Below are 144,179 nucleotides of genomic sequence, written 5' to 3'. Positions count from 1 at the left end.
GAAGATGAGATTGACTAATATTGTTACATGTGTATCTTAACTTTGTCATGATTCTCAGTTCGACTAAGGAGTAACATACTCATTTGAAATTAATAGTATTGGTTTCCAATTGTTGGTCATTCGAAAAAAAAAGAAGAATTGAAATCAATTTGAAGAACACAAGTTGTATCGAATATATCACCCAAGAGACATTATTTGTCAAAATGCGCATTTGGTGCATCGAAATTGGTACCGTGTAAGTTTTAATTGTGAAAAAAAAGTATCAATATCCTATGATAGAGGTGTTCCATTTTACACCGACCGAGAACAATTGAATTCGCCTACTAAAAATTCAGGTCACACCAACTCACTCAATCGTATCTGCAATAGCCTCTATATTATAAACGTAGCCATTAAAATCATCCTGGAACATGTAAAGGCCTATCATGTATTTCCGATTCACATTTCTGTTTAAGATGCATGGAAACAACATACTGCGAATCTTCCATCGACGACATCTTCAGAAATTGTACAGTATCATTGTCACGGATAGTGTGTTTATTTTAAACTGACTAGATATTCATAAAATTCACCTTGATACGATTGTACTTGTTGTTGTGTGTGTGATAAAAATTCGAATCTTTTATTTTACAAATCTAGATATGTATTGTTGTAGTAGGTAAATCGGGTATTATACAGAGAATTTTCTTAGATACTCCATAACTGGGGAGACAGAAATGTAACAATTCATCAACTTATCAGCATACTCGATAACTGGGGAGACAGAAATTTAACAATTCATCAAATTATCAGCATACTCGATAACTGGGGAGACAGAAATTTAACAATTCATCAAATTATCAGCATACTCGATAACTGGGGAGAAAAGAATTTAACAATTCATCAAATTATCAGCATACTCGATTACTGGGGAGAAATATTTTTAACAATTGTTGGCAAACAAGAGATAATCAACAATCTCATTTCTAAAGTGCAATGTAATGCGTCGATCATTCTCAATTTCCCTGATGAAATAATTAAGCAACTCAACAAAAAGATATTTAATGTCCTATGTAATACAGGGGAAAGAATCAAAAGAAATACACTTATTGGAAAGGAAATGAAGTTTGGGATCAATATTTTTTTTATTTTCATTTCATTTTTGTCTCATTAAAAGCGTCTTAGATTACACGTCTGTAAAGTACTACATCCAGTTTCTAAACATTTCTTGAACATAAATCTCAAAAAGAGGTATATAATTGAAACAAACTTAAGAGATGTAAAAGAATATAAAGATATTAATTTCTGACGTTGTTCTATACAGAAGTAATTTCCGCTTTTAACAAAACCAAAATAAATAAAGATATCTCTATAACTACAGACTGTGGACAAAAGTATTTGCACGGGCGATGACGCCCGTTTTATTTATCAAAAACGTTTGACGGTAAACAAATATATTTTTGGAGTGTCTGAACAGGACAAATAACTTGTAAATGCAAAGATATTGTAAATAAACAATTTGTTTCTATCAATAATCAATAAAATAAAAGAAGGCGAAGTACCTTAATACTTTCGTGATATACTCTCGGACCCTTTGAACTTGGCGCACTCGTTGTGGAAGGGTGCATGGATATTTTGTATAATTTACTGTAAATGAAGTCCAGATTTCCAGAATTTTGTGATACAGTTCATCACCAGAATTTAATGTACGAATGCGATATGAAGTTTTCTTTTAATTACCAGCAATATGTTTTCTACGGGGCATAAATCAGGTGATTGTGTGAGCCACTTCAGTTCTGTAATTTGTTTGTCAGTTTTGTAATTGGTTGAAAGACAAGATCAAAGAACAGGTGTATGGTCATCCATCAACAGATAATTGTAGTCTTGAAATAGTTCTGCTATACAGGCCACACGTTATCTACGTATTGTTCAGAGTTATTCATGTTGCTATATGTATTGACTCTGCAAAGAGTGATAACGCCATGACACGTAATGCCTCCCTAAATATTTTACCAGTTTCGAGGGAAAATACAGTCCAACAGTCAATATTTAAATCACTTCTTCTCCATATATATACTCGACCGTATTTTCCAAAGACAAGCTGGCACATGCCAGAAGAAATTACCATTTTCATTTCATATATCACGGCACAGCTTATTTTACCCGCACACCATTACGCACGTTTTATACGATTGTTAACTTGGACCGTATTTTCTTGATACAAACACATATTTAGTATCCATTTCTGTCTTAAGCATCGCCAAAAAGTTTTCTTTGAAATATTTGCATTGCTATTTCCATTACATTTTTGTAATGTCCGGCAGTGGTCTTTTTCTATCCAACAGTGTCTATCTAGCAAGTCTGCGTTGTGCACCTGTACTCAATATTATTCTTCGTCCTTTTCTTTGTTAATTTTTTGTTGTACCTTACACTCGAAACTTATCCCAAGCTCCATACACAGTTGATATAGGCATTCATAATAATTTTACAACTTCCCCGGAACTTTTACAGCCCTGAACTAATGCTACGATGTTTTCTCATGAGCCTATATCCAGTTCCGATGTTTACAACCCATGTTTTCTAATCACTACCGTGCATGTATAAACATAGTTGCAGACGAACACAAACATCATTACGTCACATAATTGACCTTCATTATTTTAAATACATCATCGGTGAAAGGATAACTCATGTATGTAAGGTGGATATAACGAACAGTGATCAATCTTATAACTCCTATAAGCATTACAAAATAGATAGTTGGGCAAACACGGACCCCTGGACACACCAGAGGTGGGATCAGGTGCCGAGGAGGAGTAAGCATCCCCTGTTGACCGGTCACACCCGCCGTGTGCCTTATATCCTGATCAGGTAAACGAAGTTATCCGCAGTCAAAATCAGTATGACAAGAACGGCTTAACAATCGGTACGAAACACGTCAAACAGCATTTGACCCAATGCGATGTTGTACTGACGAAGTAGATCGTTATAACGACCATATAATTTGCGAAATGCTGACTTCAATCGAGACTGTTGAAATCCCTGTACCATCAACTTGTTTTTCAGTAGCTTACCTCGATTCTATGCAAAGAGAGATAACCTGCAGTGCATGATACTCGATAAACACGTTTGAAAAATGACGCGATCGTGCGAATACTTTTGTCCACAGTCTGTACTTCAGAAGAATCCTTATATTTACCAATTTAGAAAGGTAACGTATTTCAGTTCAAAAAGCATCCAATTTATTTTCCCAATTGGGACAAGTCAGGAGTTCTATACACCAAATACTTATATGATAATAAAGGTGTATTTAGAAATTTTAGATATTTTCAAGATCCAATATCCCATAGAAACAATATTATCTGTGAATACTATATTTCAAAAACAATGTCCAATCGCTTTACCGGTATGTTTGACTGCAAAGAAAATCCCTATATTAATATTACAGACAACCGTTCGGCAGGAATGCTTACTCCTCTTACGCACCTGATCCCACCTCTGGTGTGTCCATGAGGGCCGTGTTTGCTCAACTATATATTTTGTATTGCTTGTAGGAGTTGTGAGATTGACCACTGTTCGTTATTTTTACCCTCCATGCATGCATTATTTAAAAAAGATAACTTTTTTTTAATATATTGAATAGTAAAGCATCTTTCTGATATAACATATTAGTTGATAACAAATTTATTAAGCCAATCACAGAAACCTTTTGGACGGAAAAGTTTGACATTTCAAAAACATTTATGAAAGACAATTGACCTACTAAAAGTCGAAAAATTTTCAGAAAAACAAATGTCAGAGTTTAACTATCAATTGTTACATAAACTTGTCAATTGTAATTTGAATGTTAGCAAATGAAATTCAAATATACAAAAATATTGTGAAAACCGTGGTGAAATTGAAAGCATAGCACATCTTATATATGCCTACATAACGTCTAAAAGAATATGGAAAAGGATTAACAATGTACTAAATAATGATATTTATTGGAAACATATCGCCATAGGCTTTAATAATGAAACAAATCTATCAGAGGTTCTTAATATTTTTATTGTGTTTGTACTCAAGATTTATCAATATAAAATTAATTGTAGACGAACTGAAACCTCTTGTAACAGTGAGAATTGATATATCTTAGTGAAATGGGCTTTAAATACATATCGATACATTGTAGAACAATCGTATTCAGATATATGTATTTAAAATATATTGAAGAAAGTTTGTATATGAGAGGCCCGGTAAGGGTGGGGGTCGGTTCCTTCGCATTTTGTTTACCTGGAGGCAATTTAACTTTTAATGTATGTGGTAGTGTGTCTTACAGGTAAACGGAGGTAGCCTTTGATGTGGTAAACACTAGCTTTGTATGACTTGAAAATTCAATCTAATTATTGTAAACTTTATTGTATACCCTTTAAAATACATCTATGTTGAAAATAAAATTGATATAAAACATCTTGTTCCTGCTTTAGCATAAAATTGTGTTATATAATCCACTACAAATTCATTAAAGTATAAAATATATTTGAATATGTAGAACGCTGTTGCTGTAAGGGAATAGTGTTGATGAATGATTTATATATTTGTTGATATTGCATTAAATAAAAGATTTTTAAAAAGCCTGATTATACGCTGAACAAGCTATACAGTTATACAACTGAACCATGTTTGTTAAGTTCATAATTAATAAATGAACGCTTTATGCAGGTGATGGTAGAGTGTTAGTACATACATATCGGAAGTTCACGATGGAGAAACATTTTTCCCGTTTGTCATAATGATGAGTGACATTTTAATTGCCATCAACAGTTATATTAATTAAAATATTTAACAGTGACCCAAAAATGGAGATCACTGGGATTTATAGAATCGAAATATAAACGAAAATAACTAGTGCTTATGAATAAAACGTCCTCGATATATTTAAATGTTAAGATTACGACAATAACAACATATATGTTCCATGTACGAGTTAATTAATTGCATATTTTTCTCTTCTGAATACCAACCTAATACAGGAGCACAATTCACACCGTGGAAAATACAAGAGAATGTTGAAAGACCTGATTACCAAATACTACGAATACATTGGCAATGGGGAACCCCAGCTTCTTCTTCACATCAACAACATACCACGTGTTTGTAAAATCAGAGTGGTGTTCAGTAAAGTGATTATTAAATGACTGATCACTTGGTGCAAATGGTTCCCTTTGCCATTTTTATTGAAGGGGCAGCTGTCTCTGGTGCCAAAACAGTCTAGACAATAAGTGTCCACGAGACCTAGAAAAACTATACTTCTTGATGTTGTTGATTAGAGACTAGCTTTGTGATTTCAAATTTATTAAAGGTGTTTTAGAATAGGTTAATACTCACGATTGATTTACACTACTTCTGATATATGTATTGGTACAATATTTTTCTTCAGAAGCAAATATAAGGGTTTTGCAAAACATTGAGAGTGTAGCATTCGATGAAACAAAATATAACCTGTAGAGCATTATAACAATGAAAGGTGAAAATAATAAACAATGACCAATCCCATAACTCGTATAAGCAATACAAATAGAGGGTTGGGCAAACACGGTGGGATCGGGTGCCTAGGAGGAGTAAGCATCCCTTGTCAACAGATCACACCCGCCTGAGCTCTATACATTGATACGATATGACTTATTTGACCTGTCATATTATGCAGCTGCGAAATTAATAATTTTGACATCTTCCTAAATATATTTATTATTAATTTGCATGAGGAAGCTTAAATGGGTGACTCCAGGAATAAAAACAGAAACTCCTGTAAGGATTTCGGCAGCATCATGGGACCAAAAGTTTACTCCCTATGATATATTTATTCTAATTATACAATTAATCTCACTTTAGTATCAAGAGCATTGTAGAACATAATAGATAAATATTTGGTTAAAAACATTACATACTAAATTTGCATCAGCCCTGAAGTCTAACATCTACCGAGAGGAGCATGAATTTACAATTTTGGTGGATAACCTCCCTGCTATATATGGATTATTTTCCCTTACATATGTATGGTTGTAGAGGCGACTATTTTTAAAGAATGGACATTTTTCCCGCTCTTAAATATTTGGGAGTGCAGCTGTCCTCGTATTTTCATTTTGTCCGCGCTTCTTCCAAAGGTCCTTCATATATATTTTTAAAATACTTTGAAATTAGTTACCAAGAGTTAAAACTAGTCCGATGTTAGTGAACGACGGACGACTCACGAAGAACAATAACAGATGTTCTCACCTGTGTGTAATAGGTAACCTAAACACCGAAACTACCTGAAAAAATCTGAAACTTCTCTGTTTGACTAAGGCAATTTTACCTACTTCGAAATTTTACACTTGTCATATTATCTACGACGGAAAACTGTACCACCCGGATGAAACTTAATTAAATGCTAACAAGTTGTAAAATGTAAACTTGCATTTGCATGGACCATCTACTAAGTTTTCTATATCTACTTTGACCACTATGAATGGAAAATGTTTAAAGAACAATGACTTTTATTCGTATATCAGAAGCCTATCGATTCCCATTAACTTGGTCAGCTTCTTTCATTTCAAAATTAGTTTCACTGTTAAATAAACAAGAAAATAATTTGCAGAAAAAATGTATAACCTGTATACTGGGTTATGCCTTTTTTCTGCAATGATACATACCTTCATTCCCCGATGAAACAAGACACGAGTACATTTTATTTGTTCATGTTTCCACGTATCATTTGTTTATGAGCTTGATCAATGTCCGTTATCTTCACCTATTATCCAAATTACCCTATGGTTGACATGTTTGTTACGTAAATGGATTAGCCAGTGTACCCTTTCACCTTGATGTTACTCTATATTTGGTAAAGGATTTTTATAGTATACACAGTATGCACAAACATGTTTGAACCGTTTCAAAAGTGCTAATAAAACAAGTCGTCTTTTATTTATATTTATTCGTTTTATTTGACGCTATTAAGATATGGATTTGAACATGTTCAAATTACTTTTGAGTACCAACTAGCATTCATAGTGTAGGGATATCTAACGTATAGAAATATCATCTCGTGTAGTTGTTTTTTTAACAGTCAGTACATGTAGTTGCAATTGTTGAATCTGTGGTGAACTTATTGCTTGATGCAAAATACATCCCATTGCTACACAAAATATTATTTGGTTCAATTTCGCATTCCAGGAAAGCTTAATTGTTTAAATGATATTGGGGTCTGGTAAAATTTCAGCCAAAACTAACTTGCATTACCAGATGATAGACATTAAAAGAAAAGAGCCACTGGGGCAGGACATCAAGCACAGTGTATGTCACTATGCATTATATTGATGTTATGTTGTAGTATTTATTCAGGTCCATATATTTTATAGTTTCCTGATTTCAAATGAAAAGTTTGAAAAAAAAAATAGTAGCGTGGGTCAAGAAATATATATGCTGTTTTATTTGATTGGACAGATTACAAATAGTCCATTGTAATTACATAACCTTATCAACGATGGTATCATTCTTTCAATCATTTGAAAGGAATTTCAACATAAGTATAGAATGTAATTTTCAAATTTTGTTTTGTTTTGTTTTTGGTATATAAATCAGGTTTTATAACAAGTTTAGGAATATTGTACACAGAGAGAGACGAAGTATGTAAATATAAATGGATCTTATTGCTACGCTATAGAGGTGATTGTTTAGCATTGATCTATTTCAATCAAACAAATGGGTGAGGTTGTAACACCTTACCTATAAAGATCCGCCGATTGGGCACCAATTGACCGCATACAGTTATCGGAAGTAAAGGAGATTTATCGATTGATTTTATCTGTTTAACGTTGATCTCGAGAATTGTTCACTCATATAGAGGCGTAACCGAGACTGATGAAGGACTTCAAATGTAGGCCTTTGCTCGGCGCTTACGGTCATTGAACAGTGTACTGTATCTACCGTGGTAGGGATTATCTGTTTTTAAGGTCGTTTTAGAGGACCTGTGGCAACCATCCTTAATGTCGAGTGCTTGGCGATGGAATTCTTACTACCTGTTTTAACGACTTGGGTCTGTCGCGGATGAGATTCGCATGTCAGGCAAATGATCTAAGCTATTGGCCACTGCTGCAGTGAAACAAATGAGAAGGAGGACACGAATTAGTTTCGTAGATTAACGTACGAACTGAAATGGGGTAAATAAAGCGAGGAACGTGAATAGTCGTTGATTAATGTATATTTAGCAAAACTGGTAAAGGCTTAATCACACACCACCCGATTTCAACACCTACATTTGTCAGTCAACAGAATTCAAAGTATCATTGTTTTCATTACTAAAAGGGATGGATGCTCCAGTTTTCAATTTAGTATACGTTTTATTAGTAGTTGATGTATTAATGTTTGTTTGAAGTTGAAAAATTTGTGTGTAAATCCTCAAAAACCCAAAACTCAACAGCTCTATTTCAATTTTCTGCGCATGCGCAGGTCTTCATCTAGTAGATGAGTGAACAAATCAAATATCAATTTGCCTTCTGGTTAATGAAGGAGTTTCAAACTTACAGGATTTCTACTGGCAAGAATTGTCTTTTACTGATAGCAAAAGGTTTATGTTGAACAGAATAAGCACATGTTGATTATTGAATAAAATGCATCATTTATATCAGCAAGTTCAAAACAAAAAATATGATAATTATTTGTGCAAATACATTATTGCCTTTCAATTTGATTATTTTATATACCTGTCTAGTTAATAGTGAATATTGATATATTTCAATTAATATCGACATAATCTTCTAGCTCCCAACATTTCGTTCTGTCTAAATTATTTCTAAATTTACAACATATATATCAGATTTTCCGTTTATCGTGAAGATCATTGATCGCGTTTTGCATTTATGGTGAAGCGCGTTTATCGCATTTTGCGTTGATCAGATCCATCGTGATGTTCGTTTATCACAATTTGTATATATCATGAAGAGCGCTTATCGTATTTGCGTTTATCAGGTTCTTTTTTCGTTTATCACATCGTATGGTGTGTGTAGCCTATCGTATCCCACGTGTATATTAACGTATCGTGCGTGTATCGTGTTCTATCGTTTATCTTTTCGAGAATAGCGTAGCGGGTACTTTAACACCATATTATTTACATATGTGCATGGCTGTTTACAGAAATGATGACCTATATCACACGGTATAGACCTAGAGTAGTGTAGTTTAAGCTTTATAATCACTGAAACAGATTATGTGAAGCATAAACTGCACCAGGTTAGGTTATATACAACACAGGTCAGTATATGGTCACTCAGAATTTAAAATAAAAGAAACTTCATCGTGCAAAGCACGCACTTCCATTTTCAAATGACCCCATTCTGCATGGACTGGTGAATGTATGACTGCTAGGAACAAATCAACTAACTTCTTTATTTACTCACAATCACAATTTTCAATGGAAATTGTTTTCAAATGTAATGGTTTGAATTTACACATCGAAAATATATCTTTTGCCATTAAATGCATCGGCTTCATTCATTTTCAAATTGTACTTACTTAGATTGTACATTTACAACACTAGACAACGTTTTGAATATGGGAATTATTTTAAATTGGTTCATTCTTATGTGTATTGTTGGTGTTTTCCTGAGCGCTACATGTGTTGTTCTATGTTGAATTTGTTATTTGTGTCCCCTAAAGAGTAAGCGAATTTAATATTAACCTTTATTTTTTCCTGATATATATATATATATATATATATATATATATATATATATATATATATATATATATATCAGTCTTTGTTGCACAATTTTTAATTGTACAAAGGAAAGGTGAAAATAACGATCATGATGTAAATCATAACTGCGATAAAGTATTAAAAAAATAGAGTTGGGAAACGCGGAGACTTGAACAAACCAGAAGTAGGATCAAATGACTAGGAGGAGTAAGAATATCGTGTCGATTGGTAACACTCGGTCCAAACTCTTTCTCTTAATCATATAAGCGGGTTTATTGTGTTTGTACATGCCACTAATTTGATTGTAGTTCAATGAAATTTGGTCACGAGTTTACAAAAAAAATGTATGTGACCTTTAACTCAAGATAAGATATATCAACGAAAGTTCATCTATCAACATGTTTTGTGTTTTTTTATTTTCATACATATTCGGCGTCAATATATCATAGTTGACACCACTAAGTCTTCTCTATCTGGTTCACATCTGTGTATCTAATTTGATAAAGTTGTTATTGACAGACTAACATCTCAATTTTGTGCGAGATTAATGGCCAATCAATTGAATTTAATAACATTATACATAAGTTTCAACAATCTGAATCAAAATAAATATATGGTAACTTTTTACGACTATTAGTGTGATATTATAAGCATACACAATACAATAAATGCAGTAGTTTCCACTACATACCTTAGCATAAACTATGATTTGCGATGTTTGCTTTAAATGTCCGAAATGTTTGAACACTTTCGATAGAATGGACCTGTGGTAGATACACATACGAAAACTGTCGTATTGTATTTTGGGAATGGATTTGAAATACGGCATCTCTTAGTAGACGTGTAGTAAGTATAAAACAACTTCGAAAGTAATGTCCATTTCAATAAAGACAATACCCTCTCTAATTGCTATATTTTATAGATAACCGGTGCTGTTCTTAAACATCATTTAACATTAACTCCGTCGACATTGACAAGTTGGATTCAATATGACCAGCAATGTTCATATCGTTATCCACACACTATATTTCAATATGTTTGCTACATACCAGTGTCGATTTGTTTACGATGCATTGCGATTTATTTTGTTAACAATACACTAGAGTTGATTATGTTTGCAACACTTTGGGATTCATTTCCGTTACAACACACTTGGGTTGATTTTGTTTATTGTACACAAAAATTGATTCGGTATGCTATGCACTAGGTTTGATTTCGTGTACTAAGCATTGTTTTTGTTTGCTATACAATTTGTACAGACGCATTTGTTTAGTATACATTATGATTAATGTTTTTACTGCACAATATAGTTTGATTTTGTTTACTTTACACTAGCATTGATTTTGTTGAATATATAACGGATTCGATTATGTTCACTACACCCGAAGATTGATTTTGTGTAGGATACAGTAGGATTGATTTTATTGACTTCACAGTAGGGTTTAATTTCCATTACTTTGAACTGGGATTGATTCTGTACTATACACTAGAATATATTTTGTTTATTTTACACTAGGATTAATTTTGTTTACAATTTATTAGAATTGATTATGTTTACTACACATTGATATTAATTTTGTTTAACATACACTATGAATGATTTTGTTTACTGTATCCTTGTAATAAATGTTTATGTAACGCCTATTTATTTATAGAGAAAAAGCAGATTTGGTTGATTTTTGTGTTTTGTGCAGGTTGTACAAATTCCTACTACAGTATTTTCATTTACTACGTTTAGTAATATTGTCACTTTATTATTATAAAACACATGTCTCATCGTTTATACTTGACACACATCGGGAAATCTTTACATACTGCTTTCTTATCTCCTCAATATTACAGGAATTCGGACGATGTCATGGATATCTCGATCCCGATGTTGTTGTTTATAATTAGAAATAACCGTGATTATGTTGAGAATGTGGCACAGCTTGAAAAATAACGAATGTTTCTGTGTATTTCTTGTTTTATTGATATACTTTCTTATGTATGTGTTGCTTTAAAACATGTAGATACTCAATGTAATGGTGACTTAGTTATCTACTTATTTACAACCGAGTCTTGATAAACATCTCTTATCTAAAAAAAAAACCAGAATGTCGCTAGCAGTTTGAGTTAGTGATTAGAATTACTTGTCAGCAACCAGATGTCCAGTTGTAAAATTAAGAGCTCGTGAAGATTTCTGAAGTCACGGTTAGCGTTGGTAGGAGTAAAGAAGAGAGCACTGAGTCAAAGACACTAACAATTTGAAATTATTGATTTATTGTAATAATATTTAATTAAATAGATTTGTTAATTTTTAAACTTGTTCTTTATCAAATAAATTCGTAACAATTGACGACAGCGGGGTTTTTTTTAGCTGTTAATGAAGTGTAAACATAATGAATAGGTGAACAAGTATCTTATTCTTGCCAATGATTAATCTTAACTAGGAGAGGGAAATAAAACGCGGTTGACTTAAGGTCATGTTTAAGAATTATTCAGAAAAATGAAGCTTTATATCCTATTGTTTTGGGTGTAGGTCATTTATTAATATTAAAAAAACTAAAGACACTTTTCAAGTACCACAACATATATACGCCTCCTGTACTTTCACTTCGCATGTTTACTTAAGATGTCAAGGGTCATATGACTTCATTTGACCAGATTATACAAGACGCAAATAGATGATCATAAATCGACACGGCGCACAGCCAGCTGTACATAAAATAATAAAAACATGACATGATAGAAAAGAATAAGTTTCACAGAATCGAGTATTCACTGTCCAAATTGGATAATCCGCTTGCAAATAAGTTAAAAATGGTCCGCAAGATGAAAACCTACCCCTGCACTTTGTTTATTTGTGTTTTTTCTCGAGTCCAGTGTACTGTTCAATAATATTTCAAGATTTGGACAGTGATTTTTAGATAAAGCCTTGTTCAAAGCTTTCAAATAATCTCATGGTATCACAATACATTTATTTTCCTCTTACCGCCGTCCAGTTTTATCTTTGATATGCATGTAAACACGCTATCTAATTAATATTCAAACGCAGCACTGATGTAGAATATTGATCCAAAATTAGATACTGGAAAGGGAAGTAACACGGCGGGAAAATTACAATTTATTATGTAAACGTATACATGATACATGTACGCAGGACAACCAATGTATTTTAACCAAGAAACATTTACTTTAGTTTTAATCTTTTAACTCTAACTCTCTCTCTATTGTTTATTCGCCAATCAAGGTTCCTTGGGAAGGGGGGGGGGGGCATGTATAGTAATGAAAATAAGAAAACAATCATTCAGAATTACTAATACTATCAGAGTTCACACTTCTGCACTGCACATTTCTATAACTATATATGAAATACTGATTGCAGACAAGATTTAAATTAACAACATGATATACAATAAAATAACCCAACTGTCTCACACATCAATTTCTGAGACAGTGGATAGGTCCAAGTGTGTTGTGTGAATACATATAGAATTGTAATCAAATTAGTATTATTATAGTTTAGTAAGTACAGTATGCAAGTATAAAACATATGTACATGTAGGATCCAGTTGTTCTGAATGTTTTATGCTAATGCAGAGAGGTTAGAATAGAATGATTATATAAATGAAAACAATTAATTGTATGAAGTGTTCAGTAAAGAAAGAATGAATTGTTGACTTGATTACAGGGGGCACCAAGGGACAGTGCCTGTTAACAGTTTGGTAATAAATTTATTGTACCGGACTGTTGATCTTGTACTTCCAGTAACCAAGACAGTTATATTTAACAACTAATTTCAGAGACATTATAAACTCTAGTTTGTATTCAAACATTGTGCGTTTGTATCGACATAATGATAACGGAGCGGATAAAAGATCTGTTTACAATCAGATTATTTAAATTTCAATCTTATACCTCATGAATGAATGAGAGTCTGATTACCCCCCCCCCCCTTTTTTTTCCCTATCGTCGTCAGGGACCATTAGAAGGGAGCTGGTTTTAATCAGACTACACACATAAATATATATGCACTATCTACCCTCGATCTAGGCCTAAAACGAAATAATTCCTACAATGTGAATGTGTTAAACAAACAAGTGTGTAATATATGTATTACATATATTCAAGAAATATGTCTTCGCTTTGGTATGAATACAACAACACACCAGTATCTATATATTTTTTTGAAAATGTAATCTGATGCAAAGAAGTATGCATTTAATTTCAGAGATCGGTGCGGTGTTGAATTATCTGCATTACCTCGAACACATCATACGTGATGGCCATTAGTACAACAAGTTCTTATATTTCTGATAGAACTCAGTGCGTAATTTGTAACTGACGATTCGCGGTGCAAATCATGCGCTGATCCAGGAATATAGTCTCGGGTGTCAATCCCTGCATTGGGGTGGGGGGTGTCTAAACAAGGTTACAAACATGCAGTATCTACTAAATATATGTAGAATATATACAAAAATATGATACACTACATGTATGTTTTCATGAAACACTGTTGAAGGGTGGTTGTCTATATCTGGACCCATGCGGCTCTTGCAATGAAACACAGTTTAGGGAAGGGGATAACTTAATTTGATAGTTTTAAAAACGATTAAAATGTCATGGAGTTATTACTTTTCAAATTGAGTGGGTTTGGGTAGGAGTCTGGACCCATGCAGCATCTGCTCTTGCAATGAAACATACATAATGAGGTGGGGGGGGGGTATATGTATCTTGTTCTACAATGAATATTTGTATTATATCACTGTGTATATAAAAAAAAATCCGTGGGAATACTTAACGACTCGAGTTGGATTTCTTTTAGAAATAGTTTAAGGTGACAACTTGAAAATCAAAATTGCTTTCAACAAAATATGTATCTAGCTACTGGAAAACCAGAAGTGACACACACTCCTCCACTACTTGGGGGGGGGGGGTTGTTTTCCCAGTTTTAAGAAATATTCTTAATTCATTATTGAAAATAAAGATAAGTGGCTGCAGTGTGTAAAATATCTAGTTCACCAAATGAGTGTCAATCTTTTTATTTCATATGACACCCCCCCCTTCACTCTCAAATACTTTTTATCACTTGACCATGAAAATGTAGAAAGATTAAAATTTGAAGTACTCAGTCAATGCAAAGTAATTCAAAGTGAATTTCAATTAAGTTTCAATAAAACTATTTCTCATTTTGTTTTGTGTTTAATTGAAAACATTCATAGAACACAAGATTAGATGCTTTTTCAGCAGTCATTTTCTTGATATTAAAACTTGACAGTTTACTAAAGTTCATAAGCACAAATGCAGATGACAATTCACATCACTGAATGCAATTAGTGGATATCCTGGTTTGACCACTATGTACAGCTAGTAACCAGCTGATGGAGATGAATATTATCTACTGGAGTCAATATGGCTGTCATCTGTGGGTACTAAATGGAAAAAAAGATGAAAGTTGCCAGTCAAAAATATTTAAAACACAATACTGTAGGTCTAAGTGTTCAAGTTTATATGTGCATTATAACATAACAACATTCAAATTTCATACCATACAGCAATATCAAAACATGCTTCATATGAATTTTCTCTTATTTATCATTTTGAAGAAATCAATATTGACTAGATGTAAATAAAGCCTATATTTATGTATATCCAGTGCCTGATTGGATTATTTAAAGTTTGTAATTATTACCTTGTATGTACATTTGTGGTCACTGGTCTAGAGATGTGGAAAATTGGAAATATCATGCTCTTTGAAAAGTTCACATTCTTGTTGGTATCATGCACATCTGTAAATAACATTATCTCATATTATAAATACATATGCCGCAAACATTCAATGTATTAAAGAAGGGTCTCAAATACACATAAAAAATGTGGTCAATCAGTATGCATTCAGGGTCTTTTACTTTTCTTCCATTTATTCAAACTGTAATGTAAGCGAAAATATCCCAAGTTTATTTTTTTTTCTAGCATGTCACTTGATAAAATTAAATGTGACTGTAAATCTAGAGCATCAAAATTAATGTAGTTACAGGTGCATTTGTACAAGATATTACCAAAGATACCTGATGCACTGATACTAGCGCCCCCCCCCCCCCCCCATTTTTGAAAATATTTTTTGCAGCGATAAATCTGAAATGTGTTGATTCCCGGTCTAACTCATTTCTTTTTTCGATTTCTAAAGTACTGTAATCGTTTCACATTTTTTGTAAGCTTTAGAGATTGGCCTTGTCCGGGATAAAAAAAAAATGAGCACAAATTTTGTAATAAATTATAGGTTGCTAATGTTATACATGCAATACTAAATTATATATACAGTTTGACGTCATATGTACATGCCAAATATATATAAACGTCTTTACAAATATGCATATGAACTGTTAGTATTTAGTTTGTCATCATTCTCATATTGTGTAAAATGATTGTATGCCAACATGCTTGGTGGATCAATAAATAAATTAAATCATACCGGTAGAAGCTTACAAAAAGCGTGAAAGGATTACTTGAATCGAAAGAAGGATGAGATAGATAGGGAATTTACTTATTTCAGAGAAATTATAGCAAGAAGAAAAAAAATCAAAAGAAAGAGGGGGGGGGGGTAAGTACATGTAATATCCATACTTTAGGTGCCTGTGGATTTTACTGCCTAGATACCCGCCTGTACTCATGTAAATCATGTTTATATAAACAAACAACAACTGGTACCATTTGAGCATCAGTTCTCTAACATATAGGCCTATTTTGCGTGTGTGCACCTAATATATGCTACACATCGACTACGTGTGACGTGTGCAGTATGTAAACAAGGAACATCAAACTATGTATATACTACCTCTAAAGTATTGAGTCAATGTATAAAACACAGTAAATGTTGTCTACTTTCATTGTTGACAACTTTGGTTTCAGGTATTCATACATCATTATTTCAATTACAAGAATTTACCTTGATTTTTCCGATTTCAAAGTTGTACAGCTGACATCTTCTGAACATCGCGTCGTCTTTGCCATGTGCCTAGTAAGCGCATTTTAGACGCTTATTCCAACCATACGACAAACTTCACCGGGGTATTTCTCATCATAATGTCTTGTGATGTATTGTCAAATCAGGGAAAATTGACTTATTTTAAGCGTAGAATAAAGGCAATATTCCGATATATTTTTATATGATCCTAAAATTAGAGTGTGTGTATGTGTATCCAAATATGGATTGATCAAGGCGGAGCAACTGTCATGACGTATTAGCTCATTATGATCTCATTATCATACCTAGTTCATTCGTTACCTTAAGTGTCCTGCGAAGTGATCAATATGATAAATCCTATAAGCAATGCAAAATAGAGAGTTGGGCAAACATGGAACCCTGGATATACTAGAGGTGGATTTATGTGTCTAGGGGGATTAAGCATTCACCGTCGACCGGTCACACCCGCCGTGAGCCCTGTATCTTGATCAGGTAAACGGAGTCATCCATAGTTAAAATCAGTGTGCCAAGAAAGACCTCGGTATGAAAAACGTCAGACAGCATTTGGCCCAGTTATATGTTGTTGTGGCACATACGATGTCACATCTATGATACATAATCACAATACTGGCTATACGAAAAACTTGGAAGAAAATATGCATGCCAGCTGCATGTGACGACAAACAAAGAATGAATAACAATTTTCTTATCGGGTTAATAATAGAAATATAAACTCTCATTACCATATATCCAGTAACAATGTACGGATATTTGAATATGGAAATGAATACAGAGGACACAATTTGTGGAACAATAAGAAAGAACCAATTTCAAGAAAATCACGAAACTTCTAATCGTGATGAGCCTAAAGAAAGATTGCCAAGTTTTAATGGTAAAAACCAAAACAATCTAGAAAATTATTGTGGACTCAATCAAACATGATTTCATAAGTAATTCGTTGGACTGCCCATAGACAGTCCGAGGAGTTATCTTTTTGCTTGAAGGATGATTCACTTACATGTGCGACTCAACTTAGTCCAGTTGTGAGGCCTAATATTTCTGAATTGTATTCTGCCATAACACAGCGATTACGTGATTACCTTGCTAGAAATCTATGGAACTCAGCTGCAGAACATGATAAGACAATATGAAGAATATATTCTAAAATTTTCATCAAAAATACATTCACTGCTGAACAAAGTAAAATCAGTATTCGTAGATGAACAGCTGACAAAGAAACATGCAATCAGATATTTACTAAATACGGTAAATGGCCAGAGTATTTCATACGATACCGCCACAAACGAACAATCACCACTGAAAAGTGCAACATATATGATATTATGGAATCAATGCTGTAAAAATGGAATGCGGACATTTGCAAATATCAAACAGTGATATGTGAGAATAATCCACTAAAGTCACATCCTGTTTGATGCAAGAAAACGGGGAAGAGAAATTTATATTATATCAGGGAACAGCTGTGGAGGAAAAGAAACCAAAAAAAAAAAAAAGTGAATATCGAGAGGAAGTTAGGACACTGTGTGAAGAACAGCAGGATAATGTGTCATCTTCGAAGGGGATAATTCACAACTGAAGCAAATAAGTGAAAAAAAATAGTAGACTTCACGGCAATAAATCGTGAACATAACGAAGCTTATGACAGACAAATGACACATGACAGAAAAATAGTAGAGCTGGAGAAACACTCTTAGGAGGAGGGGGGTCTAAGGAGTTAAGGCTGTGTTAAATACAACTGTACAATGACTGCTGGAAGATGTAGATTTCAGAACAAAACGCTATCAAGAGTTAAATGACGAAACTCACAGGAAGGTTGGGAAAAGGGGACTTACTGGCAAGCACAGCTCGCGCAAATGAAAAACAAATACTCTAGGAAAGTTAAAGACAACTACAGCTCAGGGATGACAGAGAAGCTCAATCAGATGCAAGATCAATGCGAAGCCATCAAGGCTGAAAAGGAAGACGCGCATACCAATCAGGTTTTCATATTTGAAGATCGCATGTCTTATCTGGAAAATAGGGATGTCCAGCGACAGATGGAGGTGGAGAATGCGAGACAAAAATATTAACATTATAGGTTCTGCTTACAGAAGAGCGGACAAGTCATAAGAAGCTAAACGTCTTTATTTGTGAACTCAAGGACAATATGATGAATAAAGCTATTACCAGGTAGTGACGAAAGATATCTATAACACAGTTACAAACAACATAGTCTGAGATGGAGACATAAGTTGTCAATGTATATCAAATTATGGTGTTTGCTAGGAGGCCTTCAGTTAGAGTATTTTGGAATATCTCGATAAGGACGTGGCTTCGTCCGGAAACGACGACTGTTGTCGTCGGGAATAGCGGATATCCTTACTAAGCAGGTGCTAAAAAATCAGAAAGGACTCACACTAAGCATAGGATCAAAGCTTCCCGAGCAGGGGTGTCTGTAGCGGACAGTGTAAGATAGAACTTACACTACCTCGATAATGAGCTATATTTTCGAGTGATGTTGTAGAGTCTCTCTCTTGATCACGCAAGTAAAGTAACAGGGATCGAGATCAGCACTTGGCTGGGTGACCTCTACACGTTACAAATTGTATCTATGCTACACTATATGCAATGTAAATACTCATCGTGATGGTGACCTCGTTACCAACCTCCCTATAATAAGATTAATTTCTAAGAATATGTCTTTATTAAAATTGATTGTTTTCCCATGCACTAAGACTGATTTTACTTGGTATACGCTAATATTGATTTTGTGAACTATGGTTTATTTTGTTTCTGTATATTTAAATTGATATTGCTTTCAATAGGAATTCCATTTTCCATATGAAAGGTGAAGATAATTAACAGTAATCAATCGCATGAGTAACATATCGATAAGGGATGCGGTACTTCCCTTTTGACGATTGATTACACCCCTGGTATGTTGAGGGGCCCGTGTTTGTCCAACTCCTAATTTAGCAATCATTAAAAAATGTAATAGATTGGTCACTTTTGGCTTTCTTCACCTCTTCACAGAATAGGATTGATTCTGTTTAGGATAACATAGATTTATTTAGAATACTATATTTTATATCATGAACTACAGACTAGAAATGTTTTTGTTTACTGCATTTAGTGTAGACCTGAATTCATTCTGCCTGATATAGTGTACTATTGATTCTATATATTTGATATAACGTTTAATTGTGAACACTGGATAAGACGTTAACTTTCTGGGTTTTCATCACGACTGATTCTATTTCATATCAACTAGGGATTATTCTGCTTACTAATTATTACAATTAATTTTTACTACCCGAGGAATGAAGAAAATATTGACCCTCATTATACTTTATTTAGATATATGTTACACTTTACAATGTATACAGATGCTTGGGAAACGTGGTTTTCCCAAAAAAATCAAATGCATAAATGGATGTACAAACACAATAACGTGGAATGAAAATACTGATTGTGTACGCAGACTCCATACACATGATCTAATATGTTATTTGATTTTTTTTATAAAGGTACAGGGATTTTAAGAGAATGTCACAGCATATATCATGACAGCGTTTGGTTTGTAGTTTGTAGTTTATACTCAGATTTTTAACAGAATACCACAACATCATGACAGCATTTGATCTATAGTTTATACTCAGAATTGCGATCAGGCATACGTTTAAAACAAGCATTCTGCTGAAAAACGGTAATTTACAACGCAATTGCTTAGGCATGGCTTGATTCAAAACCACGAGAGACTATCGCGGCTTTATATTGCTGGATGAAGTAATATATTGCGAGAGGATTTTGTTAAATTAACAACACGCATTGTCTGTGCTGTATATAGCTTCTCGTGCCGAGATACTATCGGAGTATATACTTAATCACCAACCACTTGGCATTGTCTCATGTTTCCAAAGGTTTGTGTTTATCCCATTATCAATTTCGTATTAATTTTTTGATTTACAAAATGAGTTTAGCTTCTCCATCATCAACTTCCCATATTTATGCAGCAATATTCAACTCCCACCTTCATATCGTGTTCAGATCTCTCAACTTATTCGATACGCAAGAACTGGTTCTGCGTATGGTCAGTTTTCCGATTAGTTCAGGTTATTTACAAACACGTTGATGATGCAGGGGTTTCATTTAAAGTATGCGTTTCGCAAATGCAATCATCTTTATAACAATATAGTTGCAAATACTGAATATCATTGGCCCAAATGTTGCCTGGCGTGTTTCATTCTGATTGGCAGTTCGCTTTTGACACCCTAATTTTAAGTACGGATAATTCCGTTTAACTGATCATGATATAAAGCTCATGGTGGATGTTACCTTTCGACAGGGGATGCTTATTCGTCCTAGGTGTGTTCAGGGGTCCATGTTTGCCCAACTCATTATTTTGAATTCATTATAGGATTGTAAGGTTGATCCTTATTTGTTATCTTCACCTTTCATGATAAATATGAGATTGACTCTCGTTGCATGCGTATCTTTACTTTGTCATGATTCAGAGTTCGACTAGTAACACAGTGACAACATCGTTTGAAATTAATGTTATTAGTTTCCAATTATTTGTCATTCGAAAAAAAAGTTTGAAGAACACAAGTTGTATCGAATATAACACTGAAAAGACATTATTTGTCGAAATGAGCAGCTGGTGCATTAACATTGGTACCGAATAAGTTTTACATGTGAAAAGGATTATCAATATCCCTACCATAGGGGTGCTCAATTTTACACCGACCGAGAACAATCGAACTCACTCACTCAAAATTCAGGTCAGACCAACTGACCCAATCCTATCTGCAATAGTCTCTGCATTATCAACACAACCAGTAAGACGTTCTTTGAGCATACAAATGCCTATCATTGATTCCTGATTCACATTTCTGTTTAAAATACATCTGAACAAGATACTGCGAATTTCCCATAGAAGACATGTTCAGAAAGTGTACACTATCATTGTCGTGAATATTTTGTCCACTTTAAACTGACTAGAGATTCTGAAAATAATCTTGACACGAATGTACTTACCTAAATATGTATTGTTATATTTCGTAAAACGGGTATTATACAGAGGATTTTCTTATCGTTTATTTTTGTTAAAAATTACAAGTATAATACACTTACAGAGTCTGTAAATTCACCAGACCAGAGAATGCTGTATCAGGTATCTTTGTTATTTGATTGTTTCTGAGGTCCCTGAAAGAGAAAGAAATATATACAATTAATATCAGTAAGTGAATAAATGCAAGGTGAAGATAACGAACAGTGATCAATCTCATAACTCCTACAAGCAGTACAAAATAGATAGTTGGGTAAACACGGACCCCTGGACACACCAGAAGTGAAATCAGTTGCCTAGTAGGAGTAAGCACCCCCCGTTCACCGGTCACACCCGCCGTGAGCCCAATATTCTGATCAGGTAAACGGAGTTATCCGCAGTCAAAATCAGTGTGCCAAGAACGGCTTAACAATCGGTATGAAACACGTCAGACAGCATTTGACCCAATGCGAGGTTGTATTGACGAACTAGATCGTTATAACGACCATCGAATTTCCGAAATGCTGACTTCAATCGAGATTGTTGAAATCCCTGTGTCATGAACTTGTTTGTCAGTATCTTACCTCGATTTAAAAACTGACTATACCCAGAACAAGCTCTTGCATATCGAATCAGTTGTGATATATAAACACCATATACAGGTGATGATGGAATATTGCTACATAAATGTGGGAAGTTGACGATGGAGAAGCTGAAATCATCCCGTTTGTCATACAGATGAGTTGTCAGTTGAGTTATCCTTCTTAAGAATATGAGCTGGAAAACACAATTGCATTATTTTACAGGAACTTCCAGTAACAGTCTTATGATTATAATTCAGAAAGGTGCGATCACATAATTCGATACACAAGGGGGTGTTCTGCGTGTTCTCCATGTTATCAGGTTTTTAAATCGAAACAGGCTACTGAAAAACGAGCTGATGGTGCAGGGCTTCCAACAACCTCGTTTAAAATCAGCATTTCACAAATTATATGGTCGTTATGGTGATCCAGTTTCAGAATAAAACATATCATTGGGTCAAATGGTGTTTGACGTGTTTCACTCTGATTGTTAGGCCATTCTTAACACACTGATTTTCACTTAGGATAAAGGTATAAAGCTCACAGCGGGTGTGATCGGTCGACAGGGTATGCTTACTCCATTGGTCCAGGATTTTTTTTTTATTGCTGATAGGAGTTAGGAGGTTGATCACTGCAACACCTTTGCAGTATGTATATTTGAGAATGGATGTATCGTTTCGTCATATATTTATGTTAACGTTTAACGCTCACAACTGTCTCATTGGTGATTATTTAGCGTGTTAGAACCTAACGTAACATCGGAGATCTGTTTTAAGACAAGTTACGGAAATACATGACTCTCGGACCTTTCAACCAATGGCCTATCACAGCCAGTGGTATGATGAAAACTCCTGTAGACTTGTAATTTGGAAGGTTCACGTTATCAACTACATCCCAATTTGTATTATTCCTTCTATGTACCATAAGCTTTGTTCTGCCATGCTTGAAATTAATTGTTATTGGATCACAGCAGTATATAGTTTACCGGAGCTTCAGACTTCACCGAAAAAAATGCAATGCCTTTTTCAAGAAGTTTCTGATCCAAACTGTGCTCAATAGATAGCGTGTATTTAGAATGAAAGAAAAACCAACACTATCATCACAACATAATACCGTGTTAATATTGCAGATAACGCTCGATGTCAAGACATATATCAATAAAACAAAGATCCCGAGAAAGAAAATACTGCAGTACTGTGTAGCTAAGTGTATTTCGCACTGATTCACGTAACAAAAAAGCAACTTTAATTCACAATGTACAGGATTATAAAGACAGTGTAGGTAAAATGCTACAATATTTTGTCATTAATGAAAACAATCAGTGATGTTTTAAACTGCAAATTCCTAAATTTGATTTCAGATGTTGGTGAACGGATTGTGCTTCTTTCTAAATTTCACAATAGCAATTAAATATACATCCGTATGTTCAAGCTAGTAACGAAGTACTTAGCTACTGAGTTGTAAAGATCATCGGCGACTAACAGTCAACCAGCAGAGGGCTGTACCCAGGGGTCATTATGTAGAATTTACACGGTACCAATTTTGATACACCAGATGCGCATTTCGACATTTATGACATTTATGTAGCAATAGTCCATTATCACCTGCATATGGTGTTTATATATCTCAACTGATTCGATATGCAAGAGCTTCTTCTGGGTATAGTCAGTTTTTAAATCGAGTTAAGCTACTGACAAACAAGTTGATGGTACAGGGATTTCAACAGTCTCGATTGAAGTCAGCATTTCGCAAATGCAATGGTCGTTATAACGATCTAGATCGTCAATACAACCTCGTATAGGGTCAAGTGCTGTCTGACGTGTTTCATACCGATTGTTAAGCCGTTCTTGGCACACTGATTTTGACTGCGGATAACTCCGTTTACCTGATCAGGATATGGGGCTCACGGCGGGTGTGACCGATCAGCAGGGGATGCTTACTCCTCCTAGGCACCTGATCCCACCTCTGGTGTGTCCAGGGGTCCGTGCTTGCCCAACTATCTATTTTGTATTGTTTGTAGGAGTTATGAGATTGATCACTGTTCGTAATATTCACCTTGCATATGCCCGGTTCCATCACACTACTACGCAGTCAACATAAGTCAAGGTATCTTTTTTTTCAAAACTAAAAGGGATGAATGCTCCAGTTTTCAATTTAATATACATTATATTAGTGGTTCCTGTGTTAATGTTTGTTTGAAGTTGAAACTTCATGTATAAAACCCCCAAATCTTAAAAGTCAACAGCTACAATTCATTTTTTTGCGCTTGCGAGTATCTTCATCTAGTAAATGAGTAAACAAATAAAATATAAATCTGCCTTCAGGTTAATGAAGGCGTTTCAAACTTGAGTATTTCACTTGCAAGGAGTTTCCTTTACTGATAGCAAAAGGTTTATGTTGAACAGAAGAAACACATATTCATCTTTGAAAAATTGCATCATTTATAACAGGCAGTACAGAACCAAACAAAAAACATGGTAATTATTTGTGCAAATACAGTAATGCCTTCCAATTGGATTTTTTTGGATATACCTGTCTGGTACATAGTGAATATTGATATATTTCAATTAATATCAACATAATCTTGTAACTCTCAACATTTCGTTCTGTCTAAGTTATTTCTGAATTTACAACATTTTTATCAGATTGTCTGTTCATCATGAAGATCAGTTATCGCGTTTTGCGTTGATGGTGTAGCGCGTTTATCACGTTTTACATTTATCATGAAGAACTTTATTTGCGTTTATCAGGTTTTTCGTTTATAACATCGCATGGTGTGTGCAGCTTATCGTAGCCTACATGTATCTCATCATATCGTGCTTGTATCCTGTTCTATCATTTATCATTTCGAGGAAAACGTAGCTGGTATTGCAACACCACACTATGTACATTGTGCATGGTGGTTTTAAAAACTTGAGACCTATATCATACGATATATACCTAGAGTAGTGCAGTTTAAGCTTTATAATCACTGAAGCGGATTACGTGAAGCGTAAACTGTACGAGGTTAGGTTATATTAATATATTATTTTGCCCAACTATCTATTTTGTATTCCTTGTAGGAGTTTTGAGATTGATCACTGTTCGTTATCTTCACTTTGCATACAACATAGGCCAGTTTATGATCACTCAGAATTTAAAATAAAAAAAAACTTCAGCGTGCAAAACACACACTTCCATTTTGCAAATGACCCTAGTGTGCATGGACTGGTGAATGTATGACCGTTATGAACAATCACTTAACTTCTTTATTTACCCAAGATCACAACTGGCAATGGATATTGTTTTCAAATGTAGTGGCTTGAATTTACACATCTAAAATTTGTCTTTTGCAATTAAGAGGCCGTCCACGGAAATATCAGGTAGTAGCTATAATATGGCTGGCACATCCATTTCCCCAAAATTTTATTCATACCCAATAAAAGTTAAGGTCATACGCCAATTTTATCGTATGTAAAGTGAATTTCACAAAAAAACATTGTTAGGTGCCAAAACTAGGGTTATTTCATAAATCCGAGGACCCTATATAATCTATAGAAAACGATCATTTTGTAAAGTTAAATAATACCCAATACAATAAAATTTGTCCAGAAAGTATAGGCAATATTTGAAGAAAATCCCTTAATAATTAAGATGAAACAATAAAATTGCTGGGGAACAATGCTATTGTTGAGGATTTACTGACAGAAGTAGCCGAAAAGCCAGTAAATTGAGTTACCTCCCTTGGCGTAAAAAATGTAAAATGATCCAAAACTTGCATACATTGTAATTTCCGAAGAAAAAAGTATTTATTTAGAACACAGTTCACTTATCTCGATTTCTTTTATCATGTGTAAACGTGGAAATATTTTTTTATTAATTTGATGGTGAAAAATAAATATTCAGCAGGGACCTTATTAAAGTTTCGTGGGTAAACATATATGGCTGACAAGTGATATAAACGTGAAGTTTTTCTAGGAGTGATCCTTGTTTTAGGGATTTGTCGACCCTTAATAATTGTTCAAAAGACATAAATGGATATTTAAGATATTTTAAAGTTGGAACTGCGTGTGCCATTCAACCGAGATTGACCTCCTGCTGTACAGATCGGGATAGATTTACTTCGAATTCGACGAAAAAGTGTAACTGCTTAAACTATCGTGCACGGTGCAGATGCTTACTAGTATGCCGAGGCAATTGCGATTCTTTGGGGATTTACTGGAGGCAACCATCACCAAATGTTGTTATCTACTACACAAAGGAAAGTGTAAAGCAGACAGAGCAGTAAACTTCAATGTTTTAATGGAAATATGTTTTCCTATTTCAAGTTGTCAGTGGTTTTTCCCGTTGGAAGTGGTAAGTATCAATGTCGAATTTTCTGTGTCATTTTTCTTTGAAAACTCTGTCTTGATTGCTAGACAATTTTGATGCAAGTTCTCGTGATGTGTCAATGCAAACAATTCATTTGATGAAATTATTCTTTTTTAAATAATGGTTAAAGTAACAAATCCCTACAGTAAAAAAAAAAATGAATAAACCTGGGTTTTTGTTTTTTGATGTAACAGTAGGGATTTTTAAAATATGTAGAACACAATGTTCATCCACAAATCCTTGAATTAAGAAACAATAGAATCACACAAAAACAAGATGAAGGTGGTAACAATCAATAAGTGTTTATAAAAATGAATGATGTTTATTGTTCTGCAAACTATGTACATATCTATATTAAGATTATATCAGATTATTTTTTACTGATTTTTTTTTACTAGCTACTTTTCACATCTATTTGTTTTGTGGGTTCCCAGATTTAATAACTATTAAAGAATGAATGAATCAGTGTGAGAGGGTAGTATATGTACGTGCATGCATGTGACAAAAACCGAACAATTATTATAAAAATAATAATAATATATTTATATGTGGAATTATTCAACTATAAGAATCATTGTTTTGTTTTGAACATATTTTATTGTATATACTACATACAAAAGGATTAGAAACAAGTTCTTGCAACTTACGAACCATTATGTGTATGTGGGGTGGGATTAAAGGTTAATGTAGTAACTGCATGTACAGATTTACAATTAATCATTAATTTACTTGTTTCTTTCTCTAAATTTAAGCTGAATGGATTATAAAAATCAGATGGTTTAACATGACACAGAATCTGATGATTGATACATGTATGCATGCACACATATACTAAAGTGTATTGGTGTGACATACATGTATATGCCAAAGCTTGATAATGAATAAAACACCCATTTCATTACAGATTTGGAAAATAATGATAGTCAAATCAACGCTACTGTAAGCCAATTATCATACTGTATCAGTGAGTATATTTATTTATTTCAATCAAAAGATTTTAAATTCAGAGCACGGTACATCTGACCTTGTCATATTGTCATGATTCTTAAATTATGTAAGTTTAGAACTATTACATATAAGGGCTTAATTCCACATTTGACATGTATATTTCTTGAGACAAATCCTGATCAAAGGGATCCAAAGTTATGATGTCACAATCCTTTTATTTTAACACAATTGACAGACATAGATATAGAATATAAAAACTTTAACTTTGACAATAACATACCAGTGATTAGAAATGGGGTTTGGATATTACAGAAATGTGTGTTCCTTATGTCATATGATAGTAACATTTTTGCCTTACAACCTTGACCCTTCATATTGAAGTTTTATGTGATGCCACACACAACAGATGATTTCCTCATGCACATTCATGTATTTTTAATTCATGACTGTTATCAAATATTTTAACCCACTCGACAAGCTTTAAACTTTCTTCAGACAATTCTTGTTTAAAAAATTTCAAACACTACCTCGTATATATATATATATATATATATATATATATATATATATATATATATATATATATATATATATAAATCAGAGGTGATGTTTTGAAATGCTGAAGACTCAAGACAGCTTTTCTCATCAAAAAATTATCTGGGTTCTGTTATCATCATTGTGATCATATTATTTCCCATTCCCATCTTCTCCAGAACCAATGAACCAATTTAAATCAAACTTTGCAGTTGGCACAAACCAAAAGCCCCATTGGGTGAATGAGATTCATGTTCATTTGAATGAAAGGCCATGCCCCCTTTGAAAGGAGATCATCAAGAAAAGGCAAAAATAGGACGGAGTCGTTTAATGTAATGAAAATATATAGTTGTTGGTTTTTTATAGTTTTCGTTTAAATGAAAGGTCATGCCCCCTTTGAAGGGAGATAATCAAGAAAAGGCAAAAATAGGATGGGGTCGTTTACTGTAATTAAATTATGCAAGCATTCCCTGGTTGTGTAGATTGGATTTAGTTCAATTCATGAGCTGGGTGTAGGATGAGGCTATAAGGTCAAAGTTTTATAAGGGGTAATATAAGGAAGCATCTTTACCAAGCCTCTTCTCAAGAAGAGTATGTCAATGATTAGTCATATTCATATGCAAGGATCTTCAGGTAGTGTAAATTTTATTTTGTTCAATTCAGGGGCTAAAGAATTAGGGTATGGAGGAGATCAAAGTATGATATGGGAATATACAGGAAATTAAAATAAATTCTTTTTCAAGGTTAGCAGGGCCACTCTAAATCCTTTCAAAATGCAAATGTTCCTAAGTTGTGTTGATTCATTTATACTATGCGCCCACGACTACAGTCGGGGGAGGGGGTCATGTATGTCTGGAACTTGCTCATGTTAGTAATAGGGCTCTCATATTTATATTCTCCTGAAGTATTTAACGTAGGTTAGTCTTTTATGTTTAGTATTTAGATATCTTATGGAAAGAACTTTCATTTGATACCATGCTGTTTGGTATTGTGACCTTGGTTTTGAAGTTTAACCCAGATTTTATCATATTGTTATTTTACATAATGATATACAAATGTGTATATTCTTTAGTACCAAACGTTTAATTTAGTACCTGACCTTAGTCTTTAAAATGGCATGGTTTTCAAAAACTTTAAACTGGTATAAAGTTTCTCAACCATCTTGGATTGGGCTTTGATATAGATTGCACATATTATAGATCACTAATGAAAAGAGCTTTACTTTTGAATTTCTGACTTTGACCTTGTTGACCTACTTTTGAAAAACATTCATTATTGCCAGATCTGTTATATCTTGAGGGATAAGGTATTGGGTTAGTTTGTTTCACAGGAAATGTGTAATGACCAGAATTTATGTTATACCATGACCTTTGACCTTGAGACTATATCAACCATATGATTGTGACTTCCTTAGTGCATTGCTTACAGTGCTATTTAAACATGTTCATCATTTTATTTCCATTAATTCTTATTTAGATCTCAGCTGAGTCCAATATAGGAAGAGGTTTTGGAGAGAACATAGAATTACTACAGACAAAAGACTTCTGAATTTATAAAGGGAATTGCATAACTCATAGTTCCACTTCAATCTAGATCTATTGACAGTTATTTCATAGAAACACTTTGCAGCTGAAAAAGATAATCAAATGATGACCACTACTTTAACTCTATGTTAGCAGCATATCTCAATTTTTGAAGTGACAAATTTTATCCCTGTTTGTGAACCAATATTCAAAAGAAACACTGTTATGGCATTATACATAAATTAGAAGAGAGTGGTGGGGTGGCAAAATAAGATACCATACTAATGTATCAATTGTTAAGATACATGTATCAATATACATCCAGTGCCAATTTTCATAATTTCTAGCGGTCCAGAAAAATGATCTAAGATCTGCATTAGGTCATTTCCGATGAATCGATAAAATATATATGTTTATTATTCATTGCTAATTAACCTTTTATGCATCAATTGGAGATGCTTTTTGAACATTTTCCGTCACTGGGTAAAATTCAACAAACATTTCTTGTATCTGGAAGTGGTCAATATCTATTTCAACACCAGAGTAAACATGCATTAAAGTCCTGCCAATCTGATGTAGGCAGAAAATGAAATTTGGCATATTATTTCATGAATGCAAATGGAAATGCTTTACAAGAGAGTTAACAAATTTCTGGTTAATGCTAAATAACTATCTAGATGTCCCAGAGAAAGGGAGAGGGTATGTTTTAACACCCCCTCCCCCGTCTACATCTGCCAATGTTAAGTTTGTAATGCGAGTGAATGAATTAAGATTGTTATTGTTAGGCAAATGATTAAAATTTCATTTACTAATAATTTTAACTTCAGATATGTGTGTTAATTAATTAACTATTATCTCAAATCCTTTATCAGAAATGACATCAAAATATCAACTTTGTACAATTTTATATAATGATTCACACAGGCATTTTTTTTTGGTCTTTATTATATAGACTGTATACAAAGACATGCCATTTATTTCTGAATGTTCATATGTTCTAGTAATTTTTTTATGAAGTTTAATCTTTTAATCATTGATTGGGTATATCTACTTCATATTTATTTCTATTTATGTAGTTCAACAATCTTCATTTAAGTAGTTAACATTTTTGCACTTATTGAAAATTTGGAGATTTCAGTTCAACTTTTCACCATCAAACCTTGCTTTTCCCACTGAATTTATTTTTGTAACTTGAAATACACCTCTTCAAGTTTCTGGTTATACATAATTTATTTCTGATGAGACATTGTATTGGGTTTTATGAGATCTTAAATTTTGATCATTATCTTGTAAAATATATTGATGTGAAATATGTGCAATTTTAACAATTAATAAATTCATTCATTGGATGAATATACACACACAAACCCTCTTTGTTATTGCATATAGTGTATATCTACCATATAACATATTGTGTTTCTCTATTTCTTAGTTATATGTCATTTTAGAGCTGTTCAAACATAGCACTTTTTTCCAATCTTTCGTGACCTTTTTGCACGAAGTTGTTTTTCAATGTCGAACCCAAACTAAACATGATAGAAACTTTTTATTTGGCAAATTTAATATTTAGGTCAGCAGGAACCTGTACACCAAGTTTCATGAAAATCTGAGAGATAGCATGTGCCGACCTCTGCCTGATATCGTAATGGACAACCTCCTAAATACATCGGATTCATTCATTTTCAAGTGGTACTTACTTAGATTGTATATTTTACAACACTAAACAACGTTATGACTATGGACATTATCTTGAATTGGTTCATCCTCGTGTGCACTGTTGATGTTTTTTTCTGAGCGATACATATGTTGTTCTATGTTGGATTTGTTATTTATGTCCACTAAAGAGTAAGTAAATTTAATATTAATCTTTAATATTTTCCTGATATTTAGATGCAAGGTGAAGATAACGAACAGTGATCAATCAGTCTGTGTTGCATAAGTTTGAATTGTACAAAGAAAAGGTGAAAATAAGGCTCGTGATGTAAATCACAACTGCGATAAAGTATACAAATATTAGAGTTGGAAAACGCGGAGACTTGAACAAACCAGAAGTATGATCAGGTGACTAGGAGGAGTAAAACATATCGTGTCGACTGGTCAAACTCGGTGGAAACTCTGTCTCTTAATCATATAAGCGGGTTTATTCTGTTTGTCACTGTAATTGTATTTTAATGGAAGTTGGTCACGTGATTAGAAAAAAAACCCTGATGCGACCTTTAACTCAACATTGCATTATCAACGACAGTTTATCTATCAACCATTTTTATTTTCATCCATATTTGGAGTCAATATATCATAGTCAACATCACTTAGTCTTCTTCTTCTGGTTCATATCTGTGTATCTAATTAAATAACGTTGTTATTGGCATACTGACATGTCGATTTTGTGAAAGGTTACTCGCCTATCAATTGGTTTTTAATAACATTATACAAAAATTTCAACAATCTGAATTAAAATAAATACATTATAACTATCTACGACTATTATTGTGATATTATAAGCATACACAATACAATAAATGCTGTAATTTCAACTACACACCTTAGCATAAACTATGATAAGCGATATTTGCTTTAAATGTCCGAAATGTTTGAACACTTTCGTAATAATGAAACTATGGTAGATGCACATACGGAAACTGCCGTTTTGCATTTTGGGAATGAAATTGAATGACGTCATATCCCAATAGATGCCTAGCAAGTATAAAAACAACCTCAAAGGTAAAGTCCATTTCAATAAAGACAATGTCCACTCTAAGTGCTGTAACAGTTGACGGCAGCGTTTTTGTTTTTGTTTTTGCTGTTATTGAACCAGGGTGACAAAAAGGTGACAAAACCTTATTTTTCTGATAAATAAATTGTATCTCTAAATAAACAAAAGAAAAACGAGAAAGGCGTGTATTTGAGAAATAGACAACTCCATCCCAAACAACTGAGGAACCTCAACACGCTGAAGGGAATACAATGGGAAATTAAACATTTCCACTTCAAAGGGAAGAAATGCAAGATGAAATATCAAGGCAGGGTAGTTTATCTGGACATGAAATTCTCAGTCAGCCTATAAAAGAAACACAAAAATGAAGACGCCATGTAATGGATGAAGATAATGCAACAACAGATGATGGCACATATGGATGTTATGCAGTAAATGCAGCCAATGATGCAGACTGAAAGATGACGATTACGAAAAGTGATCAATATCATAACTCCTATAATCAATGCAAAAGAGAGAATTGGGTAAATATGGACCCCTGGATATACTAGAGTTGGGTTATGTACCTAGGAGGACTACGCATTTGTCGTCGAACGGTCACACCCACCATGAGCTCTGCATCTTGATCAGGTAAACTGAGTTATCCATAGTCAAAATAATTGTGCCAAGAAAGACCTAGGTATGAGAAAGGTCAGACAGCATTTAACCCAGTGATATGTTGTAGTGGCACATTCGATGTCAAATATTAAATGCATAATCACAATGATGGCTATAACAAAAACTCGGAAGAACTTATGCCTAACAGCTACATGTGGAGAGAAACACACAATGGATCACAATTTTCTTATTAGGATATTAATAGATATATAAACTCTCATTACCATATATCATTATAGGAGTTATGAGATTGATCACTGTTCGTTATCTTCACCTTGCATTGGTCACAATTTGTGCAACAATCAGAACCAATTTCAGGAAAATAACGAAACTCCTAATCTTGATGAGCAACAAACAAGATTGCCAATTTTCAAGGATAAAAAACAACACAGTCTAGAAATTCTTGTGCATTCAATCAAACATGATTTCATAGATATTTCTTTGAACTGCCCGTAGAAAGACAGAGGAGTTGTCCTTTTCCTTGAAGGATGATTCAGTTACATTTGCGTCTCAACTTAGTCCAGATGCAAGGTCCATTATCTCGGAATTTCATTCTGGCATAAAACAGCGATTACAATATCAAGAACATATTCTGCCATTTTCATAAAAAATACATTCATTGCTGAACAAAGCATAACCAGTATTCGTAAATGAACAGTTGACAACGAAACATGCAATCATATATTTACTAAATAGGGTAAACTACCAAGTTATACCAAACGATGTCGCCACAAACGAACGATCATCAGTGAAACGTGCAGTAGCTATGATAGTATGGAATTAATGCTGCAAAAATGGAATGCGGGAAATTGCAAATATCAAAATGTGATATGTGAGAATGATCTATGAAGCCAAATTTTGTTTGATGCAAGGCGACGGGGAAGGGAAACTGATATTAAATTAGGGAACATTTGTGGAGGAAAAGAAACAAAAAAGTGAATATCGAGAGGAAATTATGACACAGTGTGACAAACAACTGGAGGTTATGTCATTTTTTAAAAGAGGAGAATTTGCAATTGAAGCAAAGAAGTGAAACAAAGTAGAATTAACTGCAATAAATTGTGAACATAACGAAGCTCAGGACATACATGAAAGCAAAATTGTACAGCTGTAGAAACACTGTTAGGAGGAGGGGGAAGCTAACAGAGGAAGTAAGGCTGTGTTAGAGACAAATGTACAATGACTGCTGGAAGATGTGGATTTCAGAACAAAACGTTATCAAGAGTTATATAACCAAACTAACATGACGCTTTAAGGAAAATATACTTACTGGTGAGAACAGCTCGCAAAAATGAAAAACAAATAATCCAGGGCCTCTGAGGAAGTTAAAGAAAACTATAGCTCATGGATGACAGAAAAGCTCAACCATATACCTCATCAATATGAAGCCCTGGATGCTGAACAGGAAGACATGATTACCAATCAGATTTTCATCTTTCAAGATCGCATGCCTCATCTGGAAAATAGGGATGTCCAGCGACAGAGGGAACTGGAGATTGCGAGACAAAAATATTTAAAAAAATAGAGGTTCTCCTTACAGAAGAGCAGACTAGCCACAGGGAGCTAAAATCCTTTATTTGTGAACTCAATGACAATACCATGGATACAGATAATGTCAGGTAGGGACGAACCATAGCTGTAGCACAGTTACATACAGGATATGGGGCTCACGGCGGGTGTGACCGGTCAACAGGAGATGCTTACTCCTCCTAGGCACCTGATCCCACCTCCGGTGTGTCCAGGGGTCCGTGATTACCCAACTATCTATTTTGTATTGCTTGTAGGAGTTATGAGATTGATCACTGTTCGTTATATTCACCTTGCATACAACAGAGGCGGAGAAGAAGACAGAGGTTCAATTTATATCAAATTATGCTATTTGCTAGAAGGCCTTCTTCAGTTAGAGTATCTTGGAATATCTGGATAAGGACGTGGCTTCTTCCGGGAACGACCACTGCTGTCGTCGACGGGAACAGCGGATGTCGTTAATAGGCAGATGCCAAAAAATCAGAAAGGACTCACGCTAAGCAAAGGTTCCCGAGCAGGGATATGTGTAGCGAACAGTGTAACATGAAACTTATACTGCCTCGATAATGAGCTATATTTTCGAGTGATGCTGTTGAGTCTCTTTCCTGATAACGCAAGTAAAGTAATAGCGAGCGAAATCAGCAGTTGGCTGGGTGACCCCTACATGTTACAAATTGTATATATGTTACACTATATACAATGTAAACACTCATCGTAATGGTGACCTCGTTACTTAGTTCCTTATTTTACATCGAAACCAGGAAGACATAAAAAAAATCTGGTCATTATAAAAGATTGATATGTACCTGTAACGACCCTCGAGTAAAGAATAATCGCCAGAATGAATGGCGGAATAACATCGTTTGGGTTGATGTAACTTTATCGAGGGGAAACCAACATTATTCATATGTTGGCAATATATTTTAAGTTGTTCAGTTGTAAAAGTAGGAGACCCGTGCAGACTTCTGAAGTTACGGTTAATGTTGGCAGGTACAAACAAAAGGTAACTGAGTCATGGATGCTAATAGTTTGTTAATATTGACTTATCACAATAACATAATAATAATAACAACAACGATTGTATTAAATCCCGTGGGGACCCGGGTTAACGTAGGTCTCCAATATTCCTTGTCTGTCGTAATATGTGACTAAATGGGGGTGGTCCTGGTGTCAGAGCAGATTTTGCATGATAAAGATCCCTCCTACCTAAAAGTCATAAATTCCAAGCATAAGCGTACATTCTGCAGCCCTTCACCGGCAATGGTGACGTATATTCTCAAGAGGGACGTTGAACAATAGGGAATCAAGCGATAATAAAATTGAATATATTTGTTAATTTCTAAGAATTGTTCTTTACAAAAAGTGATTTATTTGCCATGCACTAAGACTGCTTTTACTTGGTATACGCGAAGATTGATTTTGTGTACTGTACACTATGGTTTATTTTGTTTGCTGTATATTTAGATTGATCTTGCTTTCCATCGGAATTCAATTTTCCATATGAAAGGTGAAGATAATGTGTTACATATTGATAAGGGATGCGGTGATTCCCTTTTGCCGATTGATTACACCCCTGGTATGTCAAGGGGTCTGTGTTTGTCCAACTCTTAATTTAGTAACCATTAAATAATTTTCTTCACCTCTTCATCGAATAGGATTGATTATATTTACGATAACGTATAATTATTTAGAATACCATATGATATGTCATGAGCTACATACTAGTAATGCTTCTGTTTACTGCATTGTGTGTATATCTGAATTGATTCTGCTTGCTATAGACTACTATTGATTCTGTATATTTGATGTAACGTTTAATTCTGACCACTGGCGACGACGTTACCTTTTTCGGTTTACATTGTGACTGATTCTATTTGATACCAACTAGAAATGATTTTATTCACCAATTATTGGAATTGATTTTGACTACCCAGGGAATGAATAAAATGTTGACCCTTATTATACTTTATCTACATATATATTACCATATACAATGTATACAGATGCTTTGGAAACGTGGTTTTGAAAACAAATCAAATGCATGGATGAAGGTGCAAACACAATAGTATGGAATGGGAAGATTGAGTTTGTACTCAGACACCATACATGCAAGGTAAAGATAACGAACAGTGATCAATCTCATAACTCTTATAAGCAATACAAAATAAATAGTTGTGGTCTAATATGTCATTTGGATTTTTTTTTAAAAAGCTACACGGATTTAACAGAACGCCACAACGTATACCATAACAGCGTTTCATCTGTAGTTTATACTTAGAATTGCGGTCAGCCATACGTTCCAAACAATCATTCTGCTGAAAAAAAGCGGTAATTCACAACGCAGTTGCTTAGGCATGACTTCAGTCAAAACCAAGATAAACTATTGCGGGTTTATATTATTGGGCGAAGTAATACATTGCGAGATGAGTTTGTTAAATGAGCAATACGCATTGTTTGTGCTGAATGTAGTTCCTGGTGTGAAAATACTGCTTAAGCATCCACAACTTGACATTGCCTCATGTCTTCAAAGGTTTGTCTTTACCCCATGATCAATTTTGTATTCCTTTAGTGATTTACGGAATTAGCTTCTCCATCAACAACATCCCATATTCATGCATTGATATTCAACTCTCACCTGCATATGCTGTTCAGATATCTCAACTCGTTCGATAAGCAAGAACATGTTTTGCATACGGTCAGGTTTTTTTTATAGATTGGTTCAGGCTACTGACAAACAAGTTGATGATACAGGGGTTTCAACAATCTCCATCGAAGTCAGCATTTCGCAAATTCTATGGTCGTTATAACGATCTAGTTCGTCAATTCAACCCATCATTGGGTCAAATGATGTATGTCATGTGTCATACCGATTGTTAAGCCATTCTTGGCACTCTGATTTTGACTGCAGATAACTCCGCTTACCTGATCAGGATATAGGGGTCACGGCAGGTGTGATCGGTCGATAGGGGATGATTACTCATCCTAGGTACCTGATTCCACCTCTGGTGTGTACAGGGGTCCGTGTTTGCCTACCTATCTATTTGTATTGGTAATAAGAGTTATGAGATTGATCACTGTTCGTTATCTTCACCTTACATAGGAACAAAATATTGCGCTTCTTTTATAGACGACATGTTCACAAATTGAACGGTATCATTGTGGTGATTATTTTTTCTAGTTTAATCTGACTAGAGATTCTGAAAATTCATCTTGACACGAGTGTACTTGTTTTGTGTGTGTGGTAAAGATTCTGATGTTTTATTTTACAAATCTAGATATGTATTTTTGTCTTTCGTAAAGTGGGTATTATACAGATACTTTTCTGATCGTTTTCTTTGTTTTAAAAAAATACAAGTAAAACACACTTACAGAGTTTGTAAATTCACCAGACCAGATAATGCTGTCTCGGGTATCTTTGTTATTTGATTGCCATCTAGGTCCCTGAAAGAGAAAGAAATGTATACATCTAATAGCAGTAACTGGATAAATGCTATACTCTCTTTAAATTATTTTTGACAACGGATGATGTGATTCACAATAACTACTCTATTTCTTAACAAATGAGATTGAAAACTCGATTACATTATTTTACAGGCACTTCCAGTAATAGTCATGATTATAATTTAGAAAGGTACAAACACATTATTCGATACGCATGAGGTTGTTCTGCATGTGGTCAGTGTTTAAATCGAAGCAGGCTACTGACAAACAAACTGACATTGCAGGAGTTCCAATAATCTCATTTAAAATCAGCATTTCGCAAATCGTATGGTCGTCATGATGATTTACTTCCAAAATACAACATATCATTGGGTCAAATGCTGTCTGCCGTGTTTTATACCGATTTTTAAATCGTTCTAGGAACACTGATTGTGATTATGGATAACTCCATTTACCTGATCAAGATATAGGGCTCGCGCCGGGTGTTATCAGTCGACATAGGATGCTAACTCCTCCTAGACACCTGATCCCTGGTATTGCTAGTGGCCCAGTGGTTCTATTTTGTATGCCTTATAGGAGTTATGAGATTGATCACTGTTCGTTATCTTTGTCTTTCATGAGTCAATAAAAACGTGTTCTGATTTGTTTAGATATGAATAGATAAAGTAGACATTAACGGCAAACTGACAGCTCCATCGTATGGCAAACGGGATGAGTTCAGCTTCTCCATCGTCAACTTCCCACATGTATGTAGCAATATTCCATAATCACCTACATATGGTGTTTATATACCTCAACAGATTCGATATGCAAGAGCTTGTTCTGCGTCTAGTCGGTTTTTAAATCGAGGCAAGTTACTGACAAACAAGTTGATGGTACAGGGGTTTCAAAAGTATCGATTGAGGTCAGCAGTTCGCAAATCCTATGGTAGTTATAACGATCTAGTTTGTCAATACAACATATCATTTGGCCAAATGCTGTTTGACGTGCTTTATACCGTTTGTTAAGCCGTTCTTGGCACACTGATTTTGACTGCGGATAAGTCCGTTTACCTGAACAGGATACAGGGCTCACGGCGGGTGTGACCGGTCGACAGGGGATACTTACTCCTCCTAGGCACCTGATCCCATCTCTGGTGTGTCCAGGGGTCTGTTTTTGCCCAAGTCTCTTTTTTGTATTGCTTGTAGGAGTTATGAGGTTGATCACTGTTCCTTATCTTCACATTTGATGATACGTGATGTATATCAATTGACTATAGTTAATTGAAACTGTCCCAAATGTTTTCTTAACAATGTTGGTACAAAACAGAACCTAACAATGTGATGATCCTGATTTCCGGAGTTATTTCTACTTCCATGCTACCTCTACGTATCCATAATTGGTGGCATCGGAATTTAAGTCGAGGAGTTATATATAGCAGCCTTATATATTCGTTCATGTAATTGTGGCCTTTGAAATTAACTGTACATCATGGCAGAATGAAAGGTGAGTTAACGAACACTGATCAATCTCATAACTCCCATACGTTAATCATAGTTCGCTCGTCACCTATTCTTTAGTAGCGACAAATAAAACTTCAACTGTGTTATGACAAGGTGAAGCTAACCCCATACCTACTATCAGGACATGTGCTTTTTATGTGTTTTCTTTGGCACTTCAAGCGCTATTTTTTTCTTCGCTGAATTGCACGGTAATATTTTGCATTATATATATTTAAGAATGCATGTTTCGTTTTGTCATGTATTGATGTGAACGTTTAACGCTCCTAACCGTTCATAGCCGTCTCATTGGTGATTATTTAGCGTGCCAGAACCCACTGCAACATCGAAGATCTGTTTTAAAACAGGTTGCTAAAATACATGACTCTCACTTGTTAATTGTAGGTGATTCATAGGTCTTGAGCTCAACATATTTTGGTTGACCATGCGAATGTTTTAACCAATGACCTACCACTGCTAGTGATATAATGAAAACTACCGCATATTTGTCTATTGGAAGGTTCACGTTATCAACTACATATTCATCTGTAGGTTTCTATGCAGATCAATGCTACTATGTATCCTAAGCTTTGTTATGGCATGATTAAAATTATTTTATTAGACCACAACAATATATAGTTTAACGAAGTTTCAGACCACACCGAAGAAATACAATGCCTTGTTCAAGGAGTTTGTGATTCAAACTGTGCTCAATAAAACAGCGTATGTTTAGAATGAAAGAAAAAATAGCACTATCATGACAACAGAACACCGTGTTGGTATGAAAGATAACGCGCGATGTCAAGACAGGTATCAATGAAACAAAGATCCCGAAAAAAACAATACTGCAGTACCGTGTAACTTATGGTATTTCGCACTGTTTCACGTCACAACAAACTTAAATTCACAATGTACAAAGTAATAATGACAATGTAGGGAAAATGTAAACAAAACAAAATTGACATTAATGAACACATGCAGTGATATTGAGACTGCCAATTTTTAAATATTGGTGAAAGGGTTGTAATTCTTTGTTTCAAATGGCAATAAATCATGTACTATACAGTGATTTTTGTCTCATGCATAGCTCTTATCCTTAGACAAATTTGATTCCACTTATTTTATTTTTTTGGCACGCTGTTTTCCCTATAATAGCTGTAAAACTTCATTGTTATTTCGGATTTCAAACATTTCGGTTGAGCATCACTGAAGAGACATAGCTAAGTACTTCGTTACCATCTTGAAAATACGGATGTATATTTAATTGCTGTTATAAAATTTATGAATTCATTTCGAAATTAAGGATTATCTCCCTCATGCATAGCTCTTATCCTTTGACGAATTTGGGTCCACTTTTTTGGCACGCTGCTTTTCGCTATATTTAGCTCTAAAACTTCATAGTTATTTTGAATTTAAAACATTTCGGTTGAGCATCACTGAAGAGACATTATTTGTCGAAATGCGCATCTGGTGCATCAAAATTGGTACCGTATAAGTTTTACAACAACTGAACGTCAAAGTCTAGATATTGAGGTATTACACAATACATCACCCCCAACCAAATGAGTCTACTAAATGATCGGGTAAATGGTATTTTGTTGAAATGCGCATCTGGTGCATCAAAATTGGTACCGTATAAGTTTTACATTTACTAATCTGACTGGCCGTGTAAGAGAATAAGTGGACGGTATTTGTGAACAAATGTAAAGCGCGTGATGAAACAGTGTGTATTTGTAGTTGTAATAAATAAGTCGCAGTTGGAAGTGATAATTACGACAAATACACGCTGTTAATTAAAATCAAAAAGTGTGTAAATTTTTGTCTGGTAAAGATATATGAAAGGTAAAATTGAACTCATTTTAATTCAACACAGTTTATTTCTATTTAACGCAGGGGAGTTTTGACGAAATTAATATATTACGTCTCACAGCTGTTTGTCTATCTAAATACGGATTTTTATCCGCATAGAAAGATGTCTCAAGAGAAGAGAAGAAAACGTCAGCAAACAAAGCAGATTGATGAAATATAAATATATTAAATGGTCTAAGTCATCGTATTCTTAATGGACTGAAGATTGACCGTGCTGGGTATAATCTAAAGATTCCGAAAATATCATGTTTTGAAATAAAAACATCAATTATGAGACTATGTTTATGATGAAATACGTTTTAGTTCAAACGTAAAGTTTGTAAATGTATTTATTGATAGTTTGTCAGGGTTAGTGAATGTAAGGTCAGGTCTAGTAAAAACAGTTTAATTCGATTGGTTTAGTGCTCAAAGAGTAAATGTCAAACCCTGTAAGAATGTCTTTATTTTAAATTCCTACAAGTCAATAACATGAACGTTAAGCTGTTGAGACAACTGTTACATATATCGCGGGATCTGAAATGCATAACGATAGGATAACACAGAGAGAAATAAAACGGTCAGTTTCTGATTGATACATCACTAGCTTCTTACTTGAACCTTTCACTCCGCGTATACTCATGTTGGAATAATCTACAAGTTTCTTTTGTGAACGTGATCGTTGATATTATATTTTGCTTTCATATTTTTTTATATACTTTAACACTGAGGTAAAGACTTTCGGTAGACTGTTGCCTGATGTGTTCCATACAAATTATTTTACCGTTCTTTACATATTAATTTTGACAAGGAATTAGCCCGTTTGCGTATTTGATATATTTAATTCAATGGAACGAATTTACGTTGCCATTACCCATCAAAAAAGTGCTAAAACAGTAAGCCGAAATACGTTTTATTTGAAAAAAGAAGCGTTTCGGACCCCACATTTGAATTCTTTGACATTTTTGTCATGTTCAGAATAGTATTTAACTGGAATTTTAAATACGATCAGTAGACAATGATACATGATTTATCAAAATATCATCCGTTGTAAATTTTGCACGCTCAGATTCTGAACAAAGTGAATATTTACGACTTTCACAGTTCAGCATGTGTTCAATTAGTCCGAAATATCTGACGTTTTCCTGTTTTTGTATGATTTTGATATTTACCGTGCCAGGAAAACGTCAGAACCGGCGCCATTACGTAAACTGGAAGTTCACCGCTTCCAACTGGAGGCGGCATTCTCGGGCCGATTTTAAATACTTTGGAGTCGAATTCAATGTTAAACTCATAATTAATCAATAAAACGATACTTTTTGTCCTTAGTGATATCGATGAAAAGATAAAATACCACTCCAAAATTCGATAATATCAGCACACAATTGTAATCAACCGATTTTTCGCTGTCATTTGAGCGAACGAGTCACGTGACTCAAAACAAAGTTCGACAGTTTGTTAAAATGTTTTCAAGACACTTGTATGTGTTGAAAGAACCCATAAAACCGATAGCAGTAAGTACAAGAGGCATCGTATTATTGATTAATTATGAGTTTAACATTTAATTCGACTCCAAAGTATTTAAAATCGGCCCGACAATGCCGCCTCTAATTGGAGACGGCGAATTTCCAGTTTACGTAATGGCGCCGGTTCTGACGTTTTCATGGCACGGTATGTATCAAAATCATAAAACAAATCAGGAACACGTCAGATATTTCGGACTAGTGTTCAATGTAAAGAAGTGTGCTAACGAACTTAAAGATATTGTGAAAATAAATTATTCTTAGGACATTATAATTAATTGTTTGATACACGTTAGTCTTATTCTGAATCTCTGTGGCTATATTTGCACGCCTACCCATGTCCTAAATCATAATGTATCGGTTATGTAAGACAATTCGTTTGGAGTGATTCCGGTTATGAAGCAGAAGGAGGTTGCATTTTGAATAGTCCTCACGACTCTCAATTGTCAAGGTCAATAACGACTTTCCCCCTTATTTATAACCAATTCATTAAATCGTAACGTATCCCATAAAGCGTTACCTGACCCGTTTGGATAGGAACTTTGGCAAAATACAAACACCAATATAAAGAATAGTAGACTACTTTAATTTCAACATGCACAAACCGTCCCTAGAGTGGTCAAAATATTTCTACTGCTTATGTAATTGAGCCGATATTGACCTTGACAATCGAGAGTCGTGAAAATATTCAAAATTCAACCTCTTGATCTCGGAAAATCAGCTCGTGTCGTCACGCAGTTTCAAATATGAGTAATGGTTCTTATTTCGTGTACTTCAATAATTTCTACAGCTGACTACATCCTCAATTTTCGTCAACAGTTGTTAAATTATTATAAACATGAAAACCGCAGATCTACCTACCTCTCGACGCGGCGTGTTGTTCATAACCAGAAACACACCAAGCGAATGCTTTTGCATAATCGATACATTATTATTTAGGACATGGATATCCGTGATTGTTAAATATTTTGGTTTTGGTGCATTTGGTTTGCAAAAAAGACTCATCTTACAGTAGTGATACTGTTTGAATAGTAACCAGCATATGGGTCGCATGGCATGACAGTGTCGTACATTTCCGGGGAACGACAACGTAAATGTACCCATTCCTAGTCATGTGTCACTGGTCAATATTGGATGCTTGCTCTTCCAGGCATGCAATTCTGTCCCTAGTGTTTTCGGGATCCAATTTTACCCTATATTATTCTTGAATTATTTATAGAAATAAAGATTTTGGCTACTGTTCATTTTCACTATTTCTTTTATTTGTGTGGACTGCAGCTTAATATCCACACGTATTTGGATGCGTTTTAAAACTGCATTGCGTAGTGATGATGTATGTATAATCTATTACAAGAGTGTTGCTCATCATCTATGCAGAATAAAGATACTTACAGCTTTGTTGTATTTTTTGGGGATGTCCGTCGGAATTTCTTTTAACGACTGCCTCATGCAGTTTACCGTTGTACCCCTACAGCTACATACATCACACACTCTGTCGGACGTCACAGAAATCACAGTCCCATAAAACACTAATAATTGTATCATTGACATCGTGTTGAATGTCAAAACGATGGTAAAGTAAACCCTTCGAAAAAATGTCACTTTGAATGGAAAATACAGCGGCTATAGGGAACAAAAACTAATGTGTCGCTATTCTTCTTCCGTTTTGTCTTCTTATCACATAAAATTATCAATGTCATTAAAGCATCGGAAAGAAAAATACTAATGTTTAATTCAGATGATTTTCTAAATTGATTTTGAAATTGGATAGCAATGATTAGTTTTAGTTCGTCCCATCACCGGGACAGGATAAGAAAAGATATGGTCCTTTTTAATTATAGACAGGATAAGGACAGATATGGTCCTTCGTAAATATAGATATTTGGCAAAATTAGGGATATCATTGCAAGAAAACGTGAATGGGAAAGAAAAATGATGCGGGTATATTAATTAGAAATAATTACGGTACAAAAGAGTTATTTGGTAATTCGTACTATTGTGGAATGGAAATGATGATCAATGCCGACAGCGACAATTAATAGTGATGTTACAGTAAGAGCAGGATTTAAATACAAGATAAATGTTGCCAATTAACAAACAAATTAATATGTCACTAAAATCACCTACCAAAATATTAATAGGTTAAAATAGTAGAAAATTGTACTAATTTTCAAGGTCAATACATTTGTTTTCTATTTTTTTTTTCATTTCGAAGAAAAGTAAATTAAGCCTAATCGTAATACCAAGCTATGAAAAAAGGGAACTACATAAAACCACACTTATAGCTATTTCTATTGTGATTTAAATCAAATTAGAAGTATACAATATATATGATACGCGAGTTTTCATGGCTAGTACATCACTTTCTTTATTTTCCTTTGCAAGGTAAAACAAAATAAACTCGCAATATTGATATCAAAACATTAAAGAGCAAGAGTTATGTTAACCGTAATGATAATTATTCTAGGAATGTTGGAACAGTATTTAGAAGTTTTCAAAATTATGATTATTGTTTGACTTTCCAAATCTTTAAATTATGCTAAGATTTGAAGTTTAGTTATTTTCTGGCATAATGGTATGGGTTATCATTAAGTTACTTAATGTAATTCTCCTTTAACGAGAAAGGAAATATTAAGAGATATGTCTTTGTGTTGCTTTCATTAATGTTATTTCACTGACGAGTCACGCGTTCAGCTAAGGAACACACGTTCTGCAGTTCATGTTTAACAGTGTGCTGTAATTCATTTTAACTTGACTGCAATAATAAGCACCGCCGAAAACAAAATTCGCTTCATTGTACGTCCACTGAATTTTCAAGTAGGTCAAGTGTGGCCTCGGTGAATTTGCAATCGTAATATATATGCCAATCATGCTGAAGATATTTATCCATAAAAACACCTAACAGTTATTTTTATTTTCAACTAAAACATATTATATTTTTTCACCAAAGGAATTTGTGTTAAATATTGGTTTGTCTAACGTCGGGTTCTTTTGCTTTGTATACATGATTATGTAGTTTGGTTTTTCGTTGATCAGAATCGTTTTCTTCTGTAGATAATGTCGAAGTTTAAAGTTATTTCGATGTTACGTACATTGATGTAAGATAAATGCAGAGTTTCTTCGTCTTTCGACATATAAATATTAGAACAATTAACACATAACAAGGGTATACACAGGTTGAGAGCGATCAAAAAAAATAGGTCCTTGTGGTATCCCTGTTGTGATTGGTGTGATGTTAGAAGAACATGCGCAAGCTTTACACCTCGGGAGCTGTCATTTATTTAAGACTGAAATAATGGTATTCTGTGTGAATCAAAGCCCTACTATTCTTTTTTTTTTCTTAGTAGGATATTATGACCGAGTAAATGAAATGATATAATGAAGTCTAACAACGTAATGATATTTCTGTGGTTCGTTACATGTAACCAGCTGTCAGACACTTTGGTTAATGCTGTTTGACAAGAGTGGAATTCTCTAACCCATATTCGGAGCTTGTAATAAACCAAACGCCCCGATTAATTCAAGTATTTGATTACCTATGTGCTTTTCAATGATTTTAGACAACGCTAATAAAATTGACACTGGTCGTAGTTACTTCGGTCATTTCATCTTTCTAGCTGTGTATAGGGATGCCTTCAGCTTGTATCAAATGTGAAGGCAGATACCATTAGTGGGGTCGGTGGCCTAGTGGTTAGACAGTCAAGTGTAAAAGGGGTACCTGGCTATAGACAGTTAAAGGTATTGTTAGAATGTTAGTGCTTTAGCACTTGTAATGGCAGCTTGCACTTTACGCTTCTTAGGAGGCTGAGAAAGCTCTAGATTGATATAAAGTCTGCCGGGGTAATAATGTACATTGATTATTTCAAGACGCTTTGAGCAGCATATGCTGGAAAAGACGCTATATAAAACCAATCATTATCATTATTATTATTAGTATTATTAGTGATGTTAGCATTACTAAGATGTGTTATGGGTTTAAAAAATTATTTCGCACTAGGATATAATAGTCGTGGTCCAGTATCATACACATCTGTTTATTTATTCATTTCAAGTGCGAACAATAGTGTTGAGTCTTCGTCCTGGCTACTAGCACATATTCGAACACTTGTTTATAATAATAATAATAATAATAAGGTCCTTTATTTAAACAGGATAGCACAATTAGTGTAGAACTGGTTTACATTGTGGTCCTGAAAACATATATATAGACAGCAGTATTATACAGATACAATATAAAATAGTATATGAAGGTATGCTGTGTACATACATGTATGTTATTTATATATTTAAAACTGAAAATAAAATAAAATAAATAAACAAATGAAAATAAAACTGAAAATAATCAAAAACAACTCTATATGGTTTTAATTTCCCGAATGAAAAAAATTCTAAGATAAGGGGATTTAAAAGTTTCCAATGTTGTGTAATATTTTAAAAAACCTGGCATATTATTCCATAACTACAAACCGTAAATTGTAAAAGATCTTCTAAAATATTATGTCTTTGCTCTCTGGATATATAATGAATTACTTTGACTTAATCTGGTAGATCTACTGCTAATTTCATGAACATACTGAAAAACATCTAAATAATCGGGGGTTAGACTATGTAAAACTTTGAAGACAAGAATGATAGTTCTATATACAAAGTTTCTCACCTAGATTAGGCGTGCTTAATTTTTCTAACCAGTGCGAATTAAAGCCAACGAAAGGTGAATATAATGAACTGTCATGAATCCGATAACTCCTATTAGCAATAGAAAATAAAGAATTGACAAAACACAGACCCCTTGATATTTAAGACGTCTGGTTCGTATGAGGAGTAAGCATCCCCTGTCAACCGGTGATTTGAGTCATGAGACGGATCTATTGTTCTGTGTATGACCAGTTTTTTTTTTAAAGATCCAGAAAGGCTACTGCAAAACAAATTAATATTGCTGGGGTCTAAACAATCTAGTGTAATGTTATTATTTCGCCAATTGTATTGTCGTTATAACGATCTAATTTGTGAGTATAACCTAGGAATAGGTCAAATGCTGTCTGACGCGATTCATAACAATCATTTTGCTGTTCTTTGAACACTGATTTTAACTATGTTTAACTCCGTTTAGTTGCCAAAAACACAGGGCTCATGACGGGTGTGACGGGTGGACAGGAGATGCTTACTCCTAGTCAGGTCATCCCATCTGTGGTATATCCAGGTTCTCTGTTTGCTCAGCTTTCTCTTGTATTACTTTTAGGAGTTATGAGACTGGTTATCATCCATGGTATATATACAGCTTCTCTGTTTGCTCAGCTTTCTCTTGTGTTACTTTTAGGAGTTATGCGACTGATTACCATCCATGGTATATATACAGGATCTCTGTTTGCTGAACTTCCTCTTTTATTACGTTTAGGAGTTATAAGACTGGTCACTGTTCGTTATCTTCACCTTTCATGACTTAAATTAAAATTATCGGTATACAAATTCTTTTGATACCCCAAATCCATAGAATACTGGTAAGCATCCAACTGTTGTGTCAGTATTTTTGTTTGTTTTGTATATCCTAAGTTGAACGCTTCTCAAGTGGGACGTTCGTGGATCTTAATTTTAAGAATTGAATTTTAATTAATATGGATAAAACTTTTCCCTGTGACCAGGTACCCCACATTACCAACATTCTACTTAACATATATACAATCCTGAGATAAATTACCTTGTTCTCCAGAATAGTAACGACCTGTAGACATCGTGGACGCGGGGGATTCGTGAATATGGCGCTGTTGGAGATTGTAAAGCAATTGACTTGTTTACGTTTTTGTTTTTAACTATTTACCTTTGCCTTTATGTTTTTCGTCATTCTACATTGACGTCACATAATATACGCGTCTTAAGAAATCACTATCCCACATTGCCTAACTGGAAGAGTTTGGTTTGTGAGCAAACGAGCTGTGGTGGAAGTTTGTAGTAAGATAGAAAATGCTGCAGCTAAAGTGTCATTAATTTAGATCTATCATTGATGCTAATCACAATGCCATTGGGACCATTTCAACGTACAACACCTACACCCAGAGCGATACAGGAAATCCCTTTCAAGGTATCAACTGCAAGACTCATGACTCTCATTTGTAAATGTCGAACGCGTGATGAAGGGTTAAAACTGTCTATATACGTCTGAGGTTTGAAACAACGAGCTCCTTCTGGTCAAGAAACCACCGGCCCGCGACCTGTGGAAATCATGAAGTGAAGTGTAGTAGTGGACTTCTGTCTGAGAGAGATCAGCTTCAGGATGGGGAAGGATGTTTTATGTAAATAATGTGTATAATCAGTTTTTAAATCGAGGTAAGTTTCTGACGAACAAGTTGATGGTACAGGGATTTCATCAGTATCGATTGAAGTCGGCTTTTTGTAAATTCTATGGTCGTCATAACGATTTAATTCGTCAATAGAACATAGCATTGGGTCAAATGCTGTCTGACTTGCACACTGAATTTGACTGCGCATAACTCCGTTTACCTGAACAGGATATATGACTCACGGCGGGTGTGACTGGTCGACATGGGATGCTTACTCCTCCAAGGCACCTGATACCACCTTTGGTCTCACCAGGAGTCCGTGCTTGCCTGACTATCTATTTTGTATTGCTTTTAGGATTTATGAGATCGATCCTTATGCGTTATCTTCAACTTTCATGATACGTAATGCGTATCCATTGCATATAGTGAATTGCAACTTTCACAAATGTTTTCTAGACAACGTTGGTATATAAAAGAACTTAACAATGTGATCGGCTATAGTAAAGCATCGCCACTGCATGTGATGAACCTGATTCCCTACGGTATTTCTACTTTCATGCTACCTCTACGTATTCATAATACGTGAAATCGGATTTTAAGTCGAGGAGGTAAATATAGCAGACTTATATATTCTCTCATGTAATCGTGTCCTCTGTAATTAACTGTGTATCATGACAGAATGAAAGGTGAGATAACGAACACTCCCATAATTTTGTAGTATATGTACATCAATTGTTTTTTCTTCACATTTCGTTCATCGTTCGCTCATCATACATTCTTTAGTAGTGACAAATAAAATTCAACTGTGTCAGGACAAGGTGAAGCTAACAATTATTGACCAATCACAGCTCTTATCAGGACATGTGCTTTCTATGTTGTGGTTTTTTTTTGGTTCTTTTGTTTTGTTGGGGCTTTTTTTCTTGCACTTCAAGCATTATTTCTATTTTTTCGCTGGATGGCACGGTGATATTTTGCATTATGTATATCTAAGAATCCATGTTTCGTTTCGTCATATATTTATGTTAGCGTTCAACGCTCATAAATGTCTCATTGGTGATTATTTATCGTACCAGAACCCACCACAACAGCGAATATCTGTTTTAAAACAAGTTACTAAAATACGTGACACTCACTTGTTAATGGTGGGCGATTCATGGGTCTTAAACTCAAAATGTTTTGGTTTACCATGTGGACGTTTTCACCAATGACCTGCCACTGCCAGCGATGTGATAAAACTACTGCAGACTTGTGTAGAGGAAAGTTGACGTTATCAACTACATCCTCATATGTAGGTTTTTATGATCAATGCCACTATGTATCCTAAGCTTTGTTCTGTCATGATTAAAATCACTTTATTTGAGCACAACAATATATAGTTTACGCTAGCTTCACACCACACCGAAGACATACAACGCCTTGTTCAAGAAGTTTGTGATTCAAACTGTGTTCAATAAAACAACGTATATTTATCAATAAAACAAAGATTTTAAGAAAGACAATGTTGCAGTACTGTGTATCTTAGTGTATTTTGCACTGCTTTACGTCACAACAAACTTTAATTCATACTATACAGGGTTATAATGGCATTGTAGTGAACATGTTACAACATTTGACATTACTGATATTTCAAACTGCCAATTTCTAAAGTTGCTTTCAAATGTTGGTGAAAGGATTATGCTTCTTTTGGTATCATACAAGTATCCAATGTCAATAAATCATATACACTACAGTGATTTGTGTCTTATATTATAACCATATAATCTTTCTTAATGTATGTAGGCCTTTAGAGTATGAAAACTAATAACGTATGTACAACAACTTGTTGGAGTGTAACTAGCTTGCTGGGATTATTGTGAGCATGTATCTATGTGGATGTTGCTGGGGAAAGTATGAAATATACTAGTTATTTTAACATCAACATCGCTAGAGAGAAATGTCATTAAATTTAATAATATTTGACGTTTCTCCTCAAAAACCAGCCGAGGTAACTTTAAAATATACGATGACAGAATCATAGCTTATCAATATACTAAATCTACTAAGTTCGGGAACTCTTAACATAGTTACAAATTTGGCAGAATGGTAAATGAAGATACCATACTAAACAGAACATATATTATCCGGCGTCCAGACTGGTGATCAAAGTAACGGAGGAGAAAGCGTTGTCCCGCGCAGACAAGAGGTGTGTGGACATTTTTGTTCGGGTTATTATTTGGTGAAACTGTATATTTCAGTTAACCCTTCACAGAAAACGTATTACATTTTATTGCTTTACATCACAACCATTCTACAAAGATTCACTCAGCACGCTACTAGTTGTGCATTCCTACTGCAATGTTTAGACAACATGATTAGGCCGTTACAGTAGATATTTCATAGACATATGTTATTCACAAGCATACAGCTATGTATCAAAGTATTTCTTAGAATGAGAGGTGATTGATTGACTGATTTGTATATTGTTTAACATCCCGCTCGGGAATATTTTACTCCTATGGATAAGTCACCATTGCCCGTGACAGGCTGCAGAATTTAGGCCTATGCTCGGCGCTTACTACCTTTGAGCAGGGGAATATGTATCCTATCACATCTGTTGTGACACAGAACCTCGAGTTTTGCAATCTCATCTTAGGTACCGTCAAATACAGTCGCCTCTTACGACAACCAAGGGGGTATTGGTGTCCCGTGATCGATATAATGACTCCCATAAGCAATGCAACATATAGAGATGGGCAAACATGAATCATTTGAATAAGGGATATTTCTTGAGGTTTTTTAGTATAACATCTCGGTAATACCAATCTGTAGCACTTTTGCACTTCGGCATCGGAATTTCTAAGGCTATACCCTCACACGAGAATATGCAATAAAGAACCTTCTTTGTGTTTATGTTGTTGGTTTGTTTTTTTTTTTTGGGGGGGGGGACTACAGGTCTTCAACCGTGTTTAGTTACCCAATTTTTCTTACTGGTTCGAAATAGTGAACCCATGTTTCGTCACCAGTAACAATGTTTGCAAATTGTTTCTGATTGAATTTGGGAAATATTTTCAGCAATTCCTTAGCCGTTTGTACGCACACCCTTATGTTAATATATGCGGTATCCATATGGCAGAAGTTAAAGTACGCTTCAAAATGAAATGCATCCGCGATAGCGATATGCCAACTACTTTGGCAATATCACGATTTGTGTATCTGTCATTACTTTCAATTATTTTCTTGACTTTTGAGAAATGTTGACTAAAATGTATGAATCATCACAAAAATACGCACAGAACGTGAGTATGATCGATTCTACACAGTGAATAACATCTGGTTTACATTTCAAATTAAATATTATGTAATTTGGTATTATTCGAAGTCATTTCAGCATTATAAATTGAATTCCGTGAACAGACAATCGCATATTATAATATTTCTATTTATCATACGACAAGCCTAAATCCAACCCTCGGTTCATTTATCTATTAAGTAAAGGACAATTCATTCCTGTCAATTTGTTACATACGAGATCTACATGATCCAGCTGTCAAGCAGTTGACGACTTAGTCATACGACGATATAATTTTCGATAGGATGACTTGAAGGAGCACTTTTAAAACCCCTTGGACACCGATGTATTTGTCAATAGCCTGCCTACTTGCAATCAGTCGTCCAAAATAACTTTGGTAAATACTAAACACAACCACTAGGAAGCTAATATTAAAGTGATATTGGAGTTCCACAATTAACATATATTTAAGAAGACAAAATGCCACTTCTCAGTCAACCCACTTTTTTGTATTGATACGCAAATTGTCGCTGATAAAAAAAAACAAATAATTTTCTGATGCAGTTCAGTAACCCTTCAATCAGCTGAATAATTGGAACATTCAGGCAGTTTTCAGTGATCATTCATTCACTGTCAACTTTTCATCCAGTCATCATTTAGCGACCATTCGTCCATATTTATGGTATATTTTACTCACACTTGATTAAGTTTTAAGTCAGCTTTCAGTAATCAATAAGCTAATTTTAATTATTATTCACTCAACTTCTAGCTACCATGTATTCAGATTAAATGAATTCACAGTTATCCAATAACCATTTAGTTTGTCACTAACCTGACTGTTATATGTCAATCAGCTGATAGTGAACATTTAATGACCTTTCAGTTATTATTCAATATAAATTCCTTCGTTTTATTAATTAATTTGTCAAAGATACAATATATTGCATTATAGATCGATGTGGATCCATGTATAAAATTTAGTCATCTACGTATATTTTTGATTTATGAATATCCATATATAGTATGACAGTCGCCCCCTCTTGTGAGCATATTCTTTTATACTTTATCCTTGTTATAAAAGTCAACTCTCTACATCAAACACGTTTGGCAGCATTTGACCTAATAACATGTTTGTGTGGCAAATCGGATCGTTGAAACGACCATACAATTTGTGAAATGCTGACTTTAAACGAAACTGTTGAAATCACTGACATTTGACGTTATTTTCAGTGTCCTTCCTTGATTAAAACTGATTATAAATCAAAGGGAGTCTATATAAAAGCAAAGGCTAATTGGATAACATATGGAAAAAAATGTTAATAGTATTTAAAATCTTGAATAAAAGCATTAAAACAATGATGGAATACGAAAAAAGATGTAGAGGGTAATAAAACACCATATACCAATTACGAAATCTAGGGTCAGCTATGAAAAGCGATCATTACGAACAGTGATCAATCTCATAACTCCTATAATCAATACAAAGTAGATAGTTGGGCAAGCAAGGACCCCTGGACACATCAATGATGGGATCAGGTGTCTAAGAGGAGTAAGCACCCCCTGTCGATTTTAATGAAAACCTGTGTTCTTCGGAAAAGCGAAATGAAGATGCAATCAAGAATTACATCGCAAAAACAAATAATGAAAATAAACTAAAGGATGTGAAAAAATATATGCAATAGTGTCCCATTTTTATCCGAATACGGAATCAAAAATACGAAAAACAATAAATCTCCAGGTACAGATGCTATACCAGTTGAATTTTACAAAATTTTCTGGAATGATATAAAGCATTATTTCTTCAATTCTTTGATAAAATCCTCTGAAAACTTCCAACATCACAGAGTCTGCCAATAATAAGTTTTATTTATAAAGAAATGTGAAAAGTCAAATGTTAGAAATTGCAGTCCAATTAGTCTAATAAATTGCAATTATAAAATTCTTGCATTTCTTTTGGTTAAACACTTACACACAGTCATATCAAAACTTATAAATATAGACCAATCCGCATATATTTAAGGCAGATAAATAGGGAACAATGCTCGACTAATTCAAGATATTTTGACTACTGTAAAGTTGATAACAAAGATGATATTTTATTATTTTTAGATTTCGAAAAACATTTAATACCATAGAATATAGTTTTAAGATTGAAACTTTAAAAGCTTTAAATTTTGGAACATTTTACATATCTAAAATTTTTAAAATGACTATTCGGTATTCGTCAATAATGTCCAATATCATAATCACTGTTCATCATCACAACAGAGATGTTAGTTACAAGAATTAGATCTTCTGACACAATACATAGTTTTGAAATTGGAATTAACAAAGAGAAAAAAAATACGACATGTGGCTTATTCCATAAGTCCCTTAAAGGACGTGCAATCAGTAAAACAAGTAATTGACACAGTGAAACAATTATCTGGATTCACAGGTCCAAAGCTTAATCTAAAGAAATCAGAATGTATACACCTAGGCTCTTTACAAAACACATGTGAACAGATAGAAAATGTAATTACAACAAATAATCCAGTTACACACTTGGTATGTTTATAGGACATAACAAAATATTGTGTCCAAAAAAATCGGATAGGAAAAACATATCAAATTAGTAGCATACTCGATAACTTGGGAAAAAGAAATTTAACAATTTTTGGCAAACAAGAAATAATCAATAATCTCATTAGTTCTAAATTGCAATGCAATGCGTCGATATTTTTCAATCTGCCTGATGAAATATTTAAGGAACTGAACAGTAAGATATTTGATTTTGTATGTACTACCGGGGGAAGAATCAAAATATATACACGTAGTGGAAAGGAATTGAAAAATGTTGAATCCATTTTTTTTTCATTAAAAGCGTCTTGGATTGAACACCTGCTAAGTACTAAACCCAGTCTCTTCACATTTGTTGAACATAATTTTCAAAAAGATTGATTGAATGTTGCTTGCTTAACGTCTCGCTCGAGAATTTTAAATTCGCGTGGAAACATCACCAATACCGGTGAAGGGCTAAAATTTAGACCTATTATCGGCGCCTACGGCCATAGCGTAGTAAAGGTTCTTTAGCGTGCCACACTTACTGTGAGAAGGGTCGTCCGGTTTTAAGGTCATCTCCGAAGACTCGTGACATTCACACCTGACGCCGAGCGCTTGGGGGTGGAACTGCCACTAGCTGTTTTAACGACTTAGGTCTGTCGCGGCCGGGATTCGAACCCCGCCCTTCCACATGCGGGGCAAGCAAACTAACCACTCGGCCATCGCGTGGCTTTTTTTTTCAAAAAGAAAATTTATCACTGAGATATATAATTAAAACAAACTTAAGAAATGTGAAAGAATATAAAGATATTACATTTCCGGCTTTGTTCTATTAACAAATATTTTGCGCTTTTAACAAAACGACAATGATTAAATATATATATATATATATATATATATATATATATATATATATATATATATGCCTACTTTAGACGAATCCTCATCTTTACCAATTTAGAAAAATAACTTATTTCAGTTCAAAAACCATCCAATTTATTTCCCTAATCTGGTCATGTCAGGAGTTTTATACACCAAAGATTTATATGATATCAATGGTGCATTTAGAGATTTAAAATATTTTCAAGATTCAATCTCTCATAGAAACAATATTATCTTTGAATACTATATTTTAAAAACAATGTTCAACCGCTTTACCCGGATATTCAACTGCAAAAAGACTTCCTGTATTACTATTAATGACAACCGTCCACAGGGGATGTTTACTCCTTCTAGGCACATGACCCCACCCCTGGTGTATCCATGGGTCCGTGTTTGCCTAACTATCTTTTTTCTATTGCTTGTAGAAGTTGAGAGACTGACCACTGTTCGTTATATTCACCTTTCATTCATGTATTATTTAAAGGTGAGGACTTTGTCAATATATTGAATATTAAATCATCTTTTTCATATAACATATTAGTTGATAACGAATTTACTAAGTAAATTACATAAATATTTGGACGGAAAGGTTTGATATACCAAAATATTGATGGAAGACAATTAATCTACTAAAAGTCGAAAAATTTTCAGATAAAGAAATATCAGAGTTTAACTATCAATTGTTATATAAAATTTTGAATAAAGATTTGAATGTTAGCAAATGGAATCCAACAATACAAAAATATTGTGAAAACTGGTGAAATTGAAAACATAGAACACCTTATATATGCCGGCAGAACGTCTAAAAGAATATGAAAACAGATTAGCAATGTATTAAATATTGACATATCTTGAAAAGATATCGTCATAGGATTTTATAATGAAACAAATCTATCAGAGGATCTTAGTACTTTTTTTTTTCTTTCATTGCACTGACAATTTATAAATTTAAAATGAATTATAGACTAACTGAACCCCCTTGTAACAGTGAAAATTAATAGATCTCAGTGAAACGGGCTCTAAGTACATATCGATACATTGTAGAACAATTGTATTCAAATATATGTATTGAAGCTATATTTAAGTTTGTATATGAGAGGCCCGGTTTGGAGGAATACGGCTCCTTCGCAATTTGTTTAACTGGAGGCAGAGTATTGGTGTATGTGGTAGTGTGCCTTACAGGAAAACGAAGGTAACCGTTCATGTGGCAAACAATAGCTTTGTATTACTTCAATCTAATATTGTAAACTCTATTGTATACCATTGGGAACACATTTAAAATTAGAATATAATTGATATCAACATATTTTTCCTCCTTTAGCATAACATTGTTTTATATATTCCACTACACATTCATTAATGTATAATATATATTTGAATATGTAGAATTGTAAAGAAGTAATATGCATGACTGATTTACATATTTGTTGATCTTGCATTAAATATCATATATAACAACTGATTATACGCAAGCTATACATTTATGCAACTGATCCATGTTTGTTAACTTCATAATTCATAAATGAACACTTTGTGCAGGTGATGGTGAAATGTTGGTACATACATATGGGAAGTTCACGATGAAGAAACATTTTTTTCATAATGATAAGTGGCATTTCAATTACCATCAACAGTTATATTAATTGAACTATTTAACAGTGACCTAATAGTGGAGTTCACTGGAATTTATAGAATCGAAATATAAATGAAAATAACTAATGTTTATAAATAAAACGTCGTCGACATATTCAAAGGTCAAGATTACGACTACAATAAAATACATATTGCATGTACAAGTTAATTAATTTATTTTTTTTTCTCTTCAGAATATCAACGTAATAAAGGAACACAATTCCCATCGTGGAAAATACAAGACAATGTTGAAAGACCTGATTACCAAGTACGACAAAGACATTGTTAATCAGGGACTCCAACTTCTTTTCTCATATCAACATCAGAGTACGCGTGCGTGAAATCAAGATGGTGTTCGATACAGTTATTTTTGAAAGACTGATCACCTTGTGTATATATATCATTGTACTATATTTGTTGAAGAAGCAACTGTTCATGGTGGCAAACAAATTTAGTAATTAAGTGTCCACGAGACCTTGAAAAGTCATACGTTTTATGCTGTTGACTATAAATTATTTTTGTAATTTCTAATTCACTAAAAGTTATTCACAATATTTTAGGATCCACAGTTGATTTAATCTACTTTTGTTGTATGTTGTAGCACAACAGGATTCAAATTACTCTATGACAGCTCCTAATAGTTTCGAGAGGAGCAAAAACAGGGGCGTGATAATACATACACTGGATCCAGCAATGCACTTTTGTAAGAGTTTATGAAGTCTGCAAGCAAAGCATAGGTAAGGTACCTATAGTTTTTCAATTCGTTACATTGTCTTGGTTATGAAATATATTTAAAACTGAATAATGATTTGAACGAAACAGGTCTTTTGAAAGAGCAAGGGAGACGTACATATGATTATAAAATGTGAAATTAATGGAAAGTTAGTTTAAATCCAGTTTTAATGATGAGTCGTATAAACAAACACAATGTTGGCGTGGTTTTATTTCAGGTGGAACTAAAACATTTTCCTTATTGAATCTATCTGATTTTACCACTTCTAATTTACTAAACACAGACGAATATATGTCACAGATTTTTCATTCCCGTTGTCTAAAATGTGATTTAAATATTCCTTTGATACGTTCTGTCAACCTATTTTATTTCGACACAAGTGCTTCCCTTTCATATTTAGTTCATAGTCTGAGCACAGTTTTTGACCGACTACATGATAGGGATCCAATGGTTTTCCAACTGAAAGACCGAATTTTTTTAATAGATGGCCTATCAAACTAAGTGATTTTAGGTCTGTATTGGAAATAATATCAACATCACCAGTTATGACATGCCCTATACTTGACATAATACGAATATCAAAGCATATAGGCGGTTTATGTAGAGTTAGGTCTATATCTAGACTTCATAAAGTTGGTTTGCAATTAAAACGCCTGGATACAGTAGCGGAAACATATTTGGAAATGCAGGGAAATATCAAACTCTGCTGAAAAACAATACTGGACATTTCAATGACGAGAGATGTTGTTGATGCATAAGCATGTTACATAATTGTGTTGAATAATTGGTTGCTGCGTCTCCTAACCTTCGTAAGTCAAGATATGCGCAAAATATGTTCATTGTCATTAGAGGTATGTGTGATAAAAACAAAAACTTTAAAACTGGTAGAAATACTGTGAAATTATATCGAATATGAATGTTCCTATCTTCAATGCCCAGAGCATCTCTCTTTATTACAAAGCCAAAGTAGGATGGCACAATATTTTATCATTTATATATTTACATAGAGATGGGTTCCATACTCCTCCTACACACCTGATCTTACCTCTGGTATACCCAGGGGTCGGTGTTTGCCTGACTCTCTATTTCGTATTGGTTACAGGGTTATGGGATTGATCACTTGTTCGTTATAGGAGACCAGGTGCCTAGGAGGAGTAAGCATTCCCTCTCGACTGGTCACACCCACCGTGAGTCTTATATATTGATCATGTAAAGGGACTTATCTGCAGTCAACAATCAGTGTAACCAAGATCGGCTCAACAGTCGATACGGAATGAGTCAGACAGTATTTGACTCAATCATTTATTGTATTGTTAATCTAGATTGTTATGACGACAATATATCTCGCATATTATTTAGAACATGTTGGAGAAAGGGTAGACATCAATGTCAGTAGATAGTATACATAATGTTATTGATAGGAATATTCACAGAAAACTTATACATAAGACAACAACTGAATGTCAAGGTCTACATATTGAGGTATTAGACATGATTTCTTAACATGGTTTGACCAAAAGTCACCCCTGACCAACCGAGCTTGTTAAATGATAGGTCCAATCGGGTAAATTATATTTACTAATCTGACTGACCGTGTTTAAAAAATTCGAATTCAAATTCATATTGCTTCACTGGGTATTTTATTTCAAACATTTCGGTTGAGCATCACTGACTAAACATAAATTTGTCGAAATGTGCATCTGGTGCATCAAAATTGGTACCGTATATTTTTTACTTTATGACCCCTGGATCGAGGCCTCTGCTGGTGGACTGTTAGTCCCCGAGGGTCTCTACAGCCCAGTAGTAAAGTGCATCATTACTAGCTTGAATATACGGATGTATATTTAATTGCTGTTAGAAATTCATTTCAAAATTAAGGATTATCTCCCTCACGCATAGTTGGTATCCTTGTACGAATTTGACTCCACTTTTTTGGCACACTGTTTTTGCCTATAATAGCTCTAGAAAGTCGTTGTTATTTAGGATTTCAAACATTTCGGTTGAGCATCACTGAAGATACATAGTTTGTCGAAATGTGCATCTGGTGCATCAACATTGGTACCGTATACGTTTTACACCTAACAAGAGAATAAGTGGAAGGTATTTGTGAACATATGTAAAACGCGTGATAAAACAATATGTATTCTTAGTTGTAATAAATAAGTCGCAGTCGGAAGTGATGTTTACGACAAATACTCGTTGTTAATCAAAATCAAAAAGTGTGTAGATTTTGTCTGGTATAGATATATGAAAGGTAAAATTGATCTCATTGTAATTCAACACAGTTTATTTCCATTTAATGCAAGGATTTTTTGTTGAAATTAATAGTAACGTTTTACAGCTGTGTTTCCATTCAATGTAGGTCGCGGGTTTACAGACCTTTTTTTCTCACTCGAAAACCGCATCTGAAAATTTGACCGATGTATCTTGACAGTGCATATACTACTCTGTGAAAATTGTTTTTCATTCAACAGCATGGTTTGTTTTAGTAACTACGTCTTCAACGTACCATTGTTTTAACGATATTGACACTGTTTTCCATTGAATTATATAGAAAATAATAGTGATTGACTTTATTCATTACGTAATTCAACATAAAATAAACATAATGTGGTGCTGTTCATTTTGATAATATTAATATCATAGTGAAACAAAAAAATAATTTGAAAAAATATTTATAAACAAAAATTATGGGGTATTCGTGTTCGTTTTTAAAAGACAAAGATGTCAAAGTTTGATAAAAACCATCAAAGCAACCGTTTTAAACAAATAACGTTATAACTATTCGCGACGTCATTCAACAACGTTATTCATTTACTTTTTATGCATCACTTCATAAAGAACTCAAAACAACGTTATTGATTCCTGGTTTTGAAGGGGAAATATAAAATATGTGTGGACAAGATAATCATTATTTACAAAATGTATATCGCAAAATTTCTCAATATAAATAAATGTGTACATATATTGTGCTCTATATCTAAATTGTGTTTCGCGGCTAATAATTGATTTTTTTTCTTCTTTTTCTATCGCATGATCGCAATAACAATGAATTAACTGATATAGCCTGCATGCAATAGTGTAATTTTATTTTTGAATCCCATTAAGGTTACATTTTAATTTCAGATACATGTAGGTTAATCATGTCGTAATACTCTATGTAGATTTACAACTACAGTTGTTTCTATTTTACAATATATTTATGTTAATTTAACACCCCTCCCCCACAAACACATAGACATGTTCAATTTCCCGAGCCAAACAACCCCTCAAAAACATAAACGCGGTGTAAAACTATAATTATTTTAAACTTGTATTGCAGATTCACTTGAAACGTCAGCTACTTGTTCTAATTTTCGATCAACTTCACATTCTTGTTCTTTATACATTTAGAGTATTAAGCCTGTTGCAGTGTTTGAAATAACCGTTCGCCCGACCGCCCAAGAAGCATTTATTTTACCACGGGCGAATACATTTCTTAGTATAGTCGCCCGATCGTACGTGATAAAATTTCTGCTAACTGATATTTAGATGAATCAATTTCATTATTGTACCTGTAACTAAATGGACAGACCTCGTCAATTTAGTACATTTTATTGCATATTCTGCCGTATAAAAAAATACAATACGATATTATGTACTAGAAACGAATTAGGTCCATCGTACTTCATTAGAAGAGAGATACATGTAGTGACACATGTAAAATATGCAGGGCAAGTAGGTCGTTTAACAAGTTTACAAGCAGTCAGCCCTGAATGTCTAGCTTACCTTACAGCGAGTGTCAAACACTCCTTGCGGTGGTCAGTTGTAAGGTTCAACTTTGCTAGAATACATGTATTGTTGGTTTGCTGTTAGTTTGCTCTCTCTCTCTCTCTCTCTCTCTCTCTCTCTCTCTCTCTCTCTCTCTCTCTCTCTTTCTCTATCTCTCTCTGTCATTCTCTCTCTCGCTCTCTCTTTCAAATATAGTCAACTCCCGCTCAATTTCGTCCAGGGGTTGTGGAAATGTTTTCAGAGACATTTGCAGCAGGACATATTGAAACATTTCTTTATAGGACATCCCTGGCCAACGCTTTTATTTATTCAATGTTGTCCGATCTTCATGTATGATGGGGTAAGAATAAAATTATGAACTCGCCATTTTCAGGGTGGGTGTAAATATAGTCCGGAACATATGTCACGCGATGCCCGATATTGATATTCGCCGATTTGTTGTTATATGGCCTAATTCCTTATTAAATATATTTTAAGACGATCACTAAGAGTCTTCATTGTGGATTTGGCGTATAAAAATTGGCCAATTTTTATCTAATAAATGGTTGTTATTTATTCTTTAGGGTGTAAAAGTAGTTCCGAAAAATTTACGAAGAAAACGCATTTCCGTTTTTTTTTTCGTCTCGTTTATGCAAAAAAAACACACATAATCTTTAAGTAGTGTGCCCTGTTGATAATCCTAATACACCCTCATTTTTGGTTATTTCATATGATTACACTGATTAATATAGTAAACGTTTTTTATCCCCTTTTTCCCTTGGGACATTGCAGTTTATTGAGATATTAATATGAGAACCGGACTGAGATGAAAACATCAAATACGCATTCAGGTAAGGGCTGGTATTTATTACCAATATTTATAACATTGATAGATAACTACGTTACAGACTCAAAATAATCTAATAGCAATGTTAATGTATTTCATATAAGTTAAATGTAACGTAATTCATATATAATATCGCGGAAGGATCGCTAAAAGTGACATTGCATAGGGGTGTTAGCAGTAAGTTAAGCAAGCATGTAAATAATGTCTAATTTCATTATCTTGTTCAGTTCTTGCTACATGGAGATTGATCACTGTTCTTAAGATTTATAATTTGATACAAAGTGAAGATAACGAACACTGATCAATCTCATAACTCCTACAAGCAATGCAAAATAGATAGTTGGGCAAACACGGACCCCTGGACACACCAGAGGTGGGATCATGTGCCTCTGAGGAGTAAGCATCCCCTATTGACAGGTCACAAACGCCGTGAGCACCATATCTTGGTCAGGTAAACGGAGTTATCCGCGGTCAAAATCAGTGTGCCAAGAACGGCTTAACAATCGGTATGAAACACGCCAGACAGCATTTGACCCAATGTATACACGGCCTAAGAAATATATATCCCACAATGTCTAACTTGGAAGAGTTTGATTTGTGAGCAAACGAACTATGGCGGAAGTTTTTAGTGAGGTAGTAAATGCTGCAGCTAAAGTGTCATTAATTTAGATCTATCAGTGGTGCTAATCGCCACATGCCATTGGGAATAATTCAACGTACCACACCTACACCTAGAGAGATACAGAAAATCCTTTTTAAGGTCTCAACTGTAAGACTCATGACTCTCATTTGTAAATGTCGAACGCGTGATGAAGGGGCAAAAAATGTTTGTATACGTCTGAGGCTTGAAACAACGAACTCCTTCTGGTCAAGAAACCAACGGCCCACAAACGGTGGAAATCATGATGTACAGTGTAGTGGTGGACTTTTGTCTGAGAGATATCAGATTCAGTCTGGGGAAGGATGTTTTATTTAAATAAGTTTGAAAATCAATCATCATTCAGATTTTATTAGTTCGAATTGGCACGCAATGGTGACGCGACGACATAGGAGTGGTCAGGACTGAGAACATATTGGAAAATAAGCTTTACCTTGACCATTTTATTTAAATGTTGAAATGTTCTTTACATAATGTAAAGGAAGATGATGTACATTGAATTGTTTCATTTAAGGATGTAATATATTAGTTGCAAATAAAGTGAAAGATGGACAAAAACTCGAATTTCTATATCATTTGATTGTTCGCTGTGATGAACAGAAACTTTAATGTCTATACCATTCCATTGTGATGGAAATAAACATAATTATCCATTTCATGCCATTATTTTCTGTAGTTGACAAGACTTAACCTTAGCCTCTTTACATTAGACCGGGTTTAGACTCTGACTACTGAAGTAGTAATTTCACATACACACATGCTACATTGCTTTACTAAATACTGATATTCGACACTCATGTGGAAGCGCAAAACGAGCGATGTTTTATTTTTCTTCTTTTCTTCTTAGATATTCTGCTTACATGTCCCAAGTACATTTACAAAGAAACTACTGTTTCGCCCAGATGTGTTCATCATTTACCCCATGTTTGTTTACATTATAGGAAGTGTGTATGACGCTGTGAAAACAGACAACGGAGACAGACTTGGGATATACAGGAAATATTGTTTTGATCGTCACGTCAGACTTTTTCGAACAAAGGATCTTGGCCAAGCTGTCAGAAAATCTAGTTTCCAGATTTTTTAATGATTGGTCGAATCATGTAACATCAATCACAATTGATTGACATTAACCCACACATCGATAAGCTTTCACTGAATGCATATGTATGTCTTCTTTTTATGTCCATCTGTCTTCTTTCATCTATATTTTCTTCAATGATTAAACATTTGCATCTTTAAATTGTAAATTCTGAATTCCACATTTCAAATGCATTCCTTTGTATGTTCATAGTTAATGTTGTAAAATAACAAAAGGTATGTTTGTAACCCTTGTATATACTTCTTTCCAGAAATCATGACAATGAATTATATTACCGTTACATTGCTTACAGTAACATGGTCATTTATTTCTTGAAAAGTTTTAAGTTCCACGCGAATGTCGGAATAACGTGAATTTGAATTATACAGTACTGCTTCTGAAGATATGAGTAAATGAACGGAAAGCAAATCAATATATCCCATGCGTTAAATTCAATCACTGTACGATGTCATTCATTCGTTATATAGATTATTTTTATGCAGATGCATATTTTTATATAATATGTATGGTAAGGTTTAAGAACTGAACATAAAATATATTACCTACTTGGATGTACACATGCGATTCATTATATTTATATGATAATACTGCCTAACGAGAGAAGGGTTTAGCTTTCCAATCACGTTATTGCAATTAATAAATGCTATTTGATTCTTACAATTTTGTTATTACCATAACGAATAGGAAAGGGCGAGCGCCGAAAACAAGCTATAGTGTAAGGAAAGGAGTACAGTCTCACTTTTACTACCCTAAAACAATATATCCGGTACTGTATTTAGTATAGCACCCTTCATAAAAAAGAATCATTTTACACTGGACAAACCAATGCAAATATATATAATCTGTATAACTACACAAACCATGACTCTCCAAGTTTTGCTGAGACAGTAAACTTTTGTAAAGATACGTTACGGTCTCTGGTATAGCTACCATTTATATAACATACTTCCAAGTTACACATCGCCCAACGTATTTGAATTGTTCGCGCATTTGTTAGAGAGCGAGTGCTATCATTACGAGATCAGCTTAATGAATTGTAATCAATCTCATAAGGAATACAGAATCGAGAGAAGGGCAATTTCGGATTCTGGGAAACATGGGAGTGAAGTCCTAGGGGCTAGACGTTTTTTTTTTTCTGGGTGAACCTGTCATGCTTACCTATAGAGTGCCTTAATGTTATCCACCAGGTGATAACCTGCTGACATAATTAGGATATACGGGGTATTTATTTTGCTCGTCACGTCGTTCAGTTGATAACAAAATGACTTTGTAAAGCTGTCTGAAAATCTAGTTTCCAGATTTTAAACGGTGGGTCAAATCGCGTAACATCAGGCACAATAGAGTATTATTAACTCACACGTTTATTACTTATCGTTGGAATACATCTGTATGTTTTTTTTCTTCCATCTATCTTGTTTCATATATAGTTTCTTAAACGTTTAATGGTTTACATCGATAACAGTGTTAATTGTACAGGTCCACCCATTAAATGCATTGTAGTGTCTGTCCACAAATAAATGTGTTATATAACAGGGCATGTTTGTAATTAAACAGTTCAAACTCATCGTGACCTTTATCTACTGCATCCTATTACGAACCATGATAATGAATGGTATATGTTGCCGAGATATCGCTTACTGTAATCCTGCTTTTTATTTAATTAAAACCTTTGAATTTCCCTGTACATGTCAGTGAACAACGGATTGCATCCCCTATCGCGAGGACTAGTATAAATATATAAAACAATCTGAATTTGGTCGCTTGAATAGTAATAATGTACAGAAACCTATCATCGATTTAAAAATAGAAAACGTGAATTGCATAAAGTTATCTTGAGATATCTTAGTACACTGAGATAATGCAATAAGAGTGTTCTATATTACAATACAGTAGTAAATATTACAAGAAGACACTACCGGTGTCCTTGATTTACTTCCTGTATATTAAATGATAAAAGCATCAATTTTCATTCTTGCACAGTTATACAAGTGGGGAATTTAAGAAATATATCGGTACTTAAGATTAGCACTTGGTAACTGAATAAATATTTGTAGATTAATCAATACACCCTGCCATTTCCTTTTTTAATCTTTGTGCAATTTTGTAAAACTTATACAGCGCTGGTTTTGATGCACCAGATGCGCATATCCAGAACAAATGTCTCTTCAGTCATGCTGAAGCTGAAATATTGGAAATCCGAAATAACAAAAGACTTATAAGAACTTACTTATAAGAACTAAAAAACAGAGTACCAAAGAGTGGAGTCTAATTTATCAAAGGATAAGAACTATGCATGCGAGAAATAATCCATCCTTATTTTCTAAATTGAAATTCTAAATCTATCTTTCAATTTTTCTAGGGATCCGTGAATATTATTTAGTGGAAGGATGCAGATAAAAAGAGTCAGACGGAAAACTTTGCAGGATATCATGAGATGGACAGTATTCCTTTAAACACCTATCAAATGAATCAAACACCTATCAAATGAATCAAACACCTATCAAACACCTATCAAATGAATCAAACACCTATCAAGTGAATCAAACACCTATCAAATGAATCAAACACCTATTAAACTCCTATCAAATGAATCAAACACCTATCAAATGAATCAAACACCTATCAAACACCTATCAAATGAATCAAACACCTATCAAATGAATCAAACACCTATCAGATGAATCAAACACCTATCAAATAAATCAAACACCTATCAAATGAATCAAACATCTATCACATTAATCAAACACCTATCAAATAAATCAAACACCTATCAAATGAATCAAACACCTATCAAATGAATCAAACATATATCAAATGAATCAAACACCTATCAAATGAATCAAACACCTATCAAATGAATCAAATGAATCAAACATCTATCAAATTAATCAAACATCTATCAAATAAATCAAACACCTATCAAATGAATCAAACACCTATCAAACATTTATCCAACGAAAAAATACTATCTGCACTCTAGAGTCCGTACATCATGAAGTAGTCAGGCAGATGAAACTGATCAGTGTTACTTAATTGAAGTAGACACCTAGGAACGCTAAAATACAAGATAAAACGTTTAACTGGCTGCACTGAAAACGACACGTGTAGCTTGAGGACTTCTGTATGAGGTTTTTGAGCATCTACATCAATATGAATTATTGCACATGTTCCCACCTACAGTGTGTCCAGGGGTCCGTGTTTGCCAAACTCGTTATTTTGTATTACTAATATGATTGATGAGGTTGATCATTATTCGTTATCTTCACCTTTCATGATAAATATGAGATTGACTAATTTTGTTACATGTGTATCTTAACATTGTCATGATTCTCAGTTCGACTAAAGAGTAGCATAATCATTTGAAATTAATAGTATTGGTTTCCAGTTGTTTGTCATTCGAAAAAAAAAAGAAGTGAAATCAATTTGAAGAACACAAGTTGTATCGAATATATCACTCAGGAGACATTATTTGTCAAAATGCGCATTTGGTGCATCAAAATCGGTACCGTCTAAGTTTTAATTGTGAAAAGAAGTATCAATATCCCTAATAATTTCCTAACTTCCCCGGAACTTTTACAGCCCTGAACTAATGCTACGGTGTTTTCTTCTCAGTCTATACCGAGTTCCGATGTTTTCTAATCACTACCTTGCATGTATAAACAGAGTTGCAGACGAACACAAACATCATTACGTCACATAATTGACCTTCATATTTTTTAAATATATCATCGGTGAAAGGATAACTCATGTCAGTAAGGTGAAGATAACGAACAGTGATCAATCTCATAACTCCTACAATGATTACAAAATAGATAGTTGGGCAAACACGGAACCCTGGACACACCAGAGGTGGAATCAAGTGCCTAGGAGGAGTAAACATCCCCTGTTGACCGGTCACAACCGCCGTTAGCCCTATATCCTGATCAGGTAAATGGGGTTATCCGCAGTCAAAATCAGCGTGGCAAGCACGGCTTAACAATCGGTATGAAACACATCAGACAGCATTTGACCCAATGCGAGATTGTACTGACGAACTAGATCGTTATAACGACCATAGAATTTGTGAAATGCTGACTTCAATCGAAACTATTGAAATCCCTGTGCCATCAACTTGTTTGTCAGTAGCTTACCTCGATTGGATATATATTGGATTCGATTATATTTACTATACACTAAGATTGATTTTGTTTAATATACAGTAGGGTTGATTTTAGTTAGTGTACAGTAGGGTTTGACTTTGTTTACTTTAAACTGGGATTGATTAGAATACATTTTGTTTTTCATACACCAGGAGTGCTTTTGTTTGCTGTATATTAGAGTTGATTGTGTTTACTACACATTGTTTTTGTATTTGTTTAACATACAATATGATTGATTTTGTATACTATATACTTGTTATAAATGTTTATCTAACGTGTATTTATTTATAAAAAACACAGATTGGCTTGATTTTTGTGTTTTGTACAGGTTGTCTCTTTACAGATTCCTACAACATCGTTATCATTTACTACGTTTAGTAATATTGTTAATGTAATATTATCAAATATATGTCTCATCGTTTATACTTGACATACTTCGGGAAATCTTTACATACTGCTTTCTTAACTTCTCAACATTACAGGGATTCGGACGATGTCATGGATAGCTCGATACCGATCTTGTTGTTTATAATTAGAAATAACCGTGATTATTTAGAAAATGTGGCACATCTTCTAAAATAACGAATGTCTCTGTGTTTGTCTTGTTTTATTGGTATATATTCTTATATAAGTGTTGCTCAAAATAACATGTAAATACTCATTGTAATGGTGAGCTAATTATCTAGTTATATAAGTCCGCGTCTTGCAAAACATCTGTTATATATAAATACAGCTTGTCGTTAGCAGTTTGAAATATTGGCCAGAGTGATTTACGTCATGAATAAGAGTTTGTCCAGCCTTTTTTTAAAAAAAAAGAGTTTGATTACTGTTATCTAGATTATTGCTTAGGAAAAGGGTTGCCCATCTGTCGAGCAAAATACAATTAATATATATTGTGTATTAAGAGAAAACGAAACATGTATTTGAATATGAATTTGCTCTAAAAGGAAAACACCATGAATTTTTGAATTTTCTCACTGATTTTTGGCATTTTTGGCAATTCTATGCCAACTTCACGCTCCTGTCATAAAACACAAAACAATTTTGGATCAAATTAAATGTAGTTTTGATTTGCTTATATATCCCTTATTTGAATGCTAGATTTTGGGACCCCTGCTGATATCATATATTTCCTGGGCCAGATTACAGTAGAAATTGTAGAAGTCATTCAGACAGGGGCGATTTCAAGGTCAAAATAAAATATAAATATCGCCTTCGTGCATATGGTATATTAAAAATAGAGAATTATTTGATATCATAAAGGAATGATATATAAAATCGTTTGAAAAGAAATGTTTTCACATATACAGCTGATCACTTGACAACAATAATAAATAACGACGGATTATATGACAGTTTCCCCGCGATACAACTATCAGAACATGTAAGCTGCGACGTACTTTTACATCCTGACGTCATATGGTGCGACGTGCACATGGGTACATTTATAACAGCACTGTGATTTTTATCGGATAACCGTAACTGAGCTGCGTATATACCTCATAATACAAAATATGATAAACGATATATACGGTAAATGTTTCCAATTTAGGAAACATTTAGTTACAATTTTGTTTATTATATATTAGTATTGATTTTGTTTATTATATATTAGTATTGATTTTGTTTATTATATATTAGTATTGATTTTGTTTATCATGTATTATTACTGATTTTCTTTATTATATATTGGGGTTGCTTTTGTTTATTATACATAAGGATTAGTTTTGTTTATCATATACTACAACTGATTTTGTTTATTAAGCTGATTATAGCGAAGAGTGATCGATGAAGGATGATTATAACGAAGAGTGATCAATCTCATAACTCCTATATTCAATGCAAAATGGAAAGTTGGACAAACATGAATCTCTGGATATACATGTTTGCTGTACATTAGGTTTGATTTGTACCGTACATTAGGTTTGATTTTATGTAACGTACATTAGGTTTAATTGTGTGTATTGAACACTAGGTTTGGTTTTATATACTATACACTAGGTTTAAATGTGTGTAATGTACACTAGGTTTGATTTTGTGTACTGTACACCAGGTTTGATTTGATGTGCTGTACACTAAGTCTAGTTTCGCACAGTGTACACTAGGTTTGATTTTGTACACTGTACACTAAGTCTCATTTTGTACACTGTAAACTATATATTATCATGTGTGCTATATACGGTTTGATTATATGTGCTGTACACTAAGGTTGATTTTGTGTACATCACTCTAGGTTTGATTTGATGTGCTGCACACTAGGTTTGATTTTGTGTACTGTACACCAGATTTGATTTTCTATACTGTACACTAGGCTTGCTTTTGTTTACTCTACGGTTTCATTTTATGTGCTGTTTACTATGTTTGATTATATGTGCTGTGCACTAGGTTTCGTTTCCAATCATGTATATTTAGATTGATTTTGTTTTGCATTGGAAACGGATTTTTCGTATTTGTCCGACCGATAACGTATGCTTATTTCCCCTTCATACCTGAACTCATCACTGGTATGTCGAAGGGACCGTATTTGTCAAATTCTTTATATTGTATTCCTTATGAAGTTATTACATAAATCATTGATCGTTAGTTTCACCTTCATATAATGGTGAAAAGGTATCTTATGCTCTCCAATGATTAATCTTAACTAGGAGAGGGAAATAAAAGTGATCAATATCATAACTCCTATAAGCAATGCAAAATAGAAAGTTGGGTAAACATGGATCCCTGGATATACGAGAGGTAGGGTCATGTGCCTAGGAGGATTAAGCATTCACCCGTCATAAGCCCTGCATCTTGATCAGGTAAACGGAGTTATCCATAGTCAAAATGAGTGTGCCAAGAAAGATTTCGGTATGAAAGACGTCAGACAGCATTTGACCCAGTGATATATGTCTGTGGCACATGCGATGTCAAATCATAGATACATAATCACAATGATGGCTATAACAAAAACTCGGAAAAAACTATACTTGACAGCTGCATTTGAAGACAATCAATGAATTAATCACCATTTTCTTATCAAGTCAAAGATAGAAATATAAACTCTCATTACCATATATCCAGTGACAATGTGCGGATATTTGAATATTGAAATGAATACATTGGACACAATTTGTGCAACAATACGAACCGATTTCAAGAGAATGATGAAACTCCTAATCTTAATGAGCCCACACAAAGTATGCCAATTTTCAATGGTAAAAAAAACAACACAATCTAAAAATTATTGTGGATTCAATCAAACATGATTTCAAAGAGATTTTGTAGACAGACATAGGAGCTATCTTTTTGCTTGAATGATGGTTCACTTACATTTGCGCCTCAACTTAGTCCAGATGTGAGGTTAAATATTTCTCAATTTCATTCTTCCACGAAACAGCCAATACATGGTTACCTTGTTAGGAACTTGTGGAACACAGCTGCAGAACATGATAAGACAATGTCCATCAAAAATACATTCACTGCTGAACAAAGTATAACCAATATTCGTAGATGAACACCTGACCAGAGTATATCATACGATGTCGCCACAAAAGAGCAACTATCAGTGCATAATGCAATATATATGATATTAAGGAATAAATGCTGCAAAGAGGGAATGCGGAAAATTGCAAATATCAAAACGTGATATGTGAGAATAATTTACTAAAGCCCAATTCTGATTGATGCATGCAAACGGGGAAGAAAAACTTGTATTAGATTAGTGAACATCTGTGAAGGAAAAGAAAAATCAAAAATCGGTGAATATCGAGAGGAAGTTATGATATTGTGTGAAGAACAGCAGCAGAACGTGTCATCTTTGAAAGAGGATACTTCACATTTGAAGCAAAGAAATAAAACAGTAGTATACTTCACGGCAATAAATCGTGAATATAATGAAGCTCAAGACAGACAGATGAGACGTGAGAGAAATTAATAGAGCTGGTGAAACACTGTTAGGAGGATTGGGAGCTAATGGAGAAATTAAGGCTTTGTTAGAGACAAATGTACAATGACTGCTGGGGTATGTGGATTTCAGAACAAAACGTTATCAAGAGTTAAATAACCAAACTCACAGGGAGGTTGAGGGAAAGGAGACTTACTGGCAAGCACAGCTTGCGCAAATGAAAAACAAATACTCCAGGGCCTCTGTGGACGTTCAAAAAAACTAAAGTTCAGGGATGACAGATAAGCACAACAAGATACCTCATCAATATGAAGCCATGAAGACTGAAAAGGAAGAGATGCCTATTATCAGATTTTCATCTTTGAAAATTGCATGTCTCATCTGGAAAATGGAGACTTCCAACAACAGAGGGAGCTGGAGAATGCGAGACAAAACGATTAAAAAATAGAGGTTATCCTTACATAAGAGCAGACTAGCCACAGGGAACTAAAATTCTTTATTTGTGAACTCAAGGACAGTATCATGAATAAAGACAATGCAATGTAGGGACGAAACATAACTTTAGCACAGTTACAAATAACAGAGGTGGGAAAGAAGACAAAGGTTCAAATTATATCAAATGTTGGTGTTTGCTAAGAGGCCTTCTTGAGTTAGAGTCTCTTCGAACATCTGGATAAGGACGTGGCTTCGTCAGGGAACGAGGAATGTTGTCAACGGGAACAGCGGGTGTCGTTACTAAGCAGGTGCCAAATACTCAGAAAGGACTCACACTAAGTACCTGGGCAAAGCTACCCGAGCAAGGGTGTGTGTAGCAAATTGTATAAGATGAAACTTATACTGCCTCGATAATGAGCTATCTTTTCGAAAGATGCTGTTGGGTCTCTCTCCTGATCACGCAAGTAAAATAACAACAAGCGAAATCAGCACTTGACTGGGTGACCTTTACACGTTACAAATTGTATCTATGTTACATTATATGCAATGTAAATACCCATTGTAATCGTGACATCGTTACCTAGTTCCTTACTTTAGATCGACACTGGGGAAACCACCATTATTCTTATTTTGGCAATACATTTCAAGTTGTTCAGTTGTAAAATTAGGAGGCCCGTGCAGACTTCTGAAGTTACGGTTAATGTTGAAAGGTGTTAAGAAGAGGTAGCTGAGGTATGGATGCTAATAATTTGTTAATATTGACTGATCACAATAACAAAATGATAATAACAATAACGATTATATTAAATTTCATGATGACCCGAGTTGCGTAAGTCCCCAATACCCCTTGCCTGTCGTAAAAGGTGACGAAATGAGGGTGGTCCTCGTGTCACAGCAGGTTTTGCACGATAAAGATCCATCCCTGCTTAAAGACCATAAGTGCCGAGCATAGGCCTACATTTTGCAGCCCTTCACCAGCAATGGTGACGTCTCCATATGAGTGGAATATTCTCAAGAGTGACGTTAAACAATAGGGAATCAAACGATAATAAAATTGAATATATTTGTTAATTTCTAAGATTTGTTCTTTACTAAAATTGAATTTTTTTGCCATTCACTAAGACTGATTTTACTTGGTAAACACTATGATTGATTTTGTGTACTGTACGCTATGACTTATTTTGTTTGCTGTACATTTAGATTGACCTTGCTTTTCATAGGAATTCAATTTTCCATATGAAAGGTGAAGGTAATGTGTGACATATCGATAAGGGATGCAGTAAGGCGATTGATTACACCCTTGGCATATCGAAGGGCCGTATTTGTCCAACTCTTAATTTAGTAATAATTTAATAGATTTATCACTTTTGATTTTCTTCACCTCTTCATCGAATAGGATTGATTCTATTTGCGATAACATATAGCTATTTAGAATACTATATTTTATGTCATGAACTACATACTAGATATATTTCTATTTACTGCATTTAGATCTGAATTGATTCTGCTGGCTATATACTACTATTAATGGCGTATAATTGATGTAACGTTTACTTCTGAACACTGGAGATGAAGTTTCCTTTCTCGGTTTACATACCGACTGATTCTATTTGATATCAACTAGGAATTATTTTGTTCGCTAATTATTGGAATTAATTCTGACTACCCTGGGAATGAATAAAATGCTAACCCTTATTATACTTTATTTAGATATATATTTCCCTGTACAATGTATACAAATGCTTGGGAAACGTGGTTTTGAAAAAAAAAGTAAAATTCATGGATGGAGGTACAGACACAATAGCGTGGAATGGGAAGATTGGTTTTGTACTCAGACACCATACATGTGATCTAATATGTCATTTGGAGTTTTTAAAATGCTACAGGAATTTAACATAACGCCACAACATATACCATAACAGCGTTTGATTTGTAGTTTAGACTCAGAATTGCGGTCAGTTACACGTTCCAAACAATCATTCTGCTGAAAAAATGGCAATTCACAGCGCAGTTGCTTAAGCATGACTTTAGTCAAAACGAAGATATACTATCGCGGATTTATTTTGCTGGGCGAAGTAATATATTGCGAGAGGAGTTTGTTAAATGAACAATAGGCATTGTATGTGCTGAATATAGCTCCTGGTGCGGAAAGACTATGCTTAATCACCCACAACTTGACATTGTCTTCAAAAGTCTGTCTTTGCCCAATTGTCAATTTTGCATTCCTTTTTGGGATTTACGGAATTAGCTTATCCATCAACAACTCCCATATGTATGCAGTAGTATTCAACTCTCACCTGCATATAATGTTCAGATATCTCAACGGGTTCGATACGCAAGAACTTGTTTTTCGTATGGTCAGTGTTTAGATTAGTTCAGGCTACTGACAAACAAGTTGATGATACAGGGATTTCAACAGTATCCATTGAAGTCAGCAATTCGCAAATTAAATTGTCGTTATAACGATCTAGTTCGACAATTCAACCTACCATTGGGCCAAATGCTGTCTGTCGTGTGTCATACCGATTGTTAAGCCGTTCTTGGCACACTGATTTTGACTGCGGATAACAGTTAATAGCAGTAACTATATAAATGCAATACTTTCTTTAAATTATTTTCGATAACGGATGGTGTGATTCATAATCACTACTCTACTTCTTAACAAATGACCTTGGAAACATGATTACATTATTTTACAGACACTTCCAGCAATAGTCATGCTTATAATTTACAAAGGTGCAGTCACATGATTCGATACCCAAGATGTTCTTCTGCGTGTTGTCAGGTTTTTAAATCGAAGCAGGCTACTGACAAACAAGCTGATGGCACAGGGGTTCCAATAATCACATTTAGAATCAGCAAATTATATGGTCGTTATGATGATCTAGTTCCCAAATACAACCTATAATTAGGTCAAATGCTCTCTGACGTGTTTGATACCAATTTTTAGACAGTTCTTTACACACTGATTATGACTACGGATAACTCCGTTTACCTGATCAGGATATAGGGCTCACGCCGGGTGTTATCTATCGGCAGGGGATACTAACTCCTCCTAGGTACCTGGTCCCTGGTATTGCTAGTGATCCAGGGGGTCTATTTTGTATACCTTATAGGCGTTATGAGATTGATCACGATTCGTTATCTTCGTCTTTCAATAGTCAATAAAACGCATTTTGGTTTATTTAGAAATAAATTATGCGTAATATGTATCCAGTGAATAGAGTTTATTGCAACTTTCACAGATGTTTTCTAAACAACTTTGGTATATATCAGAACCAAACAATGTGATTGGCCATAGTCAAGCATCACCACTGCATGTGATGAACCTGATTTCCGATTGTATTCATAATTGGTGGCATCGGATTTTAAATCGAGGAGGTGAATATAGAAGCGTCCTAAGAAGATTCTTTAAGAACCTATGTTTCGTTTCGTCATATATTTATGTTAACGTTTAACGTTCATAGCCGTCTCATTAATGATTATTAAACGTGTCAGAACCCACCACAACATCGAAGATCTGTTTTAAATCAAGTTACTAAAATACGTGACTCTCACTTGTTATGGTGGGTGATTCATGGGTCTTGGGCTCAAAATATGTTGGTTTACCATGTGGACGTTTTAACCAATGACCTACCACTACCAGTGATATGATGAACACTACTGCATACTTGTCTAGTGGAAGGTTGACGTTATCAACCACATCCTCATATGCAGGTTTTTATGCAGATCATTGCTACTATGTATCATAAGCTTTGTTCCGTCTTGCTTAAAATCATTTTTCGGACCACATAGGCGATCATAACGAACAATGATCAATCTCATAACTCCTATAAGCAATACAAAGTAGATAGTTGGGCAAGCACGGATCTCTGGACACACTAAATGTGAGACCAGGTGTCTATTAGGAGTGAGGATCCCCTGTCCATTTTAATGAATACCTGTATTCTTCGGATAAGGGAAGCGTAGAATCAAGAATTACATCTGAGAAACAAGTATTGAAAATAAACTAAAGAATGTGAAAAAAATATATGCGAGGGTCTCTAAACTTTATCCGAATGCAAAGACGGAATAAAAAATATGAAAAACAATAAAGCTCAAGGTACATATTCTATATCAGTTAAACTTTACAACATTTTCTTGAATGATATAAGGCATTATTTTTTTCAGTTATTTGATGAAATCTGCTGAAAGTAAAGAGCTCCCAAACTCGTAGAGGCTGTCAAGAATAAGTATTGTTTATAAAAAAAGGTGAAAAGTCAAATGTTAGAAAGTATAGACGAATTAGTCTAACAAATTGCGATTATAAAATTCGTGCATTTCTTTTGGTTAAACGTTTACATACAGTCATATCAAAATTTATCAATATAAACCAATCAGCATTTATTAAAGGCAGATATTTAGGGAATAATTTTCGACACATTCAAGATATTTTGATTTATGTTAAGTTCAGAACGAAGATGACAATTTATTATTTTTAGATTTTTAAAATGCCTTTGATACCGTAGAATAAAGTGTTATGATTGAAACTTTAAAAACTTTAAATTTTGGAACAATTTTTAACAACTGGATTACAACATTTTACGATAAAGTTTTATTTCGAGTAAAGAATAACGGTTACATATCTAGAACTTGTAAAATGACTAGAGGTATTCGTCAATGATGTCCAATATCACCATCACTGTTCATCATCACAACAGGTATGCTAGCTACAAGAATTAAATCTTCTGACACAATACATGGTTTTGAAATTGGAATTAACAGAGATATAACAAAAATACACAACATGTACATGATTCCACAAACCCCTTAAAGGATGTACAATAAGTAAAGGAAGCAATTAAAACATTAAAACAATTATCTGGATTCACAGGTCTAATGCTTATTCTAAATAAATCAGAATGTACATTGCTAGGTTCTTTAAAAACACACGTGAAATGATTGAAACTCTAATTATAACAAATAATCCAGTTAAAACATTGGGTACATTTATAGGATATAACAACATATTGTGTCCCAAAACAATCGGATAGGAACAATTTATCAAATTATTAGCATGCTCGATAACTGGGGAAAAATGAAATTTGACAATTTTTGGCAAACAAGAAATAATCAATAATTTCATTATTTCTAACTTACAATGCAATGCGTCGATAATTCTCAATCCGCCTGAGGAATTTGTTAAGGAAATGAACAGTAAAATATTTAATTGTCTATGTAATAAAGGGGAAAGAATCAAAAGAAATCCACTTATTGGAAAGAAATTAAAAGATGGAATCAGTATTTTTGGTGTTGAATCCAAGGTTTTCTCATTAAAAGCTTCTTGTATTGCACGTCTGCTAAGTACTAAATCCAGTCTCTTAACATTTCTTGAACATATTTTTCAAAAAAAAAAGGATTGATTGTTTCTTGCTTGAGATCTTCCTCGAGAATTTTACATTCATATGGACACGTCACCAAGACCGGTGAAGGGCTAAAATTTAGGCCTATGCTCGGCGCTTACGATCATTGCGTAGTGAAGGTTCTTTAGCGTGCCACACCTACTGTGAGATGGTTCATCCGTTTTTAAGGTCATGTCCGACGACCCGTGACATTCACACCTGATGTCGAATGTTTGGCGATGGAACTGTCACTACCTGTTTTAACGACTTAGGTATGTCGCGACCGGGATTCGAACCCCGCCCTTCCGCATCTGGGGCAATCGCTCTAACCTCTCGGCCATAGCGGCGGCTTTTTTCAAAAAGAAAATTTATCGCTGAGATATACAATTAAAACAAACTTAAGAAATGTGAAAGAATATAAATATATTACATTTCTGACGTTGTTCTATTAAGAAATAATTTGCGTTTTTTAACAAAACCACAATGATTAAATGCAAGGTGAAGATAACGAACAGTGATCAATCTCATAACTCCTACAAGCAATGCAAAATAGATAGTTGGGCAAACACGGACCCCTGGACACACCAGATAAATATATCTCTATGACTACTTTAGACGAATCCTTATTTTTCCCAATTTGGAAAAAAATACCCTTTTCAGGTCAAAAACCATCCAATTTATTTTCATAATCGGGTCAAGTCAGGACTTCTATACACCAAAGACTTATATGATAATAATGGTGTATTTAGATATTTAAAATATTATCAAGATTTAATCTCTCATAGAAACAGTATTATCTGTGAATACTATATTTTAAAAACAATGTGCAACCGCTTTGCAGGTATATTTCACTGCAAAAACAACTCCCTGTATTAGTACTAAATCAACCGATCGATAGGGGATGCTAACTCTTCCTAGGCACATGACTCCACTCCCGGTGTGTCCATGGGTCCGTGTTTGCCTAACTATCTATTTTCTATTGCTTGTAGAAGTTATGGGGTTGACCACTGTTCGTTACCTTCACCTTTCATACATGTATTATTTGAAGGATATAGCTTTGTTGATATATTGAATATTAAATCATCTTTCTTATATGACATATTAGTTGATAACAAATTTATTAAGCCAATTACAGAAACATTTGAACAGAAAGGTTTGATATTTCAAAATATTGATGGAAGACAATTTATCTACTAAAAGTCGAAATGTTTTCAAAAAAAAAACAACAACCAAATATCAGAGTTTAACTATCAGTTGTTATATACAATTTTGAATAATAATGTTAGCAAATGGAATCCAAATATACAAAAATATTGTGAAAACTGTGGTGAAATTGAAAACATAGAACACTTGATATATGTCGAGAGAACGTTTAAAAGAATATGGAAAAGGATTAACAATGTATTAAATATTGACATATCTTGGAAACATATTGTCATAGGATTTTATAATGAAATAAATCTATCAGAGACTCTTAACATTTTGATTTCTTTCATTGCACTGATTATTTATAAATATGATGTGAAGATAAAATGAATTGTAGACTAAATGAAACCTCTTGTAACAGTGATAATTTATATAGCTCAGTGAAATGGGCTTTAAATACATAACGATATATTGTAGAACAATTGTATTGAAAGATGTGTATTGCAAATATATTTCATAAAGTGTGTATATAAGAGGCCCGGTTTGGAGGAAGACGGCTCCTTCACAATTTGTTTACCTGGAGGCAGACTCTTGGTGTATATTGTACTGTGCTTTACAGGTAAACGAAGGTGACCCTTCATGTGGTAAACAATAGCTTTGCATGGCTTGACAATTCAATCTACTATTGTAAACTTTATTGTAAACCCTTTGAAGTGCATTTAAAATTAAAATATAATTGATATCAAAATATTTTCCTTCTTTAGCATAAAATTACAAATTAATTAATGTATTGATGTAAAGAAATGGTGTTGATGGATGATTAATATATTTGTTGATATTGCATTGATTAAAAGATAAAAACAGATTATACGCAAGGTATACAGTTTTGAAACTGATCCATGTTTGTTAACTTCATAATTCATAAATGAACACTTTATGCAGGTGATGGTGGAATGTTGGTACATACATATGGGAAGTTCACCATGGGAAATATTTTTTTCCGTTTGTGATAATGATAAGCGGCATTTTAATTACCATCAACAGTTATATTAATTGAAATATTTAACAGTGACCCAATAGTGATGTTCACTGGGATTTATAGAATCGAAATATAACTGAAAACAACTAATGTTTATAAATAAAACGTTGTCGACACGTTTAAATGTCAAGATTACGATTACAATAACATACATATTTCATGTACGAGTTCATTAATAGAATAGTTTTCTCTTCAGAATATCAACATAACAAAGAAGCACAATTCCCATCGTGGAAAATACAAGAAAATGTTGAAAGTCCTGATTACCAAATACTACAAAGACATTGTCAATGAGGGACTCCAGCTTCTTTTCTCATAGCAACATCAGAGTACGCGTGCGTACAATCAAGGTGGTGTTGGACAAAGTCATTTTTGAATGATTGATCACTTGATGCATATATTTCATTTTACTAGTTTTTGTTGTAGAAGCAATTGTTCATGATGGCAAACAAGTTTAGTAATTAAGTGTCTTCGAGGCCTTGAAAAGTCATAGGCGTTTATATTGTTGACTAGAAATTATTTTTGTGATTTCTAATTCACTAGACGTTCTTCAGAATAATCTAGGATCCACACTTCATTTAATCTACTTCTGTTGTATGCTGTAGCACAACATGATTCAAATTATTCTAACAGCTCGTAATAGTTTCGTGAGGAGCAAAGATAAATGTTTGATCAAACATACACTGGATCCAACAATGTACTTTTGTAAAAGTTTGTGAAGTCTGCGAGCAAAGCATAGGTAAGGTACCTATATTTGTTCCATTCGTCGCATTGTCTTGGTTATGGAATATATTTAAAACTGAACAATGGTTTGAAAGCAATTGGTCTTTTGAAAGAGCAAGGGAGACGTAAATATGATTATAAAAAGTTAGTTTAAAATACAGTTGTAATGACGAGTCGTATAAACAAACAAAAGTTTGGCGGTTTTTTTTTTTTCAGCTGGAACTAAAACATATTCCTCATTGAATCTATTTGATTTTACCACTTTTAATTTACTAAACACAGACGAATATATGGCACCAACTTTTTATTCCCTTTGTCTAAAATGTGATCTAAAAATTCCTTTGATATGTGTTATCAACCTATTTTATTGAGACACAAGTACTTCCCTTTCATGTTTAGTCCATAGTCTGAGCAACAGTTTTGACCGAATACATAACAGTGATGCAATGGTTTTCCAATTGAAAGACCGATTTTTTTTAATTGATAGCCTATCAAAATAAGTGATTTTATGGGTTTTTTTTTCCGAAGTAATATCATCATCACCAGTTATGACATACCCTATACTTGGAATAGTACGAATGTCAAAGCATATAGGCGGTTTTTGTATAGATAGGTCTATATCTAGACTTCATAAAGTTGGTTTGTAATTAAAACGCCTGAATACAGTAGCGGAAACATATTTGGAAATACAGGGAATTATCAAACTCTGTTGAAATACATTACAGGACATACCGATGACGAGAGATATTGATGAATAATACATAATTATTTTGAACAATTGGTTGCTATGCACTATTTTTTGGTTTGCTATACAATTTGTACAGACGCATTTGATTAGTATACAATATGATTGCTGTTTTTTTACTGCACAATATAGTTTGATTTTGTTTACTTTACACTAGGATTGATTTTGTTTACTATATAATGGATTCGATTATGTTTACTACACGCTAATATTGATTCTGTTTAGGATACAGTAGGGTTGAGTTTATTTACTTCACAGTAGGGTTTAATTTTGTTTACTTTAAACTGGGATTGATTTTGTACTATACACTACAATATATATATTTTTATTTTACATTACGATTAATTTTGTTTACAATCTATTAGAATTGATCATGTTTACTACACATTAATAATAATTTTGTTTAACATACATTATAAATGATTTTGTTTATTGTATCCTTGTTATAAATCTTTGTGTAAAGTATATCTATTTATTTATAGAGAAAAGACAGATTTGGTCGTGTTTTTTTTGTGTTTTGTGCAGGTTGTCTCTGTACAAATTCCTACTACAGTATTATCATTTACTACGTTTAGTAATATTGTCAATTTAATATTATCAAATATATGTCGCATCGTTTATACTTGACACACATCGGGAAATCTTTACATACTGCTTTATTAACCCCTCAAAATTACAGGAATTCGGACGATGCCATGGATATCTCGATCCCGATCTTGTTGTTTATAATTAGAAATAACCGTGATTATGTTGGGGAATGTGGCACTGCTTGAAAAATAACGAATGTTTCTGTGGGTTTTTTTCCCTGATTTATTGATACACTTTCTTATATATGTGTTGCTTTAAAAACATGTAGATACTCATTGTAATGGTGACCTAGTTATCTACTTATTTACATCCGGGTCTTCATAAAAATATGTTATGTTTAAATACAGACTGTCGTTAGCAGTTTGAGTTAGTTATCAGAGTTACTTGTCAGTAATTAGTGGTCCAGATGTAAAAATAAAAGCTCGTGAAGATTTCTGAAGTCACGGTTAGCATTGACAGGTGTAACGAAGAGGGCACTGACTCAAGGACACTACACATTTGAAATTATTGATTTATTGTAATAATATTTAATTAAATAAATTTGTTAATTTTTAAACTTCTTCTTTATCAAATAAATTCATAACAATTGACGGCAACGGTTTTTTTGTGTGCTGTTAATGATGTGTAAACATAATGAATAGGTGAAAAAGTATCTTATTCTTGCCAGTGATTAACCTTTAAGCAATGCAAAATAGAGAGTTGGGCAAACATGGACCCCTGGATATACTAGAGGTGGGGTCATGTGTCTAGGGGGATTAAGCATTCACCGTCGACTGGTCACACCCGCCGTGAGCCCTGCATCTTGATCAGGTAAACGGAGTTATCCATAATCAAAATCAGTGTGCCAAGAAAGACCTCGGTATGAAAAAGTCACACAGCATTTGACCCAGTTATATGTTGTTGTGTCACATACGATGTCAAATATTAGATGAATAATCACAATGATGGCTATAACAAGAACTGGGAACAAACTATGCCTGACAGCTACATGTGACGACAACCAATGAATTAATCACAATTTTCTTATCAGGGTAATAATATAAATATAAACTCTCGTTACCATATATCCAGTGACAATGTACGGATATTTGAATACGGAAATTAATACAGTGGACACAATTTGTGCAACAACAAGAAATAACCAATTTCAAGGAAATCACGAAACTCCTAATCGTAATGAGCCTAAAGAAAGATTGCTAAGTTTTAATGGCAAAAAACAACACAATCTAGAAATTCTTGTGGATTCAATCAAACATGATTTCATAAATATTTCGTTGGACTGCCCATAGACAGTCCGAGGAGTTATCATTTTGCTTGAAGGATGATTCACTTATATTTTCACGTCAACTTAGTCCAGATGTGAGGTCTAATATTTCTGAATTTCATTCTGCCATAAAACAGCGATTACGTGATTACCTTGCTTGAAAATTATGGAACTCAGCTGTAGAACATGAAAACACAATATCAATATTATATTCTGAAATTTTAATCAAAAATACATTCACTGCTGAACAAGGCAAAATCAGTATTCGTAGATGCACAGCTGACAACAACACATGCAATCAGATATTTAGTAAATATGGTAAATGGTCAGATTATTTCATGCGATGTCACCACAAAAGAACAATCACCAGTGAAGAACGCAATAGATATGATATTATGGAATTAATGATGTAAAAATGGTATACGGACATTTGCAAATATCAAAAAGAGATATGTGAGAATAATCTACTAAAGCCACATCCTGTTTGATGCAAGAAAACGGGGACGAGAAACTGATATTATATTAGGGAACATCTGTGGAGGAAAAGAAACCTAAAAAATCAGTGAATATCGAAAGGAAGTTAGGACACTGTTAGGACAGACGAATGTGTCATCTTTGAAAGAGGAGAATTCACAACTGAAACAAATAAGTGAAAAAAAGTAGTAGGCAATAAATCGTGAACATAACGAAGCTTATGACAGACAAATGACATATGACAGAAAAATAGTAGAGCTGAAGAAAAATTCTTAGGAAGAGGGGGCGCTAAGGAGTTAAGGCTGTGTTAAATACAACTGTACAATGACTGCTGGAAGATGCAGATTTCAGAACAAAACGTTATCAAGAGTTAAATGACCAAACTCACAGGAAGGTTGGGGAAAAGGGACTTACTGGCAAGCACAGCTCGCGCAAATGAAAAACAAATACTCCAGGAAAGTTAATGACAACTACAGCTCAGGGATGACAGAAGTTCATTCAGATACAAGATCAATGTGAAGCCAGGGAGGCTGAAAAAGAAGACACGCATACCAATTTTCATCTTTGAAGATCGCATGTCTTATCTGGAAAATAGGGATGTCCAGCGACAGAGGGAGCTGGAGAATGCGAGACAAAAATATTAAAAATATAGGTTATGTTTACATAAGAGCAGACTAGTCATAAGAAGCTAAACGCCTTTATTTGTGAACTCAAGGACAATATAATGGATAAAGCCATTACCATGCAGTGACGAAACATATCTATAGCACAGTTACAAACAACAGAGGCTGAGATGGAGACAATTTATATCAAATTATGGTGTTTGCTAGGAGGCCTTCTTCAGTTAGAGTATTTTGAAATATCTGGATACGGACGTGGCTTCGTCCGGGAACGACGACTGTTGTCGTCGGAAGTAGCGGATGTCGTTACTAAACAGGTGCTAAAAACTCAGAAAGGACTCACGCTAAGCATCGGGACAAAGCTTCCCGAGCAGGGGTGTGTGTAGAGAACAGTGTAAGATAGAACTTATACTGCCTCGATAATGAGCTATCTTTTCGAGTGATGTTGTAGAGTATCTCTCTTGATTACGCAAGTAAAGTAACAGGGAGCGAGATCAGCACTTGGCTGTGTGACCTCTACACGTTACAAATTGTATCTATGCTACACTATATGCAATGTAAATACTCATCGCAATGATTATATCGTTACCTACCTCCCTATAATAAATTTGAATATATTTGTGAATTTCTAAGAATATGTCTTTATTAAAATTGATTATTTTGCCATGCACTAAGACTGATTTTACTTGGTATACGCTAAGATTGATTCTATGTACTATGGTTTATGTTGTTTCTGTATATTTAAATTAATCTTGCTTTCAATAGGAATTCAATTTTCCACATGAAAGGTGAAGAGAATTAACAGTAATTAATCGCATGAGTGACATATCGATAAGGGATGCGCTTGATTACACCCCTGGTATGTTGAGGTGCCCGTGTTTGTCCAACTTCTAATTTAGTAATCATTAAGGAATGTAATAGATTGGTCACTTTTGGTTTTCTTCACCTCTTCACAGAAAAGGATTGATTCTGTTTACGATAACATAGATTCCTTTAGAATATAATATTTTACATCATGAACTACAGGCTAGAAATTTTTTTGTTTACTGCATTTAATGTATACCTGAATTGATTCTGCTTGTTTTAGAGAGTACTATTGATTCTATATATTTGATATAACGTTTAATTGTGAACACTGGATATGACGTTAAATTTCTCGCTTTACATCACGACTGATTCTATTTCATATCAACTAAGAATCATTTTGCTTACTAATTATTACAATTAATGTTTACTACCCAAGGAATGAAGAAAATATTGGCCCTTATTATACTTTATTTAGAGATATGTTACACTTTACAACGTATACAAATGCTTGGGAAACGTGCTTTTGGAAAACAAGAACTCAAATGCATGCATGAATGTACAAACACAATAGCGTGAAATGGAAAGACTGATTTTGTACTCACGACACCATACACATGATCTAATATGTCATTTGAAGTTGTTATAAAGCTACATGGATTTTAACAGAATGTCACATCATATATTATGACAGTGTTTGGTGTATAATTCATACTTAGAACTGCGGTCAGCCATACTTTCCAAACAATAATTCTGCTGACAAACGGTAATTCATAGTACATTTGATTAGACATGGATTGAGTCAAAGCCACGAGAGACTATCGCGGGTTTATATTGCTGGGCGAAGTAATACATTGCGAGAGGATTTAGTTAAATTAACAATACGCATTGTCTGTGCTGTATATAGCTCCTCGTGCCGAGATACTATTGGCAGTATATACTTAATTACCAACCACTTGGCATTGTCTCATGTTTCTATAGGTTTGTGTTTATTCCATTGCCAATTTCGTATTCCTTTTGAGATTTTCGAAATAAGTTTAGCTTCTCCATCATCGACTTCCCATATTTATGCAGCAATATTTAACTCCCACCTTCATATCGTGTTCAGATCTCGCAACTTATTCGACACGCAAGAACTGGTTCTGCGTATGTTCAGTTTTCCAATTGGTTCAGGTTATTTACAAACAAGTTGATGATACAGGGGTTTCATTTAAAGTATACGTTTCGCAAATTCAGTCGTCTTTATAACAATATAGTTACACATACAGAATATCATTGGGCCAAATAATTCCGTTTAACTGATCACGATATAAAGCTCATGGTGGATGTTACGGTTCGACAGGGGATGCTTACTCCTGCGTATGCTCGCACCTTGGGTGTTTTCAGGCGTCCGTGTTTGCCCAACTCGTTATTTTGCATTCATTATAGGATTGTGAGGTTGATCCTTATTTGTTATCTTCACCTTTCATGATAAAGATGACATTGACTGATTCTCGTTACATGCGTATCGTCACTTTGGCATGATTCAACTAGTTCGACTAGTAACACAGTAACACCCTCGTTTGAAATTAATGCTATTAGTTTCCAATTATTTGTCATTCGGAAAAAAAGTTGAAATCAATTTGAAGAACACAAGTTGCATCGAATATGACACTGAGGAGACATTATTTGTCGAAATGAGCAGCTGGTGCATCAACATTGGTACCGAATAAGTTTTACATGTGAAAAGGAATTTCAATATCCCTATCATAGGGGTGCTCAATTTTACACCGACCGAGAACAATCGAACTCACTCACTCAAAATGCAGGTCAAACCAACTGACCCAATCCTATCTGCAATATTCTCTGCATTATAAACACAGCCAGTAAGACTTTCTTTGAGCATACAAATGCCTATCATTGATTCCTGATTCACATTTCTGTTTAGAATACATCTGAACATGATACTGCGAATTTCCTATAGAGGACATGTTCAGAAAGTGTACATTATCATTGTCGTGAATATTTTGTCCAGTTTAAACTGACTAGAGATTCTGAAAATAATCTTGACACGAATGTACTTGTTTTGTGTGTGTGATAAATATTCTAATGTTTTATTTTACAAACCTAAATATGCATTGTTATATTTCGTAAAACGGGTATTATACAGAGGATTTTCTTATCGTTTATTTTTGTTAAAAATTACAAGTAAAATACACTTACAGAGTCTGTAAATTCACCAGACCAGAGAATGCTGCATCAGGTATCTTTGTTATTTGATTGCTTCTGAGGTTTCTGAAAGAGAAATAAATATATACAATTAATATCAGTAAGTGAATGCATGCAAGGTGAAGATAACGAACAGTGATCAATCTCATAACTCCTACAAGCAATACAAAATAGATAGTTGGGCAAACACGGACCCCTGGACACACCAGAGGTGGGATCAAGTGCCTAGGAGGAGTAAACATCCCCTGTTGACCGGTCACACCCGCCGTGAGCCCCATATTCTGATCAGGTAAACGGAGTTATCTGCAGTCAAAATCAGTGTGCCAAGAACGGCTTAACAATCGGTATGAAACACGTCAGACAGCATTTGACCCAATGCGAGGTTGTATTCACGAGCTAGATCGTTATAACGACCATATAATTTGCGAAATGCTGACTTCAATCGAGACTGTTGAAATCCCTGTACCATCAACTTGTTTGTCAGTAGCTTACCTCGATTTAAAAACTTACTATACCCAGAACAAGCTCTTGCATATCGAATCAGTTGAGATATATAAACACCATATGCAGGTGATAATGGAATATTGCTACATAAATGTGGGAAGTTGACGATGGAGAAGCTGAAATCATCCCGTTCGTCATACAGTTGAGTTGTCAGTTGAGTTATCCTTCTTAAGAAACTGAGCTGGAAAACACAATCGCATTATTTTCCAGTAACAGTTTTATGATTATAATTTAGAAAGGTGCGATCACATAATTCGATACACAAGGGGTTGTTCTGTGTGTTCTTCGTTTCATCAGGTTTTTATATCGAAACAGGCTACTGAAAAACGAGCTGATGATGCAGGGGTTCCCACAACCTCGTTTAAAATCAGCATTTCACAAATTATATGGTCGTTATGGTGATCCAGTTTCAGAATAAAACATATCATTGGGTCAAATGGTGTTTGACGTGTTTCACTCTGATTGTTAGGCCATATTTGAAACTTAGGATAAAGGTATAAAGCTCACAGTGGGTGTGATCGGTTGACAGAGTATGCTTGCTCCATTGGTCCAGTATTTTTTTTTATTGCTTATAGGAGTTAGGAGGTTGATCACTGCAACACTTTTGCATTATGTATATTTGAAAATGGATGTATCGTTTAGTCGTATATCTATGTTAACGTTTAACGCTCAAAATCGTCTCAATGGTGATTATTTAGCGCGTTAGAACCCAAAGCAACATCGGATATCTGTTTTAAGACAAGTTACGAAAATACATGACTCTTGGACCTTTTAACCAATGACCTATCACAGCCAGTGGTATGATGAAAACTACTGTAGACTTGTAATTTGAAAGGTTCACGTTATCAACTACATCCTAATTTGTATTATTGCTTCTATGTACCATAAGCTTTGTTCTGCCATGATTTAAATAATTTGTCATTGGATCACAGCAGTATATAGTTTGCCGGAGCTTCAGACTCCACCGAAAAAATACAATGCCTTTTTCAAGAAGTTTCTGATCCAACCTGTGCTCAATAGATAGCGTATATTTAGAATGAAAGAAAAACCAACACTATCATCACAACATAATACCGTGTTAATAATGAAGATAACGCGCGATGTCAAGATAGATAGCAATAAAACAAAGATCCCGAGAGAGAAAATACTACAGTACTGTGTAGCTAAGTGTATTTCTCACTGATTCACGCCACAAAAAAACAACTTTAATTCACAATGTACAGGATTATAAAGACATTGTAGGTAAAACATTACAATATTTTGGCATAAATGAAAACAATCAGTGAGGTTTCAAACTGCAAATTTCTAAATTTGCTTTCAGATGTTGGTGAACGGTTTATGCTTCTTTGGTATCATACAAGAAGCCAATGCAAAACCAGGTGTGCATCCTTGATTTTGAACTGAATCTCTAAAGTTTAAAACAGCAATTAAATTTACATCCGTATGTTCAAGCTAGTAACGAAGTACTTAGCTACTGGGTTGTAAAGACCATCGGCGACTAACAGTCAACCAGCAGACTGTTGTACCCAGGGGTCATTATGTAAAACGTATACGGTACCAATTTTGATACATCAGATGCGCATTTCGACAAATAATGTATCGTCACTAATGCTCAACCAAAATGTTTGAAATCAGAAATAGCAATAAACTTTTAGAGCTATTTCAGGGAAAATAGAGTGTCAATAAATCGTTTACGCTGCAATGAGTTTTGTTTTATAGTTGTAGGAGTTATGAAATTGATCACTGTTCGTTATCTTCACTTTGCAGTATGGCCATGGACTTTTTATTACTGTCTATAGGCCTTTAAAGTTAGAACTGAAACCACGTGTCTGCAACAACGTAGTGAAGTGGAAATAACTTGCTGGGATTAGTGTGAGCATGTATATATGTGGATCTTGCTAGGAAGGTATGAATTTTACTAGTTCTTTTAACATCAACATTGCTAGTGAGAAACGCTATTATATTTGATAATATTTGACGTCTCTTCTCAAATACCAACCATGGTAACTTTAAACGATACGATGACAGAATCATAAATTATCAATTTACTAAATGTACTAAGTTTGTAAAGTCTTGAAATACTTACACATTTGGCAGAATGGTAGATAAAGATACCATACTAAAACAGAGCATATGTTATCCGGTCTCCAGGCTGGGGATCAAAGCACCAGAGGAGAAAGTGTTATATAACGCAGACAAAAGGAGGTTTGACCATTTTTGTTTAGAATTATATTTGGTGAAACTGTATATTTCAATTGATCTTTCATAGAACACGTATTTCATCTATTTCTTAACATTCTTTATGATATACAAACCATATGTTTTTTTTTTTTTACAAGTTTAGGAATATTGTACACAGATAGAGGCAAAACTGGCACGTGGTTTTTGCTAAAGTATTTACATATAAATGGATTTTATTACTACGCTATATAGGCGATTGTTTAACATTGCTCTATTTCAATGAATCAAATGGGTGGGGTTGTAACACCTTACCTATGAAGATCCACCGATTGGGCACCACTTGACCGCATACGGGTATCGAAGCAAAGGATATTTATTTATTGAATTTATCTTGTTTAACGTCTCTCTCGAGAATTTGTTACTCATATGGAGCTTTAACCGAGACCAATGACGGGCTTCAAATGTAGGCCTTTGCTCGGCGCTTACAGTCATTGGGCAGTGTACTGTACCTACTGTTGTACGGAGTATTTGTTTTTAAGGCATCTTAGAAGGCCTGTGATATCAACCTTTGATGTTGAGTGTTTGGCGATGGAAATGTTACTACTTGTTTTAACGACTTAGGTATGTTGCAGATGAGATTCGAAACCGGCATTCCGCATGTCACGCGAAGAGGCCCGGTTTGGAGGAATACGGCTCCTTCGCGATTTGTTTAACTGGAGGCAGAGTATTGGTGTATGTGGTAGTGTGCCTTACAGGAAAACAAAGGTAACCGTTCATGTGGTAAACAATAGCTTTGTATTACTTCAATCTAATATTGTAAACTCTATTGTATACCATTGGGAACACATTTAAAATTAGAATATAATTGCTATCAACATATTTTTCCTCCTTTAGCACAGCATTGTTTTATATATTGCACTATACATTCATTAATGTATAATATATATTTGAATATGTAGAACTGTAAAGAAGTAATATGCATGATTGATTTACATATTTGTTGATATTGCATTAAATAACCTATATAACAACTGATTAAACGCAAGGTATACATTTATGCAACTGATTCATGTTTGTTAACTTCATAATTCATAAATGAACACCTTGTGCAGGTGATGGTGAAATGTTGGTACATACATATGGGAAGTTCACGATGAAGAAACATTTTTTTTCATAATGATAAGTGGCATTTCAATTACCATCAACAGTTATATTAATCGAACTATTTAACAGTGACCTAATAGTGGAGTTCACTGGGATTTATAGAATCGAAATATAAATGAAAATAACTAATGTGTATAAATAAAACGTCGTCGACATATTTAAATGTCAAGATTACGACTACAATAAAATACATATTCCATGTACCAGTTAATTAATTGAATGTTTTTCTCTTCAGAATATCAACGTAATAAAGGAGCACAATTCCCATCGTGGAAAATACAAGAAAATGTTGAAAGACCTGATTACCAAGTACCACAAAGACATTGGTAATAAGGGACCCCAACTTCTTTTCTCATATCAACATCAGAGTACGCGTGCGTTAAATCAAGTTGGTGTTCGACACAGTTATTTTTGAAAGACTGATCACTTGGTGCATATATACCAGTGTACTATATTTGTTGAAGAAGCAACTGTTCATGGTGGCAAACAAATCGAGTAATTAAGTGTCCACGAGACCCTGAAAAGTCATACACTTTTATGCTGTTGACTATAAATTATTTCTGTGATTTCTAATTTACTAAAAGTTATTCAGAATATTTCAGGATCCACAGTTGATTTAATCTACTTCTGTTGTATGTTGTAGCACAACAGGATTCAAATTACTCTATGACAGCTCCTAATAACTTCGTGAGGAGCAAAAACAGGGGTTTGATAATACATACACTGGATCCAGCAATGTACTTTTGTAAGAGTTTATGAAGTCTGCAAGCAGAGCATAGGTAAGGTATCTATAGTTTTTCAATTCGTTACATTGTCTTGGTTATGAGATATATTTAAAACTTAATAATGATTTGAACGAAACTGGTCTTTTGAAAGAGCAAGGGAGACGTAAATATGATTATAAAATGTGAAATTAATGGAAAGTTAGTTTAAAATCCAGTTGTAATGATGAGTCGTATAAACAAACACAATGTTGGCGTGTTTTTATTTCAGGTGGAACTAAAACATTTTCCTTATTGAATCTATCTGATTTTACCACTTCTAATATACTAAATACAGACGAATATATGTCACATATTTTTCATTCCCGTTGTCTAAAATGTGATTTAAATATTCCTTTGATACGTTTTGTCAACCTATTTTATTGAGACACAAGTGCTTCCCTTTCATGTTTAGTCCATAGTCTGAGTAAAAGTTTGACCGAATACATAACAGAGATGCAATGGTTTTCCAATTGAAAGACCGATTTTTTTTTAATTGATAGCCTATCAAAATAAGTGATTTTAAGGGAAACATATTTGGAAATGCAGGGAAATATCAAACTCTTTTGAAATACAATACCGGACATTTCAATGACGAGAGATGGTGTTGATGTATAAGCATGTTACATAATTGTGTTGCATAATTGGTTGCTGCGTCTCCTAACCTCCGTAAGTCAAGATATGCGCAAAATATGGTCATTGTCATTAGAGGTGTGTGTGATAAAAACAAAAACTTTAAAACTGGTAGAAATACTGTGAAATTATATCGAATATGAATGTTCCTATCTTCAATGCCCAAAGCATCTCTCTTTATTACAAAGCCAAAGTAGGATGGCACACTATTTAATCATTTATATATTTACATAGATATGGCTTTCATACTCCTCCTACACACCTGATCTCACCTCTGGTATACCCAGGGGTCCGTGTTTGCCTGACTCTCTATTTCGTATTGCTTACAGGGGTTATGGGATTGATCACTTGTTCGTTATAGGAGATCAGGTGCCTAGGAGGAGTAAGCATTCCCTCTCGACTGGTCACACCCACCGTGAGCCCTATACATTGATCATATCAAGGGAATTATCTGCAGTTAAAATCAGTGTAACCAAAAACGGCTCAACAGTCGATACGGAATAAGTCAGACAGCATTTGACTCAATCATATATTTCATTGTTAATCTAGATTGCTATGACGACAATATATCTCACATATTATTTAGAACATGTTAGAGGAAGGGTAGACATCAATGCCAGTAGATAGTATACATAATGTTATTGATAGGAAAATGCACAAAAAACCTATACATAAGACAACAACTGAACGTCAAGCTCTATATATTGAGGTATTAGACATGATTTCTAAACATGGTTTGACCATAAGTCACCCCTGACCAACCGAGCTTGTTAAATGATAGGTCCAAACAGGTAAATTTTGTTTACTAATCGGACTAACCGTGTTTAAAAAAAATCGAATTCAAATTCATATTGTTTCACTGGGTATTTTATTTCAAACATGTCGGTTGAGCATCACTGACTAAACATAAATTTGTCGAAATGTGCATCTGGTGCATCAAAATTGGTAACGTATATTTTTTACATTATGACACCTGGATCGAGGCCTCTGCTGGTGGACTGTTAGTCCTCAAGGGTCTCTACAGCCCATTAGTAAAGTACATCATTACTAGCTTGAATATACGGATGCATATTTGATTGCTGCTAGAAATTCATTTCAAAATTAAGGATTATCTCCCTCACACATAGCTCTTATCCTTGTACGAATTTGACTCCACGTTTTTGGCACACTGTTTTTGCCTATAATAGCTCTAGAAAGTCGTTGTTATTTAGGATTTCAAACATTTCGGTTGAGCATCACTGAAGAGACATAGTTTGTCGAAATGTGCATCTGGTGCATCAAAATTGGTACCGTATACGTTTTACACCTAACAAGAGAATAAGTGGAAGGTATTTGTGAACATATGTAAAACGCGTGATAACACAATATGTATTCTTAGTTGTAATAAATAAGTCGCAGTCGGAAGTGATGTTTACGACAAATACTCGTTGTTAATCAAAATCAAAAAGTGTGTAGATTTTGTCTGGTATAGATATATGAAAGGTAAAATTGATCTCATTGTAATTCAACACAGTTTATTTCCATTTAATGCAAGGGATTTTTGTTGAAATTAATAGTAACGTTTTACAGCTGTGTTTCCATTTAATGTAGGTCGCGGGTTTACAGACCTTTTTTTCTCACTCGAAAACCGCATCTGAAAATTTGACCGATGTATCTTGACAGTGCATATACTACTCTGTGAAAATTGTTTTTCATTCAACAGCATGGTTTGTTTTAGTAACTACGTCTTCAACGTACCATTGTTTTAACGATATTGACACTGTTTTCCATTGAATTATATAGAAAATAATAGTGATTGACTTTATTCATTACGTAATTCAACATAAAATAAACATAATGTGGTGCTGTTCATTTTGATAATATTAATATCATAGTGAAACAAAAAAATAATTTGAAAAAATATTTATAAACAAAAATTATGGGGTATTCGTGTTCGTTTTTAAAAGACAAAGATGTCAAAGTTTGATAAAAACCATCAAAGCAACCGTTTTTAACAAATAACGTTATAAATATTCGCGACGTCATTCAACAACGTTATTCATTTACTTTTTATGCATCACTTCATAAAGAACTCAAAACAACGTTATTGATTCCTGGTTTTGAAGGGGAAATATCAAATATGTGTGGACAAGATAATCATTATTTACAAAATGTATATCGCAAAATTTCTCAATATATATAAATGTGTACATATACTCTGCTCTATATCTAAATTGTGTTTTGCGGCTAATAATTGATTTTTTTTTTCTTCTTTTGCTATCGCATGATCGCAGTAACAATGAATTAACTGATATAACCTGCATGCAATAGTGTAATTTTATTTTTGAATCACATTAAGGTTACATTTTAATTTCAGATACATGTAGGTTAATCATGTCGTAATACTCTATGTAGATTTACAACTACAGTTGTTTCTATTTTACAATATATTTATGTTAATTTAACACCCCTCCCTCCACAAACACATAGCCATGCTCAATTTCCCGAGCCAAACAACCCCTCAAAACATAAACGCGGTGTAAAACTATAATTATTTTAAACTTGTATTGCAGATTCACTTCAAACGTCAGCTACTTGTTCTAATTTTCGATCAACTTCACATTCTTGTTCTTTATACATTTAGAGTATTAAGCCTGTTGCAGTGTTTGAAATAATCCTGCGCCCGACCGCCGAAGAAGCATTTATTTTACCACCGGCGAATACATTTCTTAGTATAGTCGCCCGATCGTACGTGATAAAAATTTCTGCTAACTGATATTTAGATGAATCAATTTCATTATTGTACCTGTAACTAAATGGACAGACCTCGTCAATTTAGTACATTTTACTGCATATTCTACCGTATAAAAAATACAATACGATATTATGTACTAGAAACGAATTAGGTCCATCGTACTTCATTAGAAGAGAGATACATGTCGTGACACATGTAAAATATGCAGGGCAAGTAGGTCTTTTAACAAGTTTACAAGCAGTCAGCCCTGAATGTCTAGCTTACCTTACAGCGAGTTTCAAACACTCCTTGCGGTGGGCAGTTGTAAGGCTCAACTTTGCTAGAATACATGTATTGTTGGTTTGCTGTTAGTTTGCTCTCTCTCTCTCTCTCTCTCTCTCTCTCTCTCTCTCTCTCTCTCTTTCTCTCTCTCTCTCTCTCTCTCTCTCTCTCTATCTCTCTCTCTCTCTCTCTCTCTCTCTCTCTCTCTCTCTCTCTCTCTCTCTCTCTCGCTCTCTTTCAAATATAGTCAACTCCCGCTCAATTTCGTCCAGGGGTTGTGGAAATATTTTCAGAGACATTTGCAGCAGGACATATTGAAACATTTCTTTATAGGACATCCCTGGCCAACGCTTTTATCTATTCAATGTTGTCCGATCTTCATGTATGATGGGGTAGGAATAAAATTATGAACTCGCCATTTTCAGGGTGGGTGTACATATAGTCCGGGACATATGTCACGCGATGCCCGATATTGATATTCGCCGATTTGTTGTTATATGGCCTAATTCCTTATTAAATATATTTTAAGGCAATCACTAAGAGTCTTCATTGTGGATTTGGCGTATAAAAATTGGCCAATTTTTATCTAATAAATGGTTATTATTTATTATTTAGGGTGTAAAAGTAGTCCCGAAAATTTTACGAAGAAAACGCATTTCCGGTTGTTGTTTTTTTCGTCTCGTTTATGCAAAAAACACATATAATCTTTAAGTAGTGTGCCCTGTTGATAATCCTAAGACACCCTTTTTTTTGGTTATTTCATATTATTACACTGATTAATATAGTAAACGTTTTTTTATCCCCTTTTTCCTTTCGGACATTGCAGTTTATTGAGATATTAATATGAAAACCGGACTGAGATGAAAACATCAAATACGCATTCAGGTAAGGGCTGGTATTTATTACCAATATTTATAACATTGATAGATAACTACGTTACAGACTCAAAATGATCTAATAGCAATGTTAATGTATTTCATATAAGTTAAATGTAATGTAATTCATATATAATATCGCGGAAGGATCACTAAAAGTGACATTGCATAGGGGTGTTAGCAGTAAGTTAATCAAGCATGTAAAGAATGTCTAATTTCATTATCTTGTTCAGTTCTTACTACATGGAGATTGATCACTGTTCTTAAGATTTATCATTTGATGCAAGGTGAAGATAACGAACAGTGATCAATCACATAACTCCTACAAGCAATACAAAATAGATAGTTGGGCAAGCACGGACCCCTGGACACACCAGAGGTAGGATCAGGTGCCTCAGAGGAGTAAGCACCCTCTGTTGACCGGTCACACCCGCCCTGAGCCCCATATCTTGGTCAGGTAAACGGAGTTATCCGCGGTCAAAATCAGTGTGCCAAGAACGGCTTAACAATCGGTATGAAACACGCCAGACAGCATTTGACCCAATGTATAGTATAAACGGCCTAATAAATATATATCCCACAATGTCTAACTTGGAAGAGTTTGATTTGTGAGCAAACGAACTATGCTGGAAGTTTTTAGTGAGGTAGTAAATGCTGCAGCTAAAGTGTCATTAATTTAGATCTATCAGTGGTGCTAATCACCACATGCCATTGGGAATAATTCAACGTACCACACCTACACCTTGAGAGATACAGAAAATCCTTTTTAAGGTCTCAACTGTAAGACTCATGACTCTCATTTGTAAATGTCGAACGCGTGATGAAGGGGTAAAAACTGTTTGTATACGTCTGAGGCTTGAAACAACGAACTCCTTCTGGTCAAGAAACCAACGGCCCACAAACGGTAGAAACCATGATGTACAGTGTAGTGGTGGACTTTTGTCTGAGAGAGATCAGATTCAGTCTGGGGAAGGATGTTTTATTTAAATAAGTTTGAAAATCAATCATCATTCAGATTGTATTAGTTCGAATTGGCACGCAATGTTGACGCGACGACATAGGGGTGGTCAGGACTGAGAACATATTGGAAAATAAGCTTTACCTTCACCATTTTATTTAAATGTTGAATTGTTCTTTACAAAATGTAAAGGAATATGATGTACATTGAATTGTTTCATTTAAGGATCTTATATATTAGTCCCAAATAAAGTGAAAGATGGACAAAAACTCGAATTTCTATATCATTTGATTGTTCGCTGTGATGAACAGAGACGTTAATGTCTATACCATTCCATTGTGATGGAAATAAACATAATTATTCATTTCATGCCATTATTTTCTGTAGTTGATAAGACTTAACCTTAGCCTCTTTACATTAGACCGGTTTTAGACTCTGACTACTGAAGTAGTAATTTCACATACACACATGCTAGCTTTACCGAATACTGATATTTGACACTCATGTGGAAGCGCAAAACGAGCGATGTTTTATTTTTCTTCTTTTCTTCTTAGATATTCTGCTTACATGTCCCAAGTACATTTACAAAGAAACTACTGTTTCGCCCAGATGTGTTCATCATTTACCCCATGTTTGTTTACATTATAGGAAGTGTGTATGACGCTGTGAAAACAGATAACGGAGACAGACTTGGGATATACAGGAAATATTGTTTTGATCTTTCGAACAAAGGATCTTGGCCAAGCTGTCAGAAAATCTAGTTTCCAGATTTTTTAATGATTGGTCGAATCATGTAACATCAATCACAATTGATTGACATTAACCCACACATCGATAAGCTTTTACTGAATGCATATGTATGTCTTCCTTTCATGTCCATCTGTCTTCTTTCATCTATATTTTCTTCAATGATTAAACATTTGCATCTTTAAATTGTAAATTCTGAATTCCACATTTCAAATGCATTCCTGTATATGTTCATAGTTAATGTTGTAATATAACAAAAGGTGTGTTTGTAACCCTTGTATATACTTCTTTCCAGAAAGCATGACAATGAATTATATTACCGTTACATTGCTTACAGTAACATGGTCATTTATTTCTTGAAAAAGTTTTAAGTTCCACGCGAATGTCCGGAATAACAGGTCATGCCCCCTATGGTGAGAAATGATGTATGAATAAATATAAATTAGATAGCTTATATGCTGATGATGCACAAAAGAAGTGTGGTTGGTTTAAGAATAAAAAACAAACTTCAGTTGCATCAGTTTACCTTGAAATTCCTCAGTGCACTGAGGGAAACAATGAAAAATGTTCTATATTACAATGTAAATATTGCAGGAAAAAGACTAACATAGTTCTTAATTAACTCCCTGTATATTAAATGTCCGTAATCACCATTCTTATAGTTGTATAAGTATACTATTTAAGGAATATTCCTTGATTTAAGATCACCACCTTATAATTGAAGAAAGTTTTGCAAATTAATATATACACCCTGCATTTTAGGTATGCAATCTTTGTGCATTTTCGTCACTTCATATATGTTTCAAATATCGCAGGGATGAGTGACTGTGATTTAGCAGAAGGAAACAGATAAAAAATAAGTTAGGCAGAAAACCTACACGACATTATGAAATGGGCAGTATTCCTTTAATCACCCATCAACCTATTCAGCGAAAAAGACTATCCACAATGTAAAGTTCGTACAATATGAAGTGGTCAGGCAGATGAAACTGATCAGTGGTACTTAATTGTACAATATGAAGTGGTCAGGCAGATGAAACTGATCAGTGGTACTTAATTGTACAATATGAAGTGGTCAGGCAGATGAAACTGATCAGTGGTACTCAATTCAAGTTGTCCACTGGGAAACATATAACACATAACGCTTAAACTGACTGTGTAAACGCCAGCGTACAGTCTAGTTATATCCCTTCACCACAATAACAAACAACAACCGGAGTCATATGTAGAATTATGAAGAGTAAATTATCACTCAATGATAACGACACGAGTAGTGTGATGACTTCCGTATGGGGTGTTTGAGTATCTACGTCAATGTGAATTATACAGTACTGCTTCTGAAGATATGAGTAAATGAACGGAAAGAAAATCAATATACCCGATCCGTTAAATGCAATCACTGTATGATATCATTCATTCGTTATATAGATTATTTTTATGCAGGTGCACATTTTTATATAATATGTATGGTAAAGTTCAAGAACTGAACATAAAATATATTACCTACTTGGATGTACACATGCGATTCATTATTTTTATATGATAAAACTGCCTAACGAGAGAAGGGTTTAGATTTCCAAACACGTTATTGGAATTGATAAATGCTATTTGATTCTTAGAATTTTGTTATTACCATAATGAATGGGAAATGGCGAGCGCCGCAAACAATATATAGTGTAAGGAAAGGAGTACAGTCTCACTTTTACTACCCTAGAACAATATATGCGGTGCTGTGTTTAGTATAGCACCCTGCATAAAAACAAACATTTTACGCTAAACAAACCAATGCAAATATTCATAATCTATGTAACTCCACGAACAATATATCCGGGGCTTTATTTAGTATAGCACCCTTCATAAAAAAGATACATTTTAAATACAAATATATATAATCTGTATAACTACACGAACCATAACTCTCCAAGTTTTGCTGAGACGGTAAACTTTTGTAAAGCTATGTTACGTTCTCTGGTATAGCTACCATTTATATAGTTAGTTTCAAGTTACACATTGTCCAACATATTTGAATTTTTCGCGCATTTGTTAAAGAGCGGGTGCTATCAATACGAGATCAACTTAATGAATTGCAATCAATCTCATCAATTACATAAGGAATACAGAATCGAGAGAAGGACAATTTCGGATTCTGGGAAACATGGGAGTGAAGTCCTAGGGTCTAGACGTTTTTTTTTTTCTGGGTGAACCTCTCATACTTACCTATATAATGCCCTTATATCATCCACCAGGTGATAATCTGCTGACATAATTAGGATATACAGGATATTTATTTTCTTCGTCACGTTGGGCAGTTGATAACAAAATGACTTTGTAAAGCTGTCTGAAAATCTAGTTTCCAAATTTTAAACGGTGCGTCAAATCGCGTAATATCAGGCACAGCAGAGTATTATTAACTCACACGTTTATTACTTATCGCTGGAATACATATGCATGTTTTTTTTTTCTTCCATCTATCGTGTTTCATATATATTTTCTTAAACGTTTAATGATTTACATCAATAGTAGAGTTAATTCTACAGGTCTACCCATTAAATGCATTGTATTATCTGTCCACAGATAAATGTGTTATATAACATGGTATGTTTGCAATTAAACAGTTCAAACTCATCGTGACCTTGATCTACTGCATCCTATTACGAACCATGATAATGAATGGTATATGTTGCCGATGCATCACTTACAGTAACACAGTTTTTCATTTAATTAAAACGTTTGAATTTCCCTGTACATGTCAGTGAACAACGGATTGCATCCCCTATCGCGAGGACTAGTATAAATATATAAAGCAATCTGAATTTGGTCGCTTGAATAGTAATAATGTACAAAAACTGTCATCGATTTAAAAATAGAAAACGTGAATTACATCAAGTTATCTTGAGTTATCTTAGTACACTGAGATAATGCAATACAAGTTTTCTATATTACAATACAGTAGTAAATATTACAAGAAGACACTACCGGAGGCCTTGATTTACTGCCTGTATATTAAATGATAAAAGCATCAATTTTCATTCTTACACAGTTATACAAGTGGGAAATTTAAGAAATATTTCCGTACTTAAGATTAGCACTTGGCAACTGAAGAAAGTTTTGTAGATTAATCAATATATCCTGCCATTTCCGTTTTCGATCTTTGTGCAATTCTGTCACTTCATTTGTAAAACTTAAACAGTGTAATTTTGATGCACCAAATGCGCATATCGAGAACAATTGTCTCTTCAGGCATGCTCAAGCTGAAATATTGGAAATCCGAAATAACAACAATATACTTATAAGAACTAAAAAAAACAGAGTGCCAAAGACTGGAGTCAAATTCATCAAAGGATAAGAACTATGCATGCGGGAAATAATCCATCGTTATTTTTAAATTGAAATTCTAAATCTATCTTTCAATTTTTCTAGGGATCCGTGAATATTATTTAGTGGAAGGATGCAGATAAAAGGAGTCAGGCGGAAAACGTTGCAGGATACCATGATATGGACAGTATTCCTTTAAACACTATCAAATGAATCAAACATCTATCAAATGAATCAAACATCTATCAAATGAATCAAACATCTATCAAATGAATCAAACACCTATCAAATGAATCAAACACCTATCAAACACCTATCAAATGATTCAAACACCTATCAAATGAATCAAACACCTATCAAATGAATCAAACACCTATCAAACATTTATCCAACGAAAAATACTGTCTGCATTCTATAATCCGTACAGCATGAATTAGTCAGGCAAATTAAACTGATCAGTGTTACTTAATTGAAATAGATACCTAGGAACGCTAAAATACAAGATAAAACGCTTAAACTGGCTGCACTGATAACGACACGTGTAGCTTGATGACTTCTGTATGAAGTTTTTGAGCATCTACATCAATAAGAATCATTGCACATGTTCCCACCTACAGTGTGTCCAGGGGTCCGTGTTTGCCAAACTCGTTATTTTGTATTACTTATATGATTGATGAGGTTGATCATTATTCGTTATCTTCACCTTTCATGCTAAATATGAGATTGACTAATTTTGTTACATGTGTATCTTAACTTTGTCATGATTTTCAGTTCAACTAAAGAGTAACATAATCATTTGAAATTAATAGTATTGGTTTCCAATTGTTTGTCATTCGAAAAAAAAGAAAAGAATTGAAATCAATTTGAACAACACAAGTTGTATCGAATATATCACTCAAGAGACATTATTTGTCAAAATGCGCATTTGGTGCATCAAAATTGGTACCGTCTAAGTTTTAATTGTGAAAAAAAGTAGCAATATTCCTAATAATTTCCCAACTTCCCCGGAACTTTTACAGCCCTGAACTAAAGCTACGATGTTTTCTTATCAGCCTATACTGAGTTTCGATGTTTACAACCCAAGTTTTCTAATCACTACCTTGCATGTATAAACAGAGTTGCATACGAACACAAACATCATTACGTAACATAATTGACGTTCATTTTTTAAATATATCATCGGTGAAAGGATAACTCATGTCTGTAAGGTGAAGATAACGAACAGTGATCAATGCAAGGTGAAGATAACGAACAGTGATCAATCTCATAACTCCTACAAGCAATACAAAAATAGATAGTTGGGCAAACACGGACCCCTGAACACACCAGAGGTGGGATCAGGTGCCTAGGAGGAGTAAACATCCCCTGTTGACCGGTCACACCCGCCGTGAGTCCCATATCCTGATCAGGTAAACGGAGTTATCCGCAGTCAAAATTAGTGTGGCAAGCACGGCTTAACAATCGATATGAAACACGTCAGACAGCATTTGACCCAATGCGATATTGTACTGACGAACTAGATCGTTATAACGACCATAGAATTTGTGAAATGCTGATTTCAATCAAGACTATTGAAATCCCCGTACCATCAAATTGTTTGTCAGTAGCTTACCTCGATTGGATATATATTGGATTCGATTATAATTACTATACACTAAGATTGATTTTGTTTAATATACAGTAGGGTTGATTTTAGTTTGTGTACAGTAGGATTTGACTTTGTTTACTTTAAACTGGGATTGATTAGAATACATTTTGTTTTTTATACACTAGGAGTACTTTTGTTCGCTATATATTAGAGTTGATTTTGTTTACTACACATTCCTATTATATTTGTTTAACATACAATATGATTGATTTTGTATACTATATACTTGTTAGAAATGTTTATGTAACGTGTATTTATTTATAAAAACACAGATTGGCTTGATTTTTATGTTTTGTACAGGTTGTCTCTTTACAGATTCCTACAACATCGTTATCATTTACTACGTTTAGTAATATTGTCATTGTATTATTATCAAACATATGTCTCATCGCTTATACTTGACACACATCGGGAAATCTTTGCATACTGCTTTCTTATCTCCTCAACATTACAGAAATTTGGACGATGTCATGGATATCTCGATACCGATCTTGTTGTTTATAATTAGAAATAACCGCGATTGTTTAAAAAATGTGGCACATCTTGTAAAATAACGAATGTTTCTGTGTTTGTCTTGTTTTATTGGTATACATTCTTATATAAGTGTTGCTCAAAATAACATGTAAATACTCATTGTAATGGTGAGCTAATTATCTAGTTATATAAATCCGGGTCTTGCAAAACATCTGTTATGTATAAATACAGCATGTCGTTAGCAGTTTGAATTATTGGCCAGTGATTTACGTCATCAATAAGAGTTTTTCCAGCCTTTTTTCAAAAAGAGTTTGATATCTGTTTAATTTTATCCAGATTATTGCTTAGGAAAAGGGTTGCCCATCTGTCGAGCAAAATACAATTAATATATATTGTGTATTGAAAGAAGACTAAATATGTATTTGAATATGAATTTGCTCTAAAAGGAAAACACCCTGAATTTATGAATTTTCTCATTGATTTTCGGCATTTTTGGCAATTATATGACAACTTCACGCTCCTGTCATAAAACACAAAATAATTTTGGATCAAATTAAATGTAGTTTTGATTTGCTTATATATCCCTTATTTGAATGCTAGATTTTGGGACCCCTGCTGATATCATATATTTCCTGGGCCAGATTACAGTAGAAATTGTATAAGGCATTCAGACAGGGGGCAATTTCAAGGTCAAAATAAAATATAAATATCACCTTCGTGCATATGGTATATTAAAAATGGAGAATTATTTGATATCATAAAGGAATAATATATAAAATCGTTTGACAAGAGATGTTTTATCATATACAGCTGATCATCTGACAACAATAGTAAATAACGACGAAATATTATATGACACTTTCCCCGCGATACAACTATCAGAACATGTAAGCTGTGACGTACTTTTACATGCTGACGTCATATGGTGCGACGTGCACAGGGGTACATTTATAACAGCACTGTGATTTTTATCGGATAACCTAAACTAAACTGAGCTGCGTATATACCTCATAAAACAAAATATGATAAACGATCTATACTGTAAATGTTTCTAATTTAGGAAATATTTAGTTACAATTTTGATTATTATATATTAGTATTGATTGTGTTTGTTATATATTAGTATTGATTTTGTTTATCATGTATTATTATTGATTTTCTTTATTATATATTAGTATTGCTTTTGTTTATTATACATTAGGATTAGTTTTGTTTATCATATACTACAACTGATTTTGCTTATTAAGCTGATGATAGCGAAGAGTGATCGATGAAAGGTAATTATAACGAACAGTAATAAATCTCATAACTCTTATAATCAATAGAAAATGGAAAGTTGGGCAAACACGGCTTTCTAGATATACATGTTTGCTGTAGTTTGATTTGTACTGTACATCAGGTTTGATTTTATATAATGTACACTAGGTTTAATTGTGTATACTGTACACTAAGTTTGATTTTGTGTACTGTACACTAGGTTTGATTTGATGTGTTGTAGAGTAGGTTTGATTTTGTGTACTGTACAAAAGGTTTGGTTTTGTGTACTGTACACCAGGTTTGATTTGATGTGCTGTACACTAGGTTTGGTTGTGTACAATGTACACTAGGTTTGCGTTTGTGTATTGCACATTAAGTTTAATTCTGTACACTGTACACTATATATTATAATGTGTGCTGTATACCGTTTGATTATATGTGCTGTACACCAAGGTTGATTTTGTGTAGATCACTCTAGGTTTGATTTGGTGTGCTGTACACTAAGTTTAATTTTGTGTACATCACTCTAGGTTTGATTTGATGTACTGTACACAAGGTTTGATTTTGTGTACATCACTCTAGGTTTGATTTGATGTACTGTACACTAGTTTTTATTTTGTGTACTGCACACCAGGCACACTGATTTTGACTGCGGATAACTCCGTTTACCTGATCAGGATATGGGGCCCACGGCGGGTGTGACCGGTCAACAGGGAATGCTTACTCCTCCTAGGCACCTGATCCCACCTCTGGTGTGTCCAGGGGTCCGTGTTTGCCCAACTATCTAATTTGTATTGCTTGTAGGAGTTATGAGATTTATCACTGTTCGTTATCTTCACCTTGCATAATGTACACTAGGCTTGCTTTTGTTTACTCTACGGTTTCATTTTATGTGCTGTTTACTATGTTTGATTATATGTGCTGTGCACTAGGTTTCGACTCCAATTATGTATATTTAGATTGATTTTGTTTTCCATTGGAAACGGATTTTTCGTATTTGTCCGACCGATAACGTATGCTTATTTCCCCGTGATACCTGAACTCATCCCTTGTATGTCGAAAGGACCGTATTTGTCAAATTCTTTATATTGTATTCCTTCTGAAGTTATTACATACACCATTGATCGTTAGTTTCACCTTCATATAATTGGATTTGTTTTGATTACATTAACCTAGAACGTATTCACATTATTACATTCTATGTCACTCACTAGATTTGTTTCTATTTAGAACATATATTGTAGACCTCAATTGATTATCCTTACTATAAACTACTATTGATTCTGTATATTTTAGATGCCGTTTAATTCAGAGCACTTGAGATGACATTTACTTTGTCGTTTTATTTTACGACCAATTCAGTTTTATATCAACTTGGGATTATTTCATTCACTAATGAATATACTTAACTTTGATTACCCAAGGAAAGAAGCAAATGTTGACCTATGAAAGGTGAAGATAACGAACAGTGACCAATCCGTTAATTCCAATACGCAGTACAAAATAGATAGTTTGGCATGTTATATTTTATTTTTGAGATTTTGTATCATACACAATGTTTACACATGGATTCGAAAAATGATTTTGGTAAAAACAGAAAAGAAAAATGTATGAATGGACGTATCAACACATTTTCACGAGTAAAGGGTTATTGATTGGTTATGTCGCACAAATCCTTGACATCAGCCACCATTCAAAATAAACGCTAGAAACGGAGCATACGATTTGTTGGTAATAATAATAATAATTGGTTTTATATAGCGCTTTTCCAGCATTTGCTGCTCGAAGCGCTTTACAATAATCAATGTACATTATTACCCCGGCAAACCTTATATAAATCTAGAACTTTTTCAGCCTCCTAGGAAGCATACAGTGCAAGCTGTCATTACATGCGCTAGAGCACTAGCATTTTAACAATATCTTTTACTGTCTATAGCCAGGTACCCCTTTTACACTTGAGTGGAGTGTGGTACTCTGTATCGTGGAGCCAATCAGACAACATGTTTGGCAATCTGTAGAATACGAAACTAAATACACATGGCGCGGCATAAGCAACATGGTGTAGAAGTTGTCACCATTGATTGATCTTCAGAAATTAGTTTTTTAAAGAAACAATCAGTCGAAATTTTATATTACGAACAGCGTGAAAACGATGACTTGGCAAACTGTGTCTGTCAATTGTGTTTCAACAAATTGAACACGTGTATTTAACATTGGAATAGATAACTCAATAGCTACAACATCTAAGGGGCGAAACTGCTAATTATTTATTACGTTACGTATAAAATCAGTATGCAAAGTCCATGTACTCCCACGGAAGACCAGTATTCACTTTAGGTTTAGATCTTACCAAACGTGCATCTTAAACAGATCATCTCATTTAATCTTAATTTTATATTATTGCGTCAACCTCTCTCCCCAAGCTTGATTCAGAACTTTAACTCTCTGGAAAAAAATATATTCTGAAGAGATCAGAGAGCTACAGATCCACCTCTTGTGAACACATTCGATTTACGGCGCACCGAAAAATTAGCACTGCTGAGACTCGATATCTCTATATTATTGCATCGCCGTCTCTTAAACCTAGTATCGAAACAATATTAACACATTTTCATATTATATGTATGTCCAAACTACCTTAAGATATTTATTAAAACTCCATACAAACCAAAAAATCACAGATTCAAATGATTTCCTTTTGGTGACTTGGCCATGTTAGGGAGCTAGTCAATTCGAATCCTGTTGATATTGATATTTATTTATATAATTTGATACAAGTTATGTATTTCTTCTTCATTTATTATAAACATTAATAATGAAGAGAAATAACAAATGTAGTTTATCTAAAGGTAAAACAAGGTCACAGTTATTGAAAATACTACAAAAACTTAGATTGGTTCGTCATGCTCGTATGATGAGGGTGGGGACCGCTCCAGACTACGGTAATGAAATCCGCGTGGTCGTGGATTCACAGCCCCTGAAACGTTCTGTTTCGCAATGTTTCCGTTCGCTAACCATGTGCTCTCCCTGCCTTCACCGTGTGCTCTCCATGTGTTCACTGTGCACTCATCGAGCGTTCATTGTGCGCTCACATTGTGTTCATCTTGCGCTCAAACTGCGTTCACCATGTGATCCGCGTAAGTTCAACGTGGGCTCATCGTGCGTTCACCGTGCGATATTATTTTCAGAGAGCTCTACAGTTATACAACTATCTCAAATCACGGCTTTGAATGCTGACTAATGTTAAGGTTTAGTGCGATATAATGAATCAATAACCTTTGAGTTGTGAAGATAGTACAAACACGATATAGTTAAATTGAAAGATGGATTGATAATTAGACAGCATTTGTATGATCTGCTTTGTTACTTTTTATTTTTTATAGAGCACATGTATTTAAATAAAATACAAAAGCATATATTACGAAAGCTATATTTTATACTCATATCTGCGAACAACCATTTAGATACAGGAATAATTTCGCTGAACAACGGTGATTCACAACCCTGTTGTCCATACATAGCTGTTGTGAAAACCATGCTAAACAAACGCGGGTTTTCATTGCAGGACAAAGTAATACATTACGAAGCGTGTGGTTAAATGACCAATTTCTTTCAACTGTTCTGTATATAGTTCCTGGTACTGAAAATCGATCAACTGTGTATGCTTATTCACCTCAACACCTGATACCATCTCATGTTTTCAAAGATATGTGATTGTCCTACTCTCAATTTTGTATTCCTTATGGGATTAATGATATTGGTCAATTGTCTCATGACTTACATTTCAAATTAAGGGTGAAACCATCTTAGACAGAGGTGTACAATTTCACACCGAGCACGAACATTTTAATTCACTCACTCAAAACTCAAGTTACAATAACTGACCCAATCCTATTTACATTAGTCTCTGAACTATAAACGTAGTCAGTAACACTGTCCTCGAGCATACAAATGTCTGTGTTAGAAATATTTCCGACTCGCTATTCTCGTTAAACCACATTGAAAATTTTCGGCAACGGATGATCTGATTCATAATCTCACTCTACCTCTTAACAAATGAGCTTGATAACACGATTACATTATTGTTCAGGCATTTTCAGTAAAGTCATGCTTATAATTTAAAAAGGTGCAATCACATAATTCAATACGCAAGAGGTTGTTCTGCGTGTAGTCAGTTTTTAAATCGCAACAGGCTATTGACAAAGAAGCTGATAATGCAGGGGTTCCAACACTCTCATTTAAAATCAACATTTTGCAAATCATATGGTTTTTATGATAATCTAGTTCCCCAATACAACCTATCATTGGGTCAAATGCTGTCTGATGTGAATCATACCGATTTTTAAACCATTCTTGACACACTGATTATGACTACGGATAATTTCGTTTGCCTGATCAAGATGTAGGGCTCACGGCGGGTGTTATCGGTCGACAGGGGGTGCTAACTCCTCCTAGGCATCTGATCACTGGTATAGCTAATAGTCCGGGGGCTCTATTTTGTATATCTTAGACGAGTTATGAGATTGATCACTGTTCGTTATCTTCGCCAATTCTTGAGTCAATGAAAACGCGCTTTGGTTTGTTGAGAAATAAATAAATAAAGTAAACATTAACAACAAACTGATAACTCAAGTGCATGACAAATGGGATGATGTCAGCTTCTCCATCGTCAACTTCCAATATTTATGTAGCATTATCACCTTTATATGGTGTTTATATATCTCAACTGATTCGATATTCAAGAGCTTGTTCTGTGTATAGTCATTTTTTAAATCGAGGTAAGCTTCTGACGAACAAGTTGATGGCACAGAGATTTCATCAGTATCGATTGAAGTCGGCTTTTTGCAAATTCTATGGTCGTCATAACGATTTAGTTCGTCAATACAACCTATCATTGGGTCAAATGCTGTCTGACGTGTTTCATACCGATTGTTAAGCTGTTCTTGCACACTGAATTTGACTGCGCATAACGCCGTTTACCTGAACAGGAGATAAGGCTCATGGTCGGTGTGACCGGTCGACATGGGATGCTTACTCCTCCAAGGCACCTGTTACCACCTTTGGTCTCACCAGGGTCCCATGCTTGCCCGACTATCTATTTTGTATTGCTTGTAGGAGTTATGAAATTGATCGCTATTCGTTATCTTCACCTTTAATGATACGTAATGCGTATCCATTGCATAGAGTTAATTGCAACTTTCACAAATGTTTTCTAGACAACGTTGGTATGTTGAAGAACATAACAATGTGATCGGCTATAGTCAAGCATCACCACTGCATGTGATGAACCTGATTTCCGACAGTAGTTCTACTTTCATGCTACCTCTACGTATCCATAATACGTGATATCGTATTTTAAGTCGAGGATGTAAATATAGCATACTTATATATTCTTTCATGAAATAGTGTCCTTTGAAATTAACAGTACATCATGACAGAATAAAAGGTGAGCTAACAAACACTGACCAATCTTCTAACTCCCATACGTTTGTAGTATATGTACATCAATTGTTTTTCCTTCACAATTCGTTCATCGTTCGCTCATCATGCATTCTTTAGTAGTGACAAATAATATTCAACTGTGTCATGACAAGGTGAAGCTAACAATTGTTGACCAATCTCATAGCTCTTATCAGGACATGTGCTTTTTATGTTGTTGTGTTGTTTTGTTGTTGTTGTTTTGTTGGGGCTTTTATTCTTGCACTTCAAGCATTCTTTCTATTTTTTCGCTGGATGACACGGTAATATCTTGCATTATGTATATTTAAGAATCCATGTTTCGTTTCGTCATATATTTATGTTAACGGTTAACGTTCATTACCTTCTCATTGGTGATTATTTAGCGTACCAGAACCCACCACAACAGCGAAGATCTGTTTTAAAACAAGTTACTAAAATACGTCACTTGTTAATGGTGGGTGATTCATGTGTCTTGAGCTCAAAATAATTTGGTTTACCATGTGGACGTTTTTACCAATGACCTATCACTGCCAGCGATATGATGAAAACTACTGCAGACCTGTGTAGTTGAAGGTTGACGTTATCAACTACATCCTCATATGTAGGTTTTTATGCAGATGAATGCTACTATGTATCCTAAACTTTGTTCTGTCATGATTAAAATCACCTTATTGGACCACAACAATATATAGTGTACGCTAGCTTCAGACCACACCGAAGACATACAATGCCTTGTTCAAAAAGTTTGTGTTCAATAAAACAGCGTATATTAATCAATAAAACAAAGATCCCAAGAAAGACAACATTGCAGTACTGTGTATCTTAGTGTATTTCGCACTGCTTTACGTCACAACAAACTTTAATTCACAATGTACAGGGTTATAATGACATTGTAGTGAACATGTTACAACATTTGACATTAATGATATTTTAAACTGCCAATTTCTAAATTTGCTTTCAAATGTTGGTGAAAGGATTATACTTCTTTTGGTATCATACAAGTATCCAATGTCAATAAAACATATACGCTACAGTGATTTTTGTTTTATATTATAACTATATAATCTTTATTAAGGTATATAGGCTTTTAGAGTAAGAAAACCAATCACGTGTGTGCAACGACTTGTTGGAGTGCAAATAGCTTGCTGGGATTAATGTAAGCATGCAAGGTATGAATTATACTAGTTATTTTAACATCAACATTGCTAGAGAGAAATGTCATTAAATTTAATAATAGTTTATGTTTCTCCCCAAATACCAACCGAAGTAACTTTAAACTATACGATGACAGAATTATAGATTATCAATTTACTAAATCTACTAAGTTCGGGAACTCTTAACATAGTGAAGAATTTGGAAGAATGGTAAATGAAGATACCATACTAAACAGAGCATATATTATCCGGCGTCCAGGCTGGTGATCAAAGTAGCGGAATAGAAAGCATTGTCCCGCGCAGACAAGAGGTGTTTGAACATTTTTGTTCGGATTTTTATTTGGTGAAACTGTATATTTCAATTAACCCTTCACAGAAAACGTATTCCATTTTATTGCTTTACATCACAACCATCCTACAAAGATCCACTCAGCACGCTACTAGTTGTACATTCCTACTGCAATGCTTACACAATATGATTATAGGCCGTTACAGTAAATATTCCATAAATATATTCTATTCACAAGCATACAGCTATGTATCAAAGTATTTCTTAGAATAAGAGATGATTGATTGACTGATTTGTATATTGTTTAATATCCCGCTCGGGAATATTTTACTCCTATGGATAAGTCACCATTGCCCATGAAGGGCTGCAAAATTGAGGCCTATGCTCGGCGCTTACTACCTTTGAGCAGGGGAATATGTATCCTATCACATCTGCTGTGACACAGAACCTCGGGTTTTGCACTCTCGTCTGAGGGATCGACGAATAGAGTCGCCTCTTACGACAACCAAGGGGATATTGATGACCAGTGATAGATATAATGACTCCCATAAGCAATGCAACATATAGAGTTGGGCAAACATGAATCATTTGAATAAGGGATATTTCTTGAGGTTTTGTAGTATAACATATCGGTAATACCAATCTGTAGCACTTTTGTACTTCGGCATCGGAATTTCTAAGGTTATACCCTCACACGAGAATATGCAATAAAGAACCTTCTTTGTGTTTATGTTCTTGGGTTTTTTTTCGGGGGGGGGGGGGGGCTACAGGGGAAACTACAGGTCTTCAACCATGTTTAGTTAACCAATTTTCCTTACTGGTTCGAAATAGTGAACCCATGTTTCGTCACCAGTAACAATGTTTGGAAATTGTTTCTGATTGAGTTTGGAAAATATTTTGAGCAATTGCTTAGCCGTTTGTACGCGTACCCTTATGCTAATATATGCGGTATCCATCTTGCAGAAATGAAAGTACGCTTCAAAATGAAATGCACCCGGGATAGCGATATGCCAACTGCTTTGGCAATATCACAATTTGTGTATATGTCATTACTTTTAATTATTTTCTTGACTTTTGAGAAATGTTGACTAAAATGTGGAAATCATCAGAAAAATACACACAGAACGTGGGTATGATCGATTCTACACAGTGAGTAACATCTGGTTTACATTTCAAATTAAATATTATGTAACCTGGTATTATTCGAAGTCATTTCAGCATTATAAATCGAATTCCGTGAAAAGACAATCCCATAATATAGTATTTCTATTTATCATACGAGAAGCCTAAATCCAACACTCGGTTCATTTATCTATTAAGTAAAGGACAATTCATTCCTATCAATGTGTTACATACGAGATCTAGATGAACCAGCTGTCAAGCAGTTGACGACTTAGTCATACGATGATAGAATTTGCGATAGGATGACTTGAAGGGATACTTTTAAAACCTATTTGGCAATAGCCTGCCTACTTGCAATCAGTCATCCAAAATAACTTTGGTAAATACTAAACACAACCACTCTGAAGCTAATATTAAAGTGACATTAGAGTTTCTCAATTAACATATATTTAATAAGACGAAAAACCACCTCTCAGTCAACCCACTTTTTTGTATTGATGCGCGAATTGTCGCTGATGAAAAATATTATCAGATAGTTTTCTGATGCAGTTCAGTAACCCTTCAACCAACTGAATAGTTTGCACATTCAGTCAGTTTTCAGTGATCATTCATTCACTGTCAACTTTTCATCCAGTCATCATTTACCGACCATTCGTCCATATTTATGGTATATTTTACTCACACTTGATTCAGTTTTAAGTCAGCTTTCAGTAATCAATAAGCTAATTTTAGTTATTATTCACTCAACTTCTAGCTACCATGTATTCAGATTAAGTGAATTCACAGTTATCCAATAACCCTTTAGTTTGTCACTAACCTGACTGTTATATGTCAGTCAGCTGATAGTAAACATTTAATGACCTTTCAGTTATTATTCAATATAAATTCCTTCTTTTTTAATTAATTTGTCAAAGATACAATATATTGCATTAGATATTGATGTGGATTCATGTATGCAATTTAGTCATCTACGTATATTTTTGATTTATGAATATCCATATGTAGTATGACAGTCCCCCCCCCTCTTGTGAGCATATTCCGTTATACTTTATCCTTGTTATAAAAGTCAACTCTATGCATCAAACACGTTTGACAGCATTTGACCTAATAACATGTTTGTGTGGCAAATCGGATCGTAGAAACGACCATACAATTTGTGAAATGCTGACTGTAAACGAAAGTGTTGAAATCACTGACATATGACGTTATTTTCAGTGTCCTTCCTTGATTAAAACTGATTATAAATCAAAGGGAGCTTACATAAAATCAAAGGCTAACTGGATAAAGTATGGAAAAATGTTAATATTATTTTGAATCTTGAATAAAAGCATCAAAACAATGATGGAATACGAAAAAAAGATGTAGAGGGTAATAAAACACCATATACCGATTACGAAATCTAGGGTCAGGTATGAAATGCGATCATTACGAACAGTGATCAATCCCATAACTCCTATAATCAATACAAAATAGATAGTTGGGAAGCAAGGACCCCTGGACACATCAATGATGGGATCAGGTGTCTAGGAGGAGTAAGTACCCCCTGTCGATTTTAATGAAAACCTGTGTTCTTCGGAAAAGCGAAATGAAGATGAAATCAAGAATTACATCGCAGAAACAAATAATGAAAATAAACTAAAAGATGTGAAAAAAATATATGCAATAGTCTCCCATTTTTATCCGAATACGGAATCAAAATACGAAAAACAATAAATCTCCAGGTACAGATGCTATACCAGTTGAATTTTACAAAATTTTCTGGAATGATATAAAGCATTATTTCTTCAATTGTTTGATAAAATCCTCTGAAAGCTTCCAAAATCACAGAGTATGCCAATAATAAGTTTTATTTATAAAGAAATGTGAAAAGTCAAATGTTAGAAATTACAGACCAATTAGTCTAATAAATTGCGATTATAAAATTCTTGCATTTCTTTTGGTTAAACCCTTACACACAGTCATATCAGAACTCATAAATATAGACCAATCCGCGTATATTAAAGGCAGATATATAGGGAACAATGCTCGACTAATTCAAGATATTTTTACTACTGTAAAGTTAAAAACAAAGATGACATTTTATTATTTTTTAGATTTCGAAAAAAACATTTAATACCGTAGAATAGAGTTTTAAGATTGAAACTTTAAAATCTTTGAATTTTGGAACAATTTTTATCAACTGGATTACAACCTTCTACGATAAACCTTTATTTCGAGTTAAAAACAACGGTTACATATCTAAAACTTTTGAAATGACTATTCGGTATCCGTCAATAATGTCCAATATCAGCATCACTGTTCATAATCACAACAGATATGTTAGTTACAAAAATTAGATATTCGGGCACAATACATATTTTTGAAATTGGAATTAACAAAGAGATAAAAAAATATACAGCGTGTAGATGATTCCATAAGCCCCTTAACGGACGTACAATCAGTAAAACAAGGAATTAACACAGTAAAACAATTATCTGGATTCGCAGGTTCAAAGCTTAGTCTAAAGAAATCAGAATGTATATTACTAGGTTCTTTACAAAACACATGTGGACAGATTGAAAATGTAATTACAATAAATAATCCTATTAAAACACTTGGTACATCTATAGGACATAACAAAATATTGTATCCCAAAAAAATCGGATAGGAACAATTTATCAAATTATTAGCAAAATTAAGGATTATCTCCCTCATGCATAGCTCTTATCCTTAAACGAATTTGGCTCCACTTTTTTTGGCACGCTGTTTTTGGCTATATTTAGCTCTAAAACTTCATAGTTATTTCGGATTTCAAATATTTCGGTTGAGCATCACTGAAGAGACATCATTTGTCGAAATGCGCATCTGGTGCATCAAAATTGGTATCGTATAAGTTTTACATACTCGAGAACTGGGGAAAAAGAAATTTAATTTTTTTTGGCAAAAAAGAAATCATCAATAATCTCATTATATCTAAATTACAATGCAATGCGTCGATAATTCTGAATCCGCCTGATGAAATATTTAAGGAACTGAACAGTAAGATATTTAATTTTCTATATACTACTGGGGAAAGAATCAAAAGAAATACACGTAGTGGAAAGGAATTGAAAGGTGGAATCAATATTATTGATGTTGAATCCAAGTTTTTTTATCCATTAAAATCGTCTTGGACTTTAGTACTTACGTCTGCTAAGTACTAAGTTCAGTCTCTTAACGTTTCTTGGACATACTTTTCAAAAAGATTGATTGATTGTTTCTTGCTAAAGTCTCGCTCGAGAATTTTACACTCATATGGAGACGTCACCAAGATCGGTGAAGGGTTAAAATTTAAGCCTATGCTCAGCGCTTAAGGCCATTGCGTAGTGAGGGTTCTTTAGCGTGCCAGACCTACTGTGAGATGGGTGATCCGAGGACCCGTGACATTCACACCTGATGCCGAGCGTTTGTCGATAGAAATACCAATACCTGTTTAAACGACTTAGGTCTGTTGCAGCCGGAATTCGAAACTCGCCCTTCCGCATGCGGGGTGAACACTCTAACCTTTCCGCCATCGCAGCGGCTTTTTTCCAAAAGAAAATATATCGCTGAGATATATAATTAAAGCAATCTTCAGAACTGTGAAAGAATATTAAGATAATACATTTCCGACGTTGTTCTATAAAGAAGCAATTTGCGCTTTTAACAAAACCACAACAATTAAAGATATCTCTATGACTACTTTAAACGAATCCTTATCTTTACCAATTTGGGAAAATAACCTATTTCAGTTCAAAAACCATCCAATTTATTTTCCCAATCGGGTCAAGTCAGGAGTTTTGTACACCAAAGACTTATATGATAATAATGGTGTATTTAGAGATTTAAAATATGTTCAAGGTTTCATCTCTAATACAAACAGTATCATCTTTGAAAACTATATTTTAAAAACAATGTTCAACCGCTTTACGCTTTACGGGTATGTTTGACTGCAAAAAAAACTTCCTGTATTAATATTAAAGACAACCGGTTGACATGGGATGCTTAATCCGCTTAGGCACCTGATCCCACCCCTGATATGTCCAGGGGTCCCTGTTCGCCTAACTATTTATTTTGTATTGCTTGTAGGAGTTATGAGATTGACCACTGTTCGTTGTCTTCACCTTCCATGCATGTATTATTTAAAGGAGATATTGAATATCAAATCATCGTTCTTATATAACCTATTTGTTGATTACAAATTTATTAAGCCAAATACAGAAACATTTGAACGGAAAAGTTTGACATTCCAAAATATTTATGGAAGACAATTTAGCTCTTAAAAGTCGAAAAAAATTCAGACAAACAAACATCAGAGTTTAACTATCAATTGTTACATAAACTTTTGAATAATAACTTGAATGCTAGCAAATGGAATCCAAATATAGAAAAAAAAAATATTGTGAAAACTGTGGTGAAATTGAAAACATAGAACACCTTATATGCCGGGAGAACGTCTAACAGAATAGGGAAAAGGATTAACAATGTAATAGATATTGACATATCTTGGAAACATATCATCATAAGCTTTTATCATGAAACAGATATATCAGAGGCTCTTAATATTTCTTTCATTGCACTGAAGATTTATACATATAAACTGAATTGTTGACTAACTGAAACCTCTTGTAACAGTGGAAATTGATATATCTCAGTGAAATGGGCTTTCAATACACATCGATACATTGTAGAACAATCGTATTCAACTATGTATATTGAAAATATATTTAAGAAAGTTTGTATATGAGAGGCCCGGTTTGGAGGGAGACGGCTTCCTCAGAATTTGTTTACCTGGAGGCAATTTGACTCTTGGTGTATGTGGTAGTGTGCCTTACAGGTAAACGAAGTTGACCTTTCACGTGGTAAACAATAGCTTTGTATGATTTGATAATTCAATCTAACTATTGTAAACTTTATTGTATACCCTTTGAAATACATGTATCATTAAAATATAATTGATATCAAAATAGTTGTCCTCCTTTATCGTGTATCCTATCCTATCGTGCGTGTATCCTATCCTATCGTGCGTGTATCCTATCCTATCGTGCGTGTATCGTGTTTTATCGTTTATCATGTCAAGAATAAAGTTGCGGGCACTGCACCTCATGCATACATATTGTAAAAATACTTCCATTTTTAAACGGTTCCATTCTGCGTGGACTGGTGTATTGATGACTGTTATGGACAATCAACTAATTATCTATTTATTCACTCTCACAATCATTGATGTAAAATATTTTCAAATATAATGGATTTAACTTACATAGCAGAAATATGTATTCTCCCATTAAATGAATCGGCTTCTTTGATTTTCAAATAGTACTTACTTGGATTGCATATTTACAATGTAAGACGAAGATAACGAACAGTGATCAATCTCGCGACCTCTATAAGCAATACAAAATAGAGTTAGGCAAACAGGGACCCCTGGATATATAGAGGTGGAATCAGATGCCTAGGGGGAGTAAACATCCCCTGTCGACCGGTCACCCAGTGGCTGCATTATCTTGAATTTGCAGTCTGTGTTCGCTAAAGAGTGAGCACATCTTAACTTTTATTTTCTGAGGTTAAGGTCGATAACAGTCGGCGTTATGCATGTTTGAGCTGTGCAATGAAAACGTAAAGTAACACTATTGATATATCTCGTAACTGATTTCAGGAATGCAAAAATTAGAGTTGGAAAGACGGACTCTGGAACACACCAGGGGTAGGGTCAATTGATAAGAGGAGTAAGCATATCATGTTGACCGGTCACACCCGGTGCGAATTCTTTCTCTTAACCAGATAAGCGGGTTGATCCGACAACAAAATAAGCGTGCAAAGAAGTGCCCAACAGTTCGTTTCAACGCACCAGACAACATTTACCCCAATGACAAGTTGTAAATAATTGTTAATGTTGTCCACTATCAAACTGCTTATCTTTTGTGTGAATTGTGACTGATCAATAATGAAATCATTTCGCATATCGGGAACTCAATGCTTGAAACATTTTGGAAACTATTTTGACGTGAATGGATATTTGGATATTGACTTCCTACATTTTTGTGATATTTCATAATGCATTTGTACTTTTAGGTTTTTACCTTTAGAGATGTAAGGTGTTTGAATGAATCGATACATAGATACTGTATATTTTCAAAGAACGCCAATTTATTTACAACAATCTACACACACCTGAGCTAAAGTATATGGAATGAAACTTCAAGTCCATTCCATCCTCTATCATTATAAAAGATAATGAAGCCATGGATGTAATACTTTGTAAAAATCGTGGATATATTTTGAATCAATATTTTTATCAACTTGCAAAAGATATATGAAATCACAAATGTGGGACACAGTTTCAATTGAGAAGACTTTTACCTGCATTATGGAGAGATACATTTTATTTTTACAATACCATATCCTGCATTATTTTGATGCCAATGCCATACTCATAGAAATCGTATTCGGCCCCCAATCTTACGATGCTGAAAGTTGGTAATTATATTTCATTCACCAGCTTGTGGTATAACAATTGAGAGTTCAAGGTCTTTCGAATATAACGTAAAGACGGCGTTTATGTGTCATTGTTAACTTACTGAAAATGTTGGATATATTTTGAACCATTGTTTTTATTGACTTGGAAAAATGTATGAAAGCAGAACAGTGGGATACGGTTTCTTTTTACGAGACTCTTATGTGTATATGGTCAGCAACATTTTATATTTAACATTTTGATGCGAATTGGGTATTCATAAAACAAACGTGTTCAATCCCCTATCTTACAACACTGAAAGTTGCTAACTGTGCTTTATATACCAGCTTGTCGAAAGCCAATTGAGAGTCTAAAGTCTTTCGAACATAACTTTAAGACGGCGTTTATGTGTCTTCATAAGAGTTAATGTATCATAGTAGGCATTACCGTTATCCAGGAGTCTCAATTGCGTGACCTTACATGTATGATTATTTGATAATTAGCTAAAATAGCTATATAATATGCCATGTTTTAATATTTGATCACGTTACTTTTAAAATGTACCGATATATTGTACTGTTAACCCAAGTAACACAACTGGTTGTGTCACTTTAATTGTTTTGTTACTACAATGAATGCTTAATCATTTGTTGGATAGATTATTAATCGATAATATCTAGGATAATATTCTGGTGTGTCCAGGGGTCCGTGTTTGCCCAACTATCTATTTTGTATTGCTTATAGGAGTTTTGAGATTGATCACTGATCGTTATTTTCACCTTGCATCGAAGACGAACCCTTGTCAGAATGAGAAAAAATATGATCTCAATATTAAAATTCCGTACAAAATACACCAAAACAACAGAACGCATCATACACCCTTATGTATGTATTAAGACATGCTTAATACGATAATCAGATAAGTTATTTGCTGAATATGATTTGATGCAGCTGCCAAAGTTGGATATAATAGTTGTTTCTGTTTACACATGACACTACTGTGATTGTAGTTTAATGAAATGTGGTAAGGTGATTACAACAAAACCTGATGTGGCCTTTAACTCAACAGTAAATATATCAACGACAGTTTATCTATCAACCATTTCTTTTTTCATCCATATTCGGAGTTGATATATCATAGTTGATATCACTTAGTCTCTTTATCTGCTTCATGTCTGTGTATGTAATTGGATAAAGATGTTATCGGCAGATTAACATCTCAATTGTTAGAGAGGTTACTGGCCAATCAATTGATTTTAATAACAGTATACCGAAGTTTCAACAACATGAATTAAAATAAAAATAAATATATTGTAACTTTTACGACTATAATTGTGATATTATAAGCATACACAATACATTGAATACAGTAATTTCCACTACTCACCTTAGCATAATCTATGATAAGTGATAGTTGCTTTAAATGTCCTAAATGTTTGAACACTTTCGACAAAATGAAATTGTGGTAGATGTATATACGAAAACTGCCGTATTGCATTTTGGGAATGAAATTGAAGGACGTCATATCCCATTAGACGCCTGGCAGGTATAAAACCAACTTCGAACGTAGTGTCCATTTCAATAAATACAATATCCACACTAAATGTTTATTTTATTTATAACTGGTAATGCTCTTCAACATAATTTAACATTAACTCCGTTAATAGTGGTAAGTTGCATTCAACATGACCAGCAATATTCATATCGTTATCCACACATTTTTTAACGATACATTAGGATTGATTTTGTTTACTATACACTAGAGTTGATTATGTTTGCAACACTATGGGATTCAAATTCGTTATTACACACTGGGGTTGATTTTGTTTACCGTACATACATATTAATTTAGTATGGCATGCATTAGGTTTGATTTCGTTTAATATGCACTATTGTTTGTTTGCTATACCATTTGTACAGACGTATTTCTTTAGTATGCAATATGATTAATTTTGTTTCCTGTACAAAAAAGTTTGATTTTGTTTACTTAACGCTATAATTGATTTTGTTTACAATATAATGGATTCGATTATGTTTACTACACCCTAAGATTGATTTTGTTCAGAATACAATAGGATTGATTTTGTTTACAATATAATGGATTCCATTATGTTTACTACACACTAAGATTGGATTTGTTTAGGATACAGTAGGATTGATTTTATTTACTACACAGTAGGGTTTGATTTTGTTTACTTTAAAACGGGATTGATTTTGTTCTATACACTAGAATATATTTTGTTTATTTTACACTAGCATTAATTTTGTTTAGAATATATTATAATTTATTGTGTCTACTACACATTGATATTGATTTTGTTTACTTTACACGAGGATTGATTTTGTTTACCATATATTTGTTATAAATATTTATGTAACGTGTATTTATTTATAGAGAAAAAGCGGATTGGGTTGATTGTTGTGTTTTGTACAGGTTGTCTTTTTACAGATTCCTACACCATCATTAGTGTTTACTACGTTTAGTAATATTGTCACTTTATTATTATCAAATGTCTGTCTCATCTTTTATACTTGACATGCATCGGGGAATCTTCACACACCACTTATAATATTCCCTCAGATCTAGAGGAATTCGCACGATGTCATGGATATCTCCATCCCGACCTTGTTGTTCATGATTAAAATTACCGTGATTATCGTGAGCATGTGACACATCTTGTAAAATAACGAATGTTTATGTCTTTTTCTTGTTTTATTCATATACTTTCTGATATATTTGTTGCTCTGAAAACATGTAAATATCCATTGTAATGGTGACCTAGTTATCTAGTTATTTACACCCCGGTCTTGGAAAACATCTGTTATGTATAAATACAGAATGTCGTTCGCAGTTTGAGTTAGTGTTCAGAGTTACTTGTCAGTAATTAGTTGTTAAGTTGTCCAGTTGTAAGAATAAGAGGTTCGTGCAGATTTCAGAAGTCACGGTTAATGTTGGCAGGTTTAAAGAAGAGCTAACTGAGTCAAGTAGACTAAACATCTGTAATTATTTCTTTTATTGTCATGATGCTATTAATTAAATAGATTTGTTAATTTTTAAACTTCTTCTTTATCAAATAAATTCGTAACAATTTGCGGCCAGCATTTGTTTTTTTTTTGTGTGTTAATGAAGTGTAAACATACTGAATATGTGAACAAGTACCTTATTTTTGCAAGTAATTAATCTTAACTAGGAGAGGAAAATAAAGGGCAGCTAAGTAGTTTCCTTGAAGTGGAATTATTTTTTTCGTTTATTTGGAACGTTAGATAATTGTGAAAAAAAAAAAAAAAAAAGAATTTTTTGGTTTTCTTTTTTATCGGTGAATTAAATATATTTCAAGGTAGAACCAGGGTGACCAAAACCTTATTTCCCTGATATATAATTGATTAATTGTATCTCTAAATAAGAAAAAACACGAGAGAGTAATGTATTTGAGAAATATACATTCGCATCCCAAACCACCGAGGAACCTCATAACTCTGAAGGGAATGTAATTGGAAATCAAACATATCCACTTCAAAGGGAGTACATGCAAGATGAAATCTGAACACAGGGTAATGTATATGGACATGGAATTCTCGGTCAGCTTATAACAGAAACAGGAGAGTCAAGACGTCATGACATTAATAAAAATGATTCAACAACAGATAATGGCATAGATGAATGTTATGCAGGAAATACAGATAATGATGCAGACTCAAAGGTGAAGATAACGAAGAGTGATCAATATCATAACTCCTATAGCCGATGCAAAAGAGAGAGTCGGGCAAACATGGACCCCTGGATATACTAGAGGTTGTATCATGTGCCTAGGATGAGTAAGCATCCCCTATCGACTGGTCACATCAGCCGTGAGCCCTGTATCCTGATCAGATAAACGGAGTTATTCATAGTCAAAATCAGTGTGCCAAGAACGGCCTAGGTATGAAACACGTCTCATCTGCAAAATAGGGATGTCCAGTCGAAGAGGGAGCTGGAGAATACGATACAAAAATATTTAAAAATAGAGGCTCTTCTGACAGAAGAGCTAACTAGCCACATGTGGCTAAACTCCTTTATTTGTGAACTCAAGGTCAAGATAATGGATAAAGATAGTGTCACGTAGGGACGAAACAGCTGTAGCGCAGTTACAAGCAACAGAGGGTGAGAAGGAGACAGATGTTGCCAATTTATGTCAAATTGGTGACAGCATAGCGAGTCTGGTCTTTGTTAGGAGGCCTTCTTCAGTTAGCGTATCTTCGAATATATCGATACGGACGTGGCTTCGTCCGGGAACGACGACTGTGATCGTCGGGGACAGCATATATCGTTACTAAGCAGGTGCCAACAACTCAGAAAGGACTCATTCTAAGCATCGAGGCAAAGCTTCCCGAGCAAGGGCGTGTGTAGCAAACACTATAAGATGGAACGTATACTGCCTCGCTAATGAGCTATATTTTCTAACGATGTTGTAGAGTATCTCTCTTGATCACGCAATTACAGTAACAGCGAGCGAGATCAGCACTTTCCTGGGTGACCTCTGCACGTTACAAATTGTATATATGCTTCACTATATGCAATGTAAATACTCATCGTAAAGGTGACCTCTTTACCTAGCAATTACTTTATCAATCCCATAGGTCCTATCAGGACATGTTCTTTTTATGTTTTTTTTTTTTTTTTGCACTTCAAGCACTATTTCTATTTGTTCGCTGAATGACACGGTAATATTTTCCATTATGTATATTTAAGAATGCATACTTCTTTTCGTCATATATTTATGTTAACATTTAACGTTCATAACCCTCTCATTGGCGATCATTTAGCGTGCCAAAATCCACCGCAACAGCGAAGATCTTTTTTAAGACAAGTTACTAAAATACATGACTCTCACTTGTTAATGGTGGTTAATTCATGGGTCTTGAGCTCAACATATTTTGGTTTACCAAGCGGACGTGTTAACCAATGACCAACCACTGTCACTGCCAGTGATATGATGAAAACTACAGCAGACTTGTCTATTGGAAGGTTCACATTTACAACTACATCCTCATATGTAGGTTTTTATGCAGATCAATGCTACTATGTATCATAGACGTTGATCTGTCATGATTAAACTTATTTTATTGGACCACAACAATATATCGTTTACGCAAGTTTCAGACCACACCGAAGAAATACGATTTCTTGTTCAAGAAGTGTGTGGTTCAAACTGTGCTCAATAAAACAGCGTATATTTAGAATAAAAGAAACAACAACAATATCATCACAACAGAACACCGTGTTGGTATTGTATATAATGCGCGAGGTCAAGACAGGTATCAATAAAACAAAGATCCCGAGAGAGACACTATTGCAGTACTGTGTATCTTAGTGTATTTCGCACAGCTTCAAGTCACAACAAACTTTAATTCACAATGTACATAGTTATAATGACAGTGTGGGGGAAATGTAAACATAACAAAATTGACATTAATGAAATCATGTAGTGATATTTTAAACTGCCAATTTCCAAATTCGGTTCCAAATGTTGGTGAAAGGAGTGTACTTCTTTGGTATCATAAAAGTACCCAATGACAATAAAATATACGCTACAGTGATTTCTGTCTTATATTATAACCAATAACCATGAACTATATCTTAATGTATATAGACCTTTAGCGTAATAAAACTAATACCGTATGTGCAACAACTTGTTGGATTGTAAATAGCTTGTTGGGATCAGTGTAAACATGCATCTATGTGGATGTTGCTGGGGAAGGTATGAAATATACTAATTCTTTTAACATCAACATTGTGAGTGAGAAATGCCATTAACTTTGAAAATATTCGACGTTTCTCCTCAAATACCAATCATGGTGACTTTAAACTATACGATGACAGAATCATAGATTATCAATTTACTAAATCTACTAAGTTCGGGAACTCTTAACATAGTTACAAATTTGGCAGAATGGTAACTGAAGATACCATACTAAACATAGCACATATTATCCGGCGTCCAGACTGGTGATCAAAGTAACGGAGGAAAAAGCGTTATCCAGCGCAGACAAGAGGTGTTTGAACATTTTTGTTCGGATTTTTATGTGGTGAAACTGTATATTTCAATTAATCCTTCACAGAAAACACACTCCGTTTTATTGCTTTACATCACAACCATCCTACAAAGATCCACGCATCACGCTGCTAGTTGTACATTCCTACTGTAATGCTTACACAGTATGATTAGGGCGTTACAAACATACATTTATGTATCAACGTATTTCTTAGGATGAGAGGTGATTGATTGATTTGCATATTGTTTAACATCCCCCTCGGGAATATTTTACTCCTATGCATAAGCCATCATTGCCCGTGAAGGGCAGCAAAATTTAGGCCTATGCTTGGCGCTTACAACCTTTGAACAGGGGAATATCTATCCTCTCACACCTGCTGTGACACATATCCTCAGGTTTTGCGGTCTCATCCGAGGGACCATCCAATACAGTCGCCTCTTACGACAACCAAGGGCGTATTGATGACCAGTGATACATATCATGACTCCCATAAGCAATGCAAAATACATAATTCGGCAAACATCGATAATTTGAATAAGGAATGTTTCTTGCGCATTTTAGTATAACATCGGTAATGACGATCTGTAATACTTTTGCCCTTCGGTACCCGAATTTCCAAGGATATACCGTCACACGAGAATATGCAATAAAGAACCTTCTTTGTGTCTGCTTTTTTTTTAAACTGTATTTCTTCTACCGTGTTTATTTAACAAATTTTCCTTATTGGTTCGAAATAGTGAATCCATGTTTCGTCACCAGCAACAATATTTGCAAATTTTCTTTGATTGAATTTGGAAAATATTTTGAGCAATTGCTTAGCGGTTTGTACTCGTACCCTTTTTTGATAATCTGCCAATATATGCTGTATCCATATGACAGAGATCAAAGTAGGCTTCAAAATAAAATACACCCGCGATAGCGATATGTCAGCAATTTTGACAATATCATGAATCGTGCATATGTCATTACTTTCAATTATTTTCTCGACTTTTGAGGAATGTTGACTAAAATGTAGAAATCATCAGAAAAATGCACATAGAACGTGAGCTTGATTGATTCTACACAGTGAGTAGCATCTGGTTTATATTTCAAATTAAATATTAAATAATCTGGTATTATTTGAAGTCATTTCAGCATTATAAACTGAATTCCGTGAAAAGACAATAGCATGCTATCATATTTGTATTTATCATACGACAACCCTAAATCCAACTCTCGGTTCATTTATCTATTAAGTGAATGGCATTTAATTTATATCAGTTTGTTACACACGGGATGTGCACGCTCTATCTGTCAAGCAATTGACGACTTGGCCATACGTTCGTAGACTTTGCGATAGGATAACTTGAAGCGACACTTTTAAAACCCCTTTAACACCAACATATTTCTTGATAGCCTGCCTACTTGTAATCAGTCGTAAAAAAACCCTGGTAAATACTAAACACAAACACGCTGAAGCTAATAGTAAAGTGATGTTGGAGTTACTCAACGTACATATCTTTAAGAAGGCAAAATGCCACTCCTCAGTCAACCCATTTTTTGTGCATTGATACGCGAATTGTCCTGATGAAAGTATTATCAGATATTTTTTTCTGATACATTCAAGTGGCCCTTCATTTAACTGAATGTTTTGAACATCCAGTCCGTTTTCAGTGATCATTCATCCACTTTCAACTTTTCATTCTGTCATCATTTACCGATCAATCGTTAACATTTAGGGTATCTTTTACTCACACTTCATTCAGTTTTAAGTCAGCTTTTAGTAATCAATAAGCTAATTTTAATCATTATTCACTCAACTTCCATCTACCATGTATTCAGATTAAGTGACTTTACAGTTATCCAATAATGCTTTAGTTTGTCACTAACTTTTCTGTCATATGTTAGTCAGCTGATAGCGAACATTTAATGACCTTTCAGTTATTATTCAATAGAAATCCCTTCGGTTTTTTAAATAATTTGTCAGAGATACAATAGATTAGAGATTGATGTGAATTCATTTAAGATATTTAGTCATCGACGTATATGTTTGATTTATGAATATTCATATGTAGCCTCCACTTTGGTGAACATGTTTCTGTATACTTTATCCTTGTTTTAAAAGTCTACTCATTGCATCGAACACGTTTGACAACATTTGACCTAGTAACATGTTTGTGTGACAAATTTGATCGTTGAAACAGCCATACAATTTGTGAAATGCTGACTTAAACGAAAATGTTGGAATCACCGACACATGCCGCTATTTTCAGGGTCCTTACTTGATTAAAACTGATTATAAATCAAAGGAAGCCTACACAAAAGCAAAGAATAACTGGATAAAGTATAGAAAAATATGCATCTTATTTTAAATCTTGAATAAAAGCATCAAAACAATAATGTAACTGGGGAAAAAATGTAGAGGGTAATAACACACCGTATACCAATTACGAAATCTTGAGTCAGCTATGAAAGGCGATCATAACGAACAGTGATCAATCTCATAACTCCTATAAGCAATACAAAGTATTTAGTTGGGCAAGCACGGACCCCTGGATACACCAAGGATGGTATGAGTAGTCTAGGAGGAGTAAGCATCCCCTGCCGATTTTAATGCATACCTGTATTCTTCGGAAAAGTGAAGTGTGTATGAAATCAAAAATGACTTCAAATAAACAAATATTGAAAATAAACTAAACGATGTGAAAAGAAAAAAATATATGTGCTAGTCTCCCATCCGAATACAAAGACGGAATTGAAAATATGAAAAATCAATATATATCCAGGTACAGATGCTATACCAGTTGAATTTTACAAAATTTTCTGTAATGATATAAAGCATTATTTCTTCAGATCTTTGATAAAATCTGTTGAAGGTAAAGAGCTCCCAAAATCGCAGAGGCTGTCAATAATACGTCTTATTTATAAAAATAAGCTGAACAGTCAAATGTTAGAAATTATAGACCAATTAGTCTAATAAATTGTGATTATAAAATTCCTGCATTTCTTTCGGTTAAACGTTTACAAACAGTCATATCAAAACTTATAAATATAGACCAGTCAGCATATATTAAAGGCATATATATAGTGAATAATGTTTAACTAATTCAAGATATTTTGACTACTGTAAAGTTCATAACGAAGATGATATTTTATTATTTTTAGATTTCGAAAAGCCTTCGATACTGTAGAATTGAGTTTTATGATTTAAACTTTAAAAGCTTTAAATTTTCGAAGAAATTTGATCAACTGTATTGCAACCTTCTACGATAAACCTTTATTTCGAGTTAAAAATAACGGTTACATATCTAAAACTTGTAAAATGACTAGAGGTATTCGTCAATGATGTCCAATATCAGCATCATTGTCCATCATCACAACAGAGATGTTAGCTACACGAATTAGATTTTCTGACATAATACATGGTTTTAAAATTCGAATTAACAAAGATATAAAAATCATACAACATACAGATCAAACCACAAATCAGAATGTATATTGCATATGAAACACATGCGAACATATTGAAAATGTAATTAAAACAAACAATCCAGTTAAAACACTTGGTATATTTATAGGACATAACAAAATAGTGTGTCCCAAACAATCGGATAGGAACAATTAATAAAATTATCAGAGTACTCCATAACTGGGGAAAACGAAATTTAACTTAACATTTTTTTTTTTGGCAAACAAGCTATAATCAATAATCTCATTGCTTCTAAATTGCAATACAATGCATCAATAATTTTGAATCCACCGGATGAAATATTTAAGGAACTGAACTGAACAGTAAGCTATTTGATTTTCTATATAATGCTGGGGGAAGAATCAAAAGAATTCCACTTATTGGAAAGAAATTAAAAGATAGAATCAGTATTTTTGGTGTTGAATTCAAGTTTTTCTCATTAAAAGCTTCTTAGATTGCACGTCTGCTAAATACTAAATCCAGTGTCTTAACGAAAATGACAATTTATTATATTTAGATTTCGAAAGGCCTTTAATACCGTAGAATAGAGTTTTATGATTGGAACTTTAGAAGCTTTAAGTTCTGGAACATTTTTTATCAACTTGATTACAACCTTATACGATAAACCTTTATTTCGAGTAAAAAATGACGGTTACATATCTAAAACTTGTAAAATGCCTAGAGGTATTTGTCAATGATGTCCGATATCAGGATCACTGTTCATCATCACAACAGAGATGTTAGCTACAAGAATAAGATCTTCTGACATAATTCATGGTTTTGAAATTGGAATTAACAAAGAGATAAAAAATATACAACATACAAATGATTGCACGAGCCCCGTAAGGGATGTGCACACAGTAAACAAAGTAATTAACATAGTAAAACAATTATCTTGATTCGCAGGTTCAAAGCTTAATCTAAAGAAAGCAGAATGTATATTGCATATGAAACACGTGTGAACAGATTGAAAATATAATTAAAACAAACAATCTAGTTAAAACACTTGGTATATTTATAGGACATAACAAAAAAGTGTGTCCAAAACAATGGGCTAGGAACAATTAATCAACTTATTAGAATATTCTATAACTGGGGAAAACGAAATTTAACAATTGTTTGGCAAACAAGACATAATCAATAATCTCATTACTTCTAAATTACAATACAATATATCGATAATTTTTAATCCGCCTGATGTAATATTGAAGGAACTGAACAGTAAGATATTTAATGTTCTATGTAATACTGGGGAAAGAATATAAAGAAATCTACTTATTGGAAAGGAATTGAAAGGTGGAAACAATATTATAGATGTTGAATCCAAGTTTTTCTCATTAAAAGCGTCTTAGGCTGCACGTCTGCTAAGTACTAAATCCAGTTTCTTCACATTTCTCGAACATATTTTTCAAAAAGATTGATTGATTATTTCTTTTACACTCATATGGAGACGTCACCAAGACGGGTGGAGGGCTAAAATGTAGGTCTCTGCTTGGCACTTACGGCCATTGCGTACTAAAGGTTCTTTAGCATGTCACACTTACTGTGAGATGGGCCATCCGTTTTTAAGGTCATCTCCAAGAACCCGTGACATTCACACCTGATGCCGAGCGTTTGCGATCGAACTGCCACTACTTGTTTTAACGACGTTTGTCTGTCGCGGCGAGAATTCGAACCCCGCCCTTCTGCATGCTGGACGAACGCTTTACACTCTCGGTCAAAAAGAAAATATATCGCTTCGATATCTGATTAAAACAAACTTAAGAAATGTACAAGAATATAAAGGCATTACATTTCTGACATTTTTCTATAAAGAAGTAATCTGCGCTCTTAACAAAACAACAATTATTAAATATATCTTTATGACACCTTCTTACGAATCCTTGTCTTTACCAATTTGGAAAAATAATCTATTTCAATTCAAAAATCATCCAATTTATTTTCCCAATCGGGTCAAGCCAGAAGTTCTATACATCAAAGACTTATATGATAATAATGTTGTATTTAGCGATTTAAAATATTTTTAAGATTGATATATGCCGGCAGAACGTCTAAAATAATATGGAAAATGATTAACAATGTACTAAATGTTGATATGCCTTGGACACATATCGTCATTGGCTTTCGTAATGAAACAACTCTATCAGAAGCTCTTAATATTTTTATTTATTTCATTGCACTGAAGATTTATGAATATAAAGTGAATTGTAGACTAACTTAAATCTCTTGTAACAGTGAAAACTAATATGTCTAAGTGAAACGGGCTTTAAATACATATCGATATATTGTAGAACAATCGTATTCAAATATATGTATTGAAAATATATTTAAGAAAGTTTGTATATGAGAGGCCCGGTTTGGAGGGAGACAGCTCCTTCACAATGTATTTGCCTTGAGGCAATTTGATTATTGATGTATGTGGTAATGTGCATTACAGGTAAACGAAGGTAACCTTTCATGTGGTAAACAATAGCTTTGCATGACTTGACAATTTAATCTAACTATTGTAATTTTACTGTATACCCTTTGAAATACATCTACATTTAAAATACAATTGATATAAAAATATGCTCCTCCGTTAGCATAAAATTGTATTATATATAGCATTACAAATTCATCAATGTATAATTTATACATGTATTTGAATATTAAGAATGTCGTTGCTGTAAAGAAATGGTGTTGATGGATGATTACTATATTTGTTCATATTGCATTAAATAAAAGACACAGTAGTGGAGTTCATTGGAATTTATAGAATCGGAATATAAATGAAAATAACTATTTTTTTTTTTATAAATAAAACGCCATCGACATATTTAAATGTCAATAGTACGACCACAATATCATATATTTTCAATGTACGAGTTAATTAAATGAATATTTTTCACTTCAGAATACCAACCTAATAAAGGAACACAATTCACACCGAGGGGAATACAAGAGAATGTTGAAAGACCAGATTACCAAATACTACGAACACATTGTCAATGAAGGACTCAGTTTCTTTTTCATGTCAACATCACAGTACGCGTGTGTACAATTAAAGAGGTGCTGTACAAAGTTATTTTTGAATCACTGATCACTTAATGCATACATTTCATTTAACTATTTTTGTTGAAGAAGCAACTGTTCATGACGGTAGACAAGTATACTCAAGTCATTAGCTTTGATGTTGTTGACTAGAACTTATTTTTTGAATTCCAATTTTCTAAAAGTTATTCACAATATTTTAGGATCCACAGTTGATTTAATCTACTTCTGTTGTGTGTTGTAGCAAAACAGGATTCAACTTATTCTATTACAGCTCCTAATAGTTTCGTGAGGAGCAAAATAGGGGTTGGATAAAACATACACTGGATCCAGCAAGGTACTTTTGTAAGGGTTTGTGAAGTTTACGAGCAAAGCATAGGTACGATTCCTATATTGTTTCAATTCGTCGCATTCTCTTGGTTATGAAATATATTTAAAACCGAATCATGGTTTTTAAGAAATTCGTCTTTTGAAAGGGTAATGGGGTGTAAATAGGATTATCAGATGTGAAATCAATGGCAAGTTAGTTTAAAATTCAGTTCTAATAACGAGCCCTATCAACATTTTTTTTTAGCTGGAACTAAAACATTTTTCTCATTTAATCTATATGATTTGATCACTTCTAATTTAGTAAATACAGACGAATATATGGTAACAACTTTTGATTTCCTTCGTCTAAAATCTTATTTAGATATATCTTTGATACGTTTTATCAACCTATTTCATTTCAATGAAAATTCTTCCCTTTCATATTTAACCCATAGTCTGAACATAATGTTTGACCGAATTCACAATATGCATGTAATTATTTTCCAATTGAAAGAACGATGTTTTTTTTTTTTTATTTGATTGTCTATCATAGTACGCTATTTTAGGTCTTTATTCGAAATAATATCAGTATCGCCAGTTATGACAAGCCCTAACGTTTAAAGAACACGGATATAAAAGTATGTAGGTGGTTTATGTATATATAGGTCTATATCTAGACTTCATAAAGCTAGTTTGTAATTAAAATGCCTGGATACAATAACGGGAACATATTTGGAAATACAGGGGAATATCAAACTCTGCTGAAATACAATACTAGATATTTCGATGACGAGGGATGTTGTTGATTTATAAGCATGTTATATAAGTATGGTGTGTATTTGGTGTATGTGCCTCCAAATCCCCGTAAGTCAAAATATGCGCAAAATGCGTTTATTTCGATTAGAGATTTGTGCGATGAAAAAAAACCCTGATATAAATATAGGTAACTTATATCGAATATTAATGTTCCTATCTGCATTGCTCAAGGTTTCTATCTTTATTGGAAAGTCAAAATAGGATGCCACACTATTTTCTTATTTATATATTTACAGAGATATGTGATCCTTACTCCTCCTACACACCTGATCTCACCCAGGGTCCCGTGTATGCCGAACTCTCTATTTTGTATTGCTTACAGGGGATATGGGATATATCACTTGTTCGTTATAGGAGACCAGATGCTTACGAGGAGTAAGCATTCCCTGCCAACCGGTCACACTCACCGTGAGCCCTATATCTTGATAATATACAGGACATTAGCTGTAGTCAAAATCAGTATGCGAAGAACATGTAGTATGAAATTATTTATGTACTTGAGGGAATTTTTAAACGCATAATTCATTCAGATTGGGGCGATTTCAAGGTCACAATATAATATGAATATCACCTTCGTGCATACTATATATTAAAAATGGAGAATGATTTTATATCATATAATCATTCGACAAGAACTGTTTTCGTGTATACAGCTTATAACTTGATAACAATAGTAAATAACGACAACATATTATGACACTTTCCCCGCGATACAGCTATCAAAACATGTACACTGTGGCATACTTTTACATTGTGACGTCATATGGTGCGAAGTGCACAGAGGTACATTGATAACAGCACTGTGTTTTTTCTAGGATAGCCTTAACTGAGATTCGTACTAATCTGACTGGCCGTGTTTAAAAAAAATGAATTCAAATTCACATTGTTTCACTGGATATTTTGTTCTTAACAAGAGAAAAAGTGGAAGATATTTGTGAACAGATGTAAAACTCGTGATGACTCAGTATTTATTCTTAGTTGTAATCAATAAGTCGCAGTCGGAAGTGATAATTACGACAAATATTTGTTGTTAATTAATGTCAAAAAGTGTGCAAACTTTTGTCTGGTTTAGATATATGGAAGGTAAAATTGAACTCATTTTAATTCAACACAGTTTATTTCTATTTAATGCAAGGGAGTTTGATGAAATTAATAAATTACGTCTGACAGCTGGGTTTTTCTCTATTTGAACACGGATTTTTGTCCGCATAGAAAGATGTCCCAAGAGAAGAGAAGAAAACGTATGGAAGAAACAAGACAGATTGATGAAATAGAAGGAAATTAAATGATCGGAGTCATCGTATTCTTAATGGACTTAAGATTGTCCGTGTGGAGTATCATCTAGAGATTCCGAAAAATATCATGTTTTGAAATGAAAACATCAATTATGAGACTATGTCTATGAGGAAATACGTTTTAGTTCAAACGTAAAGTTTGTCAATATATTTTTTAATAGTTTTTCAGGGTTAGTGAATGTAAGGTCAGGTCTAGTAAAAATAGTTTAATTCGATTGGTTTAGTGCTCAAAGAGCAAATGTCAAGCCTTGTAAGAATGTCTTTATTTTTAAATTCCCACAAGTCAATAACATATGAACGTTAAGTTGTTGAGACAACTGTTACATATATTGATGGATCTGAAATGCATAACGATAGGATAACATACAGAGAAATAAAACGGTCAGTTTGTGATTGATACATCACTAGCTTCTTGGATTACACAAGTTACTTGAACCTTTCATTCCGCGTATACTCATGTTGAAATAATCTGCAAGTTTCTTTTGTGAACGTGAACATTGATATTGTATTTTGCTTTCAGATTTTATATACTTTAACACTGAGGTGGAGACTTTGGGTAGAATGCTGCCTGATGTGTTCCATACAAATTGCTTAACCGTTCTTTACAGACTAATTTTGACAAGGAATTGTCGCATTTGCATATTTGAGATATATGTTTCATTAGAACGAATTTATGTTACCGGTTCCCATAAAAAAGTGCTAAAACAGTATGCCAAAAGACGTTTCCATTTGAAAAAAAGAATTTTTCGACATTTGTGTCATGTTAAGAATAATATTCAACTAGAATTTTGAATAGGATCAGTAAACAATGATTCATGATTTATCAAAATAGCATCCGTTGTAAATTTCGCACGTTCAGATTCTGCACATAGTTAATATTTACGACTTTCTCAGTTCAGCATGTGCTCAATGTAAACAAATATGCCAATGGAACTTAAAACTATTGTGAAAATAAGTTATTCTTTGGACAGTATAATTAACTGTTTGATACAAGTTTGTCTTATTCTGAATATTAGTGGCTGTATTTACACGGCTACCCATGCCCTAAATCATACGTGTATCAGTTATGCAAGAAAATTCGTTTGGAGTGTTTCCGTTTATGAAACAGGAGGTTGAATTTTGAATAGTCCTCATGACTCTCGATTGTCAAGGTCAATAATGACTTTCCCCTTCATTATAACCACTCTATTAAATGGTAACGTATCCCATAAAGCGTCACCTGACCCGTTTGGATCGAAACTTTGTCAAAATACAAACACCAATATAATAATATATTGTAATTTGTTACGACTATTATAGTGATATTATAAGCATACAAACTGAAATAAATACCGTAGTTTCCACTACACACCTCATCATAAACTATGATAAGCGATATCTGCTTTAAATGTCCGAAATGTTTGAACACTTTCGACAAAATGAAGCTGTGCTAGATCTACATAAGAAAACTGCCGTATTGCATTTTGGGAATGAAATTGAAGAACGTCATCACCCACTAGACGCCTAGCAAATATAAAAACAACTTCGAAGGCAATGTCCTTTTTAATAAAGAAAGCATCCACTTTAATTGCTGTATTTCATTGATCACCGAAGTTGTTCTTCTACATCATTTAACATTGGATCCCTCAACATTAACATGTTGGATTCAATATGACCAGCAGTATTCATATCGTTATCCACACACTATATTTTGATTTGTTTGCTATATATCAGCGTCGATTTTTTTTTACCATATATTATAATTAATTTTGTTTACTATACATTAGAGTTGTCTATAGTTGAAACACTCTGGGATTCGTTTTCGTTACTACACACTAGGGTTGGTTTTGTTTACCGTACACACCGATTCATTCCGTATGGCATGTAATAGGTTTGATTTCGTTTAATATCCACTATTGTTCGTTTGCTATGCAAGGTGAAGAAAACGAACAATGATCAATCTCATAACTCCTACAAGCAATACAAAATAGATAGTTGGGCAAACACGGATCCCTGGACACACCAGACGTGGGATCAGGTGCCTAGGAGGACTAATCATCCTATGTTGACCGGTCACGCCCGCCGTGAGCCCTATATCTTGATCAGGTAAACGGAGTTATCCGCAGTCAAAATCAGTGTGCCAAGAACCTTAACAATCGGTATGAAACACGTCAGACAGCATTTGACCCAATGCGAGGTTGTATTGACGAACTAGATCGTTATAACGACCATAAAATTTTCGAAATGCTGACTTTAATTGAGACTGTTAAAATCCCTGTACCATCAACTTGTTTGTCAGTAGCTTACCTCGATTTAAAAACTGACTATACCCAGAACAAGGTATTGCATATCGAATCAGTTGAGCTATATAAACACCATGTGCAGGTGATAATGGAATATTGCTACACAAATTTGGGAAGTTGGCGATGGAGAAGCTGAAATTATCCCGTTTGTCATACAGTTGAGTTGTCAGTTTGCCGTTAATGTCTACTTTCAATAAAATATCTAAGTATGAAGCAGAACTGGACGACTATCTGGTGTCCTTTATTTCGAGCTCACAGGGATATATCAAATCGACATATGAATGAAATCTATCATTGTTAATAGACACAACGTCATCGATATATCTAAAAGTCGAATTGACGGTCACAGCGAGAGATTTTTTTCTTCTCACGTAGAAGTTTTTGAATAAATTATGCTCCATATGAATATAAAAACAGGTCAGCTAACAAACGTGCCCATGGGAATTCCAACAGACAGTTTGAAGACCTGATCACCAAAGACCACGAAGATATTGTCAATGAGGAACTCTAGCATATTTTTTATTTCAACTTCAGAGTACTTGTGCGTGGAATCAGAGTGGTATTTAGCAAAGTAAGTTTTTGAATGACTGATCACTAGATATGGATATTTCCGTTTTCCGTTTTTGTTGAAGAAGCAACTGTTTATGATGTCAACCAATCTAGTCTTTAATTTATCCTGAGGAATGGTCGTGTATAGTGTTGAAAAGTCATAGGTTTTAATGCTATTGATTTGGGAAAAATTCTGTGATTTCAAGTTTACTAAAAGTTCTTTAGAATTTTTTAGAATCCACATTTGATTAACACCACTTCTGGCATATGTAGTCGCACAATAAGTTTGAAGTTTCTCCTTCACAGCTGTTAACATTTCCGTGAGGAGCAAAAATAGGGGCTTGGTAGAGCACTTACTGGATCCAGCAATATATCTTTGTTTGTAAGGGTTTTTATTTAGTTTAGGAATCCAGTATAGGTACGGTAACTCATATTCATTCGACACATTTACTGGAATATTAAATGTGTCTAAAACTGAAGCATGGTTTTGAAGAATGTCATCTTTTGAAAGGGCAGTTGGAGTATAAGTATGATTACCAAAAGTGGAATTAATGCCAAGTTCGTTTAAAATACAGTTGTAATAGTGAACCTTACAAACAAAGACACTGTTGTTACTAGCTTTGTCAGCTGGAACCAAAACATATTCCTCATGTAACCTATCTTATTCTTTTAACACTTCTGGTTTACTAAACACAGAAGGATATATGGCACGTACTTTTTTGTCCATGTGTCTAATGCGGGATTTTAATATTCCCCTTATGCTTTCAAAGACCCAATTTTAAGTTGACACCCCCAAATTGTAAGCTGCCTGCCAATCAAACATTTAACAATAGATCTCAGGTGGAGTGACATCTGCAGACACTGTGGTCTGGGGCTACCCCAGAGAGGTGTTTTGATAACAATAACAGCCAGTATCTACAGGCATTCTTTAGATCTTGAGGAAGCCCAGTATACCTGAGTTTTGATAGCAATGACCTGTCCACAACTGCTATTTTCTTTTAATTGAATTGTTTTTAAAAAGGCCCCTGAACAATGCAATTTCAATATAATTATAATTTCCCCCCTCTATATACCTGTACATGTATTATAAATTACACAATCAGAAATCAAACAATAATTTGCACAATAAGTTTTAAAACTTGTAACCTATTGAAATAATTTATGTCATCAATTTATGATACCTCTATATTTATAACAGATATTATTCATTGAGTCAATGACAGAGAGAGAGAGATAGAGGGGTGGGAGTAGAATGTGTGTCAGCTACCCTTAGGAATACAACCATTATTCAAACACTATGACCACAGAAACTTTGCAGAGGTCCCTGAGACAGGTCCTGTGTATATCAAAACTATAAAAAAAAGCATGGACAGGTAGATTTCTACCATGTTCTGCCTCTGTGTATTTCTTTGAGTGCCATGGGATATAGCAATTAACACCTTGGTAGACCCTGGCAACTCCAGGTAAATAACATCTGTTTAGATTAGGCTCCGCCTACATTTTCACTGACCGTACGGTCATGAGATGGGTCTTTAACCCATTCTGACAATGTATCAAGATCTTCTTTTTCATATTTAGCCCATCGTCTGGCATAATCTTCGACATAACTCATAATAGAGATTGAGTTATGTCTCCAATTAAAAGACCGAGGTTCTCTGTATTTAGGACCTTTAAGAATAAGTGATTTGAGGTCCTCATGTTCAACTATATCAACATCACCAGTAATGACATATCCAGCTGGACTATAGCTGAGAGAAGATGAAGAAGAAGAACATGTTGGTGGATTACGTATAAGATGGTCTGTATACAATTTGTACAGACGCATTTGTTTGGTATACACTCTGATTAATGTTGTTAACTCACAGTTTTATTTTGTTTACTTTACACTAGCATTGATTTTGTTTACTATATATTGGATTCGATTAAGATTAATTTTGTTTAGGATACAGTAAGATTGAGTTTATCTACTACATAGTGGGGTTTCATTTTGTTTACTTTAAACTGGGATTTATTTTGTACTATACACTAGAATATATTTTGTTTAGTTTACACTAGGATTAATTTTGCTTACAATATATTAGAATTGGATATGTTTATTACACATTGCTATTGATTGTGTTTAACAAACACAATGCTTGATTTTGTTTACTATCAACTTGTTATAAATGTGAATACAAGGTGTATTTATTTTTAGAGAAAACTCTGATTGGGTTGATTGTTGTGTTATGTGCAGGCTGTCTCTTTACAGATTCCTACAACATCGTTATCATTTACTACGTTTAGTAATATTGTCAATGTATTCTTATCAAATATCTAATGTTTTATACTTGACTTGCATCGGGAAATCTTTATATACTGCTTTCTTATCTCCTCAAAATTACAGGAACTCGGACGATGTCAGGGACATGTCGATCCCGACCTTGTTGTTTATAATTAGAAATAACCGTGATTATGTAGAGAATTGGCAAACCTTTTAAAATAGCAAATGTTTTTGTGATTTTGTTTGTTTTATGGATATACTTTCTTATATATGTGTTGCTCTAAATAACATGTAAATACTCATTATAATGGGGACCTTGTTATCTAATTATTTACATCCGGTTCTTGGTAAACATATGTTATGTATAAATACAGCATGTCGTTAGCAGTTTGAGTTAGTGGTCAGATTACTTGTCAGTAATTAGTTGTTAAGTTGTCCAGTTGTACAAATAAGAGGTTCGTCCATATTTCAGAAGTCACGGTTAATGTTGACAGGTGTGAAATAGAGGTAACTGAGCCAAGGACACTAAAAAAATTAATTATTGATTCATTGTAAAAATATTTGAATAAATAAATTTCTTAATTTTTAAAATTCTTCTTTTGTTTTTTCTTCTTGTTCTGTTCTTTGTTCTTGTTCTTTATGTTTGCCCAACTATCTAGTTTCTATTGCTTATAGGAGTTATGATATTTATCACTGTTTGTTATCTCCACTTTGCATCAAATAAATTCGTAACAATTGGCGGCAATGTTTTTCTTTGTTTTTTTTTGTTTTGTTTTGTTTTGTTTTTGTTTTTTGTTTTGCTGTTAATAGAAGTGTAAACATATTGGATAAGCGATAAAGTATCATATTCTTGCAAATTATTAATTTTAAGTAGGAGAAGAAAATGAAAGACAGCTAAGTCGTTTATTTGGAACTTAAGATACTTGTGGAAAAATATATTTTTTGTTTTCCATTTTGTTAGTGAATAAAATATATTTTAAGGTAGAACCAGGGTGACGATGAAGACTAAAAGCTGAAGATTACAAAAAGCGATAAATAACATAACTCCTATAAGCAATACAAAATAGAGAGATGAGCAAACGTGTACCCTTGGATTTACTAGAGGTGGGGTCATTTGCCTAAGTGAATTAAGCATTAACCGTCAACCGGCCACACCCGCTGTGAGCCCTGTATCTTGATCAGGTAAACGGAATTATCCATAGTCAAAATCAGTATGACAAGAAAGACCTAGGTATGAAATACATCAGACAGCATTTGACCCAGTGATAGGGTGTAGTGGCAAATACGATGTCACAATCTTAGATGCATAATCACAATGATGGCTATAACAAAAACTCGAAAGAAACTACGCCTGGCAGCTACATGTAAAGACAACCAATGAATTAATCACAAGTTTGATACCAGGTTAATGATAGAAATGCAAACTCTCATCACCATATATTCAGAGGCAATATACGGAAATTTGAATATTGAAATGAATATATTGGACACAATTTGTCCAACAATAAGAACCAATTTCAAGAAAATCACGAAACTACTAATCTTAATGAGCCCAAAGAAAGACTGTCAATCTCCAATGGTAAAAAACAACACAATCTAGAATTTGTTGCGGAATCAATCAAACATGGTTTCATACAAATTCCGTTGGACTGCCCGTAGACAGACAGAGGAGTTATATTTCTGCTTGAAGGATGATTCACTTACGTTTGCGCTTCAACTTAGTCCAGATGTGAGGCTAAATATTCCAGAATATCATTCTGCCATGAAACAGCGATTACGTGATTACTTTGCTCGAAACATATGGAACTCAGCTGCAGAACATGAGAAGACAATATCAAGAATATATTCTGAAATTTTCAACAAAAATACATCCACTGCTGAACAAACCATGACCAATATTCGTAGATGAACAGCTGACAACGAAACATGCATTCATATATTTACTAAATAAGGTAAATGACCAGCGTATGTTATACGATGTCGCCACAAAAGAACACTCATCATTGAAAAGTGCAATAGATATGATATTATGGAATTAATTCTGCAAAAATGGAATGCGGAAAATTGCAGATATCAAAAAGTGATATGTGAGAATAATCTATTAAAGGTAAATTCTGTTTGATGCAAGAAAACGGGGAAAAAACTTATATTAGATTAGGAAACATATGGGGAAGAAAAGAAACCAAAAAAATCGGTGAATATCAAGAGGAACTTAATACATTGTGTGAAGAAGCGCAGGGAATTGTGTTATTTTTGAAAGAGGGTAATTCACAATTAAAGCAAAGAAGTGAAAAAGTAATAGACTTCACGGCCATAAATCAAGAACATAACGAAGCTCAGGACAGACAGATGGCACTTTAGAGAAATTAATAGAACTGGCGAAACATTGTTAGGAGGAGGGGGAGCTAAGGGATAAAGTAAGGCTGTGTTAGAGACAACTGTACACTGACTGCTGTAACATGTGGATTTCAGAACAAAACGTTATCAAGAGTTAAATAACCAACCTCAAAGGAATGTTGAGGGGAAAGAGACTTACTGGCAAGCACAGCTTGCGTAAATGAAATACAAACATTCCAGGGCCTCTGAGGAAGTTCAAGAAAAATAAAACTCAGGGATGACAGAAAAGCTCGACAAGATACCTCATCGATATGAAGCTCATGGAGGCTGAAAAGGAAGACATGCATACCAATCAGATTTTCATCCTTCAAAATTGTCTGTTTCATCTGGAAAATAGGGACGTCCAGAAACAAAGGGAGCTGGAGAATGCGATACAAAAATATTAAAAAATAGAGGTTATCCTTACAGAAGAGCAGACTAACCACAGTGACCTAAAATCCTTTATTTGCGAACTCAAAGGCATGATCGTGGATAAAGAAAATGCCCTGTGGCGAAGAAACATAGCTATAATACAGTTACAAACAACAAAGGTTGAGAAGGAGACATAAGTTGCCAATTTATATCAAATTATGGTGTTTACTAGGAGGTCTTCATCAGTTAGAGTCTCTTCGAATATCTGGATAAGGAGTGGCTTCGTCCGGAAACGACGACTGTTATCGTCGGGAACAGCGGGTGTCGTTACTAAGCAAGTACCATAAGCTCAGAAAGGACCCACGCTAAGCTTCGGGGCAAAGCCTCCCGAGCAGTGGTGTGAGTAGCAAACAATATAAGCTAGAACTTATACTGCCTCGATGTTGTAGAGTCTCTCTCTTGATCAAGCAAGCAAAGTAACAGCTAGCGAGATCAGCACTTGGCTGGGTCACCTCTTCACGTTACAAATTGTATCTATGCTACACTATATGCAATGTAAATACTCATCGTGATGGTGACCTCTACACATGACAAATTATATCTATGTTGCACTATTTGAAATGCAAATACTCATCGTAATGCTGACCTCCAAACGTTACAAATTGTATCTATGCTACACTATATACAATGTAAATACTCGTCGTAATGGCGACCTCTACACGTTAAAATTGTATCTATGCTGCACAATATACAATGTAAATATTCATCATGATGGTGACCACTACACGTTAAAATTGCATCTATACTACACTATATACAATGTAAATACTCACCGTAATGGTAACCTCGTTACCTACTTCCTTACTTTAGATCGAAATCAGGGAGATAAAAAATTCTGGTGATTGTAAAAGATTGATCTGTACCTGCTACAACCCTCGTGTAATGAATAATCGCCAGAGTGAATGACGGAATAAAATCTGTTGGGTCGATGCAACTGTCTCAATTTGAAATCAACATTATTCTTATTTTGGCAGCATATTTAGAGCTGTTCAGTTGTAAAATTAGGAGGTGTGTGCAGATTTCTGAAGTTACTGTTAGTGTTGGCAGGTGTAAACAAGAAGTAACTGAGTCATGGATGCTAATAATGTGTTAATATTGACTTATCACAACAACACAATAACAATAATAACGACGATTATATTAAATCCCGTGGGAAATCAGGTTAGAGTAGGTCCCAAATATCCATTGCTTGTCGTAAAAAGGTGACTAAATGGGGTGGTTCTCGTGTCACAGCAGATTTTGCACGATAAAGACCCCTCCCTGCTTAAATAAAAACCATAAGTGCCAAGCATAGCCCTAAATTTCAAGCCCTTCGTCGTCAATGGTGACGTCTTCATATGAGTGAACTATTCTCAAGAGATACATTAAACAATAGGGAGTCAAGCGATAACAAAATTGAGTATATTTGTTAATT

General features: G+C 34.1%; 1 long non-coding RNA gene across 1 annotated transcript; it reads right to left on the bottom strand.

Moving 5' to 3' along the window:
* Positions 1–14,751: 14,751 nt before the first annotated feature.
* On the bottom strand, positions 14,752–16,667 carry LOC130049300 (uncharacterized). Its single transcript, XR_008797803.1, has 3 exons — positions 16,623–16,667; positions 15,369–15,465; positions 14,752–15,108 (listed from the first exon to the last, which is right to left on the bottom strand). It is a non-coding gene; the product is annotated as an uncharacterized LOC130049300 (long non-coding RNA).
* Positions 16,668–144,179: the final 127,512 nt, after the last annotated feature.

This window comes from Ostrea edulis, chromosome 8 (genome assembly GCF_947568905.1).
Source record: "Ostrea edulis chromosome 8, xbOstEdul1.1, whole genome shotgun sequence".
NCBI classification, from domain to species: Eukaryota; Metazoa; Mollusca; class Bivalvia; order Ostreida; family Ostreidae; genus Ostrea; species Ostrea edulis.
Note: the sequence above shows the minus strand (reverse complement) of the source record. Positions and strands in the feature narration are given on the sequence as shown.